Consider the following 144,179-nt stretch of genomic DNA (forward strand, 5'->3'; position numbering starts at 1 on the left):
CTGCAGAGTCCCTGGAATATTTGTGATTTGGTCTTATTCAAAAGCTTATGGCCCACCTAAAGACTCTACCAAAAAACTACTAGAACGAATAAATAAATTCAGTAAGGTCATGGGATACAACATTAATATACAGAAATTTGTTGCATTTCTATGTACCAATGATGAAGCAGCAGAAAGGGAATTTAAGAAACCAATCCCATTTACAGTTACTCCAAAAATGAAATGCTTAGGAATAAACTTAACCACGGAGGTGAAGACTGGTAGCCTGAAAACTATAATAAAACTAAAACTATAAACACTGATGAAAGGAATTCCAGATGATATAAAGAAATGAAAAGACATTCCATGCTCATGGATTAGAAGAACAAGTTGTTAAAAATGTGCATACTACCTAAAGCAATCCACAGATGTAATGCAATGTCTATTAAAATGCCAATAGTGTTTTTCACGGAAGTAGAACAAACAATCCTAAAATTTGTACGGAACCACAAAAGACCCTGAATACCCAAAGCAATCTTTAAAAAGAAAACCAACTGGAGGTATCACAATTTCAGACCTTATGCTATGTTACTAAGCAGTAGTAATCAAAACAGTATAATGCTGGTACAAAAATAGACACATAGATCTATGGAACAGAACAGAAACCCTAGAAATAAACCTGTAAGTATATGATCAATTAATCTTCTCTCTCTCTCTCTCTCTTTCTCTCTTTTTTTAGGAGAAATTTTTGTTGAACATGCCTTAGCTATAGAAATGAAAGTTTGTAATTGTTATTTCCTTAAGTAAGCTATTTCTTCCTTTGTTGGGTCCAGTCTTCTAGTGAGGTCATCGAAAGCATTCCTCATTTCTGTTAATCTATCTTTTGTGTAACTTTTTTAATTGAAGTATAGTTGACACACAATATGACATTAGTTTTAGGTGTACAACATAATTTGATGAATGGGTATGTTATGCAGTGCTCACAAGTGTAGCTACCATCTCTCATCATACAACGCTATTATAATACCACTGACTTAATTCCCTGTGTTGTACCTTTCAACCCCGTGACTTATTCCATACCTGGAAGCCTGTACTTCCCCTAATCCTTCACCCATTTTGTCCATCCCCCCAGACAGAATTTTCATGTTTGCTTTCACTACCCATCTATTACTGCATATTTCTACTTTTCCCATTAGAATCCTTATCCTATTCATCATAACTATTTTAAATTCCTTGTTCAATAATTCTAGCACCTGTATCAAAGTCTGGTTTCTGATGCTTGCTTTGTCTCTTTACATTGTTTTGTTCTTGCCCTTTATTTTGTCTTGTGGTTTTTTGATGAAAGCTGTACGTGTTTTATTGGGCAATAGGAACTGAGGTAAATAGGCTTTTAGGGTAAAGTTTTATGTTAATCTGGTTAAAAGTTGGACTTCACTTACTGCTTGCTTAAAACAGTATTATGTATGTATGTATGTATGTATGTGTTATGTATTATATATCCTTTCTTAACCTTGGGTTTTTAAAAGTACTTTTCAGGGAGGGGTACCTGGGTGGCTCATCAGTTATGTGCCCAACTCTTCATTTCAGCTCAGGTCATGATCTTGTAGTTTGTTAGTTTGGGCCACTCCTCGCCACACTTGGGATTCTCTTTCTCTCTGTGTCCCTCCCCTGCTCACTCTTCTCTCTCTTAAGATAAATAAATAAACTTAAAAAAAAAGAATTTTAAAGTACTTTTGTACTTTTCAGGGAAAGTCTGTTTCTTTCCGTTGTAGCACAGCATTCTTACCCAGGAGTCCTTCAGGTATGGCGGTATGGATGAGGGAGGGCATTCTATAATCTTCCAATCAGTCTTTCACTGGCGCCTGCGTATCTGGCCTATGACTTTCACAAGTGTTTCTTTTTGTATAGGTTCCCTCCATAGGTGGAGAGGAAGGCCGGAGGGGGTTGGAGGGAGCCGAACAGCTTCCCCCAGGGCTCTAGGACTAGGCTCTGCCGGAGAGGAGGTCTTTGTTAGAGAGAAGGCTCTGGGCACACATCACCAGGGTTACTCCTCCTTCCTTGCTCTCTCAGGTCTTCACTGTGACAACCTGTTTGGTTTCCTCAAGGTAAAGTCCATGCAGTGTGGAGCTCCCTAGGCATATCTCATTCTTGTGCTAGTCCACACTCAGCCTCCAGTAATTTGTCAAGATTGCCAGTAACAATCCCTACCAGTTTATAGCTCCAGTGACCTCTGCTCCATGTGAGGTGATTTTGGTCATGAGACTCAGGAATTTCCTGCCCCTCCAAACTTCAGGGTGGAGGTTAGCACTACAGACTTAGTTCTCTGATAGGCCTAAGAAAAACCATTGATTTCTAGTTTGTCCAGCTTTCTCTTGAAAGCGTAGGAGTGACAACTTCCAAGCTCTTTACGTCTGAAACTAGATTAATCTAGTCTTCATCATAATAAATATACTAGTCTGGGGCCTCATTTAATGCTTTCAGTGTTATATTTTACTTTATCTGATTTTTAAAATTATCATTTGTTTAGACCATTGCTACTCATGTCATTATTGTTAACCTCTCTGTGTGATTTCACTTTGTTTTATTCCTTATAAAAAGCACATAGCTGGATTTTGTTTCTTAATCTAATTTGGCATTTATCGTTTAATAGGGTAATTCACCCCCTTACTCCCATGCTGTCAATGCTCTGTGTTGTGAGGATTCTGACATTTGATTTTCCAAATTGATGATTTGTTTTAGCTCTCTATTTTTAAATTCACTTTATTAACACTTTTTATTTAAAAAATCATGCTATTGTTGTTATTAAAACTGTTAAACTTCTTTTTTATTCTTTTCTAATTTCTTTGAAATGTTTTCTGTTATAGTCTTAAGGATTCATCTTTATTTCCTTACTCATATCTAGGGATTGTCTTACCCAGGTAGTGAGAGGCTAAAAATGAATTCTGTCACCAGTTGGCTAGGAGCCAATGGACTGGCAAGCTGTGACGCCCCAGTTGAGAGCTTTCTTTGGAAGCCTCCACATTAGTAAGCTCATATAGTGAGAAGCAGGATGCATCTTCCTCCTGGTTTCCCATTTCCTTGGCACAGTCCTTTCCCTACACGGACACAACAGGTAAGTGTGTTAGGCTTTTCCCTGTGCTCTGATCACAATGCAGATACGAACAGCTCCTCTGTGAAAGCCATTGCATGGGAGGGAATCATCCCAATTTCCTCATGCAGTTTCTCCTTTCAGACTCCATGGTCTTCCATGACAGAAATTGCTCTTGGTAGACTCCCCTTGTAAAAGAAAACATTTTATAAGATTGACTGCCTCTCCCTAAGCTGTATCCCCTGGCCCAACCACTCAACACAATTCCTCAACACACACACACACACACACATACACACACTAATTACTAAAGAGGTGATTTGTTAAAGACTGAATTCATTAGTAACATAGGAAGCCATCTTTCTAGAATCTCTGGTTATTATTAACTTTTTCCATCTTCTTGAATAACAACATTAGACAAAATAGCTTTCATATTAGAGGCTAAGTATAGCAATATATGCCTGAAGAAGATTAAAGAAGTTTTTTATTTTGTTCTTTGCAAACAAAAGAGAACCTTGCATTTGCATTAGCTAAAGTAAAGAAATATATTTATATCTATGTATTAGAAAAGTGCTCCAATTATCATTTCGTATCTGGCTGAGTTAAAGCACTCACATCAACAGTGCCCTACTTATTCACAACATAATATTATCCTGATAAATTGTGAAAATGAAGAGGACTGTTTCTTGAAATGTATTTTTGTCTCCTTGTCAATGTGGAGATAATAAAGTACACTGCTTGAAAAACAATGGAAAAAATATCAAATTCGCTAAGCTTTATTCACATGTTAACATTCCAGTTTCTTTTGACCTTCTTAAATTTTGGCATACTTCCTCCTTCTTGGCTTTTCTCATCTTCTTCCAGATCAATTCCATTTGGAGCTACAAATTTGTTAAAAGCAACATTTAAGTGTTCATAATGAAATCAGTGAAACTGCACTAAATGCCATCTATTATAATTTTAAAATATATCCTTTCACTAACATAATAAAACTTCTATTGCTTTTAGCTCTTCCATCATTAACACTGAACCTGATTTGGCATCTGGTTGAGATATCTTCTATCTTGGTTTTCAAATGAAAGCAATTAACTCAGTCAATTGTACAGAGTTTCCCTAGGAATTGCACTAACTAAAATAGAACGGCAATATATGAAGAATTATTTGTGGATATTTTTATATTTCCTTTGACAACACGCTAAAACACAAATAAGAAAAACAACAAAATCCCCATAATTTCCTAAGAGGTATAGACTCATTTTCAAGTATCTTATTTACCTCTTTTATGTTTGTTTTCCTAAGAATGTCTTATTTTATTCTGTATTAGAAAAAAGTTAATACATATTTTATCCTTATGAAAGTCAGTTATGTGGATTCAACTGGGAATTTTCCAAAATGTGTGGACAGAGATTTATGTTAAATAGCTAGTTTTCAGACTTTATTTTGCTATAGATTTCTTCAAATATAAGGCAGATGAAATCTTGGACTCATAAATCTAGTGGAAAAGCTTTCCTAGGGATGTTCCACATCCCAAGCCAGAGATATAAATGACTCTCTCTTCTTTAAATATTCCAAATACAAGCCTATCTACTGCATGGAATATGTAAACTTCCTTTTGTACACCTACCCCCTGTTCTGGCCTCAAGTTTTTAGTGGCTAAAGGATTCTAGGTTACTGGCACCACAGTCAAGGTGGAAGTTCTTTGAATGATATTGACCTGTGTTAGATTAGCCATGCTTGCCAGTATTATTTTTATTTTTAATTTTAAGGTACAAAATTAGTTTGCAAATACCACTGGGGTTGAGCCAGTTATCAGTGAGGATATAGGATGATTGACACTGAAGTTTAATACACAATTCATTAATGGAGAGATTTAAATTCTTAAACAATTCAGTAAATAACTCACTAAATCAGTTTTATAGCTATTTAATAAAAATACCAAAAAGGAATTAATAGGCCACAAAATTGAAATAGCAGTTATGTGTTATTTTGGAATCAGAATATGTGTGTTGAAAGAGGTTTGCTCTCAGTGCAAATTCATTACATTGTTTGCTTGATCTGTTTTAATGAATTCCTTAATATTTGGAAATAATTCAAAGCCAACATATTCTTATACTTATCATACTTCTTTTTTTAACTTTTATTTAATTAATTTATTTTTTTATTCTCAAGTTACTTGGCTTCAGAAGTAGAACCCAGTGACTCATCCCTTACATATGACACCCAGCGCTCATCCTGAAGAGTGACATCCTTAATGCCCATCACCCATTTAACTTACCCCAACATCCTCATCAACCCACAGTTTGTTCTCTGTATTAAAATGTCTCTTATGGTTTGCCTCCCTCTCTGTTTTTATCTTATTTACAGCAGTGCTATCAACAATAGTCAAATGATGGAAAGAACCCAAATATCCATCAACTGATAATGGATTAAGAAGGTATGGTTTAGATGTACAATGGAATACTACTTGGCAATGGAAAAGAATGAAATCTTGCCATTTGCAACAATGTGGATGGAACTGGAGGGTATGGTGCTAAGTAAAATAAGTCAGTCATAAAAAGACATATCATATGATTTCACTCATATGAGGGATTTGAGAAACTTAACAGATGAATATAGGGGAATGGAAGGAAAAATGAATGTCTTAAATGTAAATTCAGTCATGTTTTATCTCCTACTTAAAATTTTAACTCTTTAGCCTGGTGTTCAACATTCTTCATTACTTGATCTGGCTTATCTCTCTTCTTCTATGCTCTTCCATTTTCCTACAATGTTCCAGCCATACTAGAGTTCTGAATACCTGTTCACACAGTTCAAGCAGCCATCTGCATCCTGTTTCGTATGTTTAGGAAAAAAAAAAATCTCTGCACCAGAAGGACTTTCATCCAGCTGACTCCTAATTTTTTACAAGATTCATTCTTTTGGAAGATTCATTTCTTTTTAGAAACCTTCATGATTTCCCCAGTCTGGGCTATGTGCTCCCAGAATGCTCTGTACTTACTTACCTGTGTGACAACTCTTAACCACATTGTTTTAAAGGTTTGTTTCCTCTACTTTGTATCACTTTTGCATAGATATCATTTCTTACTAGTTTTTATATTTCAGTAGCCTATATGATATTTGGCCCATAGCAGATATCCAAATCATGTTTTGATTCAAATAAAAATAAAATGAAAATGAGGTTACGTACTATTATTTCAGTCATAATGGGTAATTTTCTTACTTAAAAATATATTGTCTAATGTTGTTGCTCTAGCCCTCTATCATTTCCATCTCCATCAACTTTTAATAACCAGGTCTTTCTTAGGTTTCATTAATTTACACAGACAGTGTAGGAAACCTTGTTGAATTAACTGTATTTAATTTAAGAAAAGAAATTGAACACAAGAATAAGAAATAAATATCACAAGTGCAATTAGATATTTTGTCTTAGGATGATAAAAAGTTTCCATTTTGAAGTATCAATTTTGACCAATGAAGAAGTTCATAAATGCTTGCAGAATTCTCTTCCTGTTGACACTTGATGACACGTATATGATGTTGAAAATGTCAGGCTTTGCTCTCTGTTAATATTTTTGGAGACTATCTATCTACCTATCCATTTATCTATTTATTTTTACCAATTCTCTTTTCCTTTCTGTGTTTTGAGTTTTCATATATTGTCTTTAAAGTTCTATACAGATAATTAACTGTAAATCATTTACACAAAGTAGGATATGAAAACGAAAAGGCCTAAATTTCAATCTTGGCTTTTAGAAAAAAAATGAGAAAAGACATCTGCTTCCAGGGTTAGAAATACTGTATATAAAGCTTCTGGTATAAGGAAACTGATTTATGCTTGTTTTTGGTCCTTTATTTCATCCCTACTCCACTTTACTCTGAAACTCATCTTAGTTATTGAAGATGACAGACTGCAGCCTTTCACTATGGTAGTTATTATTATTACTTTTTTCAAAATCTCTCCTTACTTCCATGAATTTTATTTCCTTTTTAATTTTTATAATTCTTCCATTTTTCCTCTAAGTGGAAGCATCTCCAACAGTAGAGCTGGACTTTTTCCTCTGTATTTGCCTTTACTGTACAAGTTGGTATTGTGCCTTATATTACATTGCCATCCTTGACTTTCTCCTAAGTGTAGGTTTTTCACTTCGTACAGCCTGCCAGACATCACTATTTGGTGCCACAATCTCAGTGCATCTGAAATAGAATACTTCCTTTTCCAACTGCACTTCTCCTTCAATTCCCTTCTTCTATAAATATTCCATCAACCACCTACTTATCCAAGTTCAAAAACTATGAGTTATATATAAGTGTTTTTCATTGCCCTCCACATTTATTCACATTATAAGTAATATGGATCCTACTTGTGAAATCTCTCTCACACATTTTCTCTTCTCTATTTCAGCAGTTTTTTCAAAGTCCTCTCACACATCTGTCTCTGCCATCCATTCCAGGTGCTTTGTCCAAAGTCTAATATAGTAGGTCTGAAACATTTCCTTCCACTTTCAGAATAAAAGAATAAATTAATAAACTAATACTATGTAAGTAGTCAAAAAAGTTGTGAGCTTTCACTGTGCTCTTCTTTTATATCTGCTTATAGTACTTGTCATAGGCTAAATTATGTCCTCCCAAAATGTGTACATTGAAGTTCCAACCCCTGGTACTTCAGCATGTAAACATCTTTTGAGATAAGGTCTTTAAAGACATGATTAAATTGCAGTGAGATTGTTGGGAAGGAGCCCGATTCCAATATGACTAGTCTTTTTAGGAGAAGAGGAAGGGACACCAGGTACATGTATGCACACACTGATATGAAGAGGTAGGAAGTGAGCCAAAAAGAGAGATCTTATAGGAAACCAACACTGCTAGCACCTTGATCTTGGACTTTCAGCCTCCAGAACTGTGAGAAAATGAATTTCTATTGTTTAAGCCCCAATCTATGGTATTTTGTTATGGTGGCCATAACAAACCGATATAGTTTTTTTTAACTTTAATTTTTTTAATGTTTATTCATTTTTTGAGAGACAGAGAGAGACAGAGCATGAGCTGGGTAGGGGCAGAAAGAGAGGGAGACACAAAATTCAAAGTAGGCTCCAGACTCTGAACTGTCAGCACAGAGCCCAATGAGGGGCTCAAACCCCTCAAACACCAATTGCAAGATCATGACATGAGCCGAAGTCAGATACTTAACTGACTGAGCCATCCCGGCACTCCAAACTATACTGTTTTGAACTTGGGTTAACTACTTTCCAATCAAAAAGTATCCTCATGTTCTTCCTCTACATAATAAAGTTGATCATGTAAAGAGAGAGAAAGTTCTAGTCAAAGTTCTGTAGATGTAGAGCTTCAGAGTTGGAATGCTTTTTACCCACTGCTTTATTTTTATTTAAGTTTGAAGTTTATTATTGATTACTAACCTTTCAGGAGAAAGTTTTTGTTTTTAGATATTGGAAGGTTTGGTATGTTTAATGATGGTGTTAGTAGAGAGGGTAAAGATGAAGGTAAAGGAAAAAGAGAGGAGAATTGATGTGTTATGGTTCCTGAATATAACATTGGTGATATGATTCAAAGCACAGGTAAGGGAACTGCTCTTGGGAAGGACAAGAAACATAAAAGAAGAAATGTTTTATTTAACTGAATGGGAGGAGAAAAGAAAAATTCTTATCATAAATAAGTTTGTTGAATACACCTTGAGGAATTTCCATTCTGATGTCTTCCATTTTCTCATCTGTTGAAAGTGAGTAGGAAGTGAGATATTTGGAGGTTTGGGAAGAGTGGAGAATGTATGAAATAACCATGGAAAAAAAGAGCAAAGGTAGTAAGATTGTTGTGCTTTTAAAGGGCCAATCTATTAGAAAGATATTGTTAAGTAATTAATCTGTTTACTCAGTTTTGGAGAAAGCAGGTGGTTGGCTTGACTCGGATTGGAATGTTACCAAGGGAATACAGCAGAAGAACAAGGAGGCAGTATAGTTCAGGATATTAATAAAGGAGTTATTCCTTGAAACTGCCTAACCATAATTTATATTCCCGTTTCAGCCACTGAACTGAAATAGATTAAACAAAATACACAAATAACTACCCCATTGTTCGTATGTTTTTGGTTTATCCACAAGCTTGGTTCTGCCATCCTCACCCTATCATATTTCATCCGGCATTCCTTAGACTCTACTTATGTTTGGGCCCATATTATTTTGTGTAGGCTTTTACAACTCCCCACAGTGTTCTGACTTGTTCCTTATTTCGTCTTCCATCATTGTCTCCAAGTGGCTGTTCAAGTGATCCTTCTACAAAAAATCTGATCATATAACTCCCTTTTCGTAAGCCCCTTTGCTGCTTTTATACAGCTTATAAAATGAACTTCATGTATATGAGGCCCTTCATATATGGCCCATCCCAACTTCTCCAGCTTTGTTTTCTGTTCCTTTCTCTTTTCTTCATATCATTAACTCTTTATGTCCCAGCAAAACAAAACTACAGAAATATGAATATAACATGTAATCTGCATCTCTGTCTCACACGTATTTTTCTCCTTGTTAGGAATTCCTTTTTCCTTTTGGGCAATCTGGCATACTGATTTTAGAAAACCCAACTCAGGCATCATTTCAATGATAAATGGCAATTCTTTCCCCATAGCTCTGAACCAGTTAACAACTCACTTTCAGGAGGCAATGAGGGCCTTGTATATGAGTTTTTTGTTGTAATGATTATACTCTAGTGTTACCCTACTAGGGAGTGGTGCACTTAAAAGGGATGGTAATACTGTATTGGGTTCATTTTAGGATTTACAGATGGATATGACATTTATTGGTGTGGTCCCTCTAGACCAGCACCCCTTCTTGCTCATTGTTAGTGAAAATGCTCATTTCCTTTTTCTAAGGCTCAAGTCTTGGAATCACTGGAAATATTGGAATTTTTATGCCCTTCTAACTGTTACTAAGTCTATTCTTCTCTTTGCTAGCACTACTATCTCTGTTCTTGGCAAATTATTTAAGGCATAAGACCTACTACCTGACAAGCTTTTTTTTTTTTTTGCTAATTCTTGTTGATTATCTATTTCATTTACCACTAGTGCTCTCAAGATTTAATGCTAAATGTTGAAACCTGTTACATTGCTTGCAGTTTTTCACATCTATTGTTTGCTATCCCTCCCACCATAAGATAGCTCATTAAGGAAAGTTACCATGTTTTGGCCTTTCTAGAGCTATTTCTATAAGCTATTATATAAACTTCTGAATTAAGAGATGTCAATTGCCTCTCCAGAATGATTATAAGGTTGATCATTTCTGTTTACTTTCATGGCCTTCAATCCTGTAGTCCTTCATCTTATGCTGTGACACTATAAGATCCTTCTAGACAGGTACTATGTCAGTAGTGTCTTATTTTAGCTAATAGTCTATTCCTAAATAAACGCAAAAAGCATTGTTCACACAATCCCTCTCATCTACCAGGATCTTATTCTTAAACTGTTTTGTTTTGTTTGTTTGTTTTTATTTTTTACAGAGCAGCATTTTCTGAATTCTATTTCTTAGAACCCTAGGTCTATGTTTTTAAACTTGTAGCATTAAAAAAAAACTTAGGCAAAAATGTTATGGAGATACTGGTTAAAGTAATGCTGAAATGTTTCTTTATGACATAGCAAAACATTGAACATGCTAAAATACTTTGTAAATTTGAGAAGATAAAAATTTCCAAGTTTGTTTAGTCATTGACTATTTCCTTTTTCTCACGAAGCATACTGAGGACTAATACTGCATAGGACATCCTTTAAGAAATGCTAACTGAGAGATTTTATCCAAATGTTTTATTCTGATCCCATTTTTCCTAACCCAATCTAATGTTTTATTGGATTTCCCTCTTGGTTTATATTTCAACCAAGCCAGACTCAGAATTGGATCTTTATCTCCCACCCCTTACCCTTTTTGCTGATGTTTTTGCCCTAGAATAAAAGTTCTCCTGCACCAGTACTATATATAAAAATTCTATTAATAAATGTAGGTTTTAAAAGTTAGGTTAGAGAGATATCATCTTTACAATCCACAGCAAGTTTAAGTAGTTAATGATGACATGATAAGCTTAATTTCCTTGGTGACACTGATTTTAAAGTCTTATTTTAAACCGTAATAATTTGATAAATACCATGATTTTCTTTCTATAACTTACTTTCAATATTCATAGGGCCATTACCCATTCACTTTTTTATTCTAAAAAAGAAATCTGCTAAAATAGAATGTGTATTCTTATTCATCATCTTTAAAAAAATTTTTTAAACATTTATTTATTTTTGAGAGACAGAACGTGAGCAGGGAAGGGGCAGAGAGAGAGGGAGGCACAGAATCCAAAGCAGGTTCCTGGCTCCTAGCTGTTGGCACAGAGCTTAATGCAGGGCTCAAACCCATGAACTGTGAGATCATGACCTGAGCTGAAGTCAGACGCTTCACCAACTGAGCCACCCAGGCACCCTTCATTCATCCTCTCTTATGGCATATACATAAATTATAAATGGGGTTACTAGTGTGTTAAATATAAAACATTTCCCACAAAGGCATAGATTTAGAATCCATGAGCTGCATGTTTGGTACTTTCAGTGGATCTAGCTTGACATTAGAAAACCTAGAGGAATAATTTTTTAGTATTGACCAGTATTGATTGTTTCCTTAGGTCTTAAAAAAGAGACAAGAACAAAATCAATTGTTGACATTGTTTATAAGTTTCTAAAAAACAGATTTGTAGATCGTTTATTAAACTGATATGACATATTTGCTTTGGGTAGCAGAGGAAGGGGACATGCTGTCATAAACAGTTAAGACTTGAAACCTAGTTGCTGGAGGAAAGCTTGACCTCTTAGCGCTGCAGCAATGCTGATGGGCAGATTCAAAGTTTGTCAAAAGAGGCAAACACAACTTTGCTCAGATTTGGTGAAAACTGCATTTGACTGGAAGATTTGTGGGCCTGACTTACTAGTCATCTGCCGCAATAATTGTTACTGTGGATCCGGAGGAATGTCTGGCTTTGAGTAGTCCTGAATGAGCCAACCATAAAATAAGAGAATAAATAGTGTACATAAACTGATCTTTGGATGATTTTGCTTTGTAATATCTACCTGGATGTGAAGAGCTCTGGCTAAAATCTGTGATTTTGATATAATATTGATATTGGACTAGCTCTGATGACACTAAATAATAGTCTTTTTCGTAAGGCAGATTCTTGAAGTACAGTAACTGTATCATGTTATGTATAGAGGTCAATAATTTTTTGTCATTTTTTACTAAGGACCTGGGACATATATCTGATTTATCTAAAAGCTGTATCATATCGTGTAGGTGCTTTTGCATTGAATGCTCTGACAAAACATTAAAATCTTGATCTATATTAAGTTTCTGCACCTCCAATCACAGATTGTTCTTCTCCATGGGTGTAAGGCTGATGATGGATTGATAGATGGTACAGTGGGTCCTTGATTGTTCAGCACTGTTTTCTTAATTGCATGATATGGCATAATGCTCAAATTCATAAACAGGAAGATCTTACTCATATTTCTTATTTTATATTCTCAAAATTAAATTGCTATCAATCTGGTGTTTTGGTTGTATATGAATGTCCATTCTAGCTGTCATAGGATATGATTGAATATGTAACTTGCAGTCACACACATGAAAATATTTTAAAAGCTTAGTTTCCAGAATCAGACATACTTATGTGTATGTCTCTCTCAATCATTTATTGGCAAAGTTATTTGCAAACTTTATAAGAGTTATTTGATGCCTCTGAATCTCCCTCTATAAATTGTAGTAAGAATAGTATTGGCCCCATACAGTCATTGAGGAGATAATGAATTTAACATGCTTTGTGTATGGAAAATAGCACAACTCAATCAATAATGATTATTATTATTGCCATTAGGTTGAACAAAAAATTAAGTGAAACATGATTAACATATTTGTTCATGTTTAGGACCATCATGGACTTGGAAGTAAGAGCCTGTGTCTATACTTAAGTAGCCTCTTTGACTTCAATTTCCTAATCTGCAGCCAGAATTCTGTATAAGCCATATCTACATCTAAAAACTAAGCTGCTTTAACTCACTTATATGCAACCAGAATCAGAGTCTTATTGTTCTGACAGGACATTAAAGGTGGAACAATCTCATCTTTTCCCTTTCTAAGTCAATTATTCTAGATGAGTTATTTTCTCTTTGAAGCCTCTGATTTCTGATAAAAAATATGGGTGTGAAAATAACTTGCAAAGATATCTTGAAGTTTTTAAAGGAGAGTATCAATGACATTTCTAGCAATTTAATCAATACAAGTTGGCTATTATATGTTAAAAGTTAGTTTAAAAATAATTGGAGATCAGAGGATATTTTAAGCATAATATGGTATTTTGGAAAAACATGGAAGTGATCGTGGGTTATCAAATATTGTTTTCATTATTCTAATACATTAAAATTGGCTGTCCTTTGACATTTCCTAGTACTGATTTTGCTGTCTTCTGAAATTCCTGAATAGTACTTAACAGATGCTGAATAACTGACACATTATTCTAAGCATCCTCGGTTGTAATATTCTCTTTATTTGTGTTTATAGTCCCATTATCTCTATTTGAACAATTTTTAAAGATGATGAATTGGGGGAAAACACATTTAAAATAGCTAGACATGATGGAAGAATTGAGTGAAGGTGGTAAAAGGGTACAAACTTTCAGTTATAAGGTAAATAACTTTTGGGGATGTACTGTACAATATGATGTTTATAGTTAACAAACAATATTGTCTATTTGAAAGTTATGGTACCAGGGTGGCTCAGTTGGTTGGGTGTCCAACTCTATCTCAGCTCACTGTTTGTGAGATGGAGTTCTGTGTTGGGCTCTGCTTGGGATTCTCTCTCTCCCTCTCTCTCTGTTCCTCTCTTGAATGCTCTCTCTCTCTTAAAATAAATAAACTTAAAAAAAGAAATTTGCTAAGAGAGTAGATCTTAAAAATTCTCATTGCAAGGGAAAATTTATCAACTATATGTGGTGATGGATGTGGTAATCATTTTGCAATATGTACATATATCAAATCATTATGTTGTATATCTGAAACTTACACAATGTTATGTGTCAATTCTATCTCAATAAAACTGGAAAAAATAAAACAGCTGGACATGTTTTTCTTGAAAATATATGCTGATTAAATTGAATTTGAACTGAAGTGTCGATGAAAACTCTCATTGATGACTTACAATTCAGACTAACATTAACAAATCAACATGATCTATATAGAGAAAAAATAGAAAGGGAATGAATTTACATATTCCAGACTAATGTTTCAAGGAAACATAAGGCAGTAGCAAGAGTGCAAAGTGCTAGGGGCGCCTGGGTGGCTTAGTCGGTTAAGCGTCCGACTTTCACTTAGGTCATGATCTCGCGGTTCGTGGGTTCGAGCCCCGTGTCGGGCTCTGTGCCGGCTCAGAGCCTGGAGCCTGTTTCAGTCTGTGACTCCCTCTCTCTCTGACCCTCCCCTGCTCACGCTGTCTCTCTCTCTCTGCTAGAAATAAATAAAATATTAAAAAAAAAAAAGAGTGCAAAGTGCTTATGCCATATGAACAAATAATATGGTGAGAAAAATCTCTCTTCTTCTTATGTTTGGTTACTCAATCTAATGCAAGATATTTAGGATGGTCTTGAGCTCACAAACTGTCATATCCTGACCTGAGCCAAAGTCAGATGCTTAACTGACTGAGCCATCCAGGCACCCCTGTACTTTTCTTTTCATTTCACTGATAGGAAAAGCAACACTTATAGAAGTTAAGCAACTAGGCCAAGATTTACTCATTTTATTTAACACTGTTCTATGTGCTTGGGCAATACCAATGGACAAAAACAGACACAAATCACTGCCTTCATTGTCCTTACATTTTTTTTAGTGAGGAAAGAGAGGCAACACATATATTAATAAGTTGTATAATATATTAAAAGGCAAAAAATACTATGAAAAAAAGAAAAGAAAAAGCAGGTAAAAGGGGATCAAAAATCCTTGGAGGGGGGACAGTTTGTACTTTTATTTTTAATTAATTTAATTTAATTTAATTACTTTTAATAGTTTATTGTCAAGTTGGTTTCCATATAACACCCAGTGCTCATCCCCACAAGTGCCCTCCTCCATGCCTATCACTCCCCTTCCCCTCCCCGCACCCTCATCAGCCCTCAGTTTGTTCTCAGCATTCAAGAGTCTCTCATGGTTTGCCTCCCTCCCTCTCCCCAACTATTTTTCCCCTTCTTCTCCCCCACAGTCCTCCATTAAGTTCCTCCTAATCCTCCTATACGTGCAAACATATGATATTTGTCCTTCTCTGCCTGACTTATTTCGCTCAGCATAACACCCTCAAGGTCCATCCATGTTGCTACACATGACCAGATTTCATTGTTTCTCATTGCCATGTAGTATTCCATTGTATAGATAAACCACATCTTCTTGGTCCATTCGTCTGTTGATGGACACTTAGGCTCTTTCCATGTTTTAGCTATTGTGGAGAGTGCTGCTATGAACATTGGGGTACATGTGCTCCTATGCATCAGCATTTCTGTATCCCTTGGGTAAATTCCTAGCAGTGGTACTGCTGGGTCATAGGGGAGTTCTATTGTTAGTTTCCTGAGGAACAGTTTGTACTTTTAAATAATATTAGACAAATCTCCTTGAGAGATTCCATCTCAGATACAATCGAAGGAGTTAGGGAGTGAGACATGGCTGCCTGGAGGAAGAGCAGAATAGCTGGAACCAACAACCTGAGTGGCATCCGGGTGGCACTGGCATGTTGGAGAAGCAGCAGAGTCAGTGTGGATGGAGCCAAGGGATCAAGGGCACGAGTGGGAGAAGGGTACATGACAATGAGAACCTTGTAGACTACTGTGAACACTTTGGCTTAGAATCTGAGTGAAATGAGGAGTCATTGCTGGATTTTTGGCTGAGGAATGACTTCGTCTGACATATGACATATTTTAAAGATTTCTGGTTGCTGTGCTGAGAATTGTAGAGAATAGGGGAGGCAATGATAGAGGCATCCAGTTTAGAGATGATGGTGACTCAGTCCAGAGAGTGAGACAAAGAGATGAATCAAGAACAATTTTTAAGATGTTTTTTTGGCCTACAACTTGGAAGGAAGGCATTGCCATGAGTTGAGAAGACTGAGTGTGGGACAGATTTTGGGGAGAAGAACATCAGCTCTATTTGGGATGTGCTGAGTACTAGATGTTTATTAAACATGTAAGTTGAGACATCGAAAAGGCAACTGGATATATGAGTCTAGAGTTCTGGAGAGAAGTCTAGTTTGGAGAAATAAATTTGAGGGTCATCAACAATGGTACTGAAAGCCATGTAATTAGATGAAATTACTAAGTCAGTGAATGGAAATTAAAAAAAAAAAATAGAGAAAGTGGACCAACCCTTGACAGGATTGGGGAAAATAGATTATTGTATGACATCATTGGGAAGCTATCCTTTTGGCAATATAATACAAAACAGCAATATAAATAAAGATGGGTTGATATCTTCATAGAAAATATTCAAAATTCTGAACTTACAGATTCATGGGCCTGGAAGTGATCATTTTAGGTCACCAACTATATTTCCTAACTTTTGGGTAAAAATAAAAACAAACCCAAACCTATCCGAACAATTGGACATGTTTTTCTTATGAATAACTAATTCCCCAATATTATATCTACAGGTGACATAATTACAAGACAATTCTAGGGAAAGTAAGCCAGTCAGTTTTAGGTATTTACAGCACATAAGTTCTTCTAAGCGTGTTCCTAAGATTTTGTAAGTAACAGGTATGTCTATTTCATTTCAGGAATCTGAATATCCTATTATTCCAACTCTTAGTGATTCCTTGATTACGAGGAAACTAAGTTGAGGGTTTTGTTCAACTTCTGAACTCCCTTGGTTGCATGAAACTTATTCTTTTATTTTTCTGTAGGGGAGGAAAAAAATTTTCTCTCTATCCTTCTGGATTCTTAGCTAAGAATGGCTCCATTCCACCACCAACCCAATAAAGGACAGATTAATAGGAGAAAAACAAACAGAAGTTTAATATCATGTATACCTCTTGTACACATGGGAAACACTCAGGAAAACTGAGCAACTCTCTGAAATGGCCCGAATCATCATCTTAAATACCATCTACCGCTAAAGACAAAAGAAGATGTTGGAGGGTGGGGCAGTTGTCAGGGAGGAAGATCAGTTATGGGAGGTTTCCAGAAAAAGCACAGTAAACAAGGGTATGATTGTTATGCAGATTTAAGTCAGTGACTTCTCCACTGATAAGACTTTCTAGAGATTTAGTCATCCTCTCCCTGTTGGAGAAAGAGAGAGACAGAGAGAGAGAGAGAGAGAGAGAGCGAGCCTTAGAAATGGAGACTTCCCCTATACATGTGAATTTTTTTTTACAAAAAGGTAAATTGTCCTGTTTTCAGAGCTTTTTCTATGTCTGTTTCTTAAAAATAATCAGCTCAAAGTAATCCTTATCCCAAAGAAATATATTTTGGGGTAGCAAATTCTGTTCCCCTTCAATTCCTTACATCACATATTGTCCAAAACTTGCATCTTATAAAATTTATATGATCAATGCAATTCTCCTTTATATACTTGTAGAGTCCCAAAGCCCTATTCTGATCCAATCTGGAGGTTACAAAAAGGACAGTTCTTTAAGTAAAATAATGATCAAATGCTAACGTTAGGCAGCAGAACATCTTGTGAAGCTTATAGAACAGAGTTATGTACAGAAAATGTCCCCTTCTGCTCATATCATATGGTTTGAAATATTTATTAGTGGATACATCTGTAGGCCCCAATATACAATGCTAAATGGTGCTCATCTGAGACAATGCTTTCTGCATTAAAAAGTCTCTTAGGCATACAGTCAAGAGGTAATAGGAAAGTTTTGTCTGTTACCTACAGGTGCATAGTCAAATGAAAGGCTGCTCTCTAAAAAGCGACATCCAACACTTTGCTACCAGAAGACGGAGATCATATTTGACTTAAAATGTAAAAATCATTTTGAGTAGCTGGTAAATTCCATTCAACATACGTAATGTTAAGCAAATTCCTTAATACATTTGAGCTCCACTTTCATCATCCACAAAACGGGAATGACGACATAAAACTTGCCCAGGAATGAATGATACAATGCAGGGATCGGGTTTTGAGACTGTAAAGTTCTAGACACATGTTACTTATTTAACAAATGTTAAAATAGCATAACCTGAAAGATTATATGTTTTTAGTAATTTGGACAATTTAAGCTTGCTTAATTAAAAAGGTCTAGGTTTTAGGAATTGTTGGTAAGGCTCAGAGATGAAGTTAGATGTCAGGAGTCCGGTGATGAAATTACAGAACCTGTGCTTATCTGCTTTGGTCCAAGAAGGTCATTTGCTGTCTTCCTCTTTTTGTAACTAGTGATCAAAAGTTGACCCTAAACGATTTCGGCTCCTGGAGGGTTTTTGTTTCTTTTTCCGAACCCAAACTGGCCCTTATCCCCGCTCTCCGCGCGCCCGTCGTTTCCAGTCCCCTGCAGGGGGACTACATTTCACAGAAACCCGTCCAGTGCCTGCAGGGGAAGGTGCTGTGACGTCCTTCCACGCTCGGTCNGGGGGTGGGGGGCCGGAGGGGACCGGGAGTGGGCGGCGGCGGTGGTCGGGGGACCAGAATCAGCGCTCTGCGGAGAGACCGGGTCAAGCCTGGGGAGGCGCGGGGAGCACTGCGGCGTGCAGGGGGAGGAGGTGAGCGCTGCCCTGCGCGGGGAGAGGGGCACCGGGCGCGCGGCAGCCGGGTCCCTGACGCGGTGGCGTCCGCGGATATGCTCCGTAAGGAGGGATGCGGAGAACTGGGGGGCACTGGGGGAACGCAGGATTTGCGGGGAGGGCTCCTTGCGTTGTTGTGTTCGTGAAGCCCTTTCGGTCATTGCAGCTGTCCCCTTTGAAAGGTTGGCGGTGAAGACAGAGAGCATAGGGTTGGATTTCTGTCGACCCTTCAGACCGTTAGGACGACCCTCCTGTTTTCCTGGGGAAGAGTGAAGGTGGGAGAAGTACGTGCTGCTGTGGGCCAAGGTGTCTGGAAGCAGATGCCACCGTAGGATGGGGGAAGGGAGCGTCCAGTGCTGGAAGTTGACAGAGGAGAGCCTTCTGTTGTTGCTCTTGGCCTGAGAAGCCCCCTCTGTTGTCCTCAGCAGAGAGGACCAGGGAAGAAGCCTTGCAGGCTTCCCTCAGGGGCTGTAAAGGATAAATGGGAGAAAATAAGAATTCCTGGGAGAAAGGGAGATGCAAATGATGACATTGGAGAAGCAGAATTCTAAAAGGTGAGATAGGAATTAAGTTAATGTTGAGGAATATGATAGATCTCGTAGCCTGCAGAAAACAATGATGGAGAAACAATTTATGGTTTGGAAATGAAGGACTGCAAAAGAGGCTTAAATATTCCAGTGTTACTAGACGCTTAAAGTTTTTTTCTTTCTTTCTCTCTCTCTCTCTTTTTTAATGCATTGGACCAGCAAGAATATAATTCTCATTTGAGCATAGACAATGTTATTCAAATAAGACTAAGAAGATTATTTGGAAGGGTCTGACCATACTTGCTGTTTGTTTTTTTTTTTTCATATACTGTTACCTAGAATTTGTGGAGTCCAAAATCATCTTGATGATAAATGTTCTTAACATGAAAGTGGGAAAGACAACAAACTAACTTAAATCAATATGATCTTATTTTGAATAAAATGTAGCTTGCAAGTTTAATGTGTATAAATAAACAAACAATGAATATCAAGTGCGAAACTTTTGGTTCTCATTGTTTTATCTTTATCAGTTCTTTAATATTTAGAATTACCTTTTACTGTAGAATAGTTTATTATTTTTGAAAAAATGTTCATGCAACATTCAAACAATACAGAAATTTAAAAAGGAAATAAGGAATCCACATATATAAGAAGAAGATAACCTTTTAACACTGTGTGAAACATCCTTCCAGGTAGCTTTCTAAACATTGGGGTTGTATTTCTGTGAATCATTATTTAACTTCCACTACAAAACGTCACATATATATAATGAAGGCTTACCACTTAGGTTTGAGCAATGAAAATTTCATATATTAATGCACTTGTCCATTGAGTAGTCATGGTCTATTCTTTAGAGTCATATTGTTGTCATTTAATGTAAACATTTTCTTGTTCTCTCTTGTAGATTGATCTCCTGAAATTTAACTTTCAAGATGAAGTTTTTATTGGCGATTGGCTTTTTTATTTTAATTTCCTTGTGGGTTGAAGAAGCTTATTCTAAAGAGAAGTCTTCAAAGAAAGGGAAGGGGAAAAAGAAGCAGTATCTATGCCCATCGTACGTTCTTCATGTCTTATATTCTTATATGGAGAAATGTTATTGCGTTTTTTATCAAAGTAAGGTGGTTTATTAAAGCACATTTCAGCAAAACTTTTCATATCAGAATATGGTTTCACAACAGAGGTTTAGCATGTGATATCTAGTTCCTAGTGTTTAAGGTAAAGTTTTATAAAGTTTTATTCATGTTCTGGGATTATATGATTTCTATACATCTATTATAAAATTAGAAAAAGCATTACTATTTCTTCCATACCTAAATATGCAGCTATCATTAGATATTGAAATTGTGTCATGAGCAAATACCAGTTCAAAAAGATGGTTAAAAAAATATTCCTAAAAATGAATATTAATTTAAAAATTAGGTAGCTAAAGTAGGATTTTAAGGTTTATTAGTTTATATTGATACATGGAAGAAGAAAATTCACATGGTAGATCAGTTTTCTATTTCAGTATTTTTCTGCAAATGACTTAGATTAGGAGATTAGGTTATTTCTCAAAAAAAAACATGAAAACAGAATCTAAATCCAAATCATCCACTCCTTTTGTGGTTTGGACTTTTTTTTTAACGGGAAGGGTTAATATTACTGGTGGATAATACCTAATGGTTAGAGCAATTGGACAGTGTGTAAGTAAATAACTTTCAACAATATAATGTGTTTTTAGGTAATAATATATGTGGTGATCTGAAATAAAAGTTAATTTGCTGTTACAGGTCATTTTTGAATTAAGATTATTTAAATGCCAGATCAATGGGTAATTTCAGCATCAACATTTAAAGGTAGACTATTATAGTTCTAGAAACTTTGTAAGAGATACTAAGGTACATTTTAGGATGTTTATTTTATAAAGAAAGGGTATTAAAATTGGTTTTTTGGAATGGGTATTTATATGAATATGTGAGATATGTCTGGAGACAGTATCATGATCCACATCAAAGCCTAGAATTAAATAAATTTCCCAATTTAGAAGTATCTATTTGTTTTCAGGTTTAATGGTCCTGCTTATTTCAGTGCTGCACAGTGTGATGTCAGGGCCAGATTTCTGGGTGTATAATAGGATGACCCTGAACACTATTCATGTGTCCCTCCTTGGCCATCTGCCTAATTGGGTGTGAAGTATCTGATGGAGCAGGTTCAGGAATAATCACCATCTGCAACTATCACTACTCTTCAGGGTCAAGAGCTTCTGTATCATAACCAGGAGATAAGCATTTTATGGAACTGGACATTGGCGAGTGAATGTGTCCAAATGAAAGGACACATTCTCATGTTTTAGATATTCTTCATATTAACTGGTCACTTGATGAACATTGGCATACTGATACAAACTGTTGCATATGTCTTAAAGTCATGGTCATCCTGTGTGTGGAGTCAAGCCAAATTCAGTCCGGTTTCTCTACATTTGGAAGCTCATAGGGCTCTTTTCCTCTTCCTTCTGCCTCCCCCATCAACTGTCATGAGTTAGAGAGTTCTGCAGATGCCAACACCAAGCCTTATAACTATCACGTATCTTACATGAGTCCTTCAGAAGACATTCTCTCCCTTTTCAGAATTAATGCTGTTGGATTGTCTGTATAAACTGACTATTTTTAAGTGTCTATATTTACTTAAGACAGATTTTTAAAATTATATCTAGTAGGTTAAGAGTGAAACAATAAAAGTTCTGTTCTGATGAATATGAATATCTTCAAGTAGAAGGCCCAACATCTTGGTAAGCCCTTATCACAGTGTTTTTAGATATGTGGGTAATTAGTTGAAATTTTATCTTTGAAATTTTCTAACATAACTTAAAACTTCCTAGAATTTTATTTTATTTTTTTTATCATGATGAGACTAGTTAAAGCATTATTAACAGTTGCCATGGTGATGCTACCAAAAATCTGAATTACTAAAATGTAGGTGTGCCTTGGAGAATAAGATTTACATATTTTTTTGCTTGAGCATTTTATTAAGAATTTTGGTTTATTTTTACTGAATTCGTTGAAATTCAGAAGACTAGAGTTTTCTCTGTTTGGATCCATTACATTAAATTTCTTTGAATGTCCAGATTAAGAATCTCAGTTTTAATAATGTGCTGTGAAAGAATATGCAAATCATTTATATCTAGAGGATGATCCAGTTAGCCCATCTTGTAGAACTTGAGTAAGTACAGAACATTTTGACTAAGAAGAATATTTGAGATTATGAAGGTTAGGTTTCAGATAACACCATAATACCCTTCAATATGGTGAAATCTTGCTCAGTGATTTCTTTATTTAGTTGTTTTTTAGTAGAATTGAGGCAATGAAATTGTATAGGCATAGGTAGTTAATATATGAGTATAGCAAACATGAGGAAAAATTTTCTGTTTTACTGTTGTAATAATATCCTTCCCCACAACCAAGACTGTATGTGAGAAGAAAAAGGTTTTAAAATGTAGAAGAAATAAAAGACTTGGGGTCCTTAACATTCTAGAGTTCCATTTTGATGTTGAGCTTGAATTGTATCGTAAGCTTTTCCTCGCTCTTTTGCTGTGTGTGGTTTTTTTTTGAAATTCACATTGTTTTGAGATGCTGTTACATAAATTTATGCTATTGTTTTTTTATTGTAAGTGAAACAGCCGTACCACATTGACAAACTATCTGATAAATCTCATTTCAGAAATTTTAGAAATTTAATATATATTAAAATATAAGAAATAAACAATGAGAACATAATTTTCTTTTTTTCTTTTTTTTTACTGTTTTCTTTTTTTTCTTTTTATTTTTTTTACAAATAGTTTATTGTCACATTGGTTTCCATAAAACACCCAGTGCTCATCCCCACAAGTGCCCTCCTCCATTAAATCCTGGACACAGTGAGCTTTTTATTTTCCAATTTGAATTTGACATTAACCTTCATTTCTTGGTCTTTCTTCTGGTTGTCTATACAGTTAGCCTGAGAGATTCCGTCCAAATCTACAGCTGTAACTACCATCTATTCACTGTATTCCTAAGTCTCTGTGTCCATTCCAGACTTCTTTGAAGAATTCCATCCCCATAACTCCAATATTTCTATGTTGCTATCCTTATTTTGACCTCTGACTCAACTTAACATGATAAAACCTGAGTTCAGAAATCCTCCCCACCACCTGAAGTAGTGTTTGCTTTTCCAGCAAATGATCCCACTACCTCTTTTGCTAATGGAAGTACGAGGGATGACCTCGGACATTCTCTATCTACCTTAGCATCTTAAAATGAGTAGTCTCTGAGACTTCTCAATTCAGAGTCTTTGTCAGCTCTGGAATATGTCCTTCACTTTTACTCTTATGTGGATACTGCTTTAATTACTCTTCTCCACCTATTTTGGTGAACTTTTTATTAGTCTCTCTGCTTCTTGTCTTCCTCCATCAATTCATATTGAACTGGAGTGAGTTTTCTGAATCTCAGTCTAGTCAAGTAATTCCAATGCTTAGAGCCCCTTAAGGGCCTCCATAGCTTTCTATAAAAGGTTCTCATTTCTTGGCTTCACACTCAAAGCTCTTGTTAAATTCTAGCAATACCTTACTTTACTTTTTTTTAAAAAATAGCCATTTGCCACCATTAAAAATTTTTTTTTTAGAGAGAGAGAGAGCACATACACATGGAGGAGGGGAGAGGGAGAGAGAGTGAGAGGGAGAGAGAAAGGGAGAGAATCACAAGTAGGCTCTACACACTGCACAGAGCCTCACACAGAGCTCAATCCCACGACCCTGGAATCATGACTGAAATCAAATGTTGGGTGCTCAACTGACTGAGCCGCCCAGGCACCTCCAGCAATATCTTTCTATCCCAGTCCCCCTCCCAACTCAACACATATGAGCCAGGTCTCATGCATACTTTCTCTTTCACACGTCTGGAAATGGACTTTCCTTTACCAGAAATGCCAATGCTTTTTCTTTAGTTAATACCTGCCTCAGTGGTCTTGTCCAAATCCATGGCTGTAAATATCATTTATTCACTGTTGACTGCTCTTAGAAAATAAAAGTCAACCAAGTAAATTTGAACATCTAATTGGCTTTCTTAGCAATTCATGAATGAGGTAGCATTCCGTCTTGCAAGTAGAGCAATGGCTCTGAGGAGTTGTACAAAATGGAAGGTTTTTACAGGAAAGAGAGTGTGGCAGGAAGTTATTAGTAAAGAAAGGATTATTTCAGGCAAGGTTACATTCCCTTAGGGGGAAGGGCAGAAGATCTTACTAGATGGATTATCTCATCTTTTGGGGAATGGAGAGGGCACATGTGACAGTTTCCTCATTGATGCTGATCAGAACATTCCTGACTGAGGAGTTAAAACTACATTTTTAGGGGACATTGAAATGTAGTTGGATTAGGTATTAGGTCCCTGTTTGGTGACTTGGCTTAAGTGACATCATTTTGGGCCTGTGGTTTTCTTTTTAACACACCCAAGTCTGTATGTCTGGCCCAGACCTCTCTTTGAAGAGCATCACACCCATATAACCAAATTTTAAGCTGACTGTTCCATAATGATCTCAAACCTTGCTATCTCTTTTGGGAAATCTTTTCTAATCTAAAAGTTTGATTTAGATAATGACACTCCATGCCTCCATAGTGCCCTAATTGCCTATCATGTTTATAATGCTGTTTGGTAATCATCAGTTGTATTTGTCTGCTTTCCCCTCTAGATTGTAAGCTCCTAGAGAGCAGTGTCTTTTTGAGTCAATCACCAGAGATAAATTTAGTGCCTGATAAAGAATATATACATACAATAAAACTTTGTTTAAAGAATGAATAAAAACTTAAAGATCTTTGGCTTTTACAACTTGTTATATCTGGGTTTTGTTAAGATACTTGAAAAAAAACCTTACATAGTCCCTATGGACCATATTTAGAAATATAGTCTCAATATAGGGTAAACTAGATGAATTAACAACTGGGTACTTAGTAGAACACCTCCAACATGGATGATGTTTCTTTGTGAAATTTTGGCCTTATCAAGTTTAACATTTTTTCAATGACTAAGATAAGACTGTACAGAGGAAACCTACAAACTGAGGATCATGTGATTTGAGGACATATAGTGAATATCTGAGACAGAATTTAGGATCCACTATGATCTTAAAGGGTTAAAGTGATGGGCTGAGTCTAAAAATGGTGGAAATATAAATTGCACTTTTGTCCAGAAATCATTTGTGCAAATATAGGATGGGGAAAATATGGTAGAGAACATTTGAAAAAAAATAGATACTTCATTAATGTTTATATATGTATGAAATATGTGTTACATGTATATAATATACAAACGAGTATATATTGTTACTTAAATTAGTATTTCTATTTTACCAATTTTATGTTAAAAATAACATATTAGTAGAATGATATTATTTGAAGCAAGATTTACAGAGATTTCTGCATTGTGCGGTCAGTATCACAGTAACAATTGAGATAATTAAAATTATGTTATATTAGGAAGAGCTGAAGAGACTGAGGTATTTGAAAGTTGTTTTCAAGTCATTGAAAAACTCTGATGTAGATGAGAAAGTAGACTTTGCTGCTTGGCACCAAAGCTAAAATGGGTAGTAACTGGAGGCACTTGGCATGAAGGGTAATTATTTGGCAGACATATTTTATAGAAAGTTTGAACAGTGGATAGGTGGTTAGACCAGATGGTGATATTTAAGGTCAATTTAATTTGTCAAATTTTTAAGATTCTTTGATTTCAATATATTGTATTTGATTATAGCCTTACTATTATCCAATAAAATGAGATAGAATAATTTGAAAATTTTTAATCAGTAGAGATTTAAACAGATCTGCTTTTATTTTTGGTGCATTGCTTTGGAAAGCCCTACCATATAAACTAAACATATCTTGATCTTGTGTTAATAATAAGGATTTAAAAACCTTCAGTGGTAGAATTTTTTCTTGGAATTTCGTGATCATATTTTTAAAGTATGTCTTTCAAACCCAGAAGATATTTCTCTTTTCTGATATAAACCAATAGGAAGAAATATGTCAAGCTACTGTTCTTCTCAAATAATGATTGAGGGATGGCAGATGTAAGTGATCTAGTCCTACTTGTTGTAATTTATAAGATGGTATAGGTTTGTAGATTTATGTTTATTTGTGTATTATATATGAAACCAGAACATATAGTATACTTTCAGAATTATTGATTGAATAAACCAAAACAAAATAGAATTGTCTCAACAACGAACATTGCTTGTCATTTCTGTTTGTGCTATCAGCAGAAGTAATGACACTTTTAAATACTGAATTTGGCCAGACTGTAACCTCTTGGCCCATGCTGCCATTTTTGTCATCACTGAGCCTGGGGAACCTTCTACCGTTTGTTGAGGACTGTTTGAATTTCAAGTATACGATAGCTTACAGTAAGGGCACTAATTTGTTTGTAAGTTAAATTTAAAATTTCCTTCCTCCCACTTTTGGCCCATACTTGTATCTGAGGTATGACAAAGCTTAATAAGATACCCTTGATTGATACTAGATAAGGGCTGCTATTATTTATATTTGTGGGTAGTCATGTTAGCATAAATGAGTCCTGTCTTCTTCCTCCAAGCTGTTGGCATTCTACTTTTAAAATCATGACAAAGAAATTTGGTTCTGTGTGTATAATGGGAAACAATGTGGCTTCTTTATATTACTTAATTTGTTCAGAAACTAAAAAAAAAAAAATGAATGCATAAAAACATTTAGTATGTTATGAGAAATTGTTTTGTCTCCTTTAGAGAGAGATTTTACCATTTAATGATAGTATTTGTATGCATCAGTTTTATGTGGTAGAAGGGTAGATATACTGAATAACCAAAGCTATTACATGTTGTCTGAGTATAATATTAGCTATTTTCTTCCGACTCTCATTTCTTACCTGCTATTGACTATAATAGAGTGGATTGATTTTAGTTTAGTTCCAGTTTCTTCCTGATGGAAACATTCATGATAAATGCATTGGCCAAAAGACGAAAAGCTGATTGCAAAAGGGTATGGGCAATTTCTGTAATGAATACAATTGAAAATTGTCTGTATTATTATTACTATAACTATAACACATCTAGGTTGAACATGTCACTAATGTTTACTCATTTTTTTTTTACTACTTGTTGAACAATCTGAGCTTAATGGCATGCTGTTCTTTTGCCATCAACTGAATTAATGATCTTCCCTTTCCAAATAATTTCCTAGGTTTTGAAACTGGCATCCTCATTACTCTAGCTACTCAGGCATGATACTTAAATGGAACCTGTCTTTCTTTCTCGTAGAATGATTTCCTCTATCTGTCCTGTTCATTGCATCTCCACTTACCATCGTCTTCAACTTTTTTCATCAATATTTTTCTAATTATTTGCCCTATTTTTTTCTCTGCTTGTTATTATTCATCTTATATATTGTTTCCATTTTCATGTTGTTAATATTATGATCCAGACCCACAATGTCCTCTTATTGCCTGATGGATCCCAGTGGAAACTGTTTACTTTGATTTTCAAGGGTCTCTCTAATTTGCATCCCAAACTCTATGTGAAACTACCCTCTAGTTTTAGAAAGGTTGATCTGCTCTTGCTCCTAAACTTCTCTTGCCATTGTTTATGCTTAGACACGTTTATGTTTAGAATGACAACACCTTGGTTAATCTATGCAGGTCTCAGTAGTCCTTCAGGATTCATCTCAAGTATTACCTTGCTTTATGAAACTTTTTAAAATAATTAGAAGTTTCAGTTGAGAATAAGGTTAATACAAATTAATAGCGTGTGATGGCTGTTGAATACTGATGTCTTGGATACTGATAGAAATACTATTTATAGAAAGAAAAAAGTGTTAATATCCTGGTGGGGTATAAATTCTGGTTGCCACCTTTGTGATGGTTAGAATTTCATGGGAGTTTGTTCAAGGAATCATCATTAGGATTTGCAGGAACATGAGTCTGTTTTTTGATTGATTGTACTGTGAGTTGTTTTCCTTGAAGAATAGAAGAGTAATTACCTGCTATTTGAGAAGTTATTATTATACAGTATGAACTAGACTTCTTTTGCATGATGTCAAGTTATAGAACTGAGATGAAAGAAAAACTTAGAGGAAAGACAAGTTCAATTTTAAAGGATATGATAGAATTGTCCAAAGAGGAACTGGATTTTTCTGGGCAGTTCTTTCTTGCTAGAGTGATTAAACATGGCTTGGGTGGGGCTCCTACCCAAATCAAGCCTCACTGGGAAGTTACAAATTTAAAAGTTCTTCTCATCCCCAAGATTTCATGAGTCTATGACTAGAACTAATGTTAACTCCCTCTTCTTATATCCTTTTTGTCCATACTGTATGTTTAATGTTTGATTATATTTAATAATAATACTCTTTCTATGATACCTTTTATTTCCTAGATGAATCATGTAAAGTGTTAAATCTAATACATACATATATATACATACACATTTCATCTAATATGTATATATACATACATTTAAAATGTATGTATATGTGTGTGTGTGTGTGTGTGTATATATATATCTCAAGAATTTACCATTTATGGTTAACACAATATGTAGTTAACTCTAACCATATATAATAAATGTATACAGACACACTTTTATTTGGTGTGCATAATGAGGCTCTTATGCAAAGAATCTTGAAGTAGGCAGAATGTGAAAGTTTTATATACATACATATATATATGCACACACAAATACTTAGTGTATATGTGAAAGTGTGTGTGTATACACACACACATAGTATATACACACATATACAATTTTATATTCTGCCTACATATAGTATCTACATACATAAACAATTTTATATTCTGCCTACATCAAAATTCTTTACATAAGGGGCGCCTGGGTGACTTAGTTAAGCGTCCGACTTCGGCTCAGATCATGATCTCATGGTTCGTGGGTTCGAGCCCATGTGGGGCTCTGTGCTGACAGCTAGCTCAGAGCCTGGAGCCTGCTTCCGATTCTGTGTCTCCTTCTCTCCTTGCCCTTCCCTCATCACGCTGCCTCTCTCTCTCTCTCTCTCAGAAATAAATAAAACATTAAAAATTTTTTAAAAAATTCTTTACATAAAACTCTCACTTATGCCTGCTAAATAAAATGGAATAAAATGGGTGACTGACTATACAAAAAAACATAAATCAATCTTTTGGTGGGTCAGTGGCTGGCTGAGACTGGAATTAAAGTTAACACCTTTAAAATTCCTTTTGTATGTCTGCTAAATCATGATGGTCAAGGCACCGTAACAGGAGAAAAAACACTGCTGTATCTCAGAATCTTTGCCGATTGGCCTAATGACATTCAGTAAGTCACTAATTTGGGGGGCCTCTGTTTACTCATTTGTATGTGGAAAAGTTTGTTCTCAGAAGTCTCCCAGTTTCACTCATCTATTCATTATTTATGACCAGTGTATCTTTTATGACTTAATCAAGTTTTATTTATCATTCTTTTGGCACCTTTATATTCAGGGTTAACCACTTTTGCTTTTTGTTCCTGTTTTGCTTTCAGATTCAAAACCAGTCAAGCCAAACCAACAGAAAAGGAATACAAAAAATTCTTTTTCTTGACTAAGTTAATTACAAAGGGATCTAAATTTTAGAGTTGATTTATTAAAATGAAGGTATTTCATTGTATTCCAAAGTAGATTAATGTATGTGGAAGGTGAATTGTTTGCATTATTAGCTTACCAATTTTTTATAAATTAAGAAATTTGACTTACAAAAATGTGCCTTTTTTTTCTTTTGGGGATACAGTAATATGGTAAAGCACAGAGTATATATGCAGAGATCTCTATTCTTTTTGTGTTACTACCAGAAAGAGACATAACACTGCTATGTTCCAGAAAACAGAGAACCTTTTACAAATGAGTTCTTTTACCATAGATATTTTATGAAAATTTATACTTATTATTCATGAAGCAAATTATTCAAATTTATGTACATACAAATAGCTCCTCTGAGACATGATGTAAATATGAAATAATATTTCTAGAGCTCTGATTGGAATAACAGCAAAACACTGATTAAATCACTAATATAATATGTTGGGTAACTTGAAACATCTGACCTTTATTAGTCCTCTTGTAGGAGAACAATAGTATGGATTCATGACTATTCAGGAAGTTTACTACTATGATTCTTGGGAATAACCTCATAGAAAAGGCCAACCTCTTAATGAGTAGATGTGGAGTGAGTGCTCCTTTGCATCAATATTTAGCACCATGGGTATGACTGACAAAATGATCCAAATTTTTACTACAACACTTTTCAACATCACTCAGAATTTTGTATTCACTTAACTATAATATTTTTGGCTTAATTCTACAGATATTTGATTTATTCAGAATCTGTACTTATTTTGTGTGGTAATCTAGTCTTGGCTGGGTCTTCACTATGTTTCCAATAACCCTTTTACTTGGCCCTTCCTTAACGGTTCTGTCTTTTTCTCTCTCTAATAATTGTTTTATCCTTGATCCTACCCCTTTGAGTCTTGGCATAGAGTCTTCGCTTATTTCACAGAAAAACAGATAGAATTCACTGGGTGGAAACTCTCCCGGTGTCTATCTTCACTCTAAAGCTACCTATCTGATGTAACTGGAAAAGGGACTTCCTTTTGTTCTATCTCATCTACTCTCTTCTGAGACCTATCTCTATTACCTTACCTCTGCTCTCCCGAGTTCTCAATTTGCTTTTCTTTTTTGGTTCCTTTTTTCTAAGGGCTTACCAGTATACTGAAGGGTCTCTTAACTGAGAAAACATATATAGTTTCTTTTTTAAGTTTATTTATTTTGAGAGAGAGAGAGTGGAAGCTAGGGAGGGGCAGAGAGAGAGAGGTAGAGAGAGAATCCCAAGCAGGCTCCATGCTATCAACATAGAGTCTGGCTTGGGGCTTGATCCCACAAACCATGAGGTTATGACTAGGCTGAAACCAAGAGTCAGACGCTTAACTGACCGAGCCACCCAGGTGCCCCAAATATATTGTTTTTATATTCCTATTTCATTAACTTTGCTTTTTCCCTGTGTTCACTGCCATGTATCTTAAACTAACAGGCTACAATGGTATATACTTTCTCTGGGCTATTCACTATTTCTTTCCTTTCCTTTCCTTGAGTTTCTTTAAATTATGAAAGCCATATGTTATTGTGGTAAGAAATGAAACAATATGTACCACTTAATATTCTTAATATTCACTCTTATATTAATATAAACTCCTGTTAGCATTGTCCTTTTTGGTAAAGATATTTTATTCCTTTTAAGCAAGTCTACTGACTTTCTTTTGAGTCCTTCTATGCCTTGAATAAAGACTAATGATTGTCTTCTACAGCCCAACCCAGTCTCCGACCCTAACCACCCACCTTTTGGCTACTAGCACTTGATTCACTCTTGGAACTTTTTTCCTGACTTAACTGATTAGCCACCTTCACTACCTATCATTTTGAGTGTATCCTGAAGTACTGGGTTTTACCAGATATTCATTCATGGTCCTTTTACTTCTTACTTATCAGTTTTTTCCTGAGTAATTTCTGCTTGTATCTGTGGTTATCCATACATCTTTATCTCTGGCTGTAACTACTCCTGTGAGTTCCCCATAATTGTTTTCAACTTCCTGCTGGACCTCAGAGTTCATGTATCAGGCCAGCTCTACCATATGCATTTCTCATCTTTTTACTCAGCCTTTCATGAAAAACAGAAGCATCTTTCTTCCATGAGCTCTCGCCCTGATCATCTCATCAGTTACTTATCCTATTGATTCCTGTTTAGATCTGGCTGCTTCTCCCCATCCCTGCTATTATGGTCTTTATCAGGCTCTGATCATTTCATCTTGAATCTTTTATTGCAATTGCTTACCTAGATGCCTGAACTCTAGCATGCCTGCCTTCTCCACTTCAGTTCATACTGCACAGCAGTGGCTCTCAAACTGTTGATCTTAGCACCCCTTTGCAATCTGAAACATTTTTAAGGCCACAGAGCTTGAGTTTGGGTAAGTTATATCTGCTGATATTGCTGATACTATTATAAATTGAGGTAAAATTTTAAAATATTTATAAAATCACTTAAAATAACTATACACATTACGTGTTAACATAAGCAACCTTATTTTTATGAAAAGTCACTATATTTTCCAAAACAAACAAAAATAGTGGGGAGAGTGGCTGTTGTTTTACATGGTTGCATATTTCTTTCACTGCCGGCTTAATGGAAGAAAGTCAGATTCTTACATTGGCTTTGTGGTATTGTTTTGATTGGAGTAGGTAAAGAAAGTATGACTTCACACAGACATGTAATTCAAAAAGGGAAGAGCATTTTAATAGCTTTTCATAGCTGTGCATATTCTTCTTTAATGCCATGCCAAAAGTTAACAAGTGATAATTTCTTAAAAGTTAATTGCAGTGTTAATTCTGAAATTAGATCAGTGAACATTTTGTTTTTCATTACACTAAAATCTACTGGTTTTGCACTTTTTTTACACTTTCATAGTTTTATTACTATTCACATTTTTTTAGTGTCTTAAATTGTTTTTGGAACAATTTAATTTCTGCTTTTTTTCTACTTTTATTGAGGTGTAACTGGCCTATAACATTGTGTTAGTCCAAGGTGTACAACATAATGATTTGACATATATATGGTCAAATGCTCACCACAGTAAGTTTAGTTAACATCCATCACACGTCACATAGTTACACAGTTTTGTTTAACATTTTGCATTGGCCATTAGGAAAATATTGGCTTGCTGGGTTTTGCAAATGTTGATACATTTCATTATTCAATATCAAAAAGTCACATCCATCTAATGTCACTTCCAATCTCACTGGAAAGCCTGTTAAGTATTAGAAAGTATTCAAGCTCATGGTGGTGAATATTAAGTTTTCTAAAATTCCAGTTTTTGTGTGAAAATTTATTATTGGCAGCAAATACTATGCTCATTGCAGTTTTTCTCAAAGTTAACAAGCTCTCTTGATTCGCTTTTGAAAACTCATTTGCTAAATAACTAAGATTAAATAGCCATATATTTTCTGTATTGTTCCATGAAAATGGTATTTCATAAGAAGTGTCTAGTTACATCAGTGACCCAAGTGCTTTGGAACAGATAACGTAGTTTGATGTGCAACAGAAGTTCCATGTGATTACTTCACATTTCTTTCACATAGAATATTAAGATAATGTGGATTTAAATTTTAAAATTCAATAAGATTAGCATTTTTAGTGCTTCTTTAAGAACATTATTTAGGAACACTGTTTTTAAAATTATTCACTTATTTATTTACTGCTATCATGCATCAGTAAAGGACTCTTAATATTTGTAAGTATTAGTTTTCTTATTTGCACACCAGAAATTTATCCACCATTGCTTTTGTACCATCAGTGTAAATGTCAGTCTAGTGAAACAAAGCAAATAATATTTTTAAAGTTACTATTTTTGTGAAGATAATTTTGATTGAGTACCTTCAAGTATTTGTGGACTACACCTTGAAAGCTGTTTTATAATGTCAGCAGATCTGTGATGTTCAGTATTATCCCATCATTTATTTCTCTGATTATGGCTAGCCCTTTCTCTTTTCACTTCTATCCCACACCTCTAGCATGCTCTTGGCATGCTTAACTTGTCACTGATGCAGGCCCCTTTGTGAGTCTGTACTGTTGTGCATACTGTAACCACTGCCTCGAATTTGTCTTTGCTTTCTCCTTTTTACCTGTTACGTGCCTCCTTTTCTCTCCATCCCCACCTCAAAAGCCACCTGCTCTTTGAAAACCCTATTCTTTGTGTAATTACATGATTAAAATTAATGCCAAATTTAAAGAGAAATTAGTTGAATCAATAAAGAGGAAGAACAATTGGATTGAAATTCTGGAGAAGAATTGGATTCTGCTCTGTTACTAACTCATGGTGGGTTCTCAGATAAGTCACCTTTTCATCTTAATTACCCTGATCTGTAAAATGAAAGAATTAGCAATAAGATTTATTAATTTCTTACAGTAATTGTGAGAAAAGATCATTTGGGATTTTAACATGTGGAAGCAATGTTGTCCTGAGTCTGAAGACCGTGGTTCTGTTCTACAACAGATTAATACATTTGTGATATTGAGTAAGCAATTGTTTTGCCTCTCCAGCCCTCAATTTTCATATCTGTAAATTGGAAATAATAATCTCTACCTATTTCACAGAGCTTCTCTCATAGTATAATTTGAAATTGTACATGAAAGTATTTTCTGAATTGTAAAAGTTCTACAAAGTGGATTTCCTATATTTGTGTATTATTGAATCTTTTTAAAAGATTCAAAGGAATTTTACATATTTTATATTATTCTTGGTCTCGTTTTTCTATCATTACTTAAGCTAATTATTATAGGTAGGAAAACTAACCATGGAGAAAATATCTGAGTCACATTATTAGACATAGCTTTTTCATAGATTCAGAATGCTAGGACTTGGATGAATACAAGGTGTGTGGCACCCTCTGTCAGTGTGAGGGCTGGTGCCATGTGCTTGACAGATGACCCCATTTAATGCAATGAATCTATATAGGAGGCAGCATCCTTCACCCTTTATATATGAAAAGTATGTGTTGTGGAACATGTTTGTATAGCTTTCTTAAGGTCATAACGTTAGTGGTATTCTAGTTATCTAATCCAGGTGGGTATCTTAGGACTTTTTAAAAAATTTGGTCATATAGCATATCATAATCTATTCCGTTTATTTGGAAGATAAGAAAACTGAGCTCACAGAAGGAAATGGCTTTCTTAAGGCACACCATGGGCTAGGAGCTGGAAGTAAAACAGGTCTCCTGATTCTTGGTGCAAAATTTTTTATTAGCTTTCTTTCCAGTTTATATTCATTTAGTTGTTACTTTTACCAATAGGAACTCATTTTTCTTTGCCTTGACTTCACTTATCCTTTGTATATTTTTACATTTTCAAGTAACACATTAGATTTACTTGTGGGATTTTACTGAAATTTAAAATTCATCAACATTTTATCTAAATAACAGAATGTCATTTCTGAGTACACAGTCTTACAGTCTTTCTGTTCATTGATGTGCATTCCACTACACAAAAACTAGTCATTCTGATTAATGGTGTTCAATTTGGATGTTAGTTACCAATAGAGTTTTGTAAATAAGAAGTCATTCTAAGCTACTATTATCAGGAAACAGGATCTGATGCTCTTTTTCATACTGCCTGTACCCATACAGTAAGATCTACAAAGGCATAACCACAAAGGAAGTATAAAACACAATTCTCTTTGACTCTGGTTTCAGGAGATGAAAAGCAATAGTCCAAGTTCTTCAGAGATAAAAAAGGGACTCATCTTTTAGTGACTATAACAAATCTGGACACATGTATTTACCTCCTTTCACATAGAATATTAGAGAATTTTAGTTTTATGATTCCAGTGTCACCTTTTAATTGCTTTGTTTAATCTCAGCTGTTTGTGTCTGTCCACGTGGCTGTACACACACACACACACACACACACACACATTTAAACACAAAGGTTGTTTGTGTATTGTTTTAAACATTTTGAAGTCTAATATGCATGTATAGAAATGCACTGATCATAAGTATACCCCTTAATTAGTGTTCACATTTAACCATGGAGCCAGCACTCAGATCTAGAAATAGAGGGGCGCCTGGGTGGCTTAGTCGGTTAAGCGTCCGANTATTTATATATATATATATAAATAGACTGTTACTCAAACTTTAGAAGCTACTTCATGTCTTCCAGTTGCTCACTGGCTTCTTGAAGATTACCATACAGTATGTTAAATTTGCCTATTTTTTTGGCTGCATATAAATGGAATAATCTAGTATATATCTTTAATGAGTGGCTTCTTTTGTTTTATCTGTGAGATTCATCAACAGTGTTAAATGTCACAGTAGTTCAGTCACTGTCCTTGCTGCATTGTATTCTGTTATATGAATCACTACACTTTATTTTTCTACTCTCTTGTGAAGACATTTGGGTTGTTTCCAAACACACAGACACACACACCAATAAAGATTTTTATTGAGAAACATAAAAAAATACTTTTGGAAATCATTAAGGAAAAGGCAGACAACCTAATTGAAAATGACCAAAAGAAGATAGCCAAAAGGCCAATAAACATATTCATTGGTCATTAAGGAAGTGCAGATTAAGATGACAATGGCATCCTATTACACACCCACTAGAATGGCTAAAATTAACTAATTAACTAATGGCTAAAATTAATTAATTAATTAAAAAAGGGAAAATGCTAAGTGTTAGTGAGAATGTGAACTACAACTCTCATATACTGCTGGCAAAGGTACAGACTGGTATAAGATTTGCTAAGTCATTTAGCAGCATCTAAAAAACACCCTGAAATTCATATTCTTTATCACCCAGCTATTCTTTTCTGAGGCATATACTTAGTGGAAATGTGTACCAAAAGATATGTACAAGAATGTTCATAGAAGCACTGTTTGTAATTACCAGAAATATAATTCATTTTGAAGTTTAGATGTGTTTTTTATTGAAAATATTCAAAATTTTAGAATATATTTGGCATTGCAGCAGGAATTAGAACTTTGGTAATACTAATAAAGATTGGGTTGTCTAGAATAAGAATTACATTAAAAAGGTAAAATAGACATTTGGAGCTACAGTTAAAATATCCACAATAAAGACTGACTTTTGTAAGTTACTTCTGGAAATGTGCATCTTCTTGCTTATCAAAATTAGGTAGGTATCAATTCTGGCTTATCAATGGAAATGAAGGGAGGAGTCCTATAGGCAGCTTTAAATAGAAGGCACAGTCGTGAAAATTTTGAGTACGTTATATGATTATATTCTGGTATTTCCAGTTCGCTCTTTTTTTTTTTTTAAGATTATTTTGAGAGAGGTAGAGGGGCAGAGAGAGGGAGAGAGAGAAGCCCAAGCAGGTTCCATGCTGCCAGTGTGAGCCTGATGCTGGGCTCAATTCCAGGTTATAAGACCATGACCTGAGCCAAAATCAAGAGTCAGATGCTTAAACAACTAAACCACCCAGGCACCCTGGGATTTCACAAGTCTTAATGCAAATTTTCAACTTAGAGCAAACAATCTCTTTCTGACCCTTAACTGATATACTTTCTACTTCTTATTTCATGTATTACAAATGAGTCATTTGGTTTATTCAATTACTCTTGGTTGAGCATATAATATGTGCCAGGCCCTAATCTAGGTGCTTGGACTATAGTTGTGACCAAAGCAAAGTTCTTGCCCTCAGTAAATTTGGTGCTAGTGGGGGACAACATGGACATGGACATGTAGACATGAATTTTTAATATGGCAGGTGATGAGGGGCAGCTGGGTGGCTCATTTGGTTGAGCATCCAACTTCAGCTCAGGTCATAAGCATGCAGTTCACAAGTTCGAGCCCCACGTCCGGCTCTGTGTTCCAGCTCAGAGCCTAGAGCCTGCTTTGGATTCTGTATCTCCCTTTCCCTAAGCCTCTCCCCCACTCAAACTCTGTCTCTGTCTCAAAAACAAATAAACATTAAAAAAATTAATATGGCAGGCAGTGATCAGTGCTATAGGGAAAATTAGAGTAGGATAAGGAAAACCCTATGTTTCTGATAAGGTAAGATTTGAATAGGGAGATGAAGTAAAGGTGAAAGCCATAGAGATCTCTAGAGGAACAATGAATCAGGGGAAAGGACACCAAATATCAAAGTCCTGAAGCAGGCTTTATGTATTCAAATAACAGTATGGAGACCAAGAGCAGAATGGATGATGAGAAGAGTCAGAAACCTAGTAGGTCGTTGTAAGGGTGACTCCCATGTTTTGGGCCTGAGAATAGAAAGCATGAAGGTTTTTTGTTTGTTTTTGTTTTTTTTTAATTTACTGAGAGGTCTATTAAAGACAACATTAGGAGTAGATGGGAGGTGAGGGGAAACCAGGAGCTTGATCATGGTCATGTTAATTTTGAGGTCTTCATTAGACTTCAGTGGGGAAATGTCCAATAAGCTTTTGAATATAGTGTCAGAAATTCTGGGAAATGGTGTCTAGAGGTATAAATCTGTGAGTTGTAAATTAATGAAAAGAATGAGGTCACTTAGAAGGTGACTTACTTAGGAAGGTGAAAACATCTGAGAAATGACTGGGGATGAAGTTGAAGAAATGAGGAGGAACAGGCAAAGGAGATCAGGAAGGAGCAGCTAGTGAAGTAAGATTGGAATTAAAGATCATGTCTTTTTACTTATAACTCAAGTCAAGAAAATCTTATAAGAAAGTGGTAGGGATCAACAATGTCAAGTACTGTGATTAGATCCAGAAAGGTGAACACTGAGAATTGGTCATTGCGTTTGACAACATCATTGACCTTGATAAGGCTCGTTTCTGTAGATGGTTACAAAATCTTGCTACACTGATTTAAAAGCCATTAAGGGAAGAAATGGGGGGTGAAAGTATTAAAATTCTTCTGAGGAATTTTGATGTAAATGGAAGCAGAGTAGTAGTGAGCTATAGTCAGAGGGGATGCAGGGTCAAGAAAAAGATTTTTATAGATGGGAGATAATAAAGCATTTTTGTAAGGTGGTGGAAAGGTTCTGGTAGAGAGAGAACATTTGATGCAGGAGAGAGAGGATAGTTGCTGAAGTGATTCCACAATGGCAGAAACTCACAGATAAGTGGAAAATGTAACCTTAAGTAGCTTTTTTTTTTAACATTTATTTATTTTTGAGAGACAGAGACAGAGCATGAACAGGGAAGGGCAGAGAGAGAGGGAGACACAGAATCTGAAGCAGGCTCCAGACTCTCAGCTTTCCGCCCAAAGCCCGGCACAGGGTTCGAACTCATAAACTGCAAGATCACGACCTGAGCCGAAGTCGGCCGCTTAACCAGCTGAGCCACCCAGGTGCCCCAAATAGCTTTTTTTTTTAAAATCTCCTTTTTCCCAGCTTTTCTATGAAGCTCACAATGATAAATAGAGGAAAATTAGATAAGCAGTTGTTTTGCTTAAAAATCATATTACATTGGAAAATATAAAAAGGGACTTAATCTGATATCAGTATATGGCACCTGATAACCTTGCCATTTATTCTGCACTAGACCACAGATACCAAAACAAAATCTTTGGACAGATAGCAGAACACCAACTATGTTTCTCTTAAGCCTCCATCGTATAAGCATACAGGATCTGGGGGCACCTTGGTGGCTTAGTCGGTTAAGCGTCCGACTTTCGCTCAGGTGATGATCTCGCGGTTCGTGGGTTCGAGCCCCGCGTCAGGCTCTGTGCTGACTGCCAGCTCAGAGCCTGGAGCCTGTTTCAGTCTGTGACTCCCTTTCTCTCTGACCCTCCCCTGCTCACGCTGTCTCTCTCTCTCTCCTAGAAATAAATAAAAATATTAAAAAAAAAAAAGCATACAGGATCTGTACAGCCAACCTGTGCAGGTCTTAATTGACTGATACCCTGTGCCGGGCAGTAGATGACGCTTACAGTTCATTGTTCTCTCTCTGTGGGTTCCGGGAGATTAGCTTACAGAGCTTCAGATTGTCTTCTTTCCATGTATGTACTTGTTTGTCTTTGGAGTCCCATTTCTAAGACGTACTGCACAAATTACCTTTGGATCATGTGTGAAATTTTAGGGAAAAACCCACTTGAACAGGAATATTTTTGAGATAGAGGTGTTTTTTTTAAAATGTTTTATTTATTTCTAGGAGAGAGAGAGACAGCGCGAGCAGGGGAGGGTCAGAGAGAGAGGGAGTCACAGACTGAAACAGGCTCCAGACTCTGAGCTGGCAGTCAGCACAGAGCCCGACGCGGGGCTCGAACCCACGAACCGAGAGATCATGACCTAAGCGAAAGTTGGAAACTTAACTGACTAAGCCACCCAGGCGCCCCTGTTGTTTTTTTTTTTTTTTTTTAACTCCTCCTTTAGAAATGACCAGTTGTTGATTCAATTATTAATTAGGACAAAGCACTCTTATTTAATTAGAAAACCAAGTTATTAAACTTCTAACTGATAATGTTCTTAAATCTTCGCTCATGTGATAACTCTTAAATTTCTACTTCAAAAAGTCTGCCCATCTGTATTAATTTATAATCACCTTCGGTATTTGAAAATCTTTTATCCTTATGTTACATCCTGCCAGAATCCAAAATATAGAAATGATAATTGACTATTTGATATTAAGGAACATTTTAAGTACTTATATTTAAGTTCATATTAATATTTATTTTCTTAATTATATACATAATCTAACATTTTCTGTTAGAAAGGACCACTAAGAGCAGTTAAAAGTTAGCTTAGTATATCAGGAAGTTGGAGGAGCATTCTTTCTGACTCAGTTTTTGGCCGAGGCTCCAAAGGCCAAGAACAAAGCAATAGGTGCCAAGAACCCCCACATATCAAAGTTAGGAAACAAACCTCTAATGCAGTCATGCCAAAAAGGTGCTAAAAACTGGTTTTGTGACATTTACCTCAGCATCTACCTCAATGGCCTTAAAGTTAAGATTGAAGAGAGCTAGTAGGGGAAATACTTCGGAGGAAATTCTTTGGAGCCCAGTGGAATTTTCCATACTCCTTGTCACAGAAATGGGAGGAAAATGTTTTTTCTTATTCTCAGACCTACTTAGAGGCAGAACTATGTCTGTTCTCTGTATTTGGGGAGACTCATAGTAGACTGGTGTCTGACTCACACTGGAGCAAGCATAAGGCATGGCTACGACTATTGGCTACAGGTGGTAGAACAGAGAGACGACAGCTACCGTGACATGGAGATTTGCTTTCTGTTCATCCGGGTATTCACTATGACCCAGATGTTGGTCAGATGAGAGAGAATAGAAGTAGACAGTGACAGGGTGAGAGCAGAGCAAGCAAGAAAGTGCCAGTTTGATGTTTAAAACAAAGGAAATGTGGGGTGCCTGAATGGCTCAGTTCGTTAAGTGTCTGACTCTTGATTTCATCTCAGGTCATGAGCTCACGGTTCCTGAGTTTGAGCCCCATGTCGGACTCCAGGCTGGCAGTGCAGAGTCTGCTTGGGATTCTCTCTCTCTCTCTCTCTCTCTCTCTCTCTCCCCGACCTCTCTCTGCCTCTCCCCTGCTCTCTTTCTCTCAAAATAAATAAACTAAAAAAATAATAAAACAAAGGAAATTTGCCCCAAAGGACCTGGGAAGGTGATGGAGCCTCAGTAGTGTGCCTGTGAGGTGTGGACTGCAGAACACCCAGGGTGAAGGTTGGAATCGGGAGTTTCCAGCTGAAAAGAAGCCATGGCCATTTCATAGTAATTGAAATTCGAGGTTTTCAAAGAGAGGATTTTGAGAAACCCACACAAATGCTGGCAACTAGCAAATCTAGTCATGCCTGCAGCCCCTTTCTGAGGAAGACTTTGGAGGAAGGGAGGGGGTGCCGTTTCTGAATCAAGCTCTGAATTGTTATCATTACCAGGGACTGGGCATCTGAATTATAAAAGTGACAATTTTAGTGGGATTGAATGTGCCAGTGGAGACTTTTTATTATCGGAGAGTGACTGAAAATGTTATGAGATCTGCTGGAGATTTCCTTCAAGTGCAGTGGAAGTACTAGGTCACATCCAGGAGGATGGATGTCTGGGGTGAAAACAGAATGTTTTTTGTTTGTTTGTTTTTAAATAATTGAGTTCTCTAGATTCTAGCTCATTCAATAAAAAATCACATTGGTTTTCAAACAATGGTTGATAAGAACAAAAAAAAGGCTTACCTTTCATTATCCAGATGCCACCACATATTGCAAGGAAGTAGTTCATCTCACCAAATGACACTCATACTTGTTGCCTTTGTATCTTGTTATGGGATTTTTGTTGGGGACACTTATTGTTCAGACATACGCACCTGTGGATATTTTAATGAAGATATAATTCAAAAGAGAGAGTTTTCTTGTCTCTATATCACAAATAATCTTACACCTTAGAAATGCTGAAAAGAAAAGCTGCAAAGATCAGTTACAGCAGAAACAGGATCAACTGTGGCAGCTCTTCAGCAAACAGTTCCCTCAGCTCATTGGGTTTCGAGACTGCACCAAAAGGGTTTCGAGACCCTTTCTCCAAAGGCTGTGCAGTGTCCCTTGAAGCTCTTTACTCTAAAGGGTGTTGAGGCTTAATATTTTATTTCAATTCCCAATTTCTGCTCTGACTTCTCTTTACTTAATATCTTGTTTTTAAGTTTTGGTTTGTAGTAGTAATAAAACTACTTCCTTTTACTAGCTTGGTACCATAATTTTCTAGAGAGCAGTACAACTAGAGTATTGAGTTAGAAAATAAGATGCATGAATTTACAGTATGCATATATGTAAGAAATCAGAATATCCTACGTATTTGTTTAACCAAACCACATGTTGATAACTTTCACCTGCTTTGGACTCCATTTTTTTCTGACTGGGTTGTCTTATTTTGCAACAGATTTCTTTTGCTTTTCTTATGACACAAAATAAGTTACTGTGAATTGATATATAACATGATGTATTACGTATTATTCTAAGTTCTTTACTTAAATTGTCTAATACTGAAAACTAATACTTTCTTTTATTAAGAAAGGATTTTCCAGGATTATTAGCCTCTCTGCCTCAGTTACCTCACCTGTAAACAGGGATAGTAACCCTGGAAAATCACTTCACTCAACATCATATCTGTAAGATTTCACCCATGTTGTTGGTATAGGAATAGCTCTTTCTTCCTCACTGCTGTGTTGTATTTAATTGTCTTGAATATACTACAGTATATTTGTCCATTTTACTGTCAAATGAAAAACAAATCCATACTTAGATAAGATTTTATTGGAAAGGATTGTTGCAATAGAGGGATGCTCTGACTTTAAGATCGATAAGCATCTGAAAGGTCAGGCAGAAGGAGCTTCTCTTTTATAGGAGTAAATGAGGCCAGAAGGACCCAGTTGTTGAAGAGTGCAGTAAGCAGGTGGCAAAATTGGACAGTTTTCTTTGCTGTGAGCCAGTTCTTGGGAGGAGTCCATTAAGGAGGTTTTGTTCTGCTTTCCAAGGGATTGCTTTTAATCTTAGGGAGAAGAGAAAATTGACGAGCTTGTGGGAAGGAGAGAAGATTAAGCCAAGTTTGGTTAAGTGAAGTTGCCAGGCGTCTAATTCAGATTGGTCAGTGGTGACAAACAGTTCAGGTATGCATTTAGGAGACAAAAATGGGGAGTTTAGAGAGTTTCTGGTCTTGTCATAGGTAAACGAGGGGTTAACCATGAGTCTTATTTAGGTCACCTGGGGACAAAGTCTTTGAGGTAAGGTGCTTCCCAAAATGCTAAAGGATGGAAGTATTTCTTAACATCTTAGTGTTCCAGGAGTTCAGGTAAAGCTCATATATTATCATTATTATTACTGTTGATGAAAATTCATAATGCTTCTAGTTTAGGGTCATTATTATTTGAAGTAATTAAATGTATTATGAACATTTTTATACATACATTTTGATGGACATAAGCATACACCTAAGAATGAAATTTCTGTGTCATAGGATGTATGGATATTGAGCTTTAGAAGATATGGACAGTTTTCGAGTTCTACTCCATCATTAGTGTATGAGGGTTCCAGCCACTCCACGTTCATGTCCAAAGTTGATATTATTAGCAGTCCCTTGAATTTTAGCCATCTGGTGTAGGTGTAATGAGACGAAATGTAATTTTAAGTTGCATTTCCCTGATGCAATAATCTCATTGAGCACCTTTTCATATATTGGGCTTTTAGCTATCCTCTTTTGCAAAGTGTTGTTTCAAGTGTTTTCCCACTTAAAATATTTATTTTCTTTTTCTTATTGGTATGTAGAAGTTCTTCATGCATTCTAGATAAAATTCTTAGTCCCGTTCATATACTACAAATCTCCTCTCCAATCTTTGTTATCCATTCTCACTTACTTAATGGTGTCTTTTGATTAATTGAAGTACTTATTTTGTTAAGCTCTGATTTATTAGTTATTGTTAATGCTTTTCTGTTCTTTTTTAAATCTTTCCTTCAAGGTCATGAAGATTGTCTATTTTGGTTTTTTTTTTCTGAGAGTTTTATTGTTTTATGTTTCACATTTAATTTAATTGAAGTAATCTACTTCAGTTTAATTCTTGTATATAATGTAGGGTAGGGTCAAGACTCATTTTTAAAATAGGCATATCCAGTTAATGAAACACATTTATTTATTTAGTTGGTTAGTTAGTTAGTTAATTATATTTTTTAAAGTTTATTTATTTTGAGAGGCAAAGAGTGTATGTGAGCAGGGGAGGGGCAGAGAGAGAAATGGAGAGGGAGAGACAGAATCCCAAGCAGGCTCCATGTTGCCACTGAAGACCCTGATGTGGGGCTCAATCTCATGAAATGTGAGATCATGACCTGAGCTGAGATGAAGAGTTGGATGCCTAACCGACTAAGCTATCCAGGCACCCCATTGCAGCACACTGATTGATGAGGCCATTCTTTCTCTGATTTCCAGATAATAACTGTGCAGATAATTCAATAATCAGCTATTTCATTCCGTTTAAAAAAAGCAAACTAATTTTTGACTTGTTTTTTCTACATTAAATTGAGCAGTAACTCCTTCAAAACTTGTTTTATGTATACACACAGTATCGATTTTTAGGAGGAGGTTGTCACTAGAAATTGTGTTTTTAATTTTTTTCCATTTTATTGTAGTAAGAACACTTAATATAACATGCAACCCCCTTAACAGATTTTCATGTATAATACAATATTATTAGGTATAGGCACAATATTGTGCAGCAGATCCCTAGAACTCATTCATCTTGCATAAATGAAAATTTACCTCTTGATTAGCCACTCATCATTTCTTCTCCAGCTGACTATCATTTTCTTCTTTGGTTCTCTGAGTTTGACTACCTTACAGACCTCAGAGAAGTAGACTCAGGCAATACTTATGAGTCTTTGACTAGCTTCTTTCACTTATCAAAATGTCCTCAGTGTTCACCCTTGCTGCATGTTGCAGGATTTTCCTTTTTAAGGCTTGATAGCCCTTGATTATATGTACACACCACATTTTTTTTGTGTGCTCATCTGTCAGTGGGCGTTTAGGTTGTTTCTGTTATTGTGGCTGCTGTCATTGCAGTGACTCTTGGAGTGCAGGTAGATACATGGGAGAGCTGGGTTTCTAGCCCAGCTGCTGTGCAGCAAAGTGGTGGGCAGAGCTGTGGTGAGTGCTGCTTGTTCTGCTTTGTTCTCTGTAGTCCCCAGGGACTAGCGTGTGTATGCTGGATCCCATCATTGCCCCAGATGGTGAGAATAGGAGCTGGCTCCTAGGGTAGATTCAGAAAAACTGGGATGTTGGATGTGAGGACTCTTTTCTTCCTCAGGAAGAAGCGGCAGCTAAGGACCCCCTGGCTGGTATTGCATTGTGCTATTCTGTGCTAAGGTGGGGATTATGGTGAGAGCCTGCCTCCACTTTTCTTACGTGTCACTGCACCTGCTTGGGTGTAGAAGCCTCTCAAAGAGCTTTTGGATTTCTGACAAAAAGAACTGATCTGTGTGTTGCTACTGAGTTGGTATGTTCAAGAGGGGAAGGAGTGTCCAGAGCTTCCTGTTCCTTGCTGAAGTCACTCCTAGTCAGAGTTTTCAATGGCTATTCTCTCTTACTCTATTTCCTACCCTACCATTCATGTCTCTATCCACTCCAATCAGGCTTCTGTCTCTCTCAGCTGAAAAACAGGTCTCCCTTTTGCTAAATCCCATGGGGGAGATGTCTATCCTCACCTTAATCTCTCAGCGGTATTTGGTCCTGTTAACCAATTCTTCCATAAAATTTTCTCTCTCCTTAATTTCTGTTTCCACTGCATACTTCTTGGATTTCCTCCTTTTTGGGTAGTTTATTCTTTGTCTTAATTGTTGTCTTAATTGTTCCTCCATCTGCTCATTGAATGGAGTTCCTCAGGTTTTAATTCCATGTTCTTCTCTCCCTGTAAATTCTCTTTTCTAACAAGTGATTCATCTGACCGTTAGAATATCTGAGGAGCTTTTAAAATCCTGATGCTTGGACTTCATCCTAAACTAAATCTGAGGTGAGACTAGACATCAGTAGGTTTGCAGAGTTTCTCAGGTGAATTCCATGCACAACAAAGCTGAGAATCACTAGACAAATCCATGTAGGCCTACAGTATTAAAGTTTACTTATTTATTTTGAGAGAGAGAGAGAGAAAGAGCATGTGCATGTGTAGGGTAGTGGGGGGAGGGACAGAGAGAGAGGGAGTGCGAATCCCAAGCAGGTTACATGCTGTCAGCAAAAGCTGAACGCAGGGCTCTCTATCTCACAAACCGTGAAATCATGACCTGAACTGAAATCAGAAGTTGGGCACTTAACCGACTGAGCCACCCAGGTGTCCTACAATTTTGTTTATTAAAAAAATTGTTAATGTTTCTTTATTTTTGAGAGAGAGAGAGAGAGGGAGTGTGAGTGGGTGAGGGCAGAGAGAGGAGACAGAATCTGAAGTAGGCTCCAGGCTCTGGGCTGTCACCACAGAGCCTGATGTGGGGCTCAGACTCATGAACCATGAGATCATGACCTGAGCTGAAGTCGGACACTAAACCTACTGAGCCACCCAGGCACCCCTGTCCCACACTCTTAAATACTATTTTTGCATCAGAATAGCCAACATTTGTATTTGATTCTTAAATGCATAGCCAGCATATGGCACCATGCCTGGCATATAGCAAATGCTTAAAAACTTTGTTCAGTGAATTAAGGAATGACTAATGTGCATGCAAGGGGAGATTTAGCATGCAGATAGTTGAATGACAGTTAAGTTTTCATTGTTCTTTGAGGAGTTTTATTATTTAGTTGATGTTGTGGGTTGAGTTCTCTACAAGACAGACTGTGAGATGAAGATTTACATGCAGAAAGACATTGTGTTTGGAACAACACTTCTAGGGAATGAGGAAGCAAGTTCAAGCATGTGAACAATGCCTTTGCCACTGAGGCAAGACGATCCAGGGAGCTCTGAAGCCTGGATGGCTTTCAGAGATGCCTGTCTGTAGGAATGGACCTTGAATACATTTGTGTCCCCATATCAAACTCTTTGGGTGTGGGCTGCCTCCAGAGCAAGACCCGTTCCTTCAGCTGAAGGCTATTTGAGAAGTGACTCAGCTCAGAGGCTTAAGCAGACAGCCTTCCGGGCAACAGCCTCAGTTCTGAAGGGGTGACCTGGGGGATGTGGCACCACAGCCTCTGCTACAAGTGGAACCAGATTATCAACTGAATAAGATCTTACACCTTATTTTAACCTTTGATTTAAAGGTGAGTATACTGAGGTGCAGAGAGGGATTTGCCCAATATTATGTAGTAATCTTCCAGTTTGTCGGGTCTAGAATGCTAGTCTCTTGGCCCTTAGACAAGTGTCTCTTCAATTATACCCACATGTAATTTGATTACATGTGCCTTGTGTGTTGGATTTATCTTCTCAGCATTTCTGTGAGGCCAGAGGGGAAACATTTTATGTTTATGTTCTGTATGGAGAATTGAGAAAATGAAAGCACCATAGCAGCTGCAGTTAGTATCAGAGTCAGAGGTATCATTATGAATTCGTATCTGGTGCAATACTGTTTCTGCATAGTAGGGAAGATAATTGCATGGTGAATGTCTTGAGGTGTAAGTTTGATTCCTTATGTCATGAGGTTTAGAACAAATTGGTAAACGAATAGGAAGTGTTGAGAATGCATAATGTTTTACACTGTTTGAGAAATATACCACGTAAGTAGATCTTTGTAGTATTCATAGGATGAGTAATCTCATATGTGATATGAAGTTAAAAAAGACCATAGAGATTAGGAAATTGCTGGTATCCAAAATCCAGCATCTCTACAAATAGATGTTTCTACTTTGTGAAAAATGTTTTGCTTTGAGCCATGGATGATGTAATTTCATTATTGTAAGTAGACAAGATTTGAAAATGTTTCCACAGGATCCAACAGTTCCTTAAGCCCAGTTGAGGGATAAGTGAAATGAATGCTGTGAAGCACTGTTCTTAATTATGATTCTTGGCCTGAAATAACACAGTAGACTTTGCCACACACATGCACATACGCCCATAAACACATTCTTTTCAAATAAATATAAACTAATTAAACTCAACTAATCATGTAAAAGGTATTACTCACTATATTCATAAACCTTCTGTTCACAGTTTAATCTGTGAAAACAGAATGGAAAATAAATATAGAAGCTGTCAAGAGAGGTAATAATAAGTTATACTGTAATTAGGAAAATACAAAGCAAATAAAAACACTCTATAATAACCCTGGATTCATGCACAACTACTGACTTAATTTATTACTTGAATACATAAAGTCTTTCTCTGCCTTTGTATGTCTATCTATCTGATTATCTAGAAGAGACTCAGAGAAGGATTTGCCCAATATTATGTAATAATCTTCCAGTCTGTCTGGGTCTAGAATGTTAGTCTTTTGGCTCTTAGACAAGTCCTCTGTGCTCTGCCTATTAATCTCCCTCTCACCCCCAGTCCCTATCACCCACTGATCTTTTTATTGTCTCCATAGTTTTGCCTTTTTCCACAATGTCATAAGGTTAGAATCATCGTATAGTCTTCTTTCATTTAGTAATATGCATTTCTGGTTCCTTCATATCTTTCCATTGTTTGATAGAGCAAATAATTTAATGCTAAATAATATTCCATTATCTGGATATACCACAATTTATTTATCTACTCATTTACCGAAGAACATCATGGTTGCTTCCAACTTTGGCAATTATGAATAAAGCTGTTATAAACATGTGTGTGTGTGTGTGCGTGCATGTGTGTGTGTGTGTGTGTAGACATTTAAGTTTTTATATCCTTTGGGTAAATACCAAGGAGCGAGACTGCTGGATTGTATGGTAAGAGTATGTGTAGTGTTTTAAGAAACTGTTGCACTGTCCTTCTATGTGGCTGCACCATTTTGCATTTCCACCAGAAATGTATCAGAGTTCCTACTGTTCTGTTGTTTCATATCTTCATTTGCATTTGGTAGTGTCTGTGTGGAAATTTTGGCCATTCTAATAGGTATAGATAGTATTTCATTATTTCAATTTGCTTTTGCCTGATGACATATGATGTGAACCTCTTTCCATATGCTTATTTGCCATCTGTCGATCTTTGGTGAGGTATCTGTTAAGGTCCTTGACCTTCTGCTCTTCCCACGCCCAAAAAACTTTTTAATTTTAGAACAATTTTAGACTTATAGAAAGTTTGCCAAAATACAGACATCACAAACACCCTTCTCCTAGTTTCTATTATTAACATTTTACATTAGTATAATACATTTTTTTTACAATTAAAGAACCAGTACTGATGAACTATTATTACCTAAAGTCATATTTTTTCAGTCTTTCTTAGTTTTTGCCCTATGTTCTTTTCTGTTCCAGGATCCTATTCAGTATATTACATGTAATTTTCATGTTTCCTTAGTCTTCTGTTGGCTGTGACAGTTTTATAGACCTTCCTTTTTTTACATGACCATGATGGCTTTGAGGGGTCCTAGTCAAGTATTTTATAAAATGTTACTTTACTGGGATTTTTCTGTATTTTTCTCATGGTTGGCTTGGAGTTATGTGTTTTAGGGAGGAAGACCACAGGATTCAATGCCATTCTTATCACAGTTTATTAAGGGTACATAAAGTTAACATGACTTATCACTGTTAGGTCAACCATGATCATCTGGCTGAGGCAGTATTTGTCAGGTTTCTCTGCTATAAAGTAACTCTTTTTCCCTTTCCTATATATACTCTTTGGAAGGAAGCCACTAGGCACAGCTCACACTAAGAAATGTAGAGTTATGTTCTACCCTGAAAATAGAGGATCTATTTGGAATTCCATTTATTTGAACTTCTTCATGGGTGAATTGTCTGTTCTCCTCCATTTATTTATTTATTTATTTATTTATTTATTTATTTATTTAATCATTTGTTCGTATCTGTGTGGACTCATGGATTTTTATCTTATACTTTGGAATATAACCCAATATGACTTTATTTGATTACTCATATCATTCAGATTTGGCCATTGGGAGACATTTCTGTTGGCTTCTGTGTCCCTTTGATACACTCTCATCATCTTTTTTTTTTTTTTTTGAGCTTATTTTCAGTCACTACATGATATCTGATTTATTTTTTAATCTTCTCTTTTCCTCCGATTTTGGGTGAGGATACCAATTTGTTTCCACAAAGGAGGATCTCTACCACCTGAGGTGTTCAGGTCCAGGATCCCTCAGCATTGTAGACTTTGTGTGCGTTTCTCAGGGGAGAACATAGCTCTTACAAGGTTCTCAGTGTTGTCCATAACCTATAAAAGAGGTAAAGAATTGCTTGCTGCCGTAAAGAGGAGAAATAATGCAGCCTACACACTTTACATACCTTCCTCTTCGTTTACTGCTTCCTGCTTGCCTGCCTCAGCTCATGTCTGGCTGAAAGCTTTGTGGCTCCCACCCCCCGATTACTCATGCTGGCATGTGCCATACTACTTTAAAGTCTGAAAAGGATTTTGATCATTGTTGTTGCATTTATAACTCTGTAAAACTAAAATCATCCCTTTCGACTCACATTCCTGGTTAGGGAGGATATTCAGATAATATATGCTCATACACACCAGTTTTGAAATGGAGCTGTGTAGTATGGTCACTAAAGGGTCAGGTAAAAATAAGAATGTCCTTCAGTTAATGGAAAACTGAGTTTCCCCTTTGGAAAGAAATTTCTGGATTTTTCCCTTAGTGCTGGAAAACATTACATCATCCAGCTATATAGCCTGATGCATTCCTTGCATAACTTCACATATTAGTAATGACATCGGTTCAAGTTTAGGCAAGTGAACAAAAGAAGACTGGTTGTAAAAAGGCTTTTGATATAAAACATTATTTTCTCTAGTCATTTGATCACTTTGCCTGAGTAAAGTAAGTTATTTTCTTAAATTAATATCATATTTCTATGCAATAAATCCTCTTTTGTAATAATAACAGAGTTGTTGATAGATTTCTTGAAATAAAACGAAATGGCCTAGTCAAATAGATAAAATATTGTACTGAGATTCAGAATGTAAAGATAATGATGAAATGTGAATTAAGTGTGTGACCTAATTAAATGCATTTAACTCTTCTTATTCTTGGTTACTTTGTGTAAATACTAGTCACTTTAGCAAGTTACAAGGTTATGTATAGTAAAATGCAGACATAGGAAAATATGCAAATTATTTCAGCTCTTTGGCAAAAAGTGGTATAGCTTGTAGACTCTTAAAATATATTTTTAATGTGTAGAGATGTCTTTAATGTTATTTAGTATTGATTGAGCTAAGGAAGTGATTTCTACTGTTCTTAGGTAGGAAAACCCCTGAATTCATACATGTGAATATAAACTACATGGAATTTCACTTAAATTTTAAAATGTCTTTGAATTTCTAATATAAAAAAAGGTGAACTGTTGATTAAATATTCATAACAGATTAACTACAGCAGAGTCATGAAAATATATATTGACACAAATAAATAAAAGAGCTATAATATATTTGATGTGTTCCTTTTTTTTAATTTCAAGAGATTTTTGTTAGCCAACATTGATTGTTGTTAATAAATAAGAATTTTTGTTGTTGTTTTGTTTTCTGTTTCTTTTTAGCTGTGGAAAGAAATAAAAACTTTTGGAGATGGCTGGAGGGAAGAGTAGCACTGATAAGTTATAGAAAGAGCAAATTCAGATTTTCTAGGACTAATGATTTTAAAAATTAGTGAGACTAATTGATAGAACCTAAGAATATATATGTTATGAGCACACATACATATATACATCATACTTATATATGATATGATATATGATATGATATAAATCCTGAAACAATATGTGAATGGATAGTGATAAGATCGGTACTATTTCACTTTTATTGTGGTGAGCTCATAGTGAAATAATAGCTAGGAATCAAGATGACCAGATTTCATCTTTAACTCTATCACCTTAGGATCCTCTCTTAACCTTCCTGTCTTAGTTTCTGTGTGTACCATGTACCTAGTTGCTCCATTAACTCATCTACTGTGTACTCTTATACCAATCAGGATTTTCTCTTTCTCTCCACTGAAAAAGAGCTCTCTGGGTGGTTAATAATCTCTCCTATTTCATCAAGGGAGCATTTGTGATTATCAAATGAAAGAATGTAATGGACATGATAGTTGGTTCTTCAGTATCTATTTCATTCCAGTCTATTGATCTGAGCGAATTGTGATTACTTCTTTCTCTTTGCCAGTGATTGGTTCAGCAATGGCCAATGCTGGAAGCATCTGAGGAAAACAAAAACATAAAACCACAAACAACAAAACATAACCTTTATCCTAAGAGGACACCTCAGCAAGAAATGCTCTTCATCTGGAAGTGATGTGTGTAACTGCTACCACTATAGCGCACACAGGCATCCTGAGTCTGAAGTCAATTTAGAAGAGCTGGCAAATGGGAAGTGTTTGAGACAGTGTGTATTTCATATTATATAAGAAGTATAGGGAATTACAAAAATATAGAAGCCATGATTCTCTCAACTGTCATATTGTGTGTGTGTGTGTGTGTCTACGCACACAGATATAGAGAAAAAGCTACAAAATAATTGCCACAATATATCTATGTTTGTGTTCACTAGAGTAAGCTGGGATGTTTGGGGCAAGATTTCAGATAAGCAGTCATAAAGGACAGGCTGGGTGTAGATGAGTACAATGAGAAGAGGAAGTTACAGTACTCTAGAAAGGAGAATTTATTCTGAACCAGGGAAGGAGGGGAAGGACAAAATTTGGTAGTGAGTTACAAGGGCTAGAAAGTGAATTTGACTGACACAGCATACAGCTGTATGGGAGAAAAGACTCTTTCCTCTATCGCCAATAACTAGGTCTATGAAATAATAGGCATATTAACAGGAGTAAAGGTATACAAATTATTAATTTTTAATATTACATTCATTGGGGGCATCAGAACAAAAAACAAGTGAATACCCAAAGGGTGATGAGATTTGAAAGCTGATAGGGGAGGGGATGTATGCCTCGTGAGGGAGAGTTTAGGATTTTTAGGCAAGATGAATGGGCCCTTAGAAGAATAGATGGGAGATATGACAGTTTATAACAAAGTTTTTTTGGGTGTCCTCCCATACTTCTAGTGTTCTCTCCTGTGATAAGAGTCAATCTTCTTTAGTTGATGAAACTCCCAGGGAAGGGATTTAGGACAATAAATTCTGTTTGGAGGATCTGTCTATAGGCAGATGGGAGTTCAGAGAGAGCCTCCCTGGCATTTCCCCTTTTTCAAGTGACTTTAGCTCCAAATAATCCATATGGCACAGAGACATCTTCCACGGCTGGAAGGAAAAAATCAGGCTGGAAAGTTCTCTGCTACTAAAATTAGTATTAATAGTTTTAATGTTGTCTGGCCATTTCATTTCTTAGAAGGAATGTACCTATAAAGGAATTTACATCGAGACACTATAATACAGTCTTTAATTGATCCAATACAACTGTATTTTGTAATCAAACCTGTTTTTTCCCCCATGAATGAGAAACTTTGTAGATGGGTTTGAACACTAATTTGCATCCTAGTATCCAATTTTCCCACATATCCTCATTCTCTTTAGTTTTCAATCTTTGGATAAGGGATGACAAGTGGCTCCAGGGAAGTTAGTTCACCTGCAGTGAAATAGAAGATCTCATTACCAGTCCCCAAGTCCCAGCAGCTGTGATATTGAAGCTGATAAGGCCATGAGAAGCAATTTTAAAAATCCATATAATCTTTTGCACCTTTACGTGGTTTAATTAATTGATTACTTTTTTTCTTTAATATTTTGGACTCTGATATCTATTTGAAAGGTTTTCTGTATCAATTTGTAGTTTTTGATTTTTATAAACTTCTTAATATCAGTCACATCTCACCTCTAGTGATTCTTATCAGCAGATTGTACCATAATTAACTCAGAACAGAATTGCCTGGTAGGTAAGAGCTGAGATTTCAAAACAAAGCCATTACTTCTAAGTTTGTTTCGTATAAATTAATATTGTTTATAAAATTGATACTTTTACCATATGAATACAGAATAGAATAGACTGCTAGATACTCCAAGTATAATTAAAACTTCCTTGTGATTGTCATGATTGTGTGTGTGTGTGTGTGTGTGTGTGTGTGTGTTGGGACAATGATTATATAAGACTTTATGAGTGGTAAAAGGAAACCAAACAGTAAACTAAACACATTTTTCATTGGATTCCAAGGAAGTGCATTTTTTGTTTGTATTTTTATGTGCTTTCAAAGGATACCAATTTAGTCAAGTGGCATTGTTCAAAGTTAATTAAAATAGAAAAATATGGCAGTTTTTCCTCCTTTTGATAGTTGATAGCAAACATATGTAGAAAAGATAGTTGTAACTTATAGCTCTGTGTTTTCCTAGTTTAATTGATCAAGTAATAGAGAAATTTCTTTTACCATTCCTCCACCCTCCCCAGCATATTTAACTCAGAACATTCTTTAGTTATTTCTTGAGTAATACTATTTTATAAATGTCAACATGATAGTTTCATGAATTCTTAGACTATCTCTCTTGCCATATCCTCTTTTTTTTAGATTTTTAAAAATGTTTATTTATTTATTTACTTTTTAATAGTTTATTGTCAAGTTGGTTTCCATATAACATCCAGTGCTCATCCCCACAAGTGCCCTCCTTCATGCCCATCATACCCCCTTTCCCTCCCCCTCACCCCATCTGCCCTCAGTTTGTTTTCGGCATTCCAGAGTCTCTCGTGGTTTGCCTCCCTCCCTCTCCTCCAGTATTTTTCCCCTTCTTCTCACCTATGGTCCTCCATTAAGTTCCTCCTAATCCTCCTATGCGTACAAACATATGGTATTTGTCCTTCTCTGCCTGACTTATTTCACTCAGCATAACACCCTCAAGGTCCATCCATGTTGCTACACATTGGCTATATCCTCTTAATAGGATTCACATACTCCTTTACTTAGACAGAGATTAATATACATTACTGAAAAAAATATTTTTTGCTGTTTTTATTTTGTTTCCTGTTACCTCATTGTCTGCACTCCCTTTGCGCTTGTCTAGATTTTGATTGCAGGTTGGTTTTGGACAAGGAAGACATCTGTTTAATTTTGTTTGAAAGAGAGTTACCTGGAGTGTTTAAGACAGTGCTTTCATGAATGTGGTAAAGTTAAATGGTAAGATACTTCTTTCATTTTTTATTTTTATGACAAATATATGTTGGGCATCTGACAATGACTACCATTTTTATTTACTTTATTTGGTTATGAACCTGTGGTTGTGAACTTGTCTCAAAAGCATCTTACACCCATTGACAATTACCTATTTCTTTTGCTGGCCATTTCTACATACTTAACCAGAGTTTTGTTTTGTTTTCTTCTCTTATAGCCAGCAGTCAGCAGAGGACCTTGCCCGAGTACCCGCCAACTCCACTAGCAATATCTTGAATAGGCTTTTGGTCAGTTACGATCCCAGGATAAGACCAAATTTTAAAGGTTTGTTTCTCTCCCCACCAAAAGTCTTCAATCTCTGCAATTTAAAAATTATTTTACCCGTATAAGATCATTTAGTTGTGATATTAAGAACAATAAGATGTCAAATTGTCATCTTACTGTCCTGTGATGTGCTTAGACTTAGGGCAACTTAATGACAAAGGTATTTAAAGCTAAGCAAAATGTTAATTCTAATAGTTTCATGTGGTTCCCAGTTAAAAAAACAAAACAATAGATATACTGTGAATTAATAGACCAACCTGTGTCATGGGTTTTCTGAGTAGTACTTCGTATTCTTAGCTTTACTGATTTAAACTTCAAGCTCTGGATGCAGTCTGGCTTTCATTCACAGACACCAACATTATCATTTGTAGAATAACCATATACTCATTGGGATTGGACAGTAGTTCTTACATGTATTCAAATTCTTTTAAAATTTTTGTTAGCATTTCATGGTGATAAAAAATGCCTTCTACTCTTTTGCTGGAAAAAGATGGCCATATGGTTTTAAAAAACACATTAACTTTGTGAATAAGAGCAACTATGTTTTCTACCACATAGATTGTTTCTACTCCAATAGAATATTACTATTTATCACACCTTTTCAAGAACCAAAACCATACTTGCAGTAAAAGTCACGAGACGATTATATAGTTGTGCAAACTTTCTTTCTTTCCTTCTGTTCTTTTTTTTTTGTTTTTTGTTTTTTGTCCTTTTGATGAGTTAGGAAAAGCTGTATGAAAAGCTCTCCTCTGGAAAACTGTAATCCTTCTTGCTGGCTAAAGACAGGTATTAATGTAGATCAGATATTTTTTTCTTGATATTTTTTTCTTCTTCCTTTACAGAAAAAAAAATGTCTGCAGCTGTTTCTAGTCAACTGAAGTTATACAACTATGTTGTAAAAACAGGGTTTTTTGTTCATTACCAGAACCTATTCGGTTACTTTCAACAACAGCCATGGTCTGGGTTGTTTCATGTCTACCATATATTGATTCACCACCTGTTTTTCATCAGTCAGTGGCTCTGTGGCTAAAAAACTAAATTCACATTTTCCCTTTGTTAGCCCCACCAGCAGCCCACAATGAATAAAAAGAATAAAGAAAAAAAGGCAAGCAAGAAAGAAATTTGCAACATTATACCTTAATTCTCACTCCATGAACTTTCAAATTATTTTCCAACAGGTCAGGCAAAAATCTTTATAATGATTCTGTTATATGTCTGATTAACTCTGCATATTTATGAATTAGAAATCAAAATATAGCAATTGTAAGTAAAATGTATTGAAAACTGCTTTCCAATTCAAGTAAGATTTGAAGTGATTATAAAAATGCAAAAAAAATCAAGCATTTAAAAAATGGTGTTTTTTAAACGTTTTACATTTTGTTGAGGTAAATGCATTAACTCAATTTAAAATTTCTTTAAAGGTAAGCAACTAACTCAGTCTCTACAACTTAAGAGATAAGTGTCTGAATAAATAACATAAGAAAATGCAACTTAACTCATTTTTATTTTTTATGATCCCTTATTTAGGAACATAAGTTAATAGCAATTGTGAACATGGAATATTGAAACCATAGATTTAAGTTTTTATATCCCATGTGCATTGGAAAAAAATATAAAAATCGAGTGCATAAACCATAAAAATATGAAAATTCTGACCAAGTTTCTTACACTTACTAAACATATTCTTAATTTTTATTCATAGGCATTCCTGTTGATGTAGTAGTCAATATTTTTATCAACAGTTTTGGATCCATTCAAGAGACAACAATGGTAAGACTGCAGTTAATTTAATATTTTTAATTATCAAAATTGTAACTACAGAATTGTGTAAGTCATATTAAAACTGAAAAATAAGAGCACCTGAGAGGCTTAGTTCGTTAAACATCTGACTTCAGCTTAGGTCATGCTCTCACCGTCTGATAGTTTGAGCCCCATGGCAGGCTCTGTGCAGACAGCTCAGAGCCTGGAGCCTGTTTAGGATTCTGTATCTTCCTCTCTCTCTGCCCCTTCCCCGCTTGTGCTTTGTCTCTTGCTCAATAATAAAATAAAACGTTAAAAAAATGTCTTTAACTGAAAAATAAAAGGGCACCTGGGTGACTCAGTTGGTTGAGCATCTGACTTTGGCTCAGGTCATGATCTAGCAGCAGTCCCAGGGCTCAGTCCCGAAGTTAGATGCTGTACTGACAGCTTGGAGCCTGGAGCCTACTTCGGATTCTGTGTCTCCTTCTCTCTCTGCTTCTCCCCAGCTTATGCTCTGTCTCTATCTCTCTCAAAAATAAGTAAACATTAAAAAAATTTTAAAAACTGAAAAATAAGGAATAACTCTAAGGCAAAATGCATACTTTCTTGTAGTATAAAATATCAAAATTCCAAGGTTTGCTACCTCAGTGACTTCGGTGCCTATATAATTTTGCAATTCAAATGTAGCCTTACTGCTAGTTAAAACTCACAGAGAAGAATTAATATACTCACTCTGAACAACTAATTGGATACCACCTGGGAAAAACACTCATACAGTGAGTATTCTGGAGCAACATTTATTTCCTAGTATGTTTATATGTGTGAGCATTAAAAAGTAAGTGTTCACAGTTTATTTTTCTTCTAGTTTCCTGAGGAGAATCTTCATTTCCTCTGTTGTGCTAATATTGTGATGTTTGGATCAGAGAATTGTAAAAAGCAAAGAGGAAAATCAATTTTTATAAGATCTGGTAACAGAGATGCCTGAAAAAAAAAATGTAACAAGGGGAAAGGTCATGGAAAAGCAAAGGAAGAGCCAAAAGATGTGACAGGCCAGCTTCTGTCTTGAAAGGAACAGAAAAGAGTTCAGAGAAGTAGCTGCTCTCCACATGAGTCGTACCACAGCCTCCATGAAGTAGTTTTTTATGAGTACATTACTAATCAGCAGACTACATTAGCAGATTTTCTGAAGGATGTGTGATGTAATTACCTCTCAGCTTCTTAAAAGACATTCAATAAAGTCTACTTGCTTTTTGATGTTTTAAAATAGATTTTGTGCTCTTTTTGAAAAAAACATACTGAAATGTACTTCAAGTGGGAGAAAGAAGGCTTAAGTTTTGGTGTTTTTTGGAGATACTTATATTTTTATTAATACTTACATTTTTATCAATATAGCATATGTTTTGGATTGAAAACATAGTAATAAATAAGGCACAGTATAATTTTTCAGGGAATATTTCAGACCAGAGAAAGAGGAATTTAAAATACATTATTCCTCATAGTAGCTTAATGTGTTATAAAAGCAACTGTGTATTGCATTTAATTTATGATGACTATTTTTATATCTAATTGTAATGAGAATGTTATTTATTTTTTGTAGAAGCATGTAGTTAGCCCCTGAATAATTGATTATATTTTCTTAGTGTATAGATATTTTTAGAGAATTATTCAAAAGAAGATTTTGGAATCAAATTCATTTACTTCCAATGACCTTTCAGTTCACCTAAATGACAGAAACCTACAGTATAGATCACCAGAAGATAGCTGTGAAATAAGATACAGATGACTGTATAGCACTCAGGAGACAAGTGTAGTTAACTTTAACTAAAAATGTGGTTAGTCTGCCTAGCACATCACTTTGCAAGAGGAGTAGATATCATTTTCTCAAGGTGAAACTTTAAGAGGATCTACTTTGTGTCTGTGCTCTCTTCTGTACCTTCTTTTGTCTTTTATGACATCATTACACTAATCCTAAATCATCTCTGCAAGATATTCTGGCCTGTTGGAAACATTCTTACTGTATCTTGCATTCTGGGACAGCTAGTAATACAAGGATATTTGTTCTAATTTGCATAAAGGCTACCCACATGTCCCAGCTCAGGAAATATAATTATATATCTATTCTTTAGTAATCATTCAATGCCTTCCAAATGTCAGACACATAAACTTCTCCAGGTCCCATCAGGAGTTACTTGATTGTATCTAATTGAAAGTGCCTAGGGGAAAGGGACAGTAGAAAAGGGAGAGGAACTGTCTAATAGAATATTTGAGGATTATAATAAAATATTGCATATTTATAATATATTCTTGGTTGTCCTCCTGCCAGGATTCATCATAGTAGCCAGCCTAGAGTACTTCTTGCTGGAACCAGATTCAACCAATTCTCATCTCTTACCTTCTAATCAGAGCCTTTTATGGCTACTCTGACTCAGTGCTTTCTTTTCAATCCATGTCTTTCATCTTTATCATTTGTTACTTAAATCTGAGAGCTTCTTTACTGTAATTAAATTATTTTTGTGTATTCTTCTTTTATTCTCTAATGGACTGTAAACTTCTTAAAGGCGGAAATAATGTATCCAACTTCATTTACTCTAATATACAGAAGACAAAGGGTACTCCATAAATAGTAAACATATACATCATTTCTTATATTAGCTAATAATGATAGAATAAAAGAACCACCATTCTGCTATTTGCCTAGCACAAAAAGAGTCAAAGTAGCCTTAAAACAATTGACAGGCAAATGTAAATAATAGACTCATGTCAAGTGTTTATTTGATTAAATAACAGACTGAAATAAGTTATTATTGTAGAATGTTAATTTTGGAAATTTTAGAGACCTTTATCCAGAGGAGCCAAATTATTTATATTTGCTGGATGAAAATCAATCTTCCTTTCACTTTGTGTTGTATAAACACAGCCTGAAGTTTCACTCATCGAATAGACTTAAATATTCTACTTCATCACAATTATTATGTTTTGCTCAGCTATGTTTATTTCACACATCCTGATAGAACAGTTTCCTAGACATGGGTTTTGAGACTGTCCTATTTTATAGATTTGCTCATTTCTTTTCAAAAATAGTGTCCTCATACCTTGTTTCTTCCAAGTAGGGAAAGTCACAAGCTATTATAGGTACATAGATAACTTTAAAGTGTCATCTAAGGGAAAACAAGATCTAAAATAAAATTTGTTCTTTGTTACTGGATACAAACACTGATCAGAAATAATAGTGATGGACTTTGGGGAGTAACTGAAAGGGTATACAGGATGAGAGGATGTATCTTTTTTTTTTCTTCCAATCACCCAGAGCGAGCTAACTTTATTATTATTATTATTTAGCTATATTGAGGTATAATTGACAAAATTGTAAGAGATTTGAAGTGTATGTGATGATTTGATATATGTCTACATTGTGAAAAATAGTCCCCTCATCAAATTATTAATACATCCATCACCTCATATACTTAGCTTATTTTTAAAAAAATTTTGGTGAGAACATTCAAGTTCTACTTTCTTAGCAAATTTCAGTTATATAAACAATGTTTTCAACTATAGTCACCATGTTATACATTAGATGCTGACCTTATTCACCTTATTCACTTTATAACTAAAGTGTTTGTAGTCTTCTACCAACCCCTCCCTATTTCCCATACCCCCAAGCCTCTGACAACCACTTTTCTACTCTGTGTGTATGCTCTCCATGCTCATCCATGTTGTTACAAATAACATAATTTCCTTTATTTTTCTTAAGGACGAATTGTCTTCCATTACACACATACACACACACACACACACACACACACACACACCATTTTCTTGATCCATTTATCCATTGATGGACACTTAGGTTGTTTCCATACTTTGGCCATTCTGAATAATGTTTTGCAGTGATCATGGGAATACAGATAACTCTACAAGAGTATAATTTTGTTTCCTTTAGATATATACTCAGAAGTAGGATTACTGGATCTTATGCTTGCTCTATTTTTTGTTTCTTGAGGATCCTTCATATTGTTTTCCACAGTGGTTATACCAGTTCATGTTCCCATCAGCAGCATACGATGGTCCCTTTTATTCCACATCATTGTTGGTATTTGTTATCTCTCTCCCCACTATTTTTTTAAATAATAATCAGAGAGCATATTTCTTAACAACAAAGCAAATTAAAAATGCCCTAAAACAAGAGGTTGGGAAAAAAGACTGTTTCATTTGTCTAAATACAGGATGTATGTTCATGGAAACAATATGGTGGACAGTGTGTAAGCTGTGACATAAGACAGGCTTATGCTTGAATCTGTTGTGTGCCTGATGTGCTATACCCTAAAAAAAGTGAATAAGTTACAAAAATAAAGCAACTGCATTTCGCCTGGCATAGTAGCTCTCAGGGATAGTGCCTCTTGGGTTGTCATGCATTTTCAAATTAATGTACTGTTTCACAAAAGAATATCATCTTAAAGGAAATGCTAAAGAAAATGAACTATTTATAAGTTTGTTAATAGCCCCATTGTACAGTTGTGGTTTTGTTTATTAATAGCCTAGAAATTTCCCCTACAAAGATCTGCTGAAATAAAGGAACTCCTAAAATTTGGGAAGCTTCAAAATTGCCTAAAACTTTTCTCTACAGTTCAAACCTTTCTACCTCAACTGGCAGTTTCTTATTCTAGAAGACATAATGCAGAACGCAGAGCTTAGGGGTGCATGTAACATCAATAGCTACAAGTCAGGTGGCAGACAGATGGAGGGCAGCTTCTGAAAGAAGAGGGCAACCATTGCTCTCTACCAACAGATAAAGTTGATTATCAAAGAAGTAGTCAGGGTTCCAAGCATTCACATTGTTGTGAGGAAATTTTAACCAATTCCATGTAGAAACCATTTATTTGTGTTTATTTGTTTTTTTTTTTTTAATTCAGATGCTAACTCAGATGGCTAAACTAAAAATAATCTCATATTTATTCACACACCATAATTGGGTAGTGAAGGAGAAATTACAGTCATATTAATATTCTTTAAGATTTTTCACATTTCCGTGTTATATGCCCCAACAGCTTGTTATAAGATCTCATTTTACACCTTAAAATTCCTATTTCTCATATCTGTGTGTTTATTTGCATTTCACTACCTTATATCTTTTGTAATGTATCATTATTAATACTCTAAGTAGTAGTTACTGACGTTAATAGTAATATCACCAAGGGGCGCTTGGGTGGCTCAGTCAATTAAGCATCCAACTTTGGCTCAGGTCATGATCTTGCGGTTCGTGGGTTCAAGCTTGGTGTTGGGCTCTGTGCTGACAGCTTGGAGCCTGGAGCCTGCTTCGGATTCTGTGTCTCCCTCTCTCTGCCCCACCCCTGCTCATGCTCTGTCTCTCAAAAATAAATAAATGTTAAGAAAATTTAAAAAATTAGTAATATCACCCAAATTGCCAAATAAATGTAATCATCCTAATTTGAACTTCTAGTTTTATCAGTGCTACTGCTTGGGGCTACTGGAACAGCAGCATTCAGAACAGAGAAGCATGATTCTTTTAGCGGCCAGGTGGCATCTGTACTATGGTTATGTTTATAACATTTATTGATTCCTTATTCAGTTCTTACATTTGGCTTAAATCTCTGGGATTTTCATAATTGAAAATGTGAACTAGTACACTCGTGGGGAGAGTTGGGTATTATGGTTTATTATGATAATCTATACACAGACACTTCGCCTCATCAGAAATACGTAAGCACACTTTCATGAAAATAAAAGCCTGTTTATACAATCCACTTTCTTTCTTTGGTTTAGTCATGCTTCATAATTATATTGAATTACTATTGCACTATAATTCATGATCCTGTCACTTTCTGTGCCTTTCTACTGCATGACTTTTTATTTGTCTTAATAATAGACTTCAGCTCTTTTTAAGGCACCCAGTTGTGCCTATCAGGAAAAAAAAGGTCATATTTGGGATCTGCTGAAAGAGCTTAATTCTAATTTGTGGCAATTATTTACCTTTGTTGTTTTAAAGACAATGTTATGTATTTTCCCTCTATATATAGCTTTAATTTTTTCCTTAAAACCTGTCTTTGTTTACTATCCCTTTTATTTTGTTGCTTTTATTATTAGCTTTCCAGCATTATTTCATTATAGAATAATATTAGACATATTTGTCCCCCCCCCTTTTTTTTCTATTTTACATCTTGATACACAAACTTCAAGAGGTTTTATATTTATTTTTTCTCATATGCTCTATCTTCAGGTTTGTACCCTGTGGTAGGCAGAATAATGTTCCCTCTACATATCCATGTCCTAATCTCAGGATCTGTGGAGATGCTGTAGAGCATTTGAAATGCCTTACTTTAGTAAGGATCTTGAGCTGGTTGTCCAAGAGCGTCCACTATAATCACCAGACTCCTTAGAAGCAGGAGGCAGGAGAATCAGAGCCAGTAGTAATAAATGTGGTAAAGACCATATTAACTTGAAGTAATACAAGGAAGTGATGTATCATCAGTCAAGGAACATAGAACCTGAAAAATGCAAGGAAATGGATTCTCTCCTCAGATCCTCCAGAAGGAGCCAACCCTGCAGACTCTGTGACTTGAGTCCCATGAAACTTATTTTGATATTCTGAACTCCAGAGATGTGAGATAATAATTGTGATGTGTTAGACCACTAAAGTTTTGGTAATTTTGTTACAGCAGCAATGGGAAACTGATACACATGCTGATGAATACTTAATATATCCTCGTTGGAGGGTCATCCCAAATGCTACTGGAGGGTCATCCAATTTTATATAGAACTTCTTCCACATATGGAAATGGCAAAATAATGCTTTCTAATTCAGTGATTACTTAAAACTCTCACTTGCTAATCATAATAAGGACATAATTTGAAAGAGAATATGTTTTTAACAGTTAAATAATATTACATTTCTTTCTCTTTTCTTTGTCAAAGCTACTTTTTTAGGGTCTGCCTCAAAATGAAGAATAATGTAATTTGTCATGGATACTTTCCTCTTCCCTTTTTTTCTCCTAGCTGTAATTTTTAAAAGTACTGGTGATTAAACATCGTAAGTAAGAGTATTACATCAGGCAATAAGGATGAGAAATATTCAAGTTTTATTTTCTTGTTTCCAGTAATTTGTCATTGTTATCAATTGATATAGAAGAAATTCAATTAGTCATGTGAATAATACTAGAGAAATCTCCTAACCTGGCAAAGTCACAGAAATAGGTATTAAATAGAAGTACATTAGGTTCTTAGTATATATATGCAGCCCAGCAGATTGCTACTCTTACAGAGTTTATACTTCAGAGAGATACCACTTCACCACCTAGCAGGGACTCCTAATACACATGGAATATTGAAATAGGACTAGAAGATTTTGAATGTTCATAAGGTGTTATTAAACATTTAACTAAAATGTTTTAATAAAATAACATATTGAGAAATATTGCTAAAATACAACCTAAAAATTTTTAGTGGCATTTTGTTAACTTGTAATTCTTACATGAAGCATCTAACCTCACTAATGACCAAATTTAAATCCTTTACAAACCAGGCTTATAACAGCTTTGTTGACAGAATGTTAATTCTTACGCTGCCAGATGCTATGAGAATTGATTTCCTTTATTTCTTTGAATGCTCATTTGTGTATTATAATGGAAAGACTACACATGAGTTAAAGATTGCATATGTGAAGGTTAGGTAAAAAACAGGAGTAACCAGAATAGCTATACTAACAATAATACAAAGTATAAACATTTTTAAAATGTTAAAATATCAATAATGAAACTCAACCAATTTTAATGTCTTGTTGTGAAGTGTTTTATTGCCTTGAAGAAGTAGTTGAATTTGGCTGTTAATTGGGACTGAAAATTTTGGAGAACATCCACTTTCTAGATAATGACTAATCCTATGCTCTTTGGAATGAACAACGAGTAGTATTTGTCACTAAGTTCTATAAAAACAATTAAGTAATTTCCCACTGATAAAAGAAGTCTGTTTCTGATGGGAATTTTTCATTGCAAAATAAACGATAAAGCTATAATTATTGTGATTGAATAATTGAAAATGAAAATAAGTAGGTTTCAAAGATAGTTATCTTAATATAGAGCATTTGAAATGCCAATAACTAGCAATTATTTAGAAATGCCCATAAAACATTAACCAAAGCAACTAATGAGCTTTTATCTTTTAATGAATGTTAAACTCAAATTATTAATTTAAATTGTAAAATTTTAACACACTCTTAAAAGATATATAAACTTGCTGCAACTTGGATTAAATCATAATCATATGTGGCTACATAGCTAAAAGAAAAGCATCTTTGAAGTACTTTCATACTGAAATAATAAGATATAATGACCAAGTCTGATACAATGAAATAAGCAATTTCCAGTGTTTCAGTGATGCTTACTGTAATATAACTCTAAGAAATAAAATTAAGGAAAAAAAATACTGTAGTGGCTTGAAGATTCTGTGGTATGTCGAGTTTACAACAGAGCAGTGGAAAGCAAGAAGAATAACTCAGGAGATGCTCAGAAGAATATTTTAGCACTGTGTCCAGATTTGTGACCTTGAAGTAGATTATTGTCAAGAATAACTATTGGTTGATCAGCACAGTACATAACAAACTGAATGAGTTACACTATATGCAGAATTTTTTGAGGCAAAAATTGTATTACTCTGTATTACCGATATTATAAAAGAATAACAGCAGCATAAAAGACATATTCTAATAAGGCAATGTGCTTGTTTAGCCCTTGGTATGGCCAGGTGCAGAATATATTATCTCATTTAATCCTTATAAAAACCCTGTCTTTGTGTGTATATTATTATTATCCACATCTTACAGATAGGAAACTTTGTCCTCTGTTCACGTCTTAATCCTCCATTATTATCTCATTTAATCCTTATAAAAACCCTATTTTTGTGGGTATATTATTATTATCCGCATCTTATAGATAGAAAACTGTCCTCTGTTCACTTCTTAATCCTCCATAATCTTGCTTTTACTATGTCACTGAATTAAAATGCTTTTGCTAAAATTTTCAGTGGCTTCCTCATTTGCTGAAAGCATGATTGTTATTTGAGCCTCTGTGACATCTGCTGCTACTCAAAGCTTTTGCCTGTTTGGGTTGGTGATGAAATCACATTTTCAGGGTTTCTTTTCTTCTCAGTCTTCTAGCCTTCCCCTTAAATGCTTGTCCTTCCCAGGGCTTTTTTCCCCCTTGTGTTCCTACTCTAATTAATACTTTTGGACAAACTCTTCATTAGTCTTCTTTTTTGTTGTTGTTATCTTTTCAAGATTTATTTATGCCATAACGTGTATCAGAATTTCATTCCTTTTTATGGCTGAATAATATTTCTCAGTGTGTATGTATATATGAATATACCTCGTTTTATTGCCCTTTGCAGATTCTGTGTTTTTTTACAAATTGAAGACTGTGGCAACCCACAGTGAGCAAGTCTTTCGGCACCATTTTTCCAACAGAATTTGCTTACTTTCTGTCTCTTTGTCACACTTGGTAATTCTCACAGTATTTCAAACCTTGTTATTATTATTAAATTTTTATAATGATCTGTGATCTTTGATATTAAACTTATAATTGTTTTGGGGCATCAGAAACTGTGCTCATATAAGATGACAAACTTAACTGACAAACGTTGTGTGTGTTCTGACTACTCCACAAACCAGCCATTTTCTGTTTCTCTCCCTATCCTTGGGCCTCCTATTCCCCAAGATATATAATATTGAAATTAGGCCAATTAATAACCCTACAATGGCTTCTAACTGTTCTAGTGAAGGAAGAGTCGCATGCCTCTCACTTTAAATCAAAAGCTAGAAATGATTAAACTTAGTGAGGGAGACATATCAAAAGCCAACAGGCCAAAAGGTGCAAGGCCTCTTGCACCAAATAGCCGCATTGTGGATGCAAAGGAAAAGTTCTTGAAGTAAATTAAAACTGCTGCTCTGGTGAACACATGAATGATAAGAGAGCAAAGCAGCCTTATTGCTGATATGAAGAAGGTTCCTGTGGTCTGGATAGATCAGACCACCACAACATTCCCTTAAACCAAAGCCTAATCCAGAGCAAGGCTCTAACTCCCATCAACTCTATGAAAGCTGACAGAGGTGAGGAAGTTTCAGAAGAAAAGTTTGAAGCTAGCAGAGGTTGGTTCATGAGGATTAAGGAAAGAAGCCATCTCTATCACATCAAAGTGCAAAGTGAAGCAGCCTTACTGATGTAGAAGCTGCTGCTAGTTCTCCAGAAGATCCAGCTAAGATAATTCATGAAGGTAGCTACACTACACAACAGATTTTCAATGTGCACAAAACAGCCTTCTATTGGAAAAAGATACCATCTAGAACTTTAATAGCTAGAGAGGAGAAGTCAATATCTGGCTTCAAAACTTCAAAGAACAGGCTGACTCACTTGTTAGGGCCTAATGCAGCTGGTAATTTTAAATTGAAACCAATGTTTATTTATCATTCTGAAAACCCCAGGGTTCTTAAGAATTATGCCAAATCCACTCTGCTTGTGCTCTGTCAGTGGCACAAGAAAGCCTCCATGACAGCACATCTGTTTACAACATGGTTTACTGAATATTTTAAGCCATAGAGACCAACTGCTCGAGAAAAAAAAGATTCCTTTCAAAATATGACTGCTCATTGGCAATGCACCTGGTCATCCAACAGTTCTGATGGAGATGGACAATGAGATTAATATTGTCTTCATACCTGCTAACATAACATTCATTCTGCAGCCCATAGATACAGCATTTTTTAGATACTATTAAGAACATTTGTGATTTGTGGGAAAGGGTCAAAATATCAACATTAATAGGACTTTGCAAGAAGTAGATTCCAACCCTCATTGATGACTTTGAGGAGCTCAAGACTGCAGTGGAAGAAATAATCATAGATGTGAAGGAAATAGGGAGCGAACTAGAATTAGAGGTGGAGCCTGAGGATGTGACTAAATTGCTGCGATCTCATGATACAACTTTAATGGATAAGGAGTTGTTTCTTTTGTGTGAGCAAATAAAGTGATTTCTTGAGATGGAATCTACTCCTTGAAGATGCTGTGAAGATTGTTGAAATGACAACAAAGGATTCAGAATATTACATAAACTCAGTTGTAAAGCAGCAGCATGATTTGAGAGGATTGACTCCAGTTTTGAGAATTCTCCTGTGGGTACAATGCTATCAAGCAGCATCTCAAGCTACAGAGAAATCATTCATGAAAGGAAGATTCAAACTTCATCGTTATCTTATTTTAAGAAGTTGCCACAGGCGGGGCGCCTGGGTGGCTTAGTTGGTTAAGCGTCCGACTTTCGCTTAGGTCATGATCTCGTGGTTCGTGGGTTCTGGCCCCGCGTCGGGCTCTGTGCTGACTGCCAGCTCAGAGCCTGGAGCCTGTTTCAGTCTGTGACTCCCTCTCTCTCTGACCCTCCCCTGTTCACGCTATCTCTCTCTCTCTCTCTCCTAGAAATAAATAAAACATTAAAAAAAAAAAAAGAAAGAAAGAAATTGCCACAGGCACCCCAGCCTTCAACAGCCACCACCCTGATCAGTCAGTAGCCATCAACATGGAGGCAAGACACCCTCCACCAGCAAAAAAATATTAGGACATTAACCACAGATGATGGTTAGTGTATTTTAGCAATAAAATATTTTTTAATTAAAGTATGTATGTTGGTTTTTTTAAGATATTACACACTTAATGGACTACAGCATAGTGTAAATATAACTTTTATATGTACTAGAAAACCAAAGAATTCATTGACTTGCTTTACTGCAATATTCACTTCATTGGTGTGGTCTGGAACTGAATCCACAATAGCTTCAAGGTATGCCTGCATACCACATTTTGGTTCTCCATTCATCTCTTCTGGACACTTGAGTTGTTTCCACCTTTTGACTATTGTGAATAGTGCTGCAATGAATATGAGCGTGCAGGTATCTCTTGGAATCTCTCCTTTTGGTTCTTTTGGGCTCATAACTAGGAGTGGAATTGCTGGAGCATATGGTATTCCTGTGTTTAGCTTTTTGAGGACAGAGTATAATTATTGAAAAGTTAAGTATGTAGATAGAGTGAGGACATGTTAGTGATTTATTGAACTCATTAGTGAGGGATCCAGTGGGACAGTAAAGCTGCTGTAGTGGAGACTTCAGGAGCTGGAAGGGAAGGAATGAAGGCTGAAATTAGACTGCTAATTAGATACAGGCTTGTTAATGTCTTACAGGGCCATAAAGACATATTCCTTGTGGATATCTTTCTACCTGATATAAAACAAAAAGAAGATTTTTGCATCTACACCAGGCAAAAATCACTTATAATTTATGAATCTGCTATAGGTTATCTGGTATTATGGAGTCTGAGCCCTAACCAATAGAAAATGGCAAGTCAGAAAAAGTTACATTTTTCCCAAGGAATCCTACGACCCTTAGATGGGCTTGTTAGACAATGTTTCAGCATGATACTTCAAGCAATCTTTTGTCTATATTTCCACATTTTGCTTTTACTTTATCTCCTGTTCATTCTCTTTCATTTTGTTAATTCTGTTTTGCATTCAATTTCTTTTGTAATGTCATCTTTGTACATACCTTTCTTAGGATGAATTACTTGTTGAAATGTATTTACTATTCTTTAAATTTTGATATATATTGCCAAATAACCCTCCAGGAAAGATTTTAAATTGATTTTGCCCTCCATGGTGATGTGCCAGGTCTCTATGCTTGGCCAGTAATAAATATGATTACTCATCATCATCATTTCCAATTTCATGAGCAAAGGGAAAAAAAATCAAATCTTGTTTTTTACTGGGTTTCTTTTTAGTGAGGCAGAACATGTCTTCATGTTCATGGGCTCCTCTTAGCAGACTTCACTATTGAGTTTTCCATGAGAATTGTTACTTTCTTGAAAGAAACTAGTAGTATCAGTGTTTTTGAGAGAATGATCAGATTGTTTTTTACAAATTATGTTCATATTTTAATGGCAATATCATTCTATCATATGAAAATAACATATTTTACAAATCTGGGCCTCTGTGATAGATTTTATATTGTTTCTGGGGCTTTTTGTTGCTTTGTTTGTTTGGCTATTACATAGATGTATGCAATAAACATCTTTGAAATGTATTTGTGTGCCAAATGTATTCACTTTTAAAAATAAACTTTATTCTTATTTTTAAAATTTATTTTGAGAGAGAGAAAGAGGGAGAGCACACACAAGTAGTAGGGAGGCAGAGAGAGGGAGAGAAAGAATTACAAGCAGGCTTGGCACCATCAGCTCAGAGCCTGACACGGGTCTTGAACTCACGAACTGTGAGGTCATTACCTGAGCTAAGATCAAGAGTTGGACACCTGAATGACTGCACCACCCAGGCACCGCAAAGAGTAGATTGTTTTAGAGCAGGTTTAGCTTCACAGCAAAACTGAGCAGAATGTGTAGGGAGCTCTCATACAACCCCTGCCCTCCCTGCCCACAGCCTCTCCCACTGTGGACATCTGCACCAAAGAGGTACATTTGTTGCAACCAGTGAACCTATAATGACACTTCATCACCTAAAGGCGGTAGATTACATTAGAGTTTGCTCTTGGTGTTGTTCATTCCATGGGTTGTGACAAAGGTGTGAACATATGTATCTACTGTTATAATTTGATACAACAGAATTTCACTACCCTAAAAATCCTTTGTGCTCTACCTGTTCATCTCTCCATCCCCTATTACACCTGGCAACCACTGATTTTTTTTTTTTTTACTGTACCCATAGCATTGCCTTTTCCAGAATGTCACATAGTTGGAATCATACAACATATAGCCTTTCCAGATTTGCTTCTTTCTCTTAATAGTATGTCTTTAAGATTCCTGCATGTCTTTTCATGGCTTGATAGTGCACTTCTTTATCATGGTGAATAATATTCTGTTGTCTGGATGTATCACAGTTTATCCATTCACTTACTGAGGAATGAGTTTTGACAATTATGAATAAAGCTTCTGTAAACATAGATGCGCAGGTTTTTGGGTGGGTGTACATTTTTAGCCCCATTGAGTAAATACCAAGGAGTGCAATATGCTAAGAATATGTGTTGTTTTGTATTGTTTTGTTTTTAATGTTTATTTTTGAGAGAGAAAGAGATAGAGTGCGAGCAGGGAAGGGGTGAGAGAGAGGGAGACACAGACTCTGAAGCAGGCTCCAGGCTCTGAGCTGTCAGCACTGAGCCTGATGTGGGGCTCAAACTCATGAACTGTGAGATCATGACCTGAGCTGAAGTCAGAGGCTTAACCGACTGAGCCACCCAGGCACTCCTTAATGATTCTTTTGTGTTGCTGATAGAACACCTGACCTTCTCTGACCATAGCACCTGTCAAAATTCTGCCTACTCTCAGAGAACCTTCTCAGAGTCACATTCTACAGCCTTTCCTGACTGGTGTCTGAAGTGATCATTTATTTTCTCAACAAGTACTGTCACCCTTAGAATCCTTGCCAATCATTTCCTTACTTGTATAATCATCACTTCCTGAGGGTATGGCCCTCATGTTTTATCCATCTCAGACTGGTAGCTCAGAGCTTCGAACAGAGAAAGCCCTTAACAAATTACTGTTTAGTGAATGAACAAATGAAGGAAGAAATGAATGTTTAATCTAGCATATAAAACTAATTGTTAACTGAGCCTCTTTTTAATCATTAAATTTAGTCTGGAAAATAATAACAAGTAGATATTTTATTTTGTTAGTCTATAAAACAAACTTGCCATTGTTCATTGATGTGTCTAAAGTCTGTGAAACATGAATATTAGATTAATCATATATTAATAATTAATATTAATAATCAGAAATCGCTGCTGTATTGTAGTACTGTATTGTATTGATCTGTGTGTAACCAGCAAGTAATATAGTACTTTGCATCTGATACATGAACAATGCTTTTTAAAAGCTTTAGAAGAATTAATAGAATTAAAGTTAGTTTTGATGTTTGGTATCCGATTAAAACTTACAAGTGGCATCTTTACAACAGTGGAAAAGAAATACTATCAATAGTAATTGTTAGGGGGTGCCTGGGTGGCTCAGATGATTAAGCATCCGACTTCGGCTCAGGTCATGATCTCCCAGTTCATGGGTTCAAGCCCCGCATCAGGCTCTGTGCTGACAGCTCAGAGCCTGGAGTCTGCTTCGGATTCTGTGTCTCCCTCTTTCTCTGCCCTCCTCGGCTCGTGCTGTCTCTCTCTGTCTCTCGAAAATGAATAAATGTTAAAAAAATTAGAAAAGAAAGAAAATAGTAGTTGTTAGCCTTTTCAAAGTGGTGATAATAGCTATATTGGTAATAATGTTAATAATACATCTAATAAATTAGCTAACTTTGAATACTTCTTTGTTCCAGGTTTCATGTTTTAGGTATAGCATTTCATTTGATTCCTGTGAATAATTCAGGATTAATTTTACTGACAAGGAATTTGAGGCTCAGAGAGATTAAGTGACTTGCTTTAGGGCACATAAAATGTATATAATTCAGACCCAGATCTGTCAGGCTGTCCTGTCTTTCAGGTCCCCGTGTAGGCATCAGTTTGCTTGGTTACTTTTACCTAATCCTGAGCCTAGATTAGATGCCCTGTTGCAAACTATTTCCATTTTTATAGCCTTTTTCAAATTGTTTTATATTTGACTGATTGTCAGTATAACTTCTGGGAGTACTCACAGATGTTTCCTTAGTACCCAGAGTTTGGAAAAGAATATATGGTTAATAAATAATTTTTGAATGGAGTAAATGAGCCTACCCATCACCTAGGGAGTTAGGAGGAATTTATATTTATAGAGATACAAATATTAAGATCTATTGGTATTCTTCATCTAGACTAAAATAACTACATTTTGGAGTATATGCTGTTTGACTCTTAGTAATTAATTTTCAATGATATTATATTAATATTTTATAATAATACTCAAGATGTCTGAAAGTATATGACGTACTCTGTAGCTAGATTCTCAAGGATGTTTAATGGAAAGGGAACCAACTTATTTATATAGCAGGTACTGTATTAATCTTATACACTGAGTATTCTACTGAATTAGAACATTAGGATATTAATATCCCTGCTTTTTTATATGAAGAAACTGAGCTCAGGAAGGTTAAGAAACTTGCTCAGGATCAAAGCTTTAAGATTCAGAGTTGAAATTTGAGTCAGGAACTTTATATTTTCTAGCCCACATTGACTTCATTATACTAGGTTTTATAATTTGACTAAAATAACTTCAAAAAATTATTTATGATGATATATAGAATAAAAAAGTGGTGACATTAAAACATTCTTGTATCATTTGTAATTTTGTAATCTTTTCCCACAGATAGGTTTTATTTTGTCAAAGCCTCTGATACTGTATAGGCTATGCAAGTCTTTAATCAGCTTTCAGCTGGTTAAAATGCTTTGAACTTAATAACTGTTATAAAGATATAAGTGATATAAAGATATTCATGCATTGATGGAAACACTGATTAGACTTCAAGAAAGATTTGAAAGAATGCTCTTCATGTGGAGAAACACTTTTAAAATTGTTATAAAGTTTTTAAAAGAAAAATAATTATGCTGTATAATTTTAGATGAGCTACCCATTACCATTTTGGAGATAGAATAGTGGAACATAAAATGTGTGTTTGTATGGAGATTTTAAGGAGAATTCATTGTAAATGCTGGGGTTACCCAAAACATTATAAGGTGACTAAACATCTTGAGTATGATATTATATATTAATTATTATAAAATATTGATATAATATCATTGAAAATTAATTACTAAGAAGCAAACCAGCATACACTCCAAAATGTAGTTATTTTAGTCTAGATGAAGAATACCAGTAGATCTTAATATTTGTATCTCTATAAATATATCTAACATTCTACTAAAATAAGAAAAACCTAAGTTAGACTAAAATATCTTGATATTTCTAAAAGCCACATTAGTAGAGTTGTTTAATTAAGAGTGGCATCCAAATAACACTGTCAGTCTCTTGTCAGGTATATGGCAATCCATCAATATTATTTTACTTTTCATCCATCTCTATTTCTGGCAAGGATTTGAGGTGTATATAATAATTTAAAAAAACAAGGAAATATTTGAAACAGGATTCAATGTGCAAGAACCATGCAATGATAGTAATACCAGGATATAAGACATGAAGTATTAATTCAATTGGCTGTAGAATTTAGCCTTTACTCCTTAGCTGCCAGACAAAAAGGAAAACATGATGAGATACGTTAGTCTTACCTTCCTGCAGTAGGAAGTGTCTAAGAGAATCAGGAGAACATTTTTAGTAATAAACTCTAAGGAGTAGATTTAGTTTTGCAAAGTGCTTAGAGTAAGTGTGCCTAGCACATAGTAAAAACCTATTAAATGATATAGTAATATATATAAAAGCAAATGAAAAATTAATAAAGAAGAATTTATTTTGCAAATTTTCATGTAATGGTCATTGACCAAAATAAGGGGTCATGGCTTTAACCTGTTTACAGAATATACATAGGCAACCTCATTTGGTTATTTTTCATATTGATCCTTGACAGCAAGTTATGGACATGTATTTTATCATGGCATGTAAATGGACATTTTAGTAAAAGGTGAAAGATTTATGCGATCTGAAGAGAGACCAGAGTATGTGAATGGACATTTTAAACATAGACGTTTGAAGATGTAGTTTTTGTTGAATTACCTTTTGACAAGACATAGAACATAAAGAAAGTAATAAAATAGTTTTAGTGTATGTAATTTTAGAATACCAATAATTTTAGCAAGTCATTTCAAGGAAACATTTTAGCAAATAACATGAAGTTTAATACTAATAAGTGGTCAAAGCAATGTCAAGTGTACATCAACCGTGTGCTTTAGTGAAGGTAGCATAATTGGTATTTTATTCGAAAATAATTGAACCTAATGTGTATTCCTTTTAAAAGGGAGGGCCATACATGTTTGCCTAGTATGGATAAAAACTTGGGTTGCGAAGAGCATTACATCTGCTGGAAGTCTCACCATGTGATGTAGAAAAGACTTTGTCTTCGATGAGTTTGAGTTAATTCTTGTAGTTGTGACAATCACAGATATGAAGCAGTTAAATCCCATTATGAATTTTAAGATATGTATATATTTTGACAAACAGTTCATGTAATTGTGCAATGTAGCTCTATGTTTTCTAGAGTTCTAGGCCTCCTTTATTCCCTCCTTAATTCCATATGTATTTGATTAAATAAATATTACCTTTTTTTCTGGAGTGGTGCAGATATGTTTAGTGTTAGCTTATATAATCTTTTTTTTTTAATGTTTATTATTTACTTTTGAGGGAGAGAGAGAGACAGAGAGAGAGAGAAGCAGAGAGAGAGAGAGAGGGAGACACAGAATCTGAAGCAGGCTCCAGGCTCTGAGCTCTGAGCTGACAGCCCAGTGCAGGGCTCGAACTCATGAACCGTGACATCATTATCTGAGCTGAAGTCAGATGCTTAGCCTTCTGAACTACCCAGGAGCCCCAGTTATATAGTCCTTGGTTTATTTGACTTTGGTACTTCAAAACCATCTGCATATGATTTTTAAGAACCAATTTGTGTTATATATGTTGAAGTCTTTTTTTTTTTAATGTTTTATTTATTTTTGAGAGACAGAGAGAGAGATAGCATGAGCAGGGGAGGGTCAGAGAGAGAGGGAGACACAGAATCCGAAAAAGGCTCCAGGCTCTGATATAGCGGTCAGCACAGAGCCCGACGCGAGGCTCGAACCCACGAACAGAGAGATCATGACCTGAGCCCGAAGTTGGACGCTCAACCGGCTGAGCCACCTAGGCGCCCCTATGTTGAAGTCTTTATAAACCTTAAGTTTAGAGTAGCTATGAGATATAGGTGGGTTAAATCTTATCTTCCTGTCTATACTTAAGTGTGTGGATATTGTTACTGTGTGCCTTTACCCTTCTACAATTACTATGCAGTCTGAAGATCACATGAGAAAGTAAAATGTCTTAGACTGCTCCTTGCTTATGCTTTATTTTACACATATGTAGAGCATGTGCATTTATGTTTTATAGAAATCAATTAAGTCTTATTATTTAGTTAAGGATACCTATAACGTCTTCCTAGTTATTATTTGGATTTCGATTTAAAATTTATGATTTCATTCATTTTGATAATATCAAAAGAGTATATGGATAGACAGTATTTTGTGAGTTTTGAATGACTGTAAATAAGGAAACTGAAGCCCAATGCAATTTATGCTTTGAACACTTTTGTGCATGTTCTGAGTACAGTATATAAAATTAAAATGAGATGTGAGCGTTATGCCCAATGTTATGTTTGTATATAGTAACAACCTGATTTGTTCTAGATCCCCATTTAACTGGAAGATAATAAAATGTATTAAGGTATTAAACATGTTCCTAGGTTCACATATTCTTATAATTCAATTTTTATGAAATTTTAAAATGAAAATTTTAGGAGATAGACCAAAAATCAAGTAAAATAATCAGCTATTTATTAGATTTCAAAATTCTACTACAGTTAAATAAAATATATCATTTACAAATTTTGTTTTGTTTTTATTTTTTTAAATGTTTTTTATTTATTTCTAGGAGAGAGAGAGAGAGAGAGAGAGAGAGACAGCGTGAGCAGAGGAGGGTCAGAGAGAGAGGGAGTCACAGACTCTGAAACAGGCTCCAGGTTCTGAGCTGGCAGTCAGCACAGAGCCCGACGCGGGGCTTGAACCCACGAACCGCGAGATCATGACCTAAGCGAAAGTCAGATGCTTAACCGACTAAGCCACCCAGGCGCCCCTATCATTTACAAATTTTGATGTATCCATCTCTTTTGCAGCCAGTGCAAACCTCTTTTGACTATCTCAAATTCTCTCTGCAATTGTATGTGTATGAGTTTTAAAGGATAGTTTTTCTTTTTCCTTCTTGTGTATACACATATACATATCTGTGTTATATACATATATACATAATATTATATAATGTGTATGTTTTATATAAATGTATATATTATTTTTGTAGTTTGCTACCTAGTTAAAGGCAAGGAGTAACATTTTTCTTTGCCTTCCTATTTTTTCAGCTTTATTGAAGGTATAGGAGAAAGTAATTAAAGATGGGTATTAAGTTCAGTGAGTATTGGAAAGGCACATTTCATAAACAAAAGAGAAAAATATATTTTAGGTATATTGACACAATATACAGATATATTGATTAATAATCTCAGGATTTTTTGTTGTTGTTTATTTTGGTTTTGTATTTTTTTTTATTATTTTTTAAAATTTAAATCCAAGGTAGTTAACCTGTAGTGTAATGATGATTTCAAGAATAGAATTTAGTGATTCATTGCTTACATATAACGCTCAGTGCTCATCCCAGCCAGGATCCCACTTAATGCCCCTTGCCCATTTAGCCCATCCCCTCACCTACTTATCTGATTTTAATTAAATTTTATTCTTTTTTTGGGGGGGAAGTATAATGGTAATATTTAAGAGTCTCATGATAACACCACTTACCCCACTGGCATAACTGGCATTTGTATAAAGGTAAAGCAATTATTGGTAAAGTTATATTCTGATGTTGGAGCTAGCAAGTGCTATTGGAATGTCTATAGAGAGTAATTAGATGGACACAAGGATCTTTTTATACTGCTTTTTGTATTTAGTGACCAAACTCTTTTGATCTGGTTGATGTTGGAAGACCAAAAATATTTGTGCTGCTAATCAGTGAAACTCTCTTTATTCTGGTGCAGAATATATCTTTCAAATAGCAGTAAACACACACATGCACACATTTTTTTTACAGGACTATAGAGTTAACATCTTCTTGAGACAAAAATGGAATGATCCCAGGTTGAAGCTCCCCAGTGATTTTCGGGGCTCTGATGCACTGACAGTGGATCCCACAATGTACAAGTGTCTGTGGAAACCTGACTTATTTTTTGCAAATGAAAAAAGTGCCAATTTTCATGATGTGACCCAGGAAAATATCCTTCTGTTTATTTTTCGTGATGGAGATGTTCTTGTCAGCATGAGGTACTTGTTAATATTTGTACATATATATATATATGTATATATATATTTTTAAGTCCATATATCACAGAGAAACATATTAAGTGACTTCTAAGACCTTTGTTTCTACTTTCAGGTTATCTATTACTCTCTCATGCCCTTTGGACTTGACCTTGTTTCCCATGGATACACAACGTTGCAAGATGCAACTGGAGAGCTGTATGTAAACGAGACCCAAAGTGACTATAGCATAAAATCTATATGTGACTATATGCTTAAAATCTCTAGGCAATACACTCTACTGATATCTTAGATAACAAGGGTAAAATTGATGTTTTTGATTACAAGTAGTCCATTAGAGTAATTCATTTAGGAAAATTATAGTTATTCTTTTACTGTAATCATTACTAAGGCAGATCCTTTTGGTACTAGTTTTACTTTCAGTTACGTAAGTGTACACTTTTAACTTATTACAATCGTCAGCTTCATTTGAGTTAGTATTATAAGCAAAGCAAATGAGGAGGCGTCTGGGTGGCTCAGTCGGCTAAGCATCTTCAGCTCCTATCCTGATGTCACTACTAAGAAGTTTGAACCCTGTGTTGGGCTTGGTGCTGACAGCTCAGAGCCTGGAGCCTGCTTCGGATTCTGTGTCTCTTTCTATCTCTGTCCCTCCCCTGCTCGCGATCTGTGTCTCCTTCTTTCAAAAATAAGTAAACACTTAAAAAAGTAAGTAAAGTAAATGAGAAAATTATGTCTTAACAACTGTTCTGCTGCTAAAACCACATGTTCAGAGCAGAAAATTTGAAAACATTGAAAAACTGTGACTAAAACCTGCCAAGTAGTTATTTTCTATGGATGTAAAAAAATTTTTTTTGACAAAGTTGTCCTTTTTGTGTTTCTATGATTGTATGTTTTTCAGTTTATGAAGGATGTACTATATTAAAGTATAAAGTATATCAATTGAAATTATTATTGAAATGACTATCTTTAAAATATATTAATTCACTATGACGCTTATATTTTGAAAATAAAAGTAGGACATAAAACTTGAAAAATGAACTAACTAATCCATGGAATCCTTAGCCTGAATACCTATGTATCATGAGCTATTTCAACAAGAAGTAAAAAATAATAGCCTTGTAAAATATCTTATATATACTTGCTAGATGATATGCTTTAAAGATACTTTGTGGTTATTTGTTGTTGTTTTTTTAAATGTACTGACACTGGATCCTACATTTGTACAGTGTCTGTTGACTTTTAAGTATAAAATGAGATTTTGCAGATATAAGCGTGTGTATGTACATTTTTGTGTATGTGTTGTACAATGTATGCCTGTGTTAATATGTATTTGTGTAGAAAATTCCAACTGTATTGCTTTGAAAAAGCCATATGCTTTATGAATTGAATGGTAGGCTACTATATGCTGTAAAACCCTATAGGATCCTTGAATTGTAGCCATATTACCTAAGCCCAAAATGGGTACTTCAGCTGTAATGACATCCACTTGAGACATTGTTTTACTGCTTTCCTGTGGTAATGTAACTCCTTTAGGGAAGTTTGTGGTTATATCTTCAAAAATAGAGGTGATTTCATGCTTAAATTTTTGTTTTTTAATTTCCAGGTAGCATACTGTATAGTTGTGAATGTAGATTTGCAGAAAGCTAGAATGACTTATTCATTACTTTTTATTGATGACAGTTGAGAATTTTGACATAGAGATTTGTGCTATTATATATGATGCTGTAGGATTGTAACTGCAATATGCTAACTATTTTGGCTTATTCTTTCTTTAAGTGAATTAATTATTTGTAAATTTGTGCTAATGTTTTCATTAATGGTCATAGATTTTATGTTTTTACATTTTTAACAAAAATTTTATATAAGCAGGGCCTATGATCTTACCATTGCTGAACTTAATAATTGGACTATTAAAATATTTTAAAAGTATTAATTATATTCCAAATTAATATTTTATTTATTTACTTTTGTTTCCAGTTGGCTACACAACCGATGACTTACGATTTATCTGGCAGTCAGGGGATCCTGTACAGTTAGAAAAAATTGCATTACCTCAGTTTGATATTAAAAAGGAAGATATCGAATATGGTAACTGTACAAAATACTATAAAGGCACTGGTAAGTAATATTCTTTGAATTAAACAAAACTAAGTCCTATTTCAAAGATTCATTTTAATTTTAATATATGCTAGGAACAAGATAGAAAAAACTTAGTTAAAAAGGAAGTTTGGTTTTTACAAGCAGTTTATCATATATCCATATATTTAAATTATATATTTAAATCTTTCAGAAAATTACATTTACCACATTTTTTATTGCTAGTTTTGCTTTTCTTTATGTAATTCTAGATAACAAGAGGTTTTCAAGTTTTTATTTTAGTAATATGTACTCTCCTAAGCAATGGTTTGCTTAAGTATTGTCAAGAAGCTGCTTCTGGCAAGATTCAGTTTGGAGCCAAACATTATGGATTTGATCAGTGTGATCCATATACATTTGTCTCTTGTCTTTTAGGCAGGTTTTAGGTGTTGGTTGACCCATATTCTTAGTTTTACAAAGCACTTTCTTTTTATGTTGTGCAGAAATCAATAGCATGTGAAATAACTAGACATCAGTGAACACTCCTTGTACAATATTCTTGGCCTACATTATGGAACAGCTAATTGTGAAGCACATAACAAATTAACCTTATTCATTAAATTAACTTAAACTTTGCAGAAATGAAAATATAATACTCACTAATCAGTGCTTTAATAATATGATTCATATTCAGCCTTTGAGTCACAACTGATATTTATAGTTATTGAGAGTCTTAGATAATAAATATAATAACATTGTTTCCCTTAGTAATATACATAAAAGGATTATTGAATTTTGATCATTATATCAAACTAATTATCATTTCAACTTGCAAATTACCATACAATTCTAATTTTCTATCAGGAAGTAAACAGAGATATGACGAAGATATTCAGAATAGATATAATAATGAAAGTTTAAATTTATCGCAACATTTATGTTGGCTTGCAAAAATAAAACATGTATGGTGTAATTGTGTAGAATTCAGAGAGATCAGATGTTTGAGCAAAAATGCTGCCAACATGACATCATCAAAGACTAAATATAGTATTAAAAACGGTAGAGTGAACATTTGCATATTTACAGTGCTGCAACAAATGCAACACTTAGGCAACTTGGAGATTAAGTTACTTTAAGCATCTGTTGTTCACTTTCACATTAATTAACAGATTGTATAGCATTTATATATAAAGAGTTCCTTCTCTTATAGAGCTTATATATTTTAGAACAGGAGAGATAATAAGGAAATACACTGTGAAAAGAATTCATGAAGGTTTTTAAATGGAAAACTGAGAGCTCTTAAAAATTGGACCATCAAAGTACTCAGTGAAGAAGTTATACATGGACTGCTAGATACGGAAGTGATCTTATTGACAATTCTGAGCCAGCCTCTTTATTTAACACATAAAATAACTGCAGAGCAGGGTGACTGAGTGACTTACCTAATGTTACAGGCAATTCGATGTCAGCCACTGCACTAAGCATAGTATTGCTTTTCTCTACTCACTCAAATTAAGGAAAGGAACTACAGTGTTTAGATACTTTCATAACTCACCTAGTAACGAAAAAAAATAAGCTTGAAAGCCAAGAAACAGCCTTTTGGGATTGTTGTGTAGAAGCACGTATTAAGTAGATAGCTCTTTGAGCTCTTGCTTTATGTCAGGCATTATTTTAAATGCCCTCTGGGAATTCTGCATCTTAACCCTCACAACAATCTGATGACTTTGGTACTTTTCTTCTCCCTATTTTACATGGTAGAACCATAAAGCAAAGACACTTACCTATGTGAAGCACTGGAATAGTGAGTCTGGTATTGCTATACTACCTGTGGAGTCAGCCCCGGTATACTTTGCAAATAGTTACCCACCTCTAGAGCATATGCTTAACATTTCAAGATGAATAGTCTCTAAATTGTTTTAAGAAATTTGAAATAGACCCTAGTGAAATTTTAAGTTTCATCTAGAGATGAAAATAAAACTGATCATTTTATTTCTGACTTTATGTAATAGCATAAAATGATGAGATAGCATTAAAAATCCTGGGATATTTATTTTTTCACCTTTAAGCCCTACATCTTAAGCCCTACATCTAAAAGTCTCCTTTTGGGGCTGCAGCAAGGAATAACAGAGAGGTCCCTGCCCTTCTATAGAACTGTATCCTAGTATGGTACACACAAAAAATAATTTATTTTATTTTTAAGAAGCAAATAAGATGCGCTGTGTAGTTGAGTGATTACTTACGATTATAATAAGTAAAGTTTTTGTGGTATTTTTTGAATTATTGTAAATAATTCAAACTGACCTCTCATTCTGCAGAAAACAACAAAAAAACTTGTCTACCATCATAATAATTGTCATTTACTGTGTTTCAAGAAACATGCTTTATCATCAGTGTTTACATGAATCATCATATGAATATTAGTAAATTATTTTAACGTTTCGAGAATATTTAGAAATCTGCTTAGAAGTATAGACTCTTCTAAATATATGGAATGCTTAGTAATGTAGCATAGTGAAAAAGATATAGACAGCAATGTGTGTAAAATGATGGACAATATGTTCTTTAACTTGTATAGAAATAATCAGAAATAATAATTTGGCTTTAACTTTATTAAAAGTTACAGTTTTTTAAATAATTGTAGAAGTTCCAAAGGAGGAGAAACATACAGGAAACAAGTATGCAAAAATACTTAAATTGCAAGCCTAGGTGAATAATAATGAAATAAAACTCCACAGGAAATAGAAAGTAAATTGAATTTGCCAATGAACATTTATATCAATTAGCTGCCCACCTGCCTCTCATAAATGTAACAATACTAGGAAAAGATCAAAAAAGATCAAGAAATGTTTCTCATAAAAGTTTATGGAGCAAATCACTATAATATCCAAGCATGTATTTTATTGCCAAATTCATCCAAGTCTTGGGAAGCTCCCCTAGTGGGTGCCTTCATAAAAAGAGGGGGTGGAAAGTTGCTTCTGAGTACAGGATTCCTGTTATTTAGGCTGCCATTTAAATATGGTGGGATGGAATGCAAATGTTTGTCTTAAAGTGAGCAACTCTATAGTAGATCGTTGTAACATTTGTGACAATTCAAGTTACCTGAAAATATGCAAGAAGTGAGAGACCCCTAAAAATGGAGAACAAACTGTGAGATAACGGGAGGGGGATGGGCTAGATGGGTGAAGGAGGGCACTTGTGTTGAGCACTGAGTGTTGTATGTAAGATACATCCCCAAATTCTGTTCCCGAAACTAATATTGTACTGTATGTTAACAAATTAAAATTTAAGTAAAAGTTTGAAAAGAAAAAATAAAAAATACATTTAAAAATATGCAATAAACACATATATGTTGTTGTCTATCTCATGTGTGCTAGGTAAATGTAAAATTAAACTGAGTAAGTGATGCTATTGCAAAGCCAGGTACTTTAGAACCACTTTTAAGAAATACTGTGAGCCTCTTAACTGCAGAAAATTAGACTTTTAGAAGATTCTATTTTGGAAATTTTGCACATAATTGTTAGTTAGAAACATATGTTCTTGTTTGTCCAGGCAGGAAGTTAAGAGGAGTGGTAGGGAACAGAAAAGGGAGGGAGTTTTCATTATTTGACCTTTTGTATCTTTTAAAAACCTTTGCACAATTTGAATTAATTGCCTAGTTTTAATGAAATTAAAATTAAGAAAAAAACATTGGGAATTTTTTTTGTTTTTGATATAATTCAGAAACATTTGGCATAATTAGAATTTACTGCAGTTCAAATCAACTATTTTTGTTACATATTTAGTCCTAATATCTTTCTAATCTCTCAGACGTGGCAATGATTATAATTCACAGTGGAGTAAGGGTAGAGTTCTAATCTATGTTATTTAATAAGAGTATATGAATAGCTATTCTTTTATTTAATATTTTTAAGACCTTATTATGTGCCAGTACTGCCACAGGTACCATTAATGAGTAAATATGAAGATTGTTCTAGTGACAGAAGTATATATATTCTTCCTAACTAGGAAAATTAGATAAATATTACTTTAAAAATTTAAAATAGATAAAAGTAATATTGTCCTTTCCCCACAATTACTTTATGTATTCATTTATCATTCATTTGTTTCCACATTTTAAAATAACAAGGTTTAAGCTGAACACAGTTGGAGATATTTTAACTTTTTGGTATTTGCACGTCACCTTGCTTTTGTATGAATGGCAAATGACAATTTTATCAAAATCAAGCACTCTAGGCATTAAATACTGCATTTAATTTGCTCACTGAAAGAACTAAAACATTTAAAAAATAATCTCAAACATCTAGAAGTATTTCTTCTATTCCAGTGGTAGGAGAATATTTTGTCACTTATTTTGTTTTTCAAGTCAGCAAAGGCTATTATGAAGCTGCCCATAATTTGTGATTAATCTGAGGGACTAGTCGTATCATGGCATCTCTAGAATTATGCTGTAAAGCAATTTCTGCATTTACCTTTCTTGTGAAAATGAGGTCCTCTGTCTCATAAAACATGTTTGAGGGCCTAGAGTGGAGGAAGGGAGAGAATTGAGAGGAATGTTAGATATTTTCCCTTTATAATCTTAAAAATAAATTGAAAACAGTTACTTCTTATTGTTGCTAACGTTTACTTCCAACACTCTTAATTTTTAAGGCTTACGTACGCATAGGAGTTACTGTAGACTGCCATACTTTCTATAAAAGCAGTGGTACATGTCTCTGAAAACTTATATTGACAATGCATAGTCGTGGAGTGTTTCTTTTTAGACTTGTTCCACTTTGATTTACTACTCCCTATATGACTCCTTTAGATCAATTGCCCAGAGACAGCCCATGGGTAATGAAAAGTTTAAGTTCATTGCAAATTCTCTGAACAAAGACTTAAAAGCTGAGACGCTGACATAGGGGCGCAGCATGTGGTATCTATTTCTCAATGCCATAATAGAGCTGTGAAAGGTCAGGTGAGACAGGCCCCATAATGTCAGCCTTTTACATCAATGAATTATATATTTATAGAAAAAGCCTTTTTTTGTGGAATTTACTTTGTGAAACTGCCTCAAATAGAAGTGGCTTACACTTTATAGGTACGTTATTGATTTTTGCAGTTGCACGTGGGTGAGCACCTCATGGGTCTAACGTGTTTGTTTCTGAAAGGGTACTACACGTGTGTGGAAGTCATCTTCACCCTGAGGAGACAGGTCGGGTTTTACATGATGGGTGTCTATGCCCCCACCCTGCTGATTGTGGTTCTCTCCTGGCTTTCCTTCTGGATCAACCCAGATGCAAGCGCTGCCAGAGTGCCCCTGGGTAAAGTATTCTGTGCTTCTCTCTCCTGTCCGAAATGGGTTCTGTCCTTGCCTAACTAACTGTATAATCAGCTGTTTTAAAAGAGAGTTGTAGAATTGAAGGCAATCTTTTTCTTTGCTTTTTTTTAGACTTCTTTCAATACTTGACATTGAACTAGGTTTTCTCAGTGTTTATGCAGTCCATAGTTAAACTATGCTTTTTTTTTTCATATCTTTGGGTATTTTAAACAGTTAATCTGTCTGACATTGACTCTTGTGAAATAATTATTAAGAAGTGATTTTCTCAGATAACTAAAGTCAAAAATCCTCAATAGTACAAAACTTAAAAACAAACTGTATTGATGGGCATCTTTCTAAATAATATTGTATACTATCTCATGCTCTTCACTGGGGAATATGTGGTACAATTTGTCTTTTTAAAAATGACTTTGCATTATTTTCTCTTTTTTTTTAAGTTTTCTTAGTGTTTATTTTTTAGAGAGAGAGAGAGACAGAGACAGGAAGAGAGAGAGAGAGAGCAGAGAGAGGGAGACAGAGAATCTGAAGCAGGCTCCAGGCTCTGAGCTGTCCGTACAGAGCCCGATATGGGGCTCGAATCCAGAAACCGTGAGATCATGACCTGAGCCAGAGTTGGACTCTTAACCAACTGAGGCATCCAGGCTCCCCATTTTTGCATCATTTTCTTAAACATCAGGTATTGTGTGCTGTATCATCAGGAGTGGCTAGGGAGAAGAAGAGCTGGTGATCCATGCTCTCTGATTTGTTATTTTTAATGCTCTGTCACATAGAAACATCATTAGCCAGTCTTGAAATTGTGTCTGTATGGGGGTGAAAAAGTCTTTGCTTTGTGAAGTAATAAAGAGCCCTTCTAATGGGTGAAGTGAATACTCTTGAAAATAAGGACCTTGTTACAACAAATTTTGATTGTTTAGAAAGTTTTAAAATGTTTCATTACCGTGTGTATGTGTATATGTGTCTGTGCATGTGTGTGTGTGTGTTCTGACTTTCACCTGGAACTTATATTGGGTAAGGTTGTGGTATATTTGACCTCTTGGTGACTGATTGGTTGCAGCATTTTATTTTTTATTTCCATCAAAAAGGCTTTGTGCAAATCTCCCTCCTGACTTGTTAGGGGAATTAAATGAAATACAGATTTTTAAAGAGTAGAAAACCAGGAAAGAAGCAGTGAAAATGACAGCTTTACTTGAATAAGACATTCGATGATTTACATTTAATAAAAACCACAGAGACCAAATCTACATCTTAATGGCCAAAAAAATGTAGGAAATTTCATCCTAATGGTTGTGTATCTATAATGAAGACAATTACAACTCATAGATTAATTCCTTTAGGGGATGAAAATTAACTATGTAGTTTGTTGTACTGAGAATAAAACTCCTAAAAAACTAGATTTGTATTCTTAGACTTGTCAAAAATATCAGGCATTTCCCCCAAATAGTCAATTTTTTGCTTATTAAAAATATCTTACTCTCATGCAGTGATATAAATTGAAATGTCAGACTTCCAAGAGCACTCTGGTGACATTTCAATCCCTGACATATCCTTGAAGGATTTTTCTCTGTAAATCCCCATCTGTTGTGAGAGTTCTGACATGAAGTCCCTGAGCTGTCCATTTAACGTCCGGTAGACCTGTTGTGTGGAGCAGAAGTGCTTCATGGTTGAAAGTCAATCTCTTGAGTTCAACCTGGATTTCAAACAGGTTTAGATAACAAACAGATCTAACCTCTTTAAACATACTCTGTTGAAATGTCAATAAGGATCAAAGAATACTCAAAGGGTTGGTTACTTGGAGAGCTGAAAATATGAGTGTAAAGTGCTTATTACACATTCAGGAGTTAATAATATGGCCCATTCATAGATTACTTTATAGTTTTTAAAGCACTTTTACACATCTGATTCATTCAGCAAGTGTTTAGTGTGTGCCAACTGTGTACGAAGTAGTATTCAGGAAGATGGGCACATAGCTAATAAAGTAAATAGCTAATAGATAGTTAATAAAATAGATTAAACAAAAGAAAACCTCTAAGCCTCAATGAATGTGCATTTTCTTGGAAAGAAACAGACATCAAATAAGTACAAAATGTAATATGTAAGATGGTGACAAATAACTTCAGTTAGAAAACAAGTCATGCAGATGAGAAGTACAACATAGGGGATACAGTCAATTCTATTGTAATAACAGGGTGTGGTGACAGATGACAACTATACATAATTATGGTGAGCATTGGGCAATATGTAGAATTGCTGAATCACTCTGATGTACACCTGAAACTAATATAACATTGTCAACTACACTTCAATTTTTTAAAAAATCCTAATACCTAGGGTATGTAGAAAGATAGTGACATAGGAACAGAGAGTTCAGGGACAGCAGCCTGCTTGTCAGGAACTGTTGAGAGAGAAGTGATATTGGATAAAGATGTGATGGAGGTAAAAAAATAAATCACTGTGGATATCTAGGAAAGAATGGGTTGGGGTAGTGATCACCAAGGCTAGCATTCCTGAAGCAGGAACATGCTTGGAGTATTTTGGGAATACCAAGAAAGCCAGTGTGGCTGGAGCAGAATGAGTGAAAGGGTGACATCAGGAAGACAGCAAAAGTGAGGAGACTTTGTAACGTGTCCTAAGGCATTCTGATGATTTTGGCTTTTATTCAGAGTGAAATGGAAAGCCCTTGAGGGCTTTCTGCATGATGTGCTTTAGATTTCAACAGATCTCAGGGCACCCGGTGGCTCATTCAGTTGAGCATCAGACTTGATTTCAGCTCAGGTTGTGATCCCAGGGTATTGGGATTGAGCTACCCCGTGTTGGGCTCTGCACTGAGCTTGCTTGATATTCTCTGTCCCCGCACCCCACAGTCAATAAATAAAATAAGTAAATAAATAAATTTTAACACATTCTCTTTGCCTACTTTGTTTAGAACCCATTAAAAGGGGGTGTGGTGGAAGCAAGGAAAGCAGTTAAGAAGCTATTTTAATAATCAAGTGAAACGACCATGGTATGAGCCAGAGATAGAGATGCTCGTTATAGGTGATGGGTATAGTAGAGATAAAGAGATTTGTAGATGTGTTGTATATATGATTTAAGAAAGTAGAATTGAAGCTGACTTCAAAGGTTTTTTTGGTTTTGGTTTTTGTTTGTTTGAGAAACTAGAGAGATGAAATTGCCACTAAGTGAGATGGGAAATGCTGCATGTAAAGGAGGTTTGAGAAGGTGAGAAGATGAGGAGCTTGGTTTTGGACATGTTAAGTTTGAGATGTCTTTTAGATAGAGATATCAGATAGTTGGCTATACAAGTATGGAGTTTTTAAGAGAGAACAAGGCTGGAGGTGCAAACTGTAGATTTGTAAGAATATAAATGGTCTTTAAAGTGAGGAGATTGGAGTGCAGGTGGACAAGACATATAAGGGTTAAACCCTTGAGACTGAGAAGATGAGCAATGACTAGTATGATGTAGTTTCCTAGGAGCCAAACAGAGAAAGCATTTCTGGCTTAAGGGAATGATCAGTCAAGCTGCTTGTAAATCACATAAGTTTGGGGCTAAATGTTGTCATTGGATTCAGTGACCTGGGGAAGTCACTGGTGTTCATGATAAGAACAGTTTCCATAGTGAGGAGAAGAGAAAAGCTTGATTGGAGTGACTTCAAGAGAGAAGGGTGGCAGCTGGGGAGGAACTAGAGGCATCCAGTATAAACAAACCCCTGGAGATCATCAGCTGTAAAAAGAAAAAGAGAATGGGGAAATAGCTGGGGTGGAAATAGGAGTTGAGAGGGTTTCTTGTTTTTGTTTTGAAGGTGGACAAAAATCTTAGCATGTTTATTCTTAGAGGAAAACAGCCAATAACAAAGGAAAAAATGAGAGATGGAAGAAGTGCAAAAGCAGAATTCTTGAGACGTGAGAGGGGATGAGATCAGATAGACAGACTGGACTTTGCCAGGACAAAGTGAATTTGTCCCAGGGATCAGCAAATCCTTTCTGTGAAAGGCCAGGTAGTAAATATTCTATGTTTGTAGGAGTATAGTTTTTGGCGCAACCCCTAAATCTATTGTAGCTTTAAGGCAGCCTTAGACAGTACATAATTGAATGGGTTACTTATGCCTCAGTTTACTAACTCCTGGTCTACATTATCAGGAGAAAAGGGAGAGTATATAGGTATAGACAGAGATAGGTGAGTAGATATGATAGTGGGGGCTTGTGAATGATTTTGTTTTCTTAATAAAATAGGAAGAAAGGCCATGAGTTGCAAGTCAGATAGGATAGACTGTTGTGAGTTTGAAGAGAGAAGGTAGTGAATGGACAAGAGAAATACACTATGCTTGCTGTGATTATGGGCTTCCTGAAGTTAGTGATGATAAATTTCAACTAAGATCATTCAGTATTTTGGAATGATTATCTCTAGCCATCCTCACTAAAAGAAAACTAGAGGTTTTAGGAATATATTTATGTTTTTGAGATGTATCCATGTTGTTGCTTGTATTTGTACTTGCTGGGCAGTATTTATAGTTTTATTTTTCCATTCCTCAGTTGATGGACATTTAGATCGTTTCCCAAATGTTACTTTGAAATAATTGTGTACAAGACTCTGTATGGACATACATTTTTATTACTCTTGGGTAAATACCCAGAAATAAGATTTCTGGATTTTAAAGTAAAACTATGTTTTAATTTTTAAAATTTTTAAAATTTTATTTTTACTAAGTTTTTAATTTTAATTCCAGTATAGTTAATGTATAGTGTTATATTAGTTTCAGGTGTACAGTGTAGTGTTTCAACAATTCTATACATCACTCAGTGCTTATCATAGTCTACTCTTTGTTCCCCATCACGTTTTTCACCATTCCCCCCCAATCCACCTCCCCTCTGGTAACCATCAGTTTCTTCTCTATAGTTAAGAGTCTGTTTCTTGGTTTGCTTTTCTTTCTCTCTGTGTCCTATTTTTTTTCTTTTTGCTCATTTGTTTTGTTTCTTATATTCCACATATGAATGAAATATGATATTCTTTCTCTGACTGACTTATTTCACTTAGCATTGTACTCCCTAGCTCCATCCATGTTGTTGCAAATGGCGATTTCATTCTTTTTTATGGCTGAATAATATTCCATGATATGTATAGGTGTGTGTATAATGTATACATATATATATTATATACACATTCTATATATATGTATATAGTGTATATGAATAATATATATATAGTGTATGTGTATGTGTATGTCACATACCACATCTTTATCTTTTCATCTATGAATGGACAATAGACACTTGCGCTGCTTCCATCCATTATCTGGCTTTTGTAAATAGTGCTGCAGTAAACATAGAGGTTCATGTATTCCTTTTAATTAGTGTTTTTTTTTTTAATTTTGGGGTAAATACTCACTGGTGTGATTACTGGATCATAGCGTAGTTCTATTTTTAACTTTCTGAGGAACCTCCATACTCTTTTCCACAATAGCTGTACCAGTTTGCATTCCCACGAATAGTGCACAAGGTTTGTTTTTCTCTACATTTTCACTAACACTTGTTGTTTCTTGTGTTGTTGATTTAAGCCATTCTGACAAGTGTGATGTGATAGCAAGATACTCTTACTTTTATATACTGAAATACTATTTATCAAAAAGATGGTACCATTTTGCATTCTTGCCAGTTGCTTCACATACTCCCCAACATTTAATTGTCTTACCTCATTGTGGGATCTGTAGTATAATGTTGAATAGAATTGTGAAGAGATGGCTTATTCCTGATTCTAGCAGAAACAATAGCCATTCGCTATTAAGTGTGATAGTAGCTATACATTTTTTGTAGATGTCTTAATTGGGTTGAATAGATTCCCTTTTCTTCCTAGTTGGCTGAGAGTTATTTTTGTCATGTGTGATAACATTTCATTGGATTTAAACTTGATTGAACTTTGCCAAATTCTTTTTCTGCACATACTTAAATATTTAGATGGCTTTTCTTCTTTCGTTTGGTGAATTACATTGATTGATTTCTAGATGTTACATGAGTTGCAAAAATTATTAACACAAAAATATTTTTATAATATTCTCATATCCTTTTAATGTCTGACTGTTAGTGGTATCCCAGATATAATTCTTGATATTGTATTGTGAAAATTGTAAATTTTCTTTTTTCCTGATTATTCTAGCTAAAGGCTTATAATTTTTTTTGATATTTTCAAAATATCAGTAATCATTATATTTTTTTTCTATTTTCCTTTTGGTTGATTTATAGCTCCTTATTAATTTCTTCTTTTTAATTACTTTGGACTTAATTTGTTCACTTTTTGATGCTTAAAGTGGAAACTCAGACAATTGATTTTAGGTCTTTTTTTTTCTTTTTAAACAGAAGCATTTCAAGTTATAAATAGACATCTTCTTTCAGTTAAAAATATTTTCTGATTTCCCTTATGAATTCTTCATTGGCCCATGGATTCTGTTTGATTACCAAATATTTAGTTTTAATAAGTACCTGATAATGATTTTAATTTTATTTTAATGATTTTATATTTTGTTAGAGAATATGATTTCAAACTTTTTGTTTATTGAGATTTATTTTTAATGGCCTAGCCCAGCATATGTCTCCTGGTAATCATACCACATTCACTTGCAAAGTGTATTTCTCATTGTTGGATATAGTGTTCTGTAAATATCAAGTTGGTTGATAGTACTGTTGAAATCTTTTACACCTTTTGTCTAGTTATCATTACAGCTATTGTTGGGAGAGTTGTCAAACATCTCCAACTATATAGCATTATGCGGTAGGTATTTGGAAGCTCTGTTATTAAACTTATATGTGTTTATAATTTTATCTAAAAAAGAAAGAGTATTACTTTAATGTATCATATTATTTTAGTAAAATGATATTCCATGAAAATGGAAACAAAAAGAAAGTTGAGTAGCTATACTTGTATAAACAAAATAGACTTTAAAATAAAGACTGTAATGACACAAAGAAGGGCATTACATAATGTCCTTATCTGTCCTTATCAGAAATAAAAGAAGAAATAGACAACAGTCCATAATAGTAGGGGATTCTAATACCCCCATTTATACCAATGGATAGATCACTGATACAGAAAATCAATAAACATCAGCCTTAAATGGCATGTTAGAACATGTGTACTTAACAGCTACTTACAGAATATTCAGTCTAAGAGCAATAGAATACACATTCTTCTCAAATGTGCATAGAACATTTTTCAAGATAGATCATATGTTAGGCCACAAAACAAGTTTTAATAAATTTAAGAGGATTGAAATCACTCAAGCAGGTTTTCAAGCCACAGCAATATGAAACTAGAAATTAATTACACAAAGAAAACTGGAACGTTCACACATTTCTGGAGATTAAACAACATGTACAACCAGAGAGTCAATAAAGAAATCAAAAGAGAAATTAAAAAAATACCTGAGACAAATGAAAATGAAAATGTAACATACCAAGCTTTGTAGATGCAGCAAATGCAGTTTTAAGAGGGAAGTTAATAGTAATAAATGTCTACCTCAGGAAACAAGATAAGTCTCATATAAACAACTTAACTGTATACCTGAAGGAACTAGAAAAAGAAGAACAAACTAAAGTCCAGAGTAAGCAGAAGGCAGGAAATAAAAAATATAGTAGGAATAAATGGAGACTAAAAAGGCAATGGAAAAGATCAGTGAAACTTAAAGCTGGCTCTTTGAAAACATAAACAAAATGGACAAATCCTTAGTTAGACTCACCAAGAAAAAAAAGGGAGAGAAAATTCAAATCAATAAAATCAGGAAGGAAGAAGAGGCGTTACAAGTGATATCAGAAAACACAAAGGATCCTAAGAGACTCCTACAAATAATTACACACCAGCAAATGGACAAAATCAAAAACCTCCGAACAAACAAAAAGTTCCAGACCAGACACATCACTGGTAAGTTCTACCAAAGATTTAAAGAAGAATTAATATCAATTTTTCTCAAAGTCTTTCAAAAAATAGAAGAGGGAAGAACTCCTCTAAACAATTTTTAAAAGTCAGCATTACTCTGATACCAAAACCAGATAAGAATATCACACGCAAAAAAATAAAATTACAGGCCAATATCCCTGATCGATATGTATGCAGAAATTCTCAACAAAATGTTAGCAGACCTGTTTCAATAATACATTAAAAGGATCAAACACAATGATCAAGTGGAATTTATCCCAGGGATATAAGAATGGTTCCACATCTGTAAATCAATCAGTGCTTTACCACATTAGCAAAATAAATGATAAAACTCATTTGATTATCTCGATAGGTGCAGAGAAAACATTTGATGCATTCAACATCCACTTACAATAAAACACTTGTAACAGAGTGGATATAGAGAGAATATACCTCAACATAATAAAAGCCACATGTGAAAAGCCCACAGCCAATATTATACTCAATAGTACTTTAAGACCAGAAACAAGACCAGGATAGGATAGCCACTCTTGCTATTTTTATTTAACATAGTATTGGAGGTATGAGTCAGAGTAATTAGGCAAGAAAAAGAAATGAAAAGCATCCAAACTGGAAAGGAAGAAGTAAAACTGTCACTATTTGTAGATGACATATTATATTCATAAAACTATAAGAACTCTAACAAAACACTGCTAGAATAAGTGAATTCAGTGAAGTTTCAAGATACAAAATCAACACATAGAAGTCTGTTGTTTCTTTACACTAATTATGAACTATCAGAGAAATTAAGTAAATCCTATTTACAGTTGCATTAAAAAGTATAAAATACTTAGGAATAAATTTAACCAAGGATGTGAAAGAGCTATATATTGAAAACTGTAAGTCATTAATAAAGTAAATTGAAGACAGTGCAAATAAAGGAAAAATTGTTCCATACCCATGGATTGGAAGATTTATATTGCCAAAATGTCTATACTACAAGCAATGGGCAAACTCAGTGGACTCTCTATCAAAATTACAGTAGTATTTTTAAGAGAAACAGAATAATCCTAAAATTTGTGTGTAGCCACTAAAGATCCCAAATATCCAGAGCAGTCTTGAGAAAGCAAAGCAAAGCTGGAGGCATCCATACTCACTGATTTTTAAACTATACTACAAAGCTGTAGCAATTAGACAAGTATGGTATTGACATAAAAAAAAAAAAAACAGACTCATACTTCAGTGAAACAATAGGGACCTCAGAAATAAACCCATGTATATATGGTCAATTAATTTATGACAGATGAGCCAGGAATATACAATTAGAAAAGGGTAGTCTCTTCAATAGTGTTGGGAAGATTGGACACTCACCTGCAAAAGAATGAAACTGAACCATAATCTTATACCATACACACAAATTAACTCAAAGTGGATTAAAAACTTGAAGACTTGAAACCATAAGTCTCCTAGAAGAAAACAAGTGGTAAGCTCCTTGACATAGATCTGGGTCAATCTTGATGATTTTAGCAAAAGCACCAAAAGCAAAAATAAACAAGTGGGACTGTATCAAACTAAAAAGCTTTTGCACAGCAAAGGAAACTATGAATAACATGAATAAATAATCTACTGAACTGAAGAACATAAATGCAAATCATATATCTGATAAGAGACTAATATCCAAAATATGCAAAGACTCATACAGCTCAAAACAAAACAAAAAGAAAAAAAGAAAGCAGAAAAAACAAACAAACAAAACAATCCAGTTAAGAAATGGGCAGAAGACTTGAATGGACAACATGCAGATGGCCAACAAACACATGAAAAGATGCTCAGCATTCTCCCAATCTCATCTGAATTGACCTTTTCCATTGTTAACAAATGTGAAAACTCCCTCTATGAATTTTAGGCAAAGACTTGTCTTTAGCTCCTTCTCTATGTATGGAAGTAACTATGGAAGTAACTTTTTGTAATACCCTAAGTAAATTATGCATAACACCCCCTTTCTCTGGTACATACAGTACTTGAATTGCTTCTAAAAGGGAATTTTTTTAAAGGGAGTTTATCAACATATAACTTTCAGTTGAAGTGTAGAAAGATTAATAACTTAGGTTACAAAGCAGACCTCCAGCAGACCATGCATGCATACATTCTTTCTTGTACTCTTATCATCTAGAACAGTGTTCAAGGATTATAAAGACCTCTTACAGAAATGTCAAAAAGTTGTTTTAGATTCCCACATGGTATTGATAATAGCTTTCCTTTTTGTATCCTTTGAATAAAATGTCATGAAATGATAACATGCTAATATAATTTAGTAGTACTTCTAAGTGAGTTTTCATTTTATTAATCACAATTCCACATGTATGAATTTGATAGTTTACCACACTATGAGATAAAAATTATTTGGAGTTTACAGGTATGTGAACACTTGCAGTTACTCCTTGACCTTTGTTGGTTCATGACATTTATTATTATATTAGCATTATACTCTCTAGCTTCATCCTTATTGCTGCAAAGCGCAAGATTGCATTTTTTTGTGGCTGAGTAAAATTACATTGTGTATATATATATATATAATTACATTGTGTATATATAAATATACATACATTGTGTATATATATGTATATATATACACACATATATATATACCACATCTTCTTTAACCATTCATTTATCATTGGACACTTGGTTTGCTTTCATATCTTGGCCAATATAAATAATGCTGCAATAAACATAAGGGTGCATATATCTTTTCAAATTAGAGTTTTCATTTTCTTTGGGTAGATACCCACTAGTGAAATTTCTTTTGATTGGCTTATAAATTATTAAAATTCAGACAAAATTTCACTATGCATTATTTAACAGTGAAGTAATTTTATTTGGAGACTATATTAAGGAAATGGTATAATACTTGTCCAAAGAAATATTATTTGCTCAGATTTCTTGTTTTAGGATTAAAAAAGCAAATGGATATTTTCTATTTTAATATGATTTCCTGAAGAGAAGGCATATAGTGATGTTCACATTCATCTCCTCTATTTCTATTCTTTCATCTTTGACATGATAAAAATCTTAATAGAATTGACCATCATGGTTTCTAACTTAATATCTGGAATTATAAATACCTCCCTTCCCTCCCCAGAAAGCTATTAATGTCATATCCTTCCTTTAAAAGGGCAGTCCCTTCTCTTTTTCTTTGGTCTCCTTTTTTTGACATTCCAGAATCTTTTCCTCACAATGTTTTCTACATTTTCAAAATGACCTTCATCTGAATAATATTGGCTAATCTTTTCTTTTACAAAATTCTCAAGTGCATCGTGCTGTGTCATGGTCATCAGGGTTAGGTTTCTTGGCCTTTATCTAACCCATATCAATGTTTTCATACCAAAGTCATTTTCTTTCCTACATCTCCTCCTCCCATCTTTCATGGGTATTTTTCTAGTTATTTCATTCTTCAGAGCTTTTTTTCCTTCTTCCTTCAATCAGTAACCAAGTGTTTTAAAATGTCTTCTCAAAATCCTTTTACGTCAGTTCTGTTCTTCATTCCCTCACACTTTGTTTCTGCAGCTACTATTTTTCCTTTCATACTCTGTTTTATGTATCCCTGCCAGAGTAATGTTACTCCACATTCCTTTGATAATGCATTTCTCTTCCCCAAATTTAAAGTTTCTTAATATTTTCTATCAGATATGGTAAATTCATTATAGGCTTTCAGAACTCTACAATCTGCCATTATTCTCCCTTTTCTTACGAAGTTTCTAAGATATCAGGAAATATTCAGGTATAATATTCAGTTTACAACAGTTTGATATATTCTATGTTATTGACGAACATGAACTGCTATGGAAACACAGAGAATAATGTGTCAGTTTATTCTAAAGGAATAAGTAAGGTTTAAGGAATTAAGTAAGGTTTGCTTTTGATTGCTAGATTGACATATAGCATTTGATTAAAAATAGAAAAATTGACTTGGAAATATGGCTTGCCAAATTAATGCCCATAGGTATAACTAATTGCAGTTTAGGACAATAAGTGATCAGATCTTGTTTTTTTATGTTAGTTTCCACTTCCAGGTTAGAAACATTAAGACCTGTATTAACTTTTAAAATGTAGTCTCTACTAATTAGTTCTTAGTTTTCCTCAGGACCAAGGGTAATTAATATAACAGTAAATTAGATGCTTGTGAAGTCTTTATATTCTAAGTAATATCATTTCCATCTGCAGAAGTTACTATATTTTGCTAGAAACGTTTCTTTCTAGTAGAGAATCTGGTAGCTCTTGAATACTTACAAAAAGAACCAAACAATATTGACACCTCTCAATAGCCTTTGAAACAATGCAACTGATGGAATATATTTTTCAGTGTTTTAACTGTTTATTAATACTAGTATAGTGCTTACCATACCCCCAAGGCAAGAGACAAGAAAACTAAGTGAATCTTTATTAGGTTAATATATTTTTTAATTCTCTGTGGTTGTCAAATCTAGGAATAAAAAAGTGCACTTGGCCCCATAAGTGCATAGCCAAGGCAAACCTGTTTCCTACATGACTTAACGTGAGCCTCCTTTGACATCATAGAAGATTTTTTTCTGACACAGGGTGTCACTGGTAGTCAGTGGAAATGTGGCAAGTGCAAAGAAAAGGAAGGAGGGATATAAATTATTGCAATTTTCCTTTTGGATTTTACAGTTATTTGACTTAAATTGATATATAACTAGTTACCTTTCCATAAATGGTTAATATTACAGATAGCAGAATATTATTCTTTCCTTGAAGAGCTGAAATAATTTGTTTCCCCTTAAATAATCAGGAATGCTCTATCTTTGTCTTTTCTATTAGATTTTTCTAAATTCTGAGACTTATCAGAAAATTGTTTTATATGTTCTATTCTTGTTCAGATTTAGTTGTTCATGGGGCAAAATGCAGTTCTGTAACTGTCTAAAATAAAGCTGAAATGAAATAACTAGAGAGCTTTGTGGCTTCCTCTGAGATACTACAAAATAGTTTCAGACATCTTTAATATTTAAAACAGATCTAAATTGTGTTTTTACACTTTGGTTTAAATTTCTGTTTACTTTTCAATATTAAATACAAACATCTCGAACTACATTAAATAATCCTTACATAAATAGTATGTCAATATTATTTTCTCTACTCTTTGAGATTGAAAGAGACCTAATGAGCATTGGAAGTTAACTACAGAAGGATAGTGTCAAAAAGTAATGTTTGCAGACATTTCACAGGGGTAAAAAACAACTTTAACTGCTATTTCTATTTCTGTAGGTATCTTCTCTGTACTCAGCTTGGCCTCAGAGTGCACAACCCTTGCTGCTGAACTTCCCAAAGTATCCTATGTGAAGGCCCTTGATGTGTGGCTCATTGCTTGTCTTCTCTTTGGGTTTGCTTCTCTGGTGGAGTATGCTGTCGTGCAGGTGATGTTGAATAACCCCAAACGAGTCGAAGCAGAGAAAGCCAGAATTGCTAAGGCTGAGCAAGCAGACGGAAAAGGTGGAAATGCAAATGCTGCTAAAAAAAATACTGTGAATGGTACAGGGACTCCTGTTCACATTAGCACTTTGCAGGTAAGAATGACACTATCCGGTGAAAGTTTTTCCCCCATCCTCTCTGCACTTCAGGAGAAAGATATTTTTCTGTGGGTGTGAGGGTTTGATAGAATTGGTGCCACCTCATTCTTCTCTCACAGATAAAAAGGAACTGAAACACATCTAACATTTTTGGAAAAGAAATAAAAAATACTTAGGTCAAACATTAAGAAAAAGAAATCAACACCTTATCAACTTTCTATAAGACTTTCTATGGAGTTTAATGAGACATTATTTCTTTGATGGGTACCATTGAATGTAGAGATCTGGCCAAAGCTACAGACCTTCCTGTTCTTTCTCAATTGATAAGCCTCACTGAAAGGTCAGAGGATTGCTGGAAGCATTGACCTTTTGCCAACATGGTAGATTTAGGGGAGCCCACGTTCTTGATAAAGCCCCTTTCTGTTTCCTATCAAGTTAGAGAGTTCCACACAGAATATGTCAGGCAGACTACTTATTTATTGGATGTCTGGCCCATAGGGAAATTATACCATAGTTTGGGATCTGTCCAGCTCAGTGGTGAGTACTTGGAGAAGAATTGGACCTTGCCTTGTCACTTGACCATTGGTCTAAGAATAATGGGCAATGCCTTTAGATTCTGATAAATTCCAGATCAATAGGCTGTTTCATGAATCTAGCAAAGCTATCCACTTGCCCCATAGCTCCCCTGATTGATACCTTCCATTTGGGACGACCAGTAAACCAGGAGTCTATTCCCATTGAGCTTATCAAGTGTGGTAGGTTCCACAGGAGACTAATAGGTTCTCACCATCTTACAACCTTGAAAATCTTGCCTGTATTTTGGCTCAATATTACTCTTTTAGGTTGTTAACTACCATTACACGCCTTACCTAGAATGTTAGACAAATATGCCATATGCGTATCTTTAGATATAAAACAAGCAAACTACTTTTTTTTTTTAGTTTTTTTTGTTTTTTTTTCTTTACAAATAGTTTATTGTCAAATTAGTTTCCACATAACACTCAGTGCTCATCCCCACAAGTGTCCTTCTCCATGCCCATCCCCCTCTCCCCCCCACATCCATCAGTCNAAGCAAACTACTTTTATGTGGTGATGCCTAAAGCTATACTTTTTAGAAAATTTTAATTTCTTGTTAAGCTACTAAACTCATTTTCTGCATCTACAGCCAAGATTTCGTGTAGTGTTAGTTGCTACCTTGTGGGAGGGTTTTTCAGGCCTTTATGACTCTTTCATACCCTGTCTTTATGATGAATAAGGCTAAAATGTTCATTAATACAGAACTATCATGACCTTAGAGAAGTCATATATTTGACATATCTTTTTCCACCCTTTTCCATCCAGCATGTCTAAATCATATTCAAAGTGACTTTCTTGTAGACAACATATAGAGTTGATTTAGGACTTTTAATCACTCTACCACTCTCCTGTTTTAATTGGTATATTTAGATGATATAATTTAATCTAATTATTGATATGTTAGGGAAATAAAATATCGTTTTATGTTTTCTTTTCTATTTATTCTGGTTTTTATCTCCCTCTTTTCTGTTTCTTGCTTTCATGAAGGTTACTTAAACATTTTCTAAAATAATGTTTTCTGAGTTTTTTATATTGGTTTTAAAAGTGTATCTCTTTAACTATCTTGTTTAATGATAGTCCTAGGTACTAATTATATCTACATAACTTATCAAAGTCTATTGGTGTCATTATTTTACCAGTTTGTGTGACGTGTAAAAATATTACATCCTTTAACGTCCCTTTAACTTTCTGTTTATGATAGTCTTGTAAATATTTCTGAGAACCTAATTAGAAAGTGTTCTGCTTTTTATTTCACCATTGAATATACTTTAGGAACCTGAAAGGGGAAAGGAAAGCTTATTGTATTTAAGTATATTTTTTGTTCACCATATTCTTTCTTTTATTCTGTTATGTGTTTCATTGTTTTCTTTACTTAGAGAATTTCCTTTATCCATTATTTTGGGGAACACTGCCGGTAACAAGTTCGTCTAGTTTTCCTTCTATCTGAGAAAATCTTGATTTCCCCTTTATTTCCAAAAGATATTTTGACTGGGGATAGGATTCTAGGTCAACAGTTCTTTTCTTTTAGCATGTACACAACATTCTGTCTCCTCCCTCTGTCTGACATCCAGGGCTTCTGATGAGAACTCCTCTTCATTCATATTGGTTTTCCCCTGAGGGTAAACTTTATTTTGTCTGGCTGCATTCAAGATTTCTTTTGGTCTTTAGTGTTCAGAAGTTAAATTTTGTATTTTGGTGTGGATTTCTTTGGGTTTGTCCTGTTCGGTATTTATTCAGCTTATTTAAAAATGTAGGCTTACGTTTCTTGTCAAATTTGCAGTTTTCGACACTTACTTTTCTTGAGTACCCTTTGCAGACCCACCTTCTTTCTCCCGTCTCTCGGAGCCTCTTATGACACAACTGTTAGATCCTTTGTTATAGTCCCACAGATTCCTGTTGCTCTCTTCGTTTTTTTCTAGTCTATTTTCTCTGTTTTCTTCAGATTGGATAAATTCTTTGATTATATCTCTAAATTCACTGATTCTTTTTTCTGCCCCTTCCATTTTGTTGCTGTTGCTGTTGTTGTTGTTGAGCTTATTCACAGAGGTTTACATTTTGCTGAATGTATTTTTTGTTATAAAATTTCCATCCTGCCTTTCCTTCTTTTTGCTGAGATTTTGTATTTCTTTGCTCAGGTTTTCTATTTGTCAGTGGTTTCAAACAAATGTTCATAATACCTGACTGAAACATTTTTTTATCATCCATGTTTTAAAACCTTTCTCAGATAATTCTAACACATTTTTCATTTTGATATTGGTTTCTACGGACTCTATCTTTTTAAAAAATTCAATTTGAGATCTTCTGCAGTTCTTTGTATGATGAATGGTTTTCTGTTGAAGCCTGAACATTTTTCATATTATGTTGTGAGACTCTGAATATTTGAAGTTGAAACTTTCTGTGTTAGCTGGCTTTCACTGGCTCTGTCCTGCCCGAAGAAGGAAGGGTGCTGCTTGAGGACTTCCGGTGGAAGTAGTAGTCCAGGTCCTCACACAGTGAGGTTGGGGGCTCTTCATTATTGAGGGTATGATTGCTAGTTTTTAATTCCCCACGTTCTCTGCACTGATACACACTGTCTGTGGGGAAAGTGCCCTCATTACCACTTTGTGGTGATAAAAGTCCTGCCTCTCAGCTAGGCCTCCTGTGACATCACCTCCAGGGTGGAAGAGGAGAAGCAGGTGTTTCTGCTGAGTGGGCGTGGAAGTCCGTGCTGCCTACACAGTCTCCCCTAATGCAGTGGGGGAAAGAGGGTCTGGTGGGTGGTCTATAGAGATGGAAGTCCTCACTCCTTATGTGGCCTTCTCTGATACCACTGCAGTGGGAGTGTTAGGCACCTTGTTACAGCCTCTTAAAGGTGGAAGGCTCAGCTCCCCACTCTACCTTTGCTGTCATGGATGGGGATGGGTTCACATTTTTGTGTTTGACTAGAGTAGAGAGAACATTGTCTAAAAGTTTCTGGTCTTAGGGTGCCTGGGTGGCTCAGTCGGTTGAATGTCCAACTCTTAATTTCAGCTCAGGGTCATGGGTGCAAGTCCCATGCCTGGGCTCTGCACTGAGTATGGAGTCTGCTTGAGATTCTCTCACTCTACCTCTGCCCTTCTCCCTGGCTTGCTTTCTCTCTAAAATTAAATAAATAAAATTTTAAAAAATGAAAGTTTTTTTTGTCTTGCTAAGCTACTCTTTTCTTTGTCCTTTGGCTAGAGGAAGTAGCTTTTTATTAGAGGTATTTTTATCTATACCAGTTTCATTTTCAATTTCAGCTCCTTCAGCTTCAAATCTGGGATATATGAGGCAAAAAGGACACATAAGAATTCACCACCATGTTGTTCCATGGGTCTGAAGGGCCCCAACTGGAGAACGGTTGTTTCTCCACTTTCACAGCCTTCTTAGGTTTGTTTTATATAATGTCCAGGATATGGCTACTACATCTTCCCGGGAGCAGAGCTCCCCAATACTCTTTTCAAGTCTCTCAGCACCCTCACTGAATCTGTAACCTGGCTGCCACACCCCAGTGATTAGACACATCAGTGAGCTACTCTTAGCACTTCAGTTATGTTGTAGTTGCTCTACCTATTGGGCTATTTCAGACTTACTGCACTCCTGCACCAGGACACACCTTTTCAGAGAAATATTGGTTCTTTTCCCTAGTATTTTACTTTAGTTTTTTGTATGACCAAAACCACCAGATAGTACCTTGGAAGAGCTCATGGTTGGTTAAAGGTGCTTCAGCACATCAAAAAGCTGGTATTTGAAGCATGCTAGCTCCTTGTAGGAGACTTTGCTTTTCCTCCTGAAACATACTTATTTTTCCATTCCAGAAATAGAAGGAGGAATACTTGAGCCCCTTTTTATTATATGGACATGTTATTATAGGGACTCCTTGAATTTGTGGCTCTAGCTATCAGTCCCTCCATTTATATCTCCTAGTCTTACCACTTTCTCATTTTTCCTGCCTACTAATCCTCCTGCCCACTAACTTGAAAGCTGGTTAAGTGATCTGGAGACAGAAAACAAAGAAGTTCTATGGAATAGGTGCTTGATTTTCAGTAGTGCCACAATCAGTTCCATTTTCTGGTATGTCATGGGGCCTGGATAATTGCAGAAATTCTCTAGTAATAGGGAACACCTACATGCAAGGGATTTGAAATCTTAATATATTCTATGCAGTGGAACTGACATAAAAGATTCATTGGAAGCAGATTTTCAGGGTACTATAGAACATATCAATATTATTTAAGAAAATAGATACAAAAGATAAATAGGGTGTAGAACATTAGACTGAATTATTTTATTTAATTTTTATCAAAGAATTATTGATACACAGTATTGAATTAGTTTCATATGCACAACATAATGATTTGATATTTATATACACTGGGAAATGCTCAATACAATGAGACTAGTCACCATCTCTCACTTTACAGAACTTTCACAAAATTATTGACTTTATTCCATATGCTGTAATTTACCTGCTGTGTCTTACTTATTTCTATAAATGGAAGATTTTATCTTTTAATTCCTTTTACCGATTTTGTCCATCCTCCTGTCCCCTCTCCAACAGCCATCAGTTTGTTCTGTCTATGAGTCTTTTCGTTTTTTTTTTTCTGCTTATTTGTTTTGCTTTTAACTCCAAAAATAACTGAAATCATACAGTATTTACCTTTCTCTGACTGATTTCACTTAGCATAATACTCTCTAGGTCCACCCATATTGTCACAAATGACAAGATTTCATTCTTTCCTGTGGTTGAATAATATTCCATTGTATGTATTTACCACATCTTCTTTATCCATTCATTTATCAGTAGACACCTAGGTTGCTTCTGTACATTGGCTATTGTAAATAGTGCTGCAATAAACATTGGGATAAATATGTCTTTTTGAATTAGTGTTTTTGTTTTCTTCAGATCAATACCCAGGAGTAGAATTTCGGGATCAAATGGTAGCTCTCTTTTTCATTTTTTGAGGAACCTCGATGCTATTTTCAGGAGTGGCCACACCAATTTACATTCCCACCAATGATTCACAATGATTTATCTTCTCTGTACATCTTCACCAGCACTTGCTATTTCCTGTCTTTTGATACTAGCCATTCTGACTCATGTTGTATGATAACTCATTGTGGTTTTGATTCGCGTTTTTCTGACTGTTAGTGATGTGGAGCATCTTTTTATGTGCCTGCTGATAATCTGCATATAGTTTTTGGAAAAATGTCTGGTCAGGTCTTCTGCCCAGTTTTTAACTGGATTTTTTGGTTTGGTTTTTTGTTTCTGTTTTTGATTGAGTTGTTTGAGTTCTAATGTGAATGTTAGTACATTTGATCTTGTCCCAAAGGTCCCTTAAACTATCCTATGTTTTAAAATCCTTTTTTCTTTTTGCTGTTCATTTTGGGTTATTTTCACTATCTTGTCCTCTAGATTGTTGATCTATTATTCTATATCATCTAATGTGCTGTTTATTCCCTCTAGTGTATTTATCATTTCTGTTATTGTATTCTTCAGCACTGGTTGGTACTTTCTTATATTTTTTATCTTTGTTGAAGTTCTCACTGTGTTCATCCATTCTTCCCCTGGTTTTGGTAAACATTTTTATGACCATTAATTACTATGAACTCTGTATCAAGTAGATTGCTTTGCTCCATTTCATTTAGTTCTTTTTTCTGACATTTTGTCTTATTCTTTTATTTAGAACATATTCCTCTGTCTCTTCATTTGCCTGACTCTCTCTATTAGGTAGCTCAGCTCCTTTTCCTGGTCTTGAAGGAGTAGCCTATGTAGAAGTTTTCCTGTGGGGCCCAGAAGTGCAGTTCCCCCTGGTCACCAAAACAAGGTGCTCCAGGGATGTCCCGTGTGTAGGCTGTGTACACTCTCCTGTTGTGGTGGGGACATGACTACTGTGGGTACATGATAGGTGGGAGTGGCCCCTGGACCAGCTGGCTACAATGCCTGACTGTCATTGCTGTAGATGCACTCGTGGGTGGGGTTATTGTGCTGTTGGCTGTAAGGCCTGGCCAATGCCCAGGCTTGTTTGACACTTAGGTGGGTCATGCCCTCCGGCATTAGCTGTCTAGAGGGAAAATTCCAGAATGATGCTCGCCAGTGCCAAATCAGCATGGCAGAACAGGATGGTAATAATGGCTGCCTCTAGTGTCTCAGTTCCTGGGGACAGAGAGGCCCAGCTGTCCCCTCCCTCTCGAGTGGATGCATTAGTAGTAAGTAGGCCTCCTTCACCTGTAGACTATGCACTTTTGATCTTATGTTCGTGCCCTGATTTCCCTGTCAAGGGAGTCAGCATTTGAGCTTTTAAAAAGTGGGTTATTCTTTCACTACAGTTTCATAGTTTTTCTGGACATATTCCTTGTTAGTTTTCAGAGTTTGGTATTTTGGGGGGCTCGTCTCTCCTGTGCAGAATCTAAGGGGTGATGTGCCTCATGTGGAGCTCAAATCTTTCACCCCTCAGGGTAAACCTCTGTATCTTTGGAATCCCTCCAATCCATGCACCTTGGATGTGGTTTTCCTTAGCAAGACAGTGTCTCTGCCTCTTCTACCCATCTTGTTGTGGTTCCTTGTTACAGAGGCTCTGTTCATCCAGTGTCTCAATCCCCTTCATTGCACTGCTTTCCATGTCATGTGATTTAGCACCTGAGCTTCTCAATCCAGAGTCTCAATCCCCTTCAAAGGAATTATTCCATATGCAGTTACGGATTTGTTGTTATGTCCATGGGAGGGAGTGAGTTCAGGATTTTCCTATGCCATCTTGAACACTCCCCCAGAAGGATATTATTTAAAATTTAGCTTTTAGGCATAAAATAATTTCCCAATGAAGAAAAGTTCATCATATTTAAGAACTTATGTATTTTAGGGGCGCCTGGGTGGCTTAGTCGGTTAAGCGTCCGACTTTCGCTTAGGTCATGATCTCGCGGTTCGTGGGTTCGAGCCCCGCGTCGGGCTCTGTGCTGACTGCCAGCTCAGAGCCTGGAGCCTGTTTCGGAGTCTGTGATTCCCTCTCTCTCTGACCCTCCCCTGCTCACGCTGTCTCTCTCTCTCCTAGAAATAAATAAAACATTTAAAAAAAAAAAAAAGAACTTATGTATTTTAATTCTCTGTGTTTTGGGTTGCTAATAGAAACACCTAATAGAAACACAGTTGTCTGGATTCTGAACCTGCTATGTATTGCTACAAAAATCATAGAGTGATACTTAGGAAGTTTAAAAGTGGACCAGAAATTTTAATCTCCAGAAATAAATGTAAATTACTTTCATTGCTTAGGCCAAATGTAATTTCTTTTTTAAAAAATTAATGTTTATTTATATAAGAGAGAGAGAAAGAAAGACAGAGTGCAAGCAGGGGGAGGGGAAGGGACAGAGAGAGAGGGAGACAGAATCTGAAGCAGGCTCCAGGCTCTGGGCTGTCAGCACAGAGCCCAGTGCAGGGCTTGAACTCACAAGCGGTGAGATCATGACCTGACCTTAACCTACTGAGCCACCCAGGTGCCCCTAAATGCAGTTTCTAAAATAAACATTGTACCTATGTAATATTTGTACCCTGAGAAGATTTCAGAGTGCAAATGCATCCAAAAATAACTTAGCTTTAATACATACATCAAACTTAGAGCAAATGTGTAAACTCAAACTCGGTTTATAAGCTTGATAAATTCAGTAAGATTATTACACATTAACACATAAGAGTATACAAAAAGAAATTTAAAAATCGTTTCCTTTTTAATTCATGGTTTTGCTGTGAAAAATATAGTTTTTGATTTCAAAATCCATTTGTTCCAGTGTATTTTTCTTTCAAATCACAAACTTTTGCTAAGTAATTTCAATGAAATTTTTATCAAAACCCAGCTTCAGCTGCTTGCCACTCAAAAGACAATACTCAAAAGACAGGTGCTGGCTGTAAAGGAAAGATTGCTTTATTTAGGGGCCTGGCAACTTGGGGAGACGTGGACTGGTGTCCCGGGGCCATCCCTGAGGTTCCAGGAGCAGGTGTTTAAGGAGCAGGTGTTTAAAGGAGAATTTCAGGGTAGATGACATATATGTTGATGAAAAGGGAAGGGAAACATGACTATTCACGAGGAAAGGTGGAATACACACACTGAACAAACATACATGGAACATACATCCTATGTTCACATGGGGATGGGGACGTAACACCAGAAGAGGCAAAATTCAGCTCCCGGCGTCAGCCAGGAGGTTATTTTAGGCCAAGGAGAAGGGGCTATGGGCATGTTCCAGGAGCTGGTATAAACTGGAATGGGGTCTTAGGCTCATTATCTCTGTTAAGGAATGCAGGGCCTTGCTTGTTCACAGGCTGGAACCCTATCAGTTGACCTTGAGTTCAGACTTCTGCAGAAACAGCTACTGGATTTGTTAGTGGGGTCTGAAAAGACACAATAGCTGATTAGGGATAAACAATTCTCTAAAAAACAAGCGTTAATCTTTCTGCTGGTTTCAACCTCATTAACCTTGTGGGGCATGGTTTCAAAATGACATGTGATTCATATTTAGACAGAATAGGGATAGTCATTGATGGAAGCACAGTGAAATTTGCATTATAGGAAATTTTGATGCTGATTATTAAAATAATTCTGTCCTTGCTAAGGAAAGGAGAGATAGAAAAAAGATCAATGATCACTCAATCTAGGTTTTAACATGTTTTTATAATTTTACCTGCATATATAAATCTGTCCTCATACATACGTAATTGTCCAGGTGAATTTAGGACTCCTTCAACCATTACAATATTTTGTTTACTAATTTGTTGGTTCACTCACACATATCTTTCTTTAAATTTAACAAAAACATTGAGGATCTACTTTTGTAAATATCATCCTCTCCCCAATGCCTAGTATGTGCCATGTGCTATTCACAAGAAAGTTGGGCATTAAAGACAAAATAATATCCTTGCTCTCGGATTTGATTAAATTGAAAATAAAATTGCTACTCATGCTTGAATGAGAAGGTTGTTTCCTATGGTAATGATAAATTTTTAAAAATAATGAATGACTTAAATTTGGCAAAATATATAGAGATTATTCCCTTCTGAACATATTTTTATCAACTGCAGAAGTTACCATTATCACCACGAAATCATGCGTAAGTCTTCTGGCCAAGAAATATTGCATAGGTGATTTGCCTTTAAATGTGTGACTCAAACTGAAAAGGACCACAAAGAAAATCTTAAAAGCTTCAATTTGAAACATTAGGAAGTTCTTCTCTGCATCATTTTTTATTCTTGACAGTTTCATTATCCTACTACCTCATTTTTGCTACCAATAATTTTCAGGAGTGACAAGTTTATATGATGAAGGTAAGTGAGACACATATTTATGTGAGGAAAATTGAGAAATTATAGATTGGAGATTAATATAACCAAGATCACTTTTAAGAACGTGTTATGTAGAGTTACTATCTTATTTATAAGGAGTTTATTGAATCCCTCTTCATGTGATATTATAATTGCTTAAAATACTTTCATAAATACTTTTGTACCTTTATGTACATATTTGATATGATAATTATGTGTGAAGAGTATTAACTAAATAAAAAGTTATGTTTGTATTTAATCTCTGATAAATGGGAAAAGGTGAGACCAGGCAACTTGTTAATGAATCTTGACTAATTTAAGGAATCTGAGGACTTCTTATTTCTTTTTCAATTGTGTCACATAATTAAAAAATATTTCTGTAGTAGAGGTTCTCTCCGTCAGTACACACACACACACACACACACACACACACACACACAACTCTACTCTTTTCAAATAGAAGAATCTTCTAATACAATTCTAGAAGAGGTTTTAATAAAATGATTAAAGATTTAGTATAACCGAATTGAAGCCCGTTGGAGTACTTTTCTATTTTATTATTTTAACATTGAAGAAATTATTCTTCTCTACTGACATGTTTACTATATTTCAATAAGTTCTCTGAATAAATGTAACATCCTATGTCACATTTTGAATAAACCATGTAGACAAATTTCTAAAATTATTAAAATTGCTAGCAGAATCTAAGAATATGTTTATGTAAATAAACATTAGAAAATGTGAAGTATTTATGTGTGACAGGTTATAATATATAAATTTGATAACTTGTTTAGCTATTTATAGATATTAAAGCTATACCTATAGCTATGTAAGTATGTATAAATATGATTTAAAGTAACTGCATTTCTCATGTAAATATGCACATCTTTCTTTGTGAAAAAGTAAAATAACTGATGAGAATCATGCTTTTTAAGTCTATGGCAGACGCTGGAATACTCCTTTGTTTTGATAAGTGGATCCTAAAGCACAGTTAGTGAATCTAAAACTTTAGATTTTTTAGAGAATTCTAAAGAGAGAAAGACTGGGATATCTACAGAGTCCCAGATTTTGAAGATTACTCTGAGAGTCTGAGAATAATGCAAAGATTTGAGATGTAGATCCTGTTCTCAACCTCTGTTCCAGTCAGGGTAGTAATTTTACTCTTTACAAAAGTTCACTGATATCTACTGAGACTGACTCCTCAAATAGCACTAGAAAATTATAGCCTTGAATGTGGGCTTGTTTCTGGCACATTTACAAGGAAGGTGTGTGAGTGTGAATATGAGTCAGTGTACGTGGTGTGAGTCTGTCATGGTGGTGGACCTTAAATGACAGATTGCTTGCTGAAATGGCCTTTTGAAATGTCAAATTGAGGAATTTAAATGGAAGGTCTAAAAGTAAATTATATATATATAAAATATATTTTCTATCATATATAGTCATTATATTTATAATTCATAATATTCAGATATATAGTATTTATGTATATAGTCAAATGTTTATATTACTCATACATAGATATTCATGAATAATATCGATATGATTTCCCAAAGTCATATTTAAATCATTTAGATCTTGGTTGCTACCTTGCTCTCTTTCTCATTCTCCAGTCCCTATTTTTTGCCAGATATTGTCCTAGACATAGTGCATAAATTGATGCGGACTAGACACTAGGCCTACGGTTGCTCAGTCAGAACTAGACACCTCATCAAAGCACAGTCACTGTTCTAAGCTCAGCTGAGATCTGACAATTGGCAAACTGTAACTGCACATTAGCAAAGGGGTGGGGACCCTCTTTCTTAAGGTTGGCAACACTTAGCGAAAACGAAGTCCCATCAAAGCAGGATGGAAATATGTTTCCACTTGGGCTATTTTATAACAAACATTCTCTAAATATGTTAATATATTGGCACTTCACACCCTTTTTTTCTTGTGTATTTTTGTAGAATTATATTTATATAAACAGATTTAAAAAAATTCTTACTCAATGGGATTGTACAAATATCTATGTGGTATAAAGTATATATAATAAAGCTAACACTTGCATTCCAGTGTAACAAATAACAGTACCAATATATGTTCATAACTGAAAAAAAGGAAATAACCTACATCTGTAATGATAGGAGATGCATAAACACATTTTGCTTTTTTCCACTCACTGTATCTTAATTATGTGTGCTGTCCACCTCTAGACACTGCCATCTGGCTCTGGCCCAGAAAATATGTCTCAGTGTTTGTTCAGATAAAAGATAGGGTCCTGCTACCTGAAATACTTCTAGGAAGTAATGTGTTTTGCTTCTTGGGTTAAGCATCACTTTTACCCAGCCATAACTTAGTAAGGGTAAATAAAATCCATATGTATTATACTAATAAGGCAAAAGCTATAGTATACTGACAATATATAATGACATAGTTTCCATTTTCAGTAAAAGCAGTAAGTATCAATAATGGAGATTCCAAAGGCAAAGCATAGAACTCAGGAGTAAGAAGAATGGGAAATTAAGCAGTAAAGTCAAAAAGCTTACTTTTCTGTGGCCTTTTGTAGTATCAGTGTTAGCCTATACCTCTGTTTTTTCTAAGAGCATTTCTGGTTGCTAGAGTTCAATGTAAAATACTTATTTCGTATATTATAAGGAATGGATTCAGATTTAATAACTCAGAGATTGTCAACTGAATAATCTCTGTGTCTTATGATCTGGCTGAAATACACACAATTTCTTTAGATTCTCTGAGTGTGGTTTGCTCTTCAACTTTAGTCAACAAATTAGGAATGAATGCTTTTCACCAGTAAATCTTTGGTTCATGATAATTGTGACCGTCTTTTAGTTCTTATTTGTGATTGTGGTGTAGAAATAGAGTCTGTCTCATTGAGGAGATAAATGTCTCAGTCATTTATAAACCACCCTTTTTGGAAATAGAATCCATGGGGAAGTCAAAGGTTAGAAATACCAGATTTTTCCGTAATCCATGTATTGTGGTAATATGGTCTGTGTTATGGTTAAATATTGGATTTTTATTCATTGGTATTTCAACTGAGAACTCTCCAAGCCTGGGAGCACCTAAGATAAATGTTGATTTGCGCTTTGATCCCTTGGCACAAAATAACCTGTCAAAGGTTTATTCCATGACATAAGCCTTGTTATATGGGCAACATTTTCAAGCCCTAAGTGTTCAGGTATTCTGATGGTCTTATCAATTACTATTAAATTGTTTTGCCCAACAGAGATAATAGTCAACTAATTAGACCATCAGGTTTTTAAAATATCCTTTTGAAGAGATGTTTTATGAATAGAACAATTTTAAATATACTCTGTCCTTAATTTTTATTCTCAGGTTGGAGAGACGAGATGCAAAAAGGTTTGCACATCTAAGTCTGACCTGAGGTCTAATGACTTCAGCATTGTTGGAAGCTTACCAAGAGATTTTGAATTGTCCAATTATGACTGCTATGGAAAACCTATTGAAGTCAACAATGGGCTTGGCAAATCTCAGGCAAAGAACAACAAGAAGCCGCCCCCTGCCAAACCTGTTATTCCAACAGCAGCAAAGCGAATTGATCTTTATGCCAGAGCGTTGTTTCCTTTCTGCTTCTTGTTCTTCAATGTTATATATTGGTCTATATATTTATGATAAATCTTTTCCATTTGTGTAAAATAAAACCCCATTTCATTGTGACCAACCTCATTCAGAAACGCCAGTCTGAAAACTTTTGCATTTTCATAGCAATATAGTGCATTTTGGATGCCATTTGATTGTAATCAAAATGTGGCAACTTACTTTTGAATGGCAGCATGATCTTGTTACGTCTGTGCTCTACTGATGATGTATATAATGTATAGCAAACATACTGCTTTAGGACTAAATGAAGGATAAACATACTACATAAAATAAAATCTAAGCCGTTCCCTTCAGTTAGTGTAAATTGCAAATATTTCACATAATTCTGATAATAAAATAACGTGCACGCTAGATCCTGTTATGATGACCATTCTAATGTATGTAATATTTCAAAATTCCTCCCTTGTAACTTTCAGAGAAAGCCATCTTATTCTTGTATAATTTTAGATGGTACTATCACAGATTAAGCAAAATTATATTGCATATTGCTTAAACTTTGTAAGTAGAAATATATTAACTATAATTATGTGGGCTCTGTGGAGAAATAAAGTTCAAAAAATTACCAATTTGTAAAATCAGCTCATTTTAAAGTGTGCCTGTGTTGTCAAAATGCCAGGTTATGAAACACAGTAAGCATTTTTGAAACAAAGGGACATCTGGATTTACATAAATTCGTACTGAATTCTGGCTTCTGATAACAATAAAAGTAAAGGATAAATACATTGATTAAATGTTTCTGACAAAAAAAATTCTATTTAATCCACCTTAAAGCCTAAATATATTTTCATGGATTTCATTTTGTTGATACAGAGTAAACAAAATCATTGTGCCTTAAAGAGTCATAAATATTTTAAATTGGAATCTAGTAATGGATATATGATTTCACATAAAATTTAAGAAACCAAGAGAAAGATGCCCTATTATTAGAAGTAACGAGTTTGGGAAAAAAATTTTGAAGGATTTTAACTTCTTTATTTTGTTAAAATGCTTACATATTTCAAAGTAAAACTAATTTTTAAAAAATTCATTTCTTTTTTATTTGAATATTTTTTGGATTTGTTATAAAACATTTAAAGATTAAGTATATAGTGTCTTTGTCTATGTTAGGCCTGCTTTCTAGTTGTATTTTTGTTTTTGCTAAAAGTCTAGATTACTTAGATTTATTTACTTTGACCTATTTCAACTTAAGAATAGGCAGTTTCTGGTCTATAAGTTTCCCATTTCCTAGTGATATCAACCCAGTGTACCTTTTTATTTCTCCATAGTTGAGAAATTAGAATTATCAGTGATTCATATAACACAAACATGAGACCAAATAAGTATATTTACATTATTTGGAGAGTTCTGTCACAGATGAGAGTTTATATGGTTATATGATTAATTCAATAATAAAATGTGTTTAAACATTGTTTATGCAAATTGCTATATGTAATTCAATGCTATTTTATTAAAGACTTTAACTTTTAAAAGATTTTCACGGATTACCAAATTTTTAAAAAATAAGACATAATCTGATCCTCTGTAGTCCTTCAGCACCCCCTAGTTGCAAAAGCTTAGCCATCTGAACAGTTTTAAATGCCACAAGTAACCCTACTGATAGACTTCAGTATCCTGCGAGGACCCAACATTTGGATGGAAACATGCTAGGAAGAAAATGCCTTTAGTAAGACTTAAACCATTTACAATGTTTATTTGTAAAAATTACATTTGCTTATAATACATTCTTGATAGTTTTGCAAGTTTTATTCATATGCAAGAGTTTGATTTAGATATAAAGTTTTAAGTGGGAAATGTACCAAATGGAAGACAGGTTTCATTATACAAGAATTTATGTACTGAAAATAATGTGAATGAATTCCTTCTGTAATATTTTAGTCTCATAATATCAGTTTTAATACCCAACTGTAAATAAATAGCTGTCCCAGGATTAAGTGTGTATATAGAACTTCAAGTGGAACATTAGACAGTGATCATAACAATGAAGTACAATTAGTGTCCACTTACAGTTGTTTTATAATTGTTTTCTCAAGGATTTCTCACTTAACCCCAGGGTAGTTCTGGTCTGCGTCTTTAAATATTATGTCTTTCTAGGAGACTTGCAGTGTATCTACCTGGATATCAGTATCTCAGATTCAATGTCTCCAAAATAAAAATTATCTTGTCCTCACAAATCAGTAGGTTCTCTTCTTCCCTATTCCGGTTAAAGCCATCTCTGTTGCAGTCAGCCATATTCAGTCTTCTTTCCTTCTCTCACTATACACCCCTTGAAGTACCAAGGCATATAGATTCTCCCTCTCACACCTACCACCTCGTCTTCTCCATAACTGCTGACACAATCCTAATTCAGTTACCCTTTCTCATTCTTTATCAGACTGCTACAACAGACTTGCTCCACTATAACTCAGCTTAATATTTTTATTAAGTAAGCTTCACACCCAATGTGAGGCTTGAACTTATGACCCTGCACTCAAGAATCACATGCTCCACTGAGGCATCCAGGCGCCTCAAATCAGCTTATTTTTTAACTGTGTGACAGTCGTTTTTTTTAAATTACCCAAGTAAGACATGGATAGCTTGATGCATTAGAAACCAAGATGCATTTAGAGTGAACACTCAAAGTTGCTGTCATGGTAGCTTCTCTTCAAGCTCTTTTCTCTTTTCCCCAGAGGTCACCACCTTAGGCATTCATTTACCTTAGGCATTTACAATGCTATCCAATTTTTAATTTTTAAAAAGTTTTCAACACTATTATTTTTGACACAGAGAGCGAGACACAGAATCCAAAGCAGGCTCCACGCTCTGAGTTGTCAGCACAGAGCCCTAGTTGGCTCTCAAATCCAGGAACCCCAAGATCATGACATGAGCCAAAGTCAGACGCTTAACTGACTGAGCCACCCAGGTACCCTTATCCAATTGTGTTTTTAATGTTTATTTATTTATTTTTGAGAGAGAGAGAGAGAGAGAGAACACAAGTCAGGGAGGGATACAGAAAGAAGAGGCAAACAATCCAAAGCAGGCTCCAGACTCTGAGTTGTCAGCCCAGAGCCCAACGTGGGGCTCAAATCCATGAACCATGAGATCATGACATGAGCCAAAGTTGGGCGCTTAACTGACTGAGCCACCTAGTCACCACCCCCATCCAATTTTTAAATATGAAAGATAATTTAATATAATGGGATTTAACATAAAGGGGATTTTTACCATGTGTATACTTTTGCAATTACTTAATTTTTTGTTTAATATGTCTTGGAGATCTTTCTGTGTAAAGACATATTGGACATTCATAAGTCTACTGTCTCCTATTATTTTATAGCATGAATGTGCCTGAATGTAGCTTCTTCTTAAGAAGAAATTTGTGCACATATAAGTATACTTCCATGAGACAAATGCCAGAAGTGAAGTTGCTGAGTTGAAAGATGTATACATTTTAAATTTGGGGGAGTTCTCCCATATTTCCCTCCCAAAAGCTACAAATGTCGATTTTCATCATGATATACCCAAACTCTCACAAACTAGTCATCTCTTAATCTATATTATGTCATTGACATATTACTTTTATAGTTTTTTTTGAAATTGTTTCAGACTTTTAGAAAGCTTGTGAATTTTCCAAAAAATTCCTGTGTAGCATTTTTCCAGATTCCTCAAATGTTAATATTTTATCCAACTTGCTTTATTTCCCACTACTGTGTGTGTGTGTGTGTGTAAGTGTGTGTGTGTATGTGTTTGTATGTGTGTGTGTGTGTCCTTGAGACATTTTTTTCTGAAACGCTGAAAATAAAGTTGCAGATATGATGATGTCCCTTTACCTCTTCAAACTTTAGTGCATGTTTCCTAAACAAGGACATGGTACCACGATAGTGCCAAGTATCCATATCAAGAAATTAACATTAATAGAATGCTATAATCTAGAGACTTTATTCCAATTTGCCAATAGGCACACTTTTTTGTTTCTGTTTTTGTTTTTTTGTTCAAGATCCAATCCATTATCACATATTTCACTTAATTATCATGACATGAAGTTCCTTAAAATAAAGCTATGATCATGGTATTCTGGTCAAAAATCTGTAGTGCCTTGTGTTGCCCGAAGAGAAGTAAAAAATCCTCTCTCTGACATGAAAGTCTCTCCTGTTACATGTTTAATTTATCCCTGAAGCTGTGTCTCATAGTATGCCTCTGCTCACATTTTGAACTCTAAGCTGATTTTGACCTTTATGTATCATATTTAGCAATGACTGGTGTGCTAAGTTCAGCCAGGTTCCTTACCTTATAGGAAAGTGGTTTATAGAAAAGTGGTTTCTTTTATGTTTCACTATTTCTTTTAAGTGTGCCAGTCTTGGATGTCATGTCTTTAAATACTTATTTTAACTAATATGTGTTCATTCAATATTGTCTTTCAGTCATATGGTCACATCTCTATTGAAAAGTTAAAATATTTCCCATTACATACACAATGTTCAAATTAAGCCGCTCAAAAAACAACTCAATTTATCATCTGCATTACTGAAAACTTCAGCTTACTCAAATAGTTTAATATAAAATTTTGAAGTACCAAGACTAGAGGTGCCTGGGTAGCTCAGTCAGTATACCCTCTGACTTCTACTCAGGTCAAGATCTCACAGTTTGTGATTTCAAACCACGCATCGAGCTCTGTGCTGACAGCTGGGAGCCTGGAGCCTGCTTCAGATTCTGGGTCTCCCTCTCTCTCTCCCCTTTCCCCCCTCACACTCTATCTCTATCAAAAATAAATATTAAAAAATAAAATTAAAGTACCAAGCCTAAAGTGATAAATGGTTAGAAATATTTTTTATAACTTTAATCAAGGCTTCTTGTTAAAATATTATTACCTTCCTTTAGAATAGCAGATTTATTCTAATTATATTTTCAAATTAAGTGTATATGTTTATACAACATATTAATAATTTAGCATTCACTAACTCACCCCTACTTTTAAACTAAACAGACTTTCTTGTGATTAGTATTAATGGTAATATGAATGTTATTTTCAACGTTGTTATACTCTTTGTGTATATGCATATATACATAAATTTAATATTTTATATTTAATACATTTTATATTTTCTCTACATATATACACATATATTATTATATATTCATTCATGTTATTTTATTTTGTCCTTTCTCAGCAAGAACAATGAAATATTGGAATTTCTGTATTCCCAATAATGAATACCATTTACTTTTCCACAAGTACTTTAAAATTTCTCAGATCTCACATATCACACCCCAGTTAATTCTTTCTAAACCCTCTTAGCCTAGAATATGAAAAATAATGTAGCTCAATAAATGCTTCTTGGGTACTAGTTTTTGTTAGCCAAAAACTATGAAGACAGGGATTCCATTCCTAAATGAACAGTATGAGAGGGAAATATATGTTAAATTCACAAATCACTGTAATACAAATCAGAATGCATAATGCATATTCTCAAAGCATAAGAAGGAACAAAATCATTCCTTTACAAAGGAAAAACTCTGTCTTAAGGAAAAGTAAGAAATACTTTAATATAGCTAAATAAAGGCCATTTTACCATTGATCATAGAATTTTGAAGCTAGACATTAACATAAAAAAGAAATTACGATATGTAAAGTGCAGAAACATTGCAATTAAAATGTTAAAGTGTTACTTGAATTTTATTTCCTAGTTAGCATTGCTGAGGAAATAACGAAAAGTAAAGGAAAGTTTCCTTAGATGGTGATGTAATGCACTTTACCTAGTGTTTGTTTCTTAACTAAAACTCCCATCTGATCTTAATGCTATAACTTGAAACATTTTTCAGTAAATCCCAATTTGCAGCCTGAGGCAATTGCAGTTCAATTAATATCATTCACAGCGAGGCTGTCAGAAGGAGTCAGAGCCCTCCACCCCCTTAGCAAGAATGCAGTCAAAACTACAGGTCCTTTCCCAATTACCTCATCAAACGGGGGTTTTATTAGTCAATTAGCATTGCCTCACCCTACGACACCGATGACACATAACAGAAACCCCATTTTGTGAAACAGTAAACAAGATGAAGAGGCAAATGATTTTAGTTTTTGAAAAGCTCAGTTCAGTTTACTGTATGTTCCCGTGGGATATTCTTTTAAGTGTTTATTAGAGTTGGAAGTATAGCAGGAGGAAAATGGCATTTAACAATAGTAAACACCCGTCCACTTCTCCTTGAAGACTGCAACCTCACGCCATATAGCTTTTAAGGATCTCCTCCTTATGACACAAAGTTAGCACACAATCACATCCGCTTGCTTTACTAACAAACAGTCTTCTTATAAATCTAAGTCAGAATTTTCAGGCTTGTCAGCTACAAAGATGATCTTTAACTTATTAACTGAGAGAATTATATGGAACTCATTAAGAGGGAATACCTAATAAAGTCTGCCTTGGACTATTATAAAGCCTCATTCTAATCACAGCTGCACTTGTCTGGTTCATTCATTTGTATTCTCAAAAGCTCTTTCATTCAAAAATCACTGGAGTTTCCAGTCAGTCCACTGGCATCTTAGAAGCTTTCAAATTTCTAGATGAATTAAGTGTCTAAAAAAAATGTGAAAATTTCCTAATGAATATATGTGGACATGCATCATATAAAAATAATCGTAGGGCCTAAATGAAGACAAAAGCCAATTATTGCATTGTAAACATATAGGGAGGTGGGGATGGGTTGCAGAAAGACTAAAAGTTATAGTACCTAGGTTATAGTTCTGAGTTTGCCGTATACAACCCTGAAAACCTTCTCAAAGAATCTTTTTCCCCGTTACCCTATTTTTAAAGAGGAAATGATAAGAATATAATAATGATCAATTGTAACATATAAGTTTGCCTTTTATAGCCCATTATAGGCAAGGATTTGGGAACATATAATCTAGGCTAGCATCCTATTTACTAGTGTAAATCTTGATAAGTTATTTAACATCTGTGGGACTCAGTTTCCCTATTTCTAAATCACGGGTCACAATGACAACCTCATAACATTATTGGGATGTTTTAATGTATTATTATAGGTAACATGCTCAGCAGAGTCCCCAGCACATAGTAGTACATGCTGTAAATTACGGTTATTATTATCTCATTTTACCTCTTACCACTATGGCTACACTATTTTTAGCACTAACACTATTGCTAAGGAAGTTGTCAGTTTTCAAAATTTCTTTATTAAAATAATGAGTATTGGGTTAAAAAATACACTGACATTTTGACAATAGATGCACATTATGTCTGTCCTTCAGGTATTTTAGCTTTCATAATCATTGAGATCAATTTTGAATATAAAGTAATTTAAGAATAGAAACAACATCAGGAACTATAAATCACCTATTAAAATATTCTTGGAATGTGTAAAAAAAATCTTTGGACTATTTACTCGGAAGTCCATGATTTAAATTTTAGATGTGGGTAACAGAATACAGTAGTGCCAAAAATGCAGAATCCACATATTTAAGGGTCATATTCTATATTTATCTTATACAAATAGATAAATGAGAATATTTCAGATTTTTTTAAAAGAATACAGAAAAGAATTTCCTAGGTATGTTACCCATATTGTTCAAGTTGAGCTCAGTCTCTTATAACCTATGCATTTGTGGCAGTAATACAAGATAATTAAGGCTCGTAATGACTATCCTTGAGAACTGCATGATTCTGAAGTTCTTTCTGAAACATAGAGGGAATACGAAATTATATTAAGTAGAATTTTCATTTAAAATATTTTATTATACTTTAATTCTTTGAAGATTGATAACCCAACTATGTACTGAACATAATGGTTATTCTCAATTAATCCAAATATCCAATTAACCCAATTCTGCATAAGTGATAATGTGTTGCATTCTGAAATTCTATTAAAAATGCATGAGGCCAACCTTTAAGTAACAAAATTATATTGAACATCTTAAAGGCAACATAATTTATATGATAGCCATAGTATTTATTCATTTATGAAGAAACTTTTGTTAAACACTTGACACCTAACAAGTGTAATGCTGTGAAGATACTAAAGAGTATACGTTTGTGTGTATGAATAGGTTTAAGGGTACACACACACACACAGACACACACACACACAGAGTATAGTAGCAATTGGTGTTTTATTTGCAACTAAGACACAGCATATTTTGCCCTTTAGGAAGTACTAACGGGTACCTACCTATTTGATGTATATATGGAACAGTTTCACATTAAGATTACATTAGAAGCTCTTTGAGAGAATGCCTGTTTAGGAATCAAATAAAATCGGTGTGTGCTAATTGATATGAACCAGATGGCTCACAGAGAAAAGCTTAGTCTCAACAGATTGTTCCATTTACTTATTTGTGTGCTACTCACTGAAACACTCCCATTCTTGTATATGCTCCAGGTTCATTCTGCCCCACCTCATAAAATGAACTATGGCTTCCCCCTACATCATTCTATACATCAAGAACAACTGTTTTCTACATTCCAAAGGGTTCAAGAAGGAAACACACCCAGCTGCCTCCCCATTTCTCTTAGTCCAGTTCTTTTGAGTTTGCACATAATTCAGGTTGAATTAACTTGAACTAACTCCTTCCACCATACTGGGTCAGCCCTGTCCTCCAAGGCAGGTTGGCACTTGCAGAATATCCTGTCTTGGTGGGATTCCATCTCTTGGTATCTGTTCATGAGTCATCATCCTTGCTCCCTTCTTCCATTCTTCCACGTCCATGGCTCAACCTTCTCTCATGCCCGTGGGTCCATATGTTTCCACCTGTTTCCTCTGCTTCCCCTGAAATGCCCATACTGGTATAAATAAACTTTAACATCCTTAAGCTGTGTGTGTGTGTGTGTGTGTGTGTGTGTGTGTGTGTTTTGATGTTTATTTATTTATTTATTGAGAGAGAATATGAGCGATGGAGGGTCAGAGAGAAAGAGAAAGAGAGAGAATCCCAAGCAGGCTCCACACTGTCTGTGCAGAGCCGGACATGGGGCTGGAACTCAGGAACTGTTGATCATTACCTGAGCCAAAACTGAGGGATGGTCACTTAACCAACTGAGTCACCCAGGCACCCCTGTGAGAATGATTTTCTTAAATGTTTATTTATTTATGATAGAGAGTGTGTGCATGTACATGAACAGGGGAGGGGCAGAGAGAGAGGGAGATGGGATTGGAAGTAGGCTCCACATGTCAGTGCAGAGCCCAGTGCCCGGCTTGAACCCTAGAACCATGAGATCATGACTTGAGCCACAATCAAGAATCAGAGACTGAGGTGCGCCTGGGTGGCTTAGTCGGTTAAGCGTCAGACTTTCGCTTGGTTCATGATCTCGCAGTTCGTGGGTTCGAGCCCTGCGTCGGGCTCTGTGCTGACTGCCAGCTCAGAGCCTGGAGCCTATTTCAGAGTCTGTCTCCCTCTCTCTCTGACCCTCTCCTGCTCACGCTGTCTCTCTCTCTCTCTCCTAGAAATAAATAAAACATTAAAAAAAAAAAAAAGAATCAGAGACTGAACTGACTGAGCCACCCAAGTGCCCTGAGAATGATTTTGTGTAGTAGATAACTATAGGTAAAACATCTGCACAAGTAAAAAATTAATTTATAATACAAACATTTTCTATAGGATAACTATATCAATTTACATACCTTCTAACATTGTGTAAAAGAACTTATTTTCATCCCCCAAGCAGCAAAAGATACAGTCAGAATTTAACATAGGAAATTTACCAACCTAAGTGCTAAATATACTCATTTTCTCAATTTGATGCTATTGACATAATTATATTTTTTCTTCTGTAAGCTATTATGTAGTTATTGTATTAAAAGATTTTCTAAATTGAAATAATACCTGTATTCCTGAGATAAGCAGTTTTGTCTGTGATGTGTTAATTTTTAGCATGATCCTTTTATATTTAGTATAGTCTTAAAAAGTTTTACAAAATTACTATATTTGTATTTATATGTGAGATTGGCCAAAATAATACCATTTTCTTTCATTAAGAGAATATGTCATCCATATTCTCTTAACGCATCAAGGTTACACTAGTATCATAGAATGAGTTGAGTATCTTCCTGTTTCTTTCTAGAGTCTGGGAGAAATTAAATAAGCCCAGGATTAATGGTTCTTTGAGTTTTTCTAGAACTTCCGTAAAACTGACCCAGTCTTATGCTATTGATGATACATTGGGGGATATATATAAATCTGACTGCATTTGGGGAAAAAAGTGTTGGTATATTGGGGATTTTTCCTGGTTACATAAATTTTGATAATTGCACTTTCTCTGGGAAATTACCCACTGCATTTAGATTTTTGTTTTGCTCTTTTATAGTTTTTTAAAAATATTTATTTATTTTGAGATTTTATATATATATTTAGAGAGAGAGAGACAGAGAGTGAGCAGGGTAGAGTCAGAAAGAGAGAGAAAGAGAGAGAGGGAAAGGGAGAGGGAGAGAATCCCAAGCAGGCTCTACACTGTCAGCACGGAACCCGATGAGGGGCTCGATCCCACGAACTGTGAGATCATGACCTGAGCTGAAACCAAGAGTCAGACGCCTAAACGACTGAGCCACTCTGGTGCTCCTTTTGCATTTATATTTTTAAGTTATCAATAATTATGTGTGAACTCATGTCTTTTGTGTAAAAATCTCTATTATGAACTGTACCACTTTTTTATAAAGTAAAAAGTGATTTAGTTTTCACTTATGTTGTCCTTTTCTTAATTGCAATTACATTTTGTAATTTCAATTTTGTTAGCATTGTTGGAGAATCTGTTTAATTCTTTATTAATGCTGATTGACTTATTTTGTATGTGTATGTACTACTTCATTAATTTCTTTTTTTATCTTAATTATTTTCTTTCTTCTATTTTGTTTAGGTCTGTTTTGTTTTTCTTTCCTAAACTTCTTGATTCAAATGTTCAGTCCATGTTTTTTTCAATTATTTTCATTTTCCAATAAATACATTTAAAGCTACAAATTCTTCTGTAGGTACTTTAGCATGGCACACGTTTTCACGTACATTTTAGTTGAGGTTCAGTTATAAATGCTTTTAAGTTTACTTTTTTATTTATGCTGTGACCTGAAATTATTTAAGAGTTTTTACTATCCAAACTTGCAGAATATTGGGCTACCATTTTGTTAGGAATATTTATTTTTTGACTGTGACTTAATTAGTGATTTCTTATCTTACTAAATATGATTGATGAACATGATCTGTGAGAAAAATTCTTAAAAATTGTCATTTATTCCATGTAATTCTATTGATTTGGCTTTCTATATTTTAAAACTTTATTTGTGTGTGTGTGTGTGTGTGTATGCATGTGTGTATGTATAGAGTATGTATAGTATATAATTCGTCAAGACTGACATTTTCTGGGGGATTATTGAATTTATTTGCATAAATTTTATTTAATTCAATTTCATGCCTCTCCCCTTTAATTTCATATTTTATTTTGCCTAGTTTTAATTTTGTCACAAAACTTTCTCTTTGCCAAACTTTTCATTTTTTTGGTGTTGTCATTTATGAACTATGTATACCTATACTATATGAACTTTTTAAAAATCTAACTTGAAAACTATCTTTTATTTAATTGCATAAAATTCATTTATTTCTATACACTCTCAATAATCCATTAGAAAATGAATATTTTTTCTTATGAGCAAAATCTTATTTTTATTTATTTTTTAATTTCTTTTTTATTATTTCTTTTTTAAAATTTAAATCCAAATTAGTTAACATACAGTGTAATAATAACTTCAAAAAGAGAATTTAGTGATTCATCACTTGCATATAACACCCAGTGCTCAACCCAGCATGTGTCCTGATTGATGGCCCTCATCCCTTTAGATCTTCCCCCTCCACCCAACACCCGGCCAGCAACCCTCAGTTTGTTCTCTGTATTTAATAGTCTCTTATGGTTTGTCTCCCTCTCTGTTTTTAAATTATATTTACTTCTCTTCTTTTATGTTCAACTGCTTTATATCTTAAATTCCACACATCAGTGAAATCATATACTATTTGTCTTTTTCTGACTGACTTATTTTGCTTAGAATAATGTAGTCTAGTTCCATCTACATAGTGGCAAATGCAAGATTTCATTCTTTTTGATTGCCAAATAGTATTCCATTGTATATATATACCACATCTTCCTTATCCATTCGCCAGCCAATGGACATTTTGGGCTCTTTCCATACTTTGGCTATTGTCAATAGTGCTGCTATAAACATTGGGGTGCATGTGCCCCTTTGAATCAGCACCCTTGTATCCTTTGGATAAATACCTAGTAGTGCAATTGCTGGGTTGTAGGGTAGTTCTATTTTTAATTTTTTGAGGAATCTCCACACTGTATTCCAGATTGGCTGCACTACTTTGATTACCCACCAGCAGTGCAAAACTGTTCTTCTTTCTCCACATGCTCACCAACATCTGTTGTTGCCTGAGTTGTTAATGTTATTCTGACCAGTGTGAGGTGGTATCTCATTGTGGTTTTGATTTGAATTTCCCTGATGATGAGCATTTTTTTGATGTGTCTGTTAGCCATCTGGATGTCTTCTTTGGAAAAGTGTCTATTCAGGTCTTTTGCCCACTTCTTCACTGAATTATTTGGTTTTTGGGTGTTTAGTTTGATAAATTCTTTATAGATTTTGGATACCAACCCTTTATCTGATATGTAATTTGGAAATATCTTCTTCCATTCCATCGGTTGCCTTTTAGTTTTGCTGATTGTTTCCTTCACAGTGCAGAAGTTTTTATCTTAATTAGGTCCCACTAGTTCATTTTTACTTTTATTTCCCTTACCTCTGAAGACATGTCAAGTAAGAAGTTGCTGCAGCCAAGGTAAGAGAGATTGTTGCTTGTTTTCTCCTCTAGAATTTTGATGGCTTACATTTAGGTCTTTCATTCATTTTGAGTTTATTTTTGTGAATGGTATAGGAAGTGGTCCAGGTACATTCTTCTGCTTGTTGCAGTCCAATTTTCCCAAAACCATTTGCTGAAGAGATTGTCTTTTTTCCGTTGGATAGTCTTTCCTGCTTTGTCAAAGATTAGTTGGCCATATGTTTGTTGGTCCATTTCTGGGTTATCTATCCTGTCCCATTGATCTTTGTGTCTGTTTTTGTGCCAATACCATACTATCTTGATGACTACAGCTTTGTAACACAGCTTGAAGTCTGGAATTGTGATAACTCAAGTTTGGTTTACTTTTTCAAGATTGCTTTATCTATTCGGGGTCTTTTTTGGTTCCATACAAACTTTAGGATTGTTTATTCTAGCTCTGTAAAGAATGCCAGTGTTATTTTGATAGGGATTGCATTGAATTTGTAGATTGGTTTGCATAGTATCAACTTTTTAACAATATTTATTCTTTCAATCCATGAGCATGGAATATTTTTCCTTTTTCCTTTTTTTTTTTTGGTGTCTTCTTTAATTTCTTTTATAAGCTTTCTATAGTTCTCAGTGTATAGATTTTTCTCCTTTTGGTTAGGTTTATTGCTGGGCATTTTATGGTTTTTGGTGCAATTGTAAACGGGATTGAATCCTTGATTTCTCTTTCTGCTGCTTCATTATTGGTGTACAGAAATACAACCAATTTCTGTACATTGATTTTATATCCTGTGACTTTGCTGAATTTATGTACCAGTTCTAGCCAGTTTCTGGTGGAGTCTTTTGGGTTTTCCACGTAGAGTATCATGTCATCAGTGAAGAGTGAAAGTTTGATTTCCTCTTTGCTGATTTGGATGCTTTTATTTCTTTGTGTTGTGTGATTGCTGAGACTAGTACTTCCAACACTATGTTGAATAACAGTGGTGATAGTGGACATCCCTATCGTGTTCCTGACCTTAGGGGGAAAGGTGTCAGGTTTTCCCCAGTGATGATGATATTAGGTCTATGGCTCAAGTTCACAGGTTGTTGTGTAAATCCTCAAATCAATTTCCTAGGTTTGGTGCTGATCTTTCAGTGTTTCAGGAATGAGACAAGCTCAGGGTCTCCATGCTGCTCTGTCATCTTAACTCCTCTTGAACACTGTCTTAATTGCAATAAAATATTAGACAAAGTAAAAATGAAGGCTATTCTATGAAAGGCTTGAGCAGTAATCTTCAATGGTATCAATCATGAAAAACAAGGGAACTATCACGGTTTGGAGGAAACTAAGTAGTGATAACTAAATGCAATTTGACATCCTGGATGAGATTCTGGAAAAGGCACATCAATGAAAAAATTGGGGAAGAGAATGAAATCTGTAATTCTGTTAATAATATTCAACTAATGTTAACATTTTAGTTTTGATACATATACTATGGTTATATAAGATGACAACATTAGAGAAAGCTGGAAAAAAATGGCATTTCGGGACTCTTTTTCTGGTAATTCTTTTGTAGAAAAAAATTGTTTCAAAGTAAACAGTTTACAAATATCATTTGAGTTTCTCTATTTATAGGTATGTTTAATTCATTTATATTGATTGTTTTCAGTGATATATATGGACATATTTTTGCCATTTTATAAAGCATATTCTTACAATTCTCTCTTTCTATCTTCACTGTTGCTTTGATCAAATTTCCTTAATTCTATTTTTTTCTATCACATAGAAATATATAAATTGCATTCTTTACATGTAGGATTTTAAATGACATATATAATTGTTTTCCTCCTATGCCTAAGTGTATCAACTATCCCTATTTATTCTCTGACAAAGACAAAAATATTAACAAGTAGTTTCTTCTTTCAATATTTTTTATCAACTCCTATATTAAAATTGCATGACATTTTAATTCTACAATACTATTAAAAGCATAATATATAGCTTACATTATATCTTTCAAGGGAGTGATGTAATCCATGTATTTTGGATTTGTTAACCAAGATTAATTCTAGACAGACCTGGTACATTCTCCTAATAACATTCCATAGGTAAAAACTCATGCTATGAATGTGTTTTCCAGGTGATTTGCCACTAGTTTATAAGGAGATTTTATTAGTCTCCTTTCTGTTTTGGACATTCTTCAAAAAGGGAGAGAATCTAATCCAGGTCTTCTGAGAACCTCTTCTTTTTCAGTCCACCTTCTAACTTTTCAATATCTCCTTGACACATACTTTTCAGAAGCTTTTCATAAAATTTCATGTTTCATTTTATGGACTATTTTATATTAAATAATAACATTCCTAAGACCCTTTGACCACCATTTTAAACCATTTACTGCATAAGAGTAATTCTCTCTATGAAACACGCTGTGACCATATCATTTCACAGTTCTTTGATATTTATTACGAGCAATTTATTGACAACATCTGTAGTTATTACAAATTTTAGAAATGCAGGTACATTTTTAATATTAAGGAAAATGCATTTATTTTTTCTGACAAATCTTTTATGAGTGATTATATCACTTGGTTTTTCAAATCTGCCTCTCAAAATATTTTCTTATTCTGGATGTCATCATCTACAATAAATGTGGTTTTTATTTAATTCTATCTAGAGTTTACAAATCCTTTGTTATCTAAAAAATGGAGCAGATAAAGAAAGGGTATATTTGGTACATCATTTGTAAATATCTGATATATTTACATCAGTAAAGTTGCAGTATCATTTTCATTTCTTCCTAACAGTAACCACATTTCATAATGTGCATACAATCCCAGCAACTAGAGTAGAGGCTGGAGGCCTTTATTGAGTAAATTGTGGATCTAACTGGTCTGTGGGCATAACCATATCTCATTTACGGTACAGCTTTTCACAGAGCCTGACATATAGGGGTCAGGTGTAACACTGCCCATCTTTCCCCCCATGGATAATATTATATTGCTTCTTTATCTTTTCAATTCTAAGTAGTTGCATCACAGAAATGACAATATGCTTTTTACTCATGGTACTGAACCATTAAAGAAAACAGTAAAGGCCTCCAGTTCTGTCGCATCTTGCAATAACTGAGGTTTGCCACAGTATTTCCATGAATATAGCACACTACTCAAACCCCAGCATTCCCAGAACTAGACTTTAAATACATCAGATTCCATATGATTCGAATATCCAAAAATCCTTCCTAGGTAAAAATGCCAGTCTCTATCATCATTGGTGACAAGTATGGAGTTCCTTTAGAGTTCTTATTCAATTACTTGTGATCTTATAATCTAAAAACAATAAATTGAAGGGTAGCTGGAATGAACTACAGGTAATTTGAGTTATCAGGGTATTCTGTGTCACTGTTTTTCCCCCTTAATTTTTCAGGTGGAATTCATTGGCAGAACTTATATATTAACAAGAGTCAAAGTCCACTTCTCTAAAAAAAAATAATAAGTTCAGGATTTTCCCCCAACATTAGCCACTAGTCAGTGCCAGGCATGAGAGCATTTGGTAAGAATAGACACTCTTGTGGAAATAGCATGATTGCATTCCCTCCTGGGATCTTGAATCACTTATGAATTCTTATTCCATTAATTATTATTTCCCATTGTTTCCATTTATCACCTCTCTTGATCAGTCTTTTCTAGCTCACATGTACATTCACCTATAGAGCTGAGGAACAAGTTATTTAAACATCTAAGCCAAACTTTCAAAGTGTTTCTCTTTATCTGTATTGAATAAGTATTTTCATTGTCTATACCACTTAAAAATTTAAAATATAGTAGCTCTTATAATAGGTTTTCTTTTCCATTTCTGCTTATTTGTAGCTGTCCAATGCTTACTGATCCTGAGGACCAAAATGGTGGACAATTTGTTGTTCCAAACTTTTAATTGTCTTCTCCAAGGTTGTTTTGGCTGCAGGAGTAGAAAAGCCTAAAATAGACAACTCACAGAATGGTAGAAAATATTTGCCAGTCATATATTTGTAAAAGGTGAAAGATTTATGCGATCTGAAGAGAAACCAGAGTATTGCCAGTCATATATTTGAAAAAAAGACTAATATTCAGAATACATAGAAAACTCCTAAAACAAAACAATAACAAAAACACAACCTTTTTCAAAACATCAAAGAACTTGAATACACTTCTTCAAAGAAGATACACAAAGGGCAATAATCATGTGCAAAGATGCTCAACATCCCTAACCACCAAGGACATGCAAATCAACACCCACCGTGACATATCTCACATCAATTAATATGGCTACTATTAAAAGTGTTTGTGAGGATGTGGAAAATTGAAACTCTTGTGCACTGTTGGTGGGAATGTGAAATGGTATAGCCACAATGGAAAACAGTATGGCAGTTCTCCAAAAATTAAAAATAGAATTACTATATAATGCAGTAATTTCACTTCTGGGCATATACCCAAAAGAATTGAAAGCAGGGTCACAAAGCATATTTAAAAACCCATGTTCATCACCGCATTATTCACAATAGCTTCAATGTGGAAGCAGCTCAAGTGTCCACTGACAGATGAATGGATAAGCAAAATGTGTTATATACATACTATGGCATATTGTTCAATCTTTAAAAAAAAGGAAATTCTGATGTTTTCTATAATATACATGAGCCAGTCACCAATAGACAAATGCTATATGATTCTACTTACATGATATACTTAGTCAAAATCAGAGACAGAAAGTAGAATGGTGGTTGCCAACAGCTGGAGGAGATGGAATGGGGAGTTATTGTTTAATGTGTATAAAGGATTAGTTTTATAAGATAAACAATAGGGATACATGGTGCTGATGGTAGCACAACACTAGAATGTATTAAATACCACTGAACTGAACACGTAAAAATGGTTATGATGGGGGATGGTTATGATGGGGGGCACCTGGGTGGCTCAGGTGGTTAAGCATCTGGCTCTTGCTTTTGGTTCAGGTCATGATCTCCTGGTTTTCTGAGTTCAAGTCCTGGATTGGGCTCTGCACTGACAGTGTGGAGACTGCTTGGGATTCTCTGTCTCCCTCTCTCTCTGCCTTTCCCTCACTCATGCTGTCTCTGTCTCTTTCAGAATAAATAAGTAAACTTCAAAAATGGTTAGGATGGTAAATTTTGTTGTGTGTATTTTACCACAATAAAGAATGTGTAAAAAAAAGATATTTGTGAAAGGAAGGAAGGAAGGAAGGAAGGAAGGAAGGAAGGAAGGAAGGAAGGGAGGGAGGGAGGAAGGAAGGAAGGAAGGAAGGAAGGAAGAGGCTCAGTTGGTTTAGCATCTGATTTAGACTCAGGTCATTATCTCATGGTTTGTCAGTTCGAGCCCTGCATGGGGCTCTGCGCTGGTGGTTCTGAACCTGCTTGGGATTCTCTCTCTCTCCTTCTCTTTCTGCCTCTTCCCCACTTGCACTGTCTCTCTCTCTCTCTCAAAATAAGTACATAAACTTATAAAGCAAGAAAGAAGCAAGAGAAAGAAGCTTATAAAGCAAGAAAGAAGAGAAGAGAAGAGAAAAAGAGAAAAGAAAAGAAAAGAAAGAAGAAAGGAAAAAAGAAAAGAAAAGAAAAAAGAAGAAAGAAAAGCCTAGAGTTGAAATTGTGTCAATCCCAGTCAAAACCATTTGTAGACTCTGAGGCTCCTTGTTGAAATCCAGTATCTATTCCTTTCCAATTGACATTAGGTACAGTTTCTTATTACATTAGCCATTTCATCAGGTGCCAGAAGACATGACATCTCTCAATCCATGAGTACATGGCCTGAACACCCACATGCCTACTTGTTCATAAAGTCATGAGCTAACTAGACATCTACCCCCAATTTTTAATCTCCTCCTTAGATGACAACAGTGTTTTATTGGTAAGCATCTACATGACCCAATTCAATTCCTCCTCTAAATCCCCACCGATAATTTTATAACCAAATTATCTATATGCAGTGATTTTTGTTGTTCAGTATTGTGGAGTCCATTTGCCTGAACATACAGCAAAGACTTTGGCTACAACCCAAGTCTATAAATATTCTAACACTCTTTAGAGGACCTGAGACTAATTCCAATTCCTTTTCTGCTTTTTAATTAAACATTTCTCAGTTCTATTCATTATGTATGTGAACTTGCCCTTGCTTGCTTCCATCAAAGTTTTACCATCTGCCAGGCGTATTATGGCTGATTTCCAAACAGCATTATGGCTCTAAGATTGGGAACTCCCTAAGATTGAAAATTCCCTAAATTTGGGAATTCCCACTAGTGACCAGAAAGCCTATTTTTTTTTTTTAATCAGTAGAGAGAGAACAAGATTCTGACTAGATAGCAATGGGGGCAAAGAGTTCCTCAGAGGTCATAAGATCTATGAACAATGAGACAGTCCATTAGAGTGTGGTATACCACCTGAAAAACGCCCACCTTTCTGCTGTTCTTAAACTTCCATTTTATGAGTGAACTTTGCTGTGATACTCTCATGTCAGTAGAAAGCTTAATTCTATTAGACTGTTTCTATGACATCACCTAAATCATCATTAGTATTTATGGCCTTAACTTTATTTGACCCTTCTGTGGTGGGTAAAATTTTAATTAACATCCAATAAGAAGCCAACACTATCCTTTAAAGTAGGTTAGAATTAACAACAGTCTTAGGCAGTCCTCAGATCCCAAACCCATGATGCCTCTGCAGGCTAGCCTTATTCAAATTTTGCCAACAGTGTAGTCTGGGTATATTCTGGTTACAGATACCTCTAATGTAATGTGAGCAGCCAGGTCCTAGGGGTTTGATGGGATTGCTTGTGACACCACTCTCAGTAATTGTTTGAATGATTGTTTCTGCTCAGAGACTAGTGCAAATTCACATTTCTCTGTGGTGACTTTGTGATTCGGAAGCAATAGGATTCCTAGATGAGACTTTGCCTTTACATATCAAGTAAACGGAATGAATCAGAGGGTTAACCACATTCAGTCCTTAATAATCTGCTGTTCACCTTTAGTACCTGCCTAATATACTGGCTAGACAGAGTTATTACAATGGCAGCTAGTGGGAATCAAAATTCTCACTTCAACCAGTTCCTTAATCAAAGCAACGATAACTTACTTCCCTTCTGGATTTTTATCTTGCTTAATAATGTTTACTCTTAAAGAGAGCTCAGGTAATTCCCAAGTTCCTGCTTCTCATGGCCAATTTAAATTGGGCCAAAGGCGGTCTAAATTTATATGCCTTGTGAAAATCATCCCTATGTCTCGTTCACATATAACACCTATCCCAGTTATGTGCGTGGTTATGGGCAATGAGGCCACAGAATAATGTATCCATCCACAATTTCCAGTTTGTACCTCTATCTCTACCTTAATTTTCTCTGCTCAGCATCTATGTACCCTCCAAGTTTCAATCTTGAGCCCTTGAGAGCACATCCTTTTCCCCCATAGAACCATCCCCATCCCCCATGGGGTAACTGTGCTTTGAGCCCTGGGCAGGGAGGCTTTGGCATGTCTCTGACATCTTAGTCCAGAAGCCTTAATTCACTGTTAACCGATTTTCCACATCATCTCCTATATTGATTTCCTGGTCATGCATATTTATGGAAAAATATGTTAAGTAGTATTGCAGATCCTACTCATGCATTTGCCAGATCACCTCAGATCGTTTTACCGGTCCCTTGGACCCATCCTTCAGCTTTGATGTGTTTCTGCACAAAGATCACACTTGAGGATGATGGCTCTTTGGAAGATGGCTCTAGAATATTGAGGTGGCCTGATGAGCTGCAAATGCCTGGACTTCACATCTCCTCCTGAGTTAGGGCCGCCTGATGCTAGTGACAGGCTGCATGGGCTAACAGAATCCAGATCCTTCGCTCTAAAGTGGAACTTATGTTTTTGAGCTCCCCAAGAGATCCGACTGAGTCTGGGATTTCACGTGAAGTTCCATTCCCCTGGGCTTATTCTTTTTCTTTCTCTGGCTCCTTGCTCCCTTCTTAGTTTCCCTTGGGAATACTTCATTAGTCACTTACATTTGAATCTTTGGCCCAGGTACTGCTTCTAGGAAATCTGACTTAAGATACCTAACTAGTAATATCCAATTCTTGTTTTCCTTCTGGGTAACATTTATGTCTTAGAGAAGGAATGGCAAATGGGTTATATCTTGCCACCAGGCTCTCTTATGAGTTCCACTTCTGTCACTTAATTATCTCCATTGCACATATCATAGTACCTTTCCTGCTGAACTCAGATGCAGGCTTAGAATTCTCTACAACATACTTCAGAAAAGCACAGATAAGGGGCGCCTGGGTGGCTCAGTCAGTTGAGCGTCCGACTTAGGCTCAGGTCATGATCGCCCAGTTCATTGGTTCAGGCCCCACATCAGGCTCTGTGCTGACAGCTAGCTCAGAGCCTGGAGCCTATTTCAGATTCTGTGTCTCCTTCTCTCTGTGACCCTCCCCGGCTCGTGCTGCCTGTTTCTCAGAAATAAATAAAACATTAAAAAATTTTTAAAAAGCACAGATGAGCCTTAACTTTTTAACCTCAATATAAACAACAGCAATAAATAATACCAAACTTGTCCTTTTAACACTCAATCTCCCAACCTCACTGCCTAGAGAATCTTATTCGTAAACCAGATTAAATCCATGCTATATTCTCTGCTGCATAGTTTACATAGAGGTGAGTGTGTGTTTTCTTCTCTGTTTTCATTAGAGAGTTTTAAAGGGATTCTCCAGCTATATGGTCAGAGGGAAATAGCACATTATCTTGCTGTAAGGACAATCATTCGGATGTCCTGGAATGATCATCAGTTTACTTGGAGCGTGCCTAGCTTTGGAATTGCATAAACCCTTAATTGAATTTGGAAGTAAGTGTACTGAAAGATGCAGTTCTTCCTTCTACTCCTTCCTAAAAAAGCTTCAACTTGGCTCCTCTGATGACCATTTTTTTTTTAAAAGACAGTTCTTTCTGTATCACAGTGTGTCTGTTTAGTTTTTGTTGTTGTTGTTGTTGTTGCTTATCATGATCTATAACTATTTTGCAAACATATATTAATGTATTATTGTTAGTATCTCTAATTATAAGAAAATACTAAATAAACTTTTCATAAGAGTGGGACCTCATCTGACTTGTCTGCCATTGTATTTCCCACAGTGTCTTGCCTGGCACTGATGAGGAATTCAACTAATATGAGGTGAGCAAGTTAATGATGAATGAAAGTAGGAAGCAGTTTATGTGAGGGCTGCTGTGTGTGGTTGCTTGTATGCACACTGCAGAAATTGAGAATCACATCGTATTCCTCATTACTATGATTTTATTATGGCTTTGCCTTATGGGACAGTGAATCACACATAGTTCTTGGAGTTAGACACAACCTATGCTTGTATTCTTGCTCTATCACTTACTAGTTCAAGGTTACTTGAATTTCAGGGCCAAATTTGTTCCTCTTTAAAACAACATTGTGCTGAAAAGAGTTAAAGGGAGATAAAATGAGGCAAAATATTTAACATCTATTATCTGCTGCATAGCAGCTACTTAATAAAGATAACTGTTTCCAAACATACAGCATATAACTTTTTAAAATATATTTTAGGAATATAAATGGAGTAAATAGGTATTACTCCTATATGTAATACAATTACACACACTAATGTGAACCCAAACTTGCTTATCTGAATAATAAAATCATGGTTCTAAAAAATTTTTTTAATGTTTCATTTATTCCTGAGAGAGAGACAGCGTGAGCAGGGTAGAGTCAGAGAGAGAGGCAGATACAGAATCTGAAGCAGGGGAGGATCAGAGAGAGAGAGAGATACAGAATCTGAAGCACACTCCAGGCTCTGAGCTAGCCGTCAACACAAAGCCCTAGCAGGGCTCGAACCCACGAGCCGTGAGATCATAACCTAAGCCGAAGTCAGGCACTTAACCGACTGAGCCACCCAAGTGCCCCTAAAATTGTGGTTCTAAAATGAGATGTAAGAGCGTGGAGGTCATCCTGCCCATCATTCCATTAGACAGTAATTAAGGTTTGTTGTACATATTTTGGGGGCAACTTATAAAATAATTTTGATACATGGCTAGATTTTTAACAGCTGCTGTGAAACTTATACACCAAATATATCAAAAAGTAAATACTAAAATACCATTTAAAGAATACCACGGATATACGTGGCTTCTTTAGACCCAAAGTCTCTTGGTAATCTATAGAGAAAATTGAGCTGTATAAATTTCATTCTAGTTAAACTTAGCCTTCTCCCAGTTCCTTGAATTTATTATAACTGAAAAGCAAGTAGTTTAATTCACAAAAGTTTATCATATCATAAGAAAAAAGACAAGATTTTTTATTTAGGTGCTTGCCCCTCTCCAACATTAAAATAGCAATGTCTAATTGGTATACTACCAGTTTTGGATTTCTGCATTTATCTGTACATAATAGAGAGTATAGCAATCAGACACTCCTACTTAATGCTGGAGTGCAGGGAAGCAAGCAAGCAAACAAACAAAAAGCAACTGAACAACTAAAACAAAAGTCTCATCTTTTTTTTGTTATAACCAATACAATTTTGTTTATTTTAATTTTTTAAAATAGCTATCCAACCATGATGTATTTTAGCACAGTCAGGTAAAAAACCTAATTATTGTTGCCAAAAAAGAGAATGCTGAACAAGGATGTTTGTGGGCTAAAAATTCCTTTTATGGAACTCATTAGCAGCGTCAGACACAAAAATATTTATGATGTTATAAAGCTGCTGAAAACAGAGGGGGCATTCAGTGTAGTCTAGAGTTTATTCGGGCCTCAAACTACTTTCGTAACCTTGAAATTCTCTCAAGTAGTATATATTGTAGCAAATGATATTATTGCAAGTGAGTTTACAGTGTTACCAGAGTTTATACAATGTTCAAAGAATGGACTTTGAAATAAGTAGAATGCTACACTCATAGAAAATTATACATAAGTGATCAAATTAATTTAAGGATTTCTAAGATTAGAGAAGCATATTTGTGTATAAACCAGAGTTTTTCTTTTTTATTAGAATTAGCCTTATTTCTTTCCATATCTATCTACTCTTGTGGGCATGCTTTTCTCTCTGCTAACCATTTCTTTTTCCCTCCTTCCCATTGTTAAGAGTACCCACACACTCCATTAACACCTGTCTTTTGTGGAGAGGGAGAGAGAGAATCCCAAGCAGGCTCTATGCTGTCAGTGCAGAGACTGATGCAGTTTGATCTCATGAACCACAAGATTATGACCTGAGCCAAAATCAAGAGTAGGATGCCTAACCCATTGAGCCACCCAGGCACCCCTTGAGTTTCAGTTCTATGAATTAGTACATTTATCTTATTTTTAAGGTGATTGGTGCTGGAATTTTTATTGTTATTTGTATTAAACTTCACAGACTTAGCAACCAAATTACTCTTTTTAAAAAAGGGAACTGTAATTTCTTCCTGACTCATTCAAATATAAGAACTTAAACATTGCCACATTGAAGTTGATTAATTTTTTCTTTAGCCTTTAGTCTCTAATAGTAATATAGGTTTTCCCTTTGAAAAACACATTTTCCAAAATGTGTGACAGCATTGTAGATATTCTTTTGAATATCCAAAATCTTTGTAGTAACTTTTCCCTGCTCTCTGCTGATGCAGAAGTGGAACTCAATCTTCATAGAAAGGTTTCACCAGACGTTAGGGGAAGGGGAGGCTTATATCCAGCTGGACAGCTTAACATGAAATCTTAGACTCCACTTTTTTATTAATAAGTGCTTTGTGTCTTCTTTCCCAGGAATGTCAGGCTGCCTTCTCTGCAGATCCTGGCTCTCGCCATGCTGTCTTTCTTTGCTTCTCTGTTTCTGGGCCACTTGTATTGGGTATCTTCTGGAAATTCAACTTTCTCCTTTAAAAAAAGAGAATAATTTATCTTTTTCAGCCTCTTAGCTGTAGATCCCCCTTTGCATATCCAAGTACTAATGTGCTGTATTAAATACAATATTAAATATTGTATACAAATATCATATACAAAATTAATGAGAGTCAAGCTTTTGTAGTAGAAACTAGTAGAGGCTTTGCAATTGAAGTCCTCCTAACTTTGCATTTCCACAATACTCTGTGGAAAGATAAATACAGTTTCAACATCATTTGAATTATGCCTCTTCTCTTTAGGAAAGAAGCAACTTTATATAACACTTTACCCCTTTAATGCAATTGTCTTTCTCACTAGAATGTGAGCTACCTGAAGGCAAAATTCATCATATTAACTTTGATTTCTCATGTAACCAGCACATTGGTGATCAATAAATATTTGTTGAATGGATAAAAACATAATTGAGCAATAAAATTAAAAATTTAAGAATACAAGGAATTTAAATTGACCAAATATCATAAGTATCTGCACAATACTATCCAAATATTTCATCTACTTATTCTCCATGTAATACTTCTACATTTAGACTATTCATCCTTTAATATTATTTGACGTGAGTTGGCTTTTTAACACCCCTTAAGGATAATTGCAAGAATAACAAATGTGATACATGGATTATCCTTGCTATATTCCAGAAAGAGAAACTACCAGAGGGTAATTTTTTTGCACTTATTAGTCTGTGTTGAAAACAATAGAAAATTCATGGCCTTCTTAAATATTAAACTAGGATTATATTCCTATCAATAAAGTTATATCTTACAAAATAATTTCAGATCAGACTGATTTATAGTTTGGTCACACAGGAAAGCTAACCAATTCTCTGAAAATTTACCTGAACCAGTGTAAACTGATACAGTGGAAGCCATGACAGGTTTTGTTTCTTTGTTTTGTTAAAGCAAGTGCCTGACTTAAGCTTTGATTGCATAAGCATTTCATTTCAAAGAAGCCTCTCTTGAATAAATATGGTGCCAGCCACACAATTAGATAAAGGGCCAGGCCACCTCCCCTACTGAGGCTCCTTTGTTTTGGAGATCTTGGTTGATTTTGACACCTAAGCATTTGAGTAACTTATTTTTTTTCTCTTTCAATGTTGTAAATTCCTGCTTTTATGTTTTAAATTCACCAATAAGAATGAGACTGTGAAACTCCAGGCCCCTAACCTGGATCCCAATAAAAGCAGAACCCCAAGTCCTGTGTGCGCTCTCTCTCTTTTTCTCCCTCTACAGAAGACCTCCCTTTGTAACCCCAGCTGTGTTGTGTAATTTCCAAGTCTTGTAAGCAATAAACCTTTATTTTTCATGATTTCCTGCTGGTTATTGCTGATGGGTCTTTTGCAATCGTAGTAAGAATCACAAGGGCTAGTCTAAACACAACAGTGGTTATTGATAGGCTGAGACCAGCACAAAACAATTGTGTTTTCCAGGTCTCTTCAGGCTGTGCACTGACAATGGATAATTTGTAATGGTAATGTTCAAAATTTCACTGGCTCTTGACTTCTCCTGTAGAGTACAAAAACTTAGCCCTCCAAAAATTCTTCCTCTGTCTTCTGGAAACCATGTGTGTACATAGTCCTCCCAGGTTCTTCAGGTCTGATGCTTCATCAATATCTGATCCTTATGAAGCCACTTTATGATGTACCTTTCAACCCTACTCTGATGCTGGTGCTATTGTGAGAAAATCTATGTACTCTGTAAGATGTTCCCATGACAAAACCGCAAGCTGTCACAGTACATAGAATTCCTTGGATCTTCATTCTGATGTAGTCATATCATGGTACAAGCAAATTTGGAAAGAAGGTGTGGGAGGAGGAGTGGGGGAATTGTAATCCAAAATGGCACTAACTGTACCATACTGTCTCAGAGAGACTCTTGTGAAATTATCTTTTTTGTTATTTTTTTCTATCTCTAAAGGAATGCTCAGCCTATCTGAACTGAGGTCAGACAGATGTTATGCTGTCTTTCCTCTAAGTAGTCTTGCAAAGTCACCCAAGCAATCTACTTGCCAACTGTTGGTAATGAAAAACAATGTCTTCCCCTTCAATAGGTGTTATGAAGCACAATTTTTGGTGTTTCTGCCTAGTAGTTCATCTGATATTCTAAGATTTATCTGAATCTTCATTAAGTTTAAGAAGGATGGGGTGCCTGGTTGGCTCAGTTGGTTGGACATCTGACTTTACCTCAGGTCATGATCTTGTGGTTTATGAGTTTGAGCCCCATGTTGGGCTCTGCTGACAGCTCAGAGCCTGGAGCCTGCTACTGATTCAGTGTCTCCCTCTCTCTCTGCCCCTCCCCTGTTTGCACTCTGTCTCTATCTCTCAAGAAATAAATGAACTGTAAAAAGGAAGGAAGGAAGGAAGGAAGGAAGGAAGGAAGGAAGGAAGGAAGGGAGGGAGGGAGGGAGGGAGGAAGGAAGGAAGAATGGTAGGGCACCTGGATGGCTCAGTAGGTTAAGCGTCCAACTTTGGCTCAGGTCATTATCTCACCATTCATGGGTTTGAGCCCCGTGTCAGGGTCTGTGCCAACAGCTCAGAGCCTGGAGCCTGTTTCAGGTTCTGTGTCTTCCTCTCTCTATGCCTTGCCCCTGCCTGCTCTGCCTTTCTCTGTCTCTCAAAAATGAATAAACATTTTTAAAAAAAGAAAATTTAACATAAGAATGGCCAATGTGTCCTGCACACATTTGCATTTCCTTTTCAACTTTACTTGCTCTCTTTCTCTGTCCTGCTTTCTGCTCCAGGTGGCTGACCTGTATGAGCTGCATCAGTGGCTTCCCTCATTCTGACTTTCAGTTGACTTTTGTTGTCGGGGAGCCTGGTCAAATGATTTGAAAAAGAAAGCAGAGGGAGGTTAAAATATTTTTTCCTCTGTCTTCCTTCTGATAGGTCACCTCAGCTGATCTGTGTCCTTCAACGAGAGATCATGGCATCTTTCAAGATGGCTTTCTTCTTTTGACTCTACTTTTAGATTCAGGTACTGGATTCCTCCTTCATTCCTTTTAGCCTAAGGATGTCAGTAGCCCTGCTGCTACTACCCTGGATTATTGTGCTGAATTTTTAGTTTCCTTTACTCACACAAATTTCGAAAGTAGACTATCTCTGGATCATTCTTTTGGCATAGGTCTTCTGTTTTCTGCTTGGACCCGGATATAGAGTAATTCATGCTGCAAATGGCCCTAGGAAATAGAACCTCACAATGGGATTCAAGTATGAGATTGCTCACATATTTGAGGAACAGGGGTTACGCTCCCTACAAGGGAGGAAGAGTGGAACTAAGTGACTTATGGCAGATAGTGCCATCGTGATTATGAACATTTTCACTGATGTTAGCACAGGATGAAGTGGAGCTGGAGGGAAATCAGGTAACTTTGGCATTTTGTTGTTATGATGACAGTAACAACTGGAAATATTGGAGTCATCTGGCTTCTTTCTCCAGCCCCTGAGAACAAACACAGGAGATACGAGAAATTAAAACCTATGAATATGCAATGAAGAATATGCATAGAGAATCAAAAGGCCTCTTTGAAGTTTTGAATGAGTCCCTCCTGTCCAATTTATGGCTTGAGGAAACTTAATAAACAATTAGGTGCTCTACCAATTAAATATAGATACTATATTAAGTGGTAAATATGTAAGTATATATTAAAGTCTCAGTATAAGAGCCTGTATTGTCTCTAATATAATAATGCTGGTAGGCAAAGAGTGGAACTCTGGTACATTGAATAAACACATTTGTACAGACTTGCACGAAGCTAGGAGCCCACAAATTCTGACTTCCTCAGAATTTCTGTGTGAACAGAAGCAGAAGCAAACCTTTCAACTCTGCAAGGGAGCCATCTCCGCATGTGGGTGAAAAAAAATAAAAGCAAACAAAAGTTAATGTCTGTGCATGGAACAGTTGATTCCCAGGATGAAGCCAATTCTTTCTCACTCCAGCATCTTCCGTTGTCTCCAGGCCAATAATAATATATATTCCCCAATAATATTTATCCCACTATATCCTCAAGAGAGGTACAGGCACTGCTGCTCTGGGTGTGAATCCATAGTAGAACATGACACTGATACATTTATTGATGACACAGTATTAATTGGACCTGAAACATAAGAAGTAGTAAGTCACTTAGAGCCTTAGTAAGTCTATATATGGCAGAGTGTGGGAGATAAACCCCTCAGAAATTAGAAGTTTTTCAAGCATCAGTAATCTGGAGCTAGCCATGTTTTTACCAGCCAACACAGAGGAATAAGCAAGGCTTGGTAGATTCATCTGGGTTTTGCAGGCAATGTGCACCACACTTGGGCATGCTGTTCTGACACATTTACTAGTATTAAGTTATAACGTTGCCAGTTGGACTGAAAGAAATAAACTACAATGGCAGTTTCAGACTGCAGTGCAAGTTGACATTTAAGTCTTGAGACCCAGTGGACACGATGGTGTTTGAAGTGTCTGGGGTGGACAAAGATGTTGATACAGAGAATATGGCAAGTTCCAGTAAGGGAATCTTAGCACAGATGCCAGACATTTGAAGTTAGACCTTACTCCCCTCTGCTGGCATTTCTTTTCCATTTTACAAGTAGCTTCTGACTTGCCACTAGGCCCTGATCCTTACTAAGCTTCTGTCCAGAGGATACTGCGCGATTTTACAACCTAATCTCCCCATCCTGGAGAAAAGACATCATCTGACCATTGTACCACAGAATTACATGTGCACAGCAGCACATTATTACAAAACAGAAATGGTACCTTCTGGACTGGAGAGGAAATGTGGTATGTAATGGAGTAGATGAGGAGGTTCACTACTCACTACAGTTCCTCTTAGTATTCTCTTGTCCAGTGATCAGACAAAAGAAAACTGTAGAGCTCCTTCTCCTCAAAAGAAAAGAAAAGAACATCAAAGATTCAGACCCTGCAGGAATGAAAATTTGGGCCACATACAACAAGTAAAGTATTCTGTCTTGCTGAGGTGCTGACTAAAGTAACAGGGATTTGGAAGGAGTGTTTGAGAAAAGTGGCCGAGATTACGTATTTATGTGTCATAGTCAACTGCAGGATTAGAAGTGGTTGTAGCTGTGTTTTATGCTGTTTGTTTTCTTTTTTCTCTCTTTTGTCCCCTCTTACATTATGTGAAAAGCACAAGTGGACGCCTGCTGCATACGTTTGGCTTGCAGCTTGCCCTTCTAATTTCCGCTGTCACCCACTGAGTGAGAGTCAGGTGTGCTTTAGAAAAAGAAAACATTTTATGATAATCAAATTTGATACTGTGACTATGCAATTTGGTTAAGATACTTTGTAAATTCACGACATGTTAGAAGAGAATTGTTGAAAACCATAGGGAATATTCTGTAAAGAAACAGTAACGCAAGTAGGTAAAAAATTTTATTCTAGCTAAGAGTGAACAAGACTATCATAAAATATGAGAAAAATCATAAAAATATGAAAAGGATTTAGTATTCAGATTTCTTCACAAATATTATTAAGTTCTATCTCATTTTGAAGAGAGTAAAATAGGACATGATTTAGGAGAACCATGGTCAAGGTAATGGCCTGGTCTCACTTAAAATGACGGAAAATGATTGGACATTTATCAACATTAAATGAAAGCAGGATTTTATGCATGTGTCTTGTCTTTCTTCAATTTTTTGTTTTAAATGTCTTTTCCAAGAAATAGGAACTATCATATAAAACACCACAGGCTGATAATATTAACTTCTCAAAGTTAAACTTCAGATGAATTCTCTTTCCATGAGTATCAGAATCAGGGTGGCAACTGCTAATGCAGCAGCTCGAGCAGATGTGTCCAACAGACTCTTTAATTCCATATGCCCAAAAGTGAACACATCACTTGCCTACATATCTTCTTTCTACTGTTCTCTATGTTTCACCCTTGGGTGAGACAATGATGTCCTGAACACTTGGCCCAGTATAGGAGTCGGCTTTGTTTCTCCATATCCTCTACTCCGATCACATTCCCATTCACTAACAATTTCTACTAAGTTTCCATCCTAAATATTTCATGAAACTCACTTTTTCTCCCTATCCATACTACTATTCCTTTAATCCAGATTCTCATCATTCCCACCAGGAAGACAGCCTCCTACTTGGTCTCCCTACATTCAATATGTCTCCCCATAAATACATTCTCCATACAGTCTCCAGAATGTTCTATCTAAAAAGAAAACCTTGAGAACTAATCTTTCTACTTAAAACTTTCAAAATGATTTCCTTTTCCTATTATAAACTACCTATTTCTTACCATGATCTAGCTTATTTCTGTACTCCTTGACTTATACTTCTCAGCCTAGAAACACTACATTGCTTGGAATTCCTGGACACCACACATGCCTTTACTGATGTCATTGTTTTTAATTGAAGTATTCTTGAAGTGAACCAAGATGGTGAAAAGGAAGTCTCTGAATTCCCCTCATCCTATGAACATACTGAATGTATAGCTACACATGGAGCAATTATCTTTAAAAGAAGTCCAGAAACTGGGCAACTTCTAAACATCTAGTGAATGAGGAAAATACCCACATCAAAAAGGACAAGA

General features: G+C 35.3%; 1 protein-coding gene across 1 annotated transcript; it reads left to right on the forward strand.

Annotated features, from left to right (window-relative positions):
* Nucleotides 1–20,303: 20,303 nt before the first annotated feature.
* GLRB (glycine receptor beta) lies at nucleotides 20,304–113,529 on the forward strand. The gene is made up of 9 exons (XM_077753034.1): nucleotides 20,304–20,425; nucleotides 55,735–55,841; nucleotides 57,544–57,611; nucleotides 78,368–78,597; nucleotides 78,710–78,792; nucleotides 80,572–80,712; nucleotides 85,818–85,970; nucleotides 99,168–99,466; nucleotides 112,683–113,529. Exons 1-9 carry the CDS (start codon nucleotides 20,304–20,306, stop codon nucleotides 112,977–112,979), a joined length of 1,500 nt encoding a protein of 499 aa, XP_077609160.1. The 3' UTR covers nucleotides 112,980–113,529.
* The last annotated feature ends 30,650 nt before the right edge of the window (nucleotides 113,530–144,179 follow it).

This window comes from Crocuta crocuta, unplaced genomic scaffold (genome assembly GCF_008692635.1).
Source record: "Crocuta crocuta isolate KB4526 unplaced genomic scaffold, BGI_CrCroc_1.0 scaffold591, whole genome shotgun sequence".
NCBI lineage: Eukaryota > Metazoa > Chordata > Mammalia > Carnivora > Hyaenidae > Crocuta > Crocuta crocuta.

Excerpts from the sequence above, each read along its gene's own strand:
- GLRB (XM_077753034.1), top strand. The coding sequence starts at position 20,304 with ATGAAGTTTTTATTGGCGATTGGCTTTTTTATTTTAATTTCCTTGTGG. Across the intron at positions 20,426-55,734 it reads AAGCAGTATCTATGCCCATC|CCAGCAGTCAGCAGAGGACC; the intron begins GTACGTTCTTCA and ends CTTCTCTTATAG. Across the intron at positions 99,467-112,682 it reads TTCACATTAGCACTTTGCAG|GTTGGAGAGACGAGATGCAA; the intron begins GTAAGAATGACA and ends TTTTATTCTCAG.